General features: G+C 45.1%; 1 protein-coding gene, 1 long non-coding RNA gene and 1 pseudogene across 2 annotated transcripts; 2 read left to right on the top strand and 1 right to left on the bottom strand.

Annotated features, from left to right (window-relative positions):
- The first annotated feature begins 42328 nt into the window (after nt 1-42328).
- PPP1R14C (protein phosphatase 1 regulatory inhibitor subunit 14C) lies at nt 42329-113727 on the top strand. Its single transcript, XM_037156803.2, has 4 exons — nt 42329-42990; nt 94279-94362; nt 95621-95653; nt 113561-113727. Exons 1-4 carry the CDS (start codon nt 42682-42684, stop codon nt 113633-113635), a joined length of 501 nt encoding a protein of 166 aa, XP_037012698.1. The 5' UTR covers nt 42329-42681; the 3' UTR covers nt 113636-113727.
- Nucleotides 62745-68543, bottom strand: LOC128627963 (small nuclear ribonucleoprotein G-like; annotated as a pseudogene).
- Nucleotides 113728-124256: 10529 nt separating the features above from the next.
- On the top strand, nt 124257-142459 carry LOC128627972 (uncharacterized). The gene is made up of 6 exons (XR_008392276.1): nt 124257-124343; nt 126203-126380; nt 137755-137907; nt 138458-138625; nt 141263-141413; nt 141508-142459. It is a non-coding gene; the product is annotated as an uncharacterized LOC128627972 (long non-coding RNA).
- Nucleotides 142460-144179: the final 1720 nt, after the last annotated feature.

Here is a 144179-nt window from a genome sequence, read left to right as displayed (position 1 = left end):
CCCAAATAGTACCCTTCCAGAAGAATATAACCCCAAGTAGGGGGCGGAGATTTCCTACAGTTAAGCTTTGCCCAAGGAAAGCTCAGCATTTGAACTTGCAGAACACGCCAACACTCAAACCACAATAAGAGGAGTAAGCCAATCCAACACAGTAGGCTAGGCCCCAAAGAATGACAGCTATTAGAACTATCAATAGAACTATAAAATATGCATACTTAAATCATTGAAGGCAGGAAGGAATAAAAAAACATTGCAAATAAATAAAACATTGCATTATCAAAAAATTAGTTATATTTCAAATAGAACCAAACAGAGTTTCTAGCAATGGAAAATGTTTCCTTTTCTTAAAAAAAGAAATGCTTTTTAAAATCAGATATTCAACATACTGGCGAACCAGCATATTAGACATAGCAGGATAGAACAGCAGCGAACTGGATTAATCTGAAGAAACCCTTTAAAACTTGGTGGAGAGAATTTCATTCTAAAACTATGAGAGAGAAGTATAGAGATACGGACTGACAATGAGATGGTCCAGCCTGTATCTAACCAGACTTCCAAAAGCAGAGAAGAAAGAAAATGAAGGAGAGAAAATTGTTAAAGAGCTAATAGCTAAATATTTTCCAGATGACAAAAAGCATTAATCCTCAATTTATGAAAACACAATAAATCCCCAGTAAGAAATACAAAAATAAATCTGCTCCTGAGCATGAGGTAGTGCAATGGCAGAATACCTTTAAGATTTTCAAAGAGGAAAAACTGGACAGAGAAATTATTTCATTTTTAAAAATTAAAAAAAGATTTTATCTATTTTTTTTAGAGAGAAGGAAAGGGAAGGAGAAAGAGAGGAAGAGAAACATCAATGTGTGGTTGCCTCTCACATGGTCCCCTACTGGGGATCTGGCCCTCAACCCAGGCATGTGCCCTGACTGGGAATCAAACTGGTGAACCTTTGGTTCCCAGGCCACGCTCAATCCACTGAGCTACACCAGCCAGGGCCAGAGGAATTATTTTAAAGCAACAATTGGTAAGATACGTTCAATGGAAAGACAATCAATTGACAACACTTTGATCAGTTTGGAAGATTCTTGGCCATTATGTCTTCAAACACGACTTCCCTGTTTTTTTTGTCTCGTTGTTTTGGGTTCCGATTGAACATGGGGTAAAACATGTGTCTGTTATGTCTGTTACCCTGTTTTCTGTGTTTTTTCTTTCCTTTGGTCTTTCTATACCTCCATCCAAATCATTTCTCTTGCACCACCTTCCAGTTGACCAAGCCCCTCCTCAGGTAGCATAATCTGCTGTTAAAGATCTCTACTGAGTTTCCAATGTGGTTATTCAATTTCACAGTTAGAGATTATTCTGTTTTTCCAATATCTTGTATCATGTTTTACTTATTTATTTTATCCTTTCCAGTCCTATATTCAATTTTTTCTATCCTTTTTAGGTTCTTAAACATAGTAAGCATAATTATTTAAAATTTTCTTTCTGATAATTCTAGAATCGAAGGCTGTGGGATGTAAGACGTTAGTCACCAGTCACAGTTGGTTACTGAGCACTTCACCTACAGCTGTGCTCAATCAGACGTACTGTTGGTATGACATGCGCCCCAGATTTTGAAGATTTAGCATAAAATGTCAAATAGCTCATTAAATTTTTTATTGATTACATGTTGACATAATAATTTAGGTTAAATAAAAGTTTGAGTGAAAATATATTGAGTTAAATGGAAAGATTTTAAAACTTCCTTTTACTTGTTTCTCTTCACTTTTTCAATGTGCACACTCGAGAACTCAGAAATATGTCTGTGGCTCACATTGGGGCTTGTGTTCCATTACAGCACTGATTGGAGCCTCTGTTTCCTGTGTCTGTTGTATGTAGCTGCTGGTTCTCATTCTTGTCTCACCTCCTCAGGTGCTTGGTTATCTTTGTGTGCTGGCCATTGTATTTCTTAAGTTGCTGTTGAAAGAATTGGTCTAAGATGATGTTTTTATGACACCAGACACGGTGTTCGTTTGCTTGTACCAGGCACTTGGTAGCTGTAAATCCAGAATCCCTTTCATTACACTTCATGAGTGGAGCTACTGTTGGCTGTGAGGAAGCTCTGGAGCCGGACTGCCGTCAGTTCGAGGACTGGTTTACCTGTAGTTCACCTCTACCCCTGGGATCCACACCCTCTGCATCTTGACCCAAAGAGCAGGGAGTTTTTCAGGGTCCCTACCCTTGGCAGGCCCTGGACTTCAATACTTGTTAGCTCTGTCTGTGAAACTATCCAAAGCCTTCCTAAGCCACCCAAAGAGCTATGACTTCTATGAACAAAAACTTCTGATTTCATTGCCATCCCACAACCTGCAGTTAGGAGACCACCATATAGAGACAAAGCACTACTGTTTCCAGGAAGTTGCCGCAATCAGCAGCCACAGCTGCTGCTGCTGACCCCTGAACCAAACTGTGCCCATCATGATTGTGCCCATCATGATTGTGCCCATGGGTGCCTGGTGTGTGCGCCCTGCTCCCAAGACTTCAAAGCCATGGCCAGAGCCCAGGGTCTCTGCTTAGGCAGCTGCAGAAAAACCAAACGTCTCCACCACTGGGCTGGTCAGCAGGAGAACCAAAAGCCTGGCCTCTGCCCCAATTCCTGCCCCATTTGATTGGCAGAATCTAAATCTCATCCAGGACTCTGGTTGTCAAGGACTCTGGGAGATGTACTTTTTAGTTCCCATGTCTTCGTAGTGTGGAAAGGTGCGTAGAAAGAAGATGGAATGGATGTTAGGCACCCTTTTCTCCATCTACCCCAGGTACATACAATTAAGACGTTATTTATTATTTTGTGGTATTGCTTAATGAGTTTAATGAGTTGTTATAAGGCAAACACTCGTGTATCCACCATCCAGGTTAAGAAGCAGAATTCTGTGAGCCACTGCCTACCCCACCCCCCTTCACAAGCTTCACCAGCACCTCACCCCAATCTAACCTCCGTTCCCCCGAAGTAGTTACTTCCTTATGTTTGCACCCAAGTGCAAACGTTCTGAGACCCTAGAGTCATCTACTAAAAAACAAAGCTGTGTCTTCTAAATCCATTTAAAAACAAATAAGTAGATAAATCCATTTCAATCCACAGGTGCCTCCTTCAATGTTTTTCTGTTTTTTCCACTATAAAATCTAATGTTATTTATTTAAAGTTTTAAGATATGCAAAAATAGTACTACATCTTGCTTATTGATATATCATATACACGTACCTGCATATCCATACATCTGAATCACTGTATCCACATATCTACATCTATGTATACAATTCCTCTAAAGGCAGAAGAGCAGAACCGGTTTCAAGTGTGGGTTCCGGAATCAGACTGCCTGGCTCAAAACCTGTTATTTGTGTGACCCGGAGCACACAAGCTTCCTCCACTTCTCGCTCAAAGCTTATATTTCTGTCTATAACATAGGAATAGTGACAGTAGTGACTTTGAGACACTGCTGTGGGGCCCCAGTAAGGTAGTGAGCACAGTGAGCCCGGCGAGTGATGGGGCCAAGGGAATGTTAGCTCTTTTTATTCCACGGTGGCAGAAGTCGCTGATCATATCACCTGGGTGAGTCACTGAACGTCTCTGGGTCTTGATTTCTTTGCCCTTCAGACGAGGGCGTGGTCTTCCCTGCTCTGTAAGCTGTGTTCCTGAGCTAACAATCTTCAAGTCCTTTACTGGAGCATGTGAAACACTGGAAGAAGTTATTTACTTAGCATTTCACTAAGCGAGCAGGCTGCAGTCTGGCTGCAGAGTCTGGTTTCCAAGCATTCTCACTTTTCATTTAGTTACAAAGTCTTATCATTCTAATTTATCTCTAGGTGCTACTTAAGAGAAACAGATGATAAAACTACCACGTTGAAACACTGTGAAACAGGATGCAAAGGCCAATGACTTCGGTTGCTTAAACCAAGAAGAACACCACGGGGCTGTTCAGTTCAAGAGTTATTTAGGTTAAATAAAATTTTGCCTGAAAAAAATATATTGGTGGAAGAAAGTACAAATCGAATGCAGCCAGTCGTTTTAGATGGCGAGGAAAAAGTGTGAGCAGAGGCCTGGCCATGAAAGGAGTGGGACATGCGTCTTCCGTGAAAGCCAACTGAAACAATGTTTCAGAATTAACTTTGTCTTCAGCTCTGTGGGCGTGATGCCTCGGGCGGGTGGTTGAGTACGGCTTCGTTACGCTCATCTGGATTGTTGTTAGGAAGCTTAGAGGGTCCCATTAATGAAATGAGGACACATAACAAAAGCAAAACACTTGACCTTTTGCTGTGGACTCTTGTGCAGTGGGAAGGACTTCTAGGGCTCTAGTGTTTGGTGAATGAGAAAACGCTGCTGTTGACAGTGTCCGCCCACGCGTAGGTTTTCACGCTGCGTGAGGGAGAGGACCCCGGAGACCAGTTGAGCTCGTGGCAGTATGCACACAGTGACTTCAGTCCTCAGGGGAAATTTAGGTTCAAAAAATGCACATTAGAACTCCAATATGGATTGGAGATGGGAAAAAAAGGATGGGTTATAACTGAAATATAATTCATCAAAATGTTATCTAGTTGAACCACTTTTAACTTTCACAGCAATGACACATTTTAAAAGTAGGAAATACAAGCAATTCATAGAGACTCGGACCTCATGGACGTTAGATTCTACATAGTGCTCATACATCATCTCCCAGTGTCTGTCTGCGACAGACAGCCCTGTACTCTGTCCTGTACTCTTCTTTCCCCAGTTAATAAAATTTCCAGGGAACAAATAAAATCCTTTATGCAAACGACCTTTTGTAATACAACAAACCGCCCTACAGTTCAGAAATAATGAAAATACGAGCGAATAAAGCCTCTCCTGGATGAGCAAAGGTTTCCGTGAACTACCACCCTTCTTCTTAACCTCAGCCTTTTGTGTTCACAAAACCGGAAGTCAGGCCACTCTCCCGAGCTACAGCGGTGGGTGACAGAATCAGAGAGAGGAATGGACATCCAACCCCGACATATGAAAATTGCCAAAACCAAGCAGATATCTGTTCAGTGCATTAATGTCTCCCATAAAAGCAAGGGCTTAAATACCATTTAAAAACCCCTTTTGGTCACCGAGAGTTCTAAAGAAGCAGGGATGTTTCTCCTAAAACGTTGACAATAGACTTGCTTAGGGATTAGTAGAGGCTGGAGTGGAAGTTACATTTTAATCTCCTTTCTGGTTGCTGCACGTCAGGCTGAGGGTCTGTGGGGCATTCCCTTGTTCAGCAGAGAGTGGATGTTACCTTCAGGGAGACACCTCTGCCTGCAACCTGGTTGACCCCCTTGCAGGGGACATTTGGGTCCTGGCCAGGCTGCTGTGGGTGCAGGTGCAAGCTCTGCCCCATTTTGGAGCTCTTATACATGTCAAAAATCTTTATTTCGAATTTCCTGCTTCTCAGTAGTCATTATCAAACTTGAGGGCGACTTCACACCTTTTAATTGAAGCCCAGTTGTAGGCCTATAAGCTGGGGAGTGGAGGGAGGTTTAAGAAATTTAATATCTCACCCTGGGTTGTGTGCACCTGTTAGTACCCTGCTGAGTGACAGCGGGGACAAGAAATCACAGGACGAGTCCCTGCATTGATTGCCCCAGAGAATCCATCTTAGCCAAAAATGTGTACGGGATAAGTTCCTCATTTATGCCTGTATTGAAACCAATCCAAACCTATTATGAAGTAAAATGCAGAACTATACATAATTTATTTTCCCAGAGGAAAAAGAAGGGGCTTCAAAATATTTCTTCCTTGCAGAGGGCTGCTCTGGGCTGGGTTTCTTGGTCCTTAGGACAAACACTTGCTCAGGTTCTTCTGTAATAGTGTGTTACTTTAGGGGAAATGTTTGGAATTCTTGTTTAACAACCTCATTTGGCATACAAGGAAATAAAGCACAAAGAGAAAACTTCTAATTTATGAATGTGAGTTGGGCTCTGTATACTTTCCCTTTGACTTAAGTGGATGGATATTTCTTTCCACTGCCAGCCCCAGTCCTGGCCAACTAGGAAACTCTGAGAAAGCCTGATCTCACGGGAACGAAGAGCACAGGGAAGTCCATGGCTTTAGTCCCCGCTCTGCCGCCAACACTGGGTGGTCTGAACCAGAGATTTAAAGTCTCAGTCCCCCAGCAAGAAAGACCTGCATTGAGAACAAAGAGGTCAAATAAGCCTTCGTGTTGGCCAGAAAGATTGAGCCAGGTGGTGCCCGTGCAGTGAAATGTGAAGTTCTGCACAAGAGATGGAACCCACTGCTCAACAAAGGATGCCGGGAACCTGGGATCCACATGCAAACTATGAAGTTAGACCTTACCTAGCACCATATGCAAAAAGTTAACTCAAAGTGGGCCAAGGACCTAAATGTCAGACCTAAAATAAAAAAACTCTTGGAGGAAAACCCAGGACAAAATCTTCAAGACGTTGGGTTTGCAATAACTTTTTGGAAATGGCACCCATGGCACAGGTAGCCAAACACAGACAGATTGAATTCCGTGAAAATTAAAAACTCTGTGCATCGAAAGGCACTAACCCCAGAGTAAAAAGACAGCACACAGGATGGCAGAAAATACTCGTAAAGTATGTATCTGACATGAGATTAATGTCTAGAATATAAAGAGAACTAAAGACAACAAAAACACACACGATCCGATTCTAACATGGGCAAAAGACTTGAACAGACCTTTCTCCAAAGAACGTACACAAATGCCCAACATGTGCATGAAAAGATGTGCAACATCACTAACCGCTGAGGGAAATGCAAACCCAAACTGCAACGAGATGCCATCTCACACGCATTAGAATGGCTCCCATCAAAAAACAACACAGCACATGTCGGAGAGGAAGTGTAGAAAATGGAACACCTGGGCACTGTTGGGAGGAATGTGAACTGGTGCAGCTTCTGTGGAAAACAGTATGGTGTTTGTTTGTTTGTTTTTTAAGTTGACTTATCATATGATCTAGTAATCCCACTGCTGGCTGTATACCCAAAAGAACTTACAGCAGAGCCTCAAAGAGATTGGTATGTGCACCCCGTTTTGGCAGCGGCAGCATTATTCACAAGAGTTGAGAGGTGGAAGCAACCCAGATGTTCATGAACAGATGAATGGTTAAGCAAAATGTGGGATAGAAGTACCATCGAATATTTATTCAGTCCTCAAAAGGCTGGACATTCTGCAATATGCTCCGACATGGATGAACCTTGAGGGCATGATGCTAAGTGAAATAAGTCAGTCACAGAAAGAAAAAAACTGTATAATTCTGCTTCTATGAGCGACTTTTGAGTAGTCAAAATCTTAAAGACAGAAAGTATAATGGCGGTTTCTAGGAGCTGGGGGGAAGGGAGAATGGGAGCTCTGTTATTTAAAAGGTAGAGAGTTTCAGTTTTACAAGGTAATAAGAAGAGTTATGGGGATGGTGGTGATGGTTGCACAACAATGTGAATGTATTTAATAGCATTGCACTGTACACTTAAAATCATTAAGATGGTAAATTTTATGTAATGTGTATTTTATAGAGAGTGAGAGGAAGGAGAGAGAGATCAAGCACCCAGATTTAAAAACGGTGCTGAAGGCACTTTAATAAGGATGAAAGTGGATTTACCATGAACAATTCTAATTTTAAGCTCTAAGCCTGTGGTTGGTGATTCATTAATTGGCCTCTACTGCTAAGCTTGGCTTTGTTCCTTGGCTCTGGGCTTCTTCCTAATTCTAGGCCACAAATGCTGGAAGGGCACACCCAGGCCTCTACTGAGCCAGAAGGAGTCGCAGCAATCCACCCCCTGCCACTGGGGAAACTGGGACCCGCCAGCAGGTCGGCCCCTGGAGCATAAGGTGATCGTCAGGCACACGGCTGCCACGCTCTAAACCCCGCAGGACTCTGGCCTCCCTGAGTTTATAGATAAAGAAATCAAAGATGGCAGAGGGTAAGTGCTTCATCCACATCTCCTTCTATCTGCAGTGCCCACCCCAACTGCTGCCTGGGGACTCCTGCCCCTCGCTTACCACCCAGCTCCTTGTCACCTTCCTCGGGAACCCTCCCGTTTCGACTCTCCTCCTGGGCGCTCCTGTGAGGCGATTCGCAGGGTCTCCCCACTTTTCTCCCTAGAGGGACTGAGATTGCCTGGCGAGCAGGAGCTGTGCCTATGTGACTTTGTGTCCCTGTCACCTGGTGCAGCCTGGCTCAGGGAATGTTGGGAAGTCCATGGACCAATGACCGAATGGAGCACAAATGAATAAGTCAGCAATGTTTTAGATGGTAAGTCCCCAAATGAGAAATTCATCCTGGTTTATGATTCCTTAGAATTTTTAAGTATTTTCATATATTTTATTGATTTTGCTATTTCAGTTGTCCCAAGTTTCCCCCTTTGCACCCCCTCCACCCAGTACTCTCATTCCCTCCAGCAATCCCCACCCTGGTTCACGTCCATGGGTCGTGCATATAAGTTCTTTGGCTTCTCCATTTCCTATACTATTCTTAACATACCCCCTTCTATTTTGTGCCTACCAATTTGTACTTCTTAATCCCTGCAACTCTCCCCCCATTCTCCCCCTCCCTTCTCCCAGCTGATAACCCTCCAAATGAAACAGGAACAGAATCATAGATGTGAAGATAATTCCTTAGAATTTTTTATCAAGTCTGTCTCTTTACAGCTATTAACAGCCTTGGCCCCATTCCAGCTGGTAGGGGTTCAAATATCGCTGAGATAGTATTTAGAAATTTTGTGTAGATCCTGCTGGCTCCAGCCCAGTCAACCCTTTTGAGCCTCATGCCAGAAAGCTCTTCGATGCAGCAGCATCTTGTGAAGAAAACTCAGAATCTGGGTAGGACTACGCCAGCTTAAAGCAGCTCATCTGTTGGCAATTGTTTTTCAGCCCTTCCATAACTAATTTCATACTAATTACTTCTGTGTGTTTCTTTAGAAAGACAGCAAATGCTCTTCAGGTTGTGCCGGTTTCAGAGAAGATTTTGAGGGTCCCTAAGAGTTCTCTGCCTTTGGTTACTTTTTTTGTTTTACTGTCCTCTAAGTTCTATTTGGGGTAGATGTACTGGTGTTAGGGCATGCACCAGTGCTGGGCTAAATGAGGAATCTTTAATTCATGATTCGGGTCTTTTCAACAAATATTGAGCGAACACCCACGGCATTAAAGACACAGTGTGGGAGCCACTGCAGAAAGTACAACCTGGGTGAGCCATAGGCTCTGTGTTTAGGCAGCTGCCTGTTAGTAAGTAAATAACTCAAATAACATAAACAACTAGAATGCAACCAGAACATGGCACTTAGAGAACTCCCACCCGAGTGTGAGCAGTGCTGCACAGGGGGAGGGAGGCTCGAAGCGGGAATCGGAGGACAAGTAAGAAGGACAGGGCTGTGCTAGTGTGTTAGTCGAGCTACTTCAGGGACATTATGGATTTGACCCTTGGGAAGAACTAGGTGGGATTCCCATCCGTAGAATCGTTTCTGACAGAAAGCAAGTTCCATGTTCTAAAAATGATGTGCAAATGAACTTTCGAATGCTACCTGTTTGTACGTTGAGGTTTTCAGAATGACAATAATGGTTTTAGGTTCAAAGCAAATTCTAAAATATTGATTGTTGAAATACTTATCAGCACAAATTCTGGTTGGTGAGAAAGCTACTGATCGCACGGAGTTGAGAGAGGGGATAAATCCGTGCATTTTTCTTGTACCAGCGCAAACTAGACTAACACCTGCCTCCCCGCTGAAGTGACTCTCTTCCTGTCACATGTCTCTGACTCGTCTCCTTTCATAGGTCAGCTTTGTTTGTCCTGGCGTGACGCCTCTGATGTATTTTACCTTCTGTGTAGCCAGTTGGGTGGTAGTAAATTAATTCTTGCTGTTTACAGATGGAGCGGGGGAGGGCCCCAGCTACAGAAGAGGGGGGAGGGTGCCTTTTTTCCTTTGGTCGCTCTTGCCAGGGGAACTTGGATGTGTCACTTGACCTTGACGCGTCCAGTCTGGTCACCTGGATCTGAAATAAATGGTGGGAGAAGGCTTCATCCCACTCTGAAAGTCTCAGATCTTGTGTATGAAGTGAAGTTTTATAGTCGAGCTTCTCTGAAGATGATTTTTTAAATTATTGTTCAATGAGTGATTTTTCCCCATCGCTCACAGGTCATTATTTATCTTTAAAGTCTGGGTTTTGGAAAGATTCATATTGTTAAAAAAATTGTGTTTTCAAAAAAGCACTCGAGTGGCACTGGACATTCAGTAACAGTCGTGGATCCTTTGTTTTCTTTGCATTTTCTTTCTGATGCTCAGCTGGCCAGTTATTTGATTTCCAGTAGAAAATCCAGGAGAAAATGTGGGCATGGAATCCTAATCTTGGGATCAAGAATGTGGATGGGTATGTAAGGATTAATTTTCAAATGTAAAACTTAGGACTTCTTTGCAAAAGGTGACCTGAGGTATCCTAAGAGGGGCAGGAATAGTTTGCCCCATGGTATAGAATGCAGTGCGCATTCAGGAACCACTCAGCAGCTCCTCCATGTCCACTTTGAGCTGCCATTCATTTTTATCAAACTGCTTTCCAGCTTCAGAGTAAAACACACCTTGGTGCTGTGAGTTTTTTTAAAAAGTTAATTCCAGTGCTTTTTCTTCTGTAAACTCGGTTACTTTGTTCCAGGCTGCGGAGGACATAAGTTCACTGTTTTCATGAAGACGACCCCTCTGTTTCTGTGAGAATGGATAAGTGGTCATCTCGGATGAAGCTCAGTTTCTCTTGTAGTGTGTTAGCTACATTCACCATTCCACAGGAGATCCTGTTTGATACATCCAGAGCAAAAGGGAAAGAATGAAAAATGTAAAGCTTATCCACTGGAACACGTCTTTGAAAGCTAGCTGGAGAGAGAGAACGAAGTTTTAAGGGGACAGGATTCTTCTGCATGGGCACTGCTGGTTGTAGGGAGAGAGAGGCCTGTACACAGACCAGCTGGGGCGTGTGGCTGGGGAAACCTCCGTCAGACCTGCCTGTGGGCTGAGCAGAGGAGGGTCAGTGGGAGCTGCTGAGCCTTTCCCTTTCTGTCCGTCCCGTACACAACCACCTTGCTCGCTTCCAAAGCCAGTCTCCTGTTTGGGCAGATGCTTCCATGGTACCAGCTGGGCTTGCATTGCAGGTTGTTCAGGAAATATTATTTACTCTATTTCTTAGGCAAGGAAACAGATGTGAGAAGGTGAACCTGCCTGCCCAAGGACACCCTCAATAGCCAGGGTCATTGAGTTTGAACTCAAATAACTTGATACGAAATGGCATGCTTTCTCTGCATTTCTTGTTATTCTGAAAGGGATTCTCAGAATACTTACTGTACTGATTTCTTGCCTTTTCATTGTTAAATTTTAGCAGAGTTTTAGTAACATCCTTTGTAGTTTAGAACTTCTAGCTGCCACACTAGCAAAGAGGGGTCAAGTGTCAAGACCAGGTAGGTCTGTGTCAACTGGCTTGTGTGCTTCTCTGAGGCAGCCTGTGGCTGAGCTGTTGGCAGGAGTCTGTCTGGTAGTCTTAGCTTTGTTCTTTGGTGGTGGTCGGGAGGGGTGGTGGGAGGGATGGGGGAGAAGTGGGTTGATGTTTATGGGACACCTGCAACATTCCAGCTTGGCGCCCCCCCCCCCCCATGCTGCATCCTGGGAGGACCTAGGAGGGCAAATAGTCCCTCTTCCAGCTCCCGGCAGCCAGGCAGTGGGCTTGTGGCCTGAACACACTGGCCGGATGTCTCCGCCTGGGGTTCTAATGTGGTTGGAGTGTCTGTGGTGCAGAGTGAGTCAGGGGTGACTGCCCGCAGCAGCATGGAGTGAGTGTCTTCTAGGGTGAGTGTGGTGTCTTAAGCAGAATGTCCCTGTGGGTGACCCAGGCCAGGGGGGCTTGGCCTGCCCTGGTTCCTGTGGTTCACAAGCCCGGATCACAGCCCTCCCATGGATCCTCAGAGGCTCCCTTTCAATGGACTCTTTCTTTGAAAGATGGTTTCTGAAAATTCAACTATGCAGCCACTAGGAGGTAGATCAGGTTCAGACTGGGTTTCTCAGACACTGTAAACACAGTATTTATTCCTCTACATCCCCAAACTGATCAGAATCTCAGTGACTACCAAGTCCTGTCCACCTCAAGCCTTTATGGGAAATAAATGTACAGGTAGATCAGTGATTAAATAGAGGGATAGTGATCACATGCACTCATCTCATGCACACATATGTATATTTACACACATATGTTTACATTGATTGGCAACTTTTCATGAAAGAAATGAGTGAAGCTTTACACTGCCGACATTTCCAAAGGAGGAACGTGAATGTGACATTTTCTGGGTGGCTGTAAACGGCCCTGAGTAGGCCGTAGCAGTGATGTATTGGTTAAGTACAGATTGGGATGTCACACAGACTGATTTCAATTCTGTGCCTACTACTTAATATACCCTGTGATCTTGGACAAATTATTAATCTTCCTGGAGCCTCGGTTTCTTTATCTGTAGAAGGGGGTGATAATACCTGTTCCAAAGGGATTCAAAACAGCGCACAGTGCTTGGCACATAGGAAATGCTCAGTAAATGGGAGTTATTCTTTTCATTTAAATATATTGCCTGGTTCTCATAGCAATGCTGGTAGTGGACGTTTGTCCCTCACTGAGTACGTTTAGGAATCTTAACTTGTTGGCATATCCTATTACCTCCTTCTAGAAGCAGAATGTGGAAGTGGGTGGGGAGCAGGCCAGAAGAGGAAGAAACAAAACAACTGCATGTAAGTTCTGTTTGAGCCTCAAGTGTCATTTAGGTTGTTGTTTTCAGGTTCATTATTGAACTGTTAGTCAGTAATTAACTTCGCCTGTCCATTTTACTAGCTATAATACCCCAAGATAAATTTAGATTTGAAAGAGGCTGCTATAAACCAAGAGCCCTCAGAATTTTATAATTAACTGTGATACAGTCCCCCCGAATGGGGTTAGCCATGTTACTCTTTCCTCCTGACGGACAGGTGCTGATGCACCCAGACAAGGCCCACGGTTCTGAGCGTCCCTGCTGAGCTCCTCGTCCTGAGGTTTCTGCTCGTCCTGTGTCGCAGGAACCAAGGCAGATGCTGAGTGGCACCAGTCCCAAAGCAGCCTCCTGTACCCACGAAGTGGTAATGGCTTTGGAGAGAGCCTCCGAATTCGCTTAGAACATAAGTCAACCAACACATATTTATTAATGAATTCCTAGTAGACATCCACACGGTATTGTATTACACGAGGCAGCAAATAAAAACGGTCTTTGTCCGTATGCTGAGCAAGTAACAGGCACTAAGGGACTAAGTTCCTTCTCCCTTCCATATACAAAATCTTTCTGTGGCCTGTGAACATTTTCTTATGAATTAACATATAATTCACATAATGATTTTAAGAGATGTGTATGGTTTCAATCTCTGTTTTACGGAAGTGAAAATCTAGAATTTGGGAACAGCATTTTTATAGGATTGTGCTCTTGAAAATGGTGGCGCAGGGGTTCAACCCCAAATCTTTCACACCGATCCTGCATTCATTCACTGCATTCGTTCTCCAGTTGTGGGTCATCTGCCTTGTGCTGGGCGGGTCACTGAGGACCCAGGTCTTGGCTGTGACCCCTGCCTGAAAGGAACGCATGCTGGTTAGGAAGAGTCTTTCCTTTCTGCCATCCTGTCTGAGACAACACCATTTTTGTTCCTGGCCCTAATTAATGATCCATTCATATCCCAAGGCCAGTGGATGAATAGCTATATTCAGGCTTCCAATTTATGGTAATTTTTTGGAAACCAACCAGTTTTCACATCTCTATTTCTATGCCAATATGCCCACACAATTCATAGTTCAACTATCAAAAATGATGTGGAACATGGAAATAGTTTTTACAAGGCCCCAACCAGGGGCCTTGCAGGGGTTCATGACTCTCTTTAGTCTGGGAAAGAGTGAGGGAGCTGCCACAGAGTTAATGCACGCCCAATGGTTGTGTTTTTGTTTTTAGCTTTTTTTCTCTACAAGACACAGCTGGATTCATTGTTTACCCTGGTAAGGGAGACAGCTACTTCAACAGAGGCTTGCTAACACCTCAGAGGTGTGAGGGTAAAAGTTGGATCATTTACTGAGACTTTGAAGTCTACTTTAAGTCATGTCTTTCAATGTGGGGCTTGATTACAGCTGTTATTGTTTTAAAGCTTGAGAATTGGTACCTTGAGAGGAAAGGGCTTAAAAAACCCCTGTGAAGTTTGAGGCTGTTGTCCAAGTCTTCTTTTGGCCACATCATAATGTAATTAGCTCCAAGAAGCCCAGCTGTGGAATGTGTGGACCGAGACCCTGGTGACATGAGCACCGGGTGACCACTTTGACATTTCTTAGTTCACTACTACTTCCCGACTTAGTCCAAGGACAAATTCTCCTTTCCTCCCTACACCCCACAAAGTGGGACTTCCTGGGAGTACCATATACAGGACATATTAACAATCATAACAATACTCATAGCCAACATTGATTTGAACATCATATATATGACAAAGGAATAATCATTCCAATCACGGCAATACTAATGGCCAACATATACTCGTACTTACCCCACTTCATATAGAGAACTGGGCTAAACACTCTACAGGATTCCTTTTATTAAGCCACATAACAATGCTGTGAGGTGGGTACTGTTTTCTTCTTATTTGTAAATTGGAATAATGCCACTTACCAAGGTTAAATAACTGGGATGAGGTGTTAAATAGCTTTGGAGCCAGAATTCAAGCCAAGGTTACCTGAGCCCAAAGCCCACTTGCCCTTAGCTATTATGCTGTAGAAGTCCTCTCTCCTTTTAAAATTATGGTTTCCACAGCTAATTTTTCTAAAGCAATGTCCAAAAGTTTGCCCACAAGGGGGAAGACTGGCTCTCTCACTACTGAACTCCTCTACTCTTTCAACCCAGCAGGAAATTTGGCCTTTTGGCCACATGTCAGTGACTAGATTGATCCTCTCCAGGCAGACAGGGGTGGGGGGCTCAGGGAAGGTGAGACCCAGCTCAGTTGGGACAGGGCAGGAAAGTCTGTGGGGGGATGAAACCTGGAAATGATGGCTTGAGGAATAGCAGGTGGGGTTTGGTCACGTCGACCTGGTGGGAGGATGTCCTCAGTGGGGAGAACAGCAAGGACACAGGCAAAGAAGGAGGCAGTGCAGGGCTCAGTCAGTGGGGATAGCTGGGACTGATGGAGGCCTGGACAGGGGCTCTGGAAGGAGATCCAGAGCCAAGATGTGGAGGTTCTTGTATTCCTTCATCTGATGCTCAGTGGGGAGTCATTGGAAGCTCCTGGCTTGTCAACAGGTGGCTGGAAAGAGTAGCCACCTGTTGGGTAATACTCTGGTGCTATATTGACTTCGAAAGCCCATCTCCTCCTGTACACTGAAAATGATGAAGATCTGGGTCATCAGCAGTGAAACCAGAAACAAAGCCAATGGCCCGCTTCAGGCTACAAAGGCAGCTGCTGCTGAGATAAGAACTATGAGTAAGAAAGAGGTTATGAAAGTCAAGGACATTGCTAGGCAACTGACTAGTGGTAAATGATGACTTCTGACCCCATCAATGCCTCTCAGCTGTGATTTTCCCTGAATCCTGCTGGTCCCAGCTCACACTCCACTCTCTGATTATTTGGAAGCTGAGCAACCCCGTTTTCTGGAGAGTTTCACAAACATTAGGGGATTGCCTGGCAGTGCATATACTGTGAACACACACCTAGTCACCGTTCTTGGGATGGCAGCTCTGCGTCCCCAGTCACACTGCCCTTCCACTCTGTGGAAGTCTGAAGAGCTAAGTGAAGTTACAGTCAGCCAATTTGTGGAGAAATCCATGCCTAGACCATCATGACCAAACCATCTGTGTTCCTAAATGTCATTTTTCCTGTCAACCAGCCTGGGTCCCTGGTTGATGGCACCAGCTGAGCTCTCAGTTGGCAGCTAGCTCCAACTAGCCACGTGTGATTATCAGTGAAAGTTATGGCTTTAGAAAGTGTGGCCCATTCTTCACAGAAGTTCCCAGAAGTCTGGTGATATCTGGCCAGCACTGTACGTCAAAGGGAGATGATAATAGTTCATCTTCTTTTGATAACTCTTCAGCTATTTAGAATTGACCTTTCATGAGCCCACCCCATGCAAAGGAGGACCTCTCTGATTATTGCCTAATCTCATTCTCTTTTTATTCTTAGAAATGATCCTATTTTTATCTGTCTATCTATCTATCTATCTATCTATCTATCTATCTATCTATCTATCTTCTTGATTATTATCTCCCCTCATGATAATGTAATCCCCAGAGAGCAGGAACCTTGTCCATCTGTCTCAGTGCTGTGCTCATGTCTGGGACAGTGGGGAACATTCGTTTCCCTTCCTCCCATTGATTGGCTCAGGCAGCCTGTACGCCCTCCTCAGGATCTGACCTCCTGATGTGAACATTCTTCATGGGCTCTGTGGCTGTTCATCTCATGTTAAAGATGAATTAATGGAGAAGCTGGAAGTAGGGTTTGCTTACATAGGTGCTGGTTAAAATTTGTGGTCGTAGGTAAAGGCACTTGCCTTTTCACCAGCAATCTTTGACACTGGTTTATAATATAGTTACATAGAAGTCTAGATCTTTAAAGGAGGATTAACTAACTTATATTGAAATACGTTTCATCTTGTTTTCTAAGTGTATGATAGTTTCCAATGACATGGAATGGGAAGGCAGATAGTCGATGATGTTGCTTTTTAGCCACAGACCACTGGAAGCTCAGCTATAGCTACTCATTGCAGTGGGGAGGACACACAGCACAGAGAATCCTAAGGACATGTCATTAAGCAGGTGGGAGACAGGAAAGATGGCATTTGGGCTGTGTTCAGTGCTTTCGGGGTAGGGTTCGAGGAACGGTTGCTTTGATCTGCATTGTATACTATTAGGAAGTAGGGGAACCATTCCATGGTTCAGTGTCTTAATTTTTATCTAGAAGCAAAAAGAACAGAGCAGTCTATAGCTATGATTGGAAAAGAAGTAGCAGCCACTTCTACTTGCCAGGGCAGGGACATGTTGGTCATTTTTTTTAGTAATATTCGATCTTTCTCTGTGTTCAGAAGCATGATCTTTTTAAAAATATATTTTATTGGTTATGCTATTACAGTTTTCCTATTTCCCCTTTCATTCTCCTCTACCCTGTACACCCTCTCCCTCTTTAGCTTCTACATTTCCCATACTATTCTTGCCCTCCCCCTGTCTATTTTCTACCTACTTTCTATACTACTTATTCTCTGTACCCCCTCCCCCACTCCTCTGTTGCTAACCCTCCATGTGATCTCCATTTCTATGGTTCCGTTCCTGTTCTAGTTGTTTGCTTAGTTTGTTTTTGTTTTAGGTGTGGTTATTAATAACTGTGAGTTTGCTGTCCTTTCACTGTTCATCTTTTTTTTCTTAGATAAGTCCCTTTAACATTTTATAAAATAAGGGCTTGGTGATGATGAACTCCTTTAACTTGACCTTATCTGAGAAACACTTTATCTGCCCTTCCATTCTAAATGAAAGCTTTTCTGGATAGAGAAATCTTGGATGTAGGTCTCTGGATTTCATGACTCGGAATACTTCTTTCCAGCCCCTTCTTGCCTGTAAGGTCTCTTTTGAGAAATCAGCTGACAGTCTGATGGGAACTCCTTTGTAGGTGACTGTCTCCTTATCTCTTGCTGCTTCTAGGATTCTCTCCTTCATTTTAATCTTGGCTAATGTAATTATGATGTGCCTTGGTGTGTTCCTCCTTGGGTCCAACTTCTTTGGGACTCTCCGAGCTTCCTGGACTTCCTGGAAGTCTATTTCCTTTGCCAGATTGGGGAAGTTCTCCTTTATTATTTGTTCAAATAAGTTTTTCACTTGTTGCTCTTCCTCTTCTCCTTCTGGCACCCCTATAATTTGAATGTTGGAACGTTTAAAGATGTCCTGGAGGTTCCTAAGCCTCTCCTTATTTTTTTGAATTCCGGTTTCTTTATTCTTTTCTGTTTGGTTGTTTCTTTCTTCCTTCTAGTCCACTCCATTGATTTGAGCCCCAGTTTTCTTCCCATCCCTATTGGTTCCCTGTGCATTTTGTTTCATTTCACTTAGCATAGCCTTCATTTTTTTCATCTAATTTGTGACCAAATTCAACCAATTCTGTGAGCATCCTGATCACCAGTGCTTTGAACTGTGCATCTGGTAGGTTGGCTATCTCTTCATCGCTTAGTCTTATTTGCTGTGGAGCTTTGATCTGTTCTTTCATTTGGGCCATTTTTTTTGTCTTGTTGCACCTGTTACGTATGAAGGGCAGAGCCTTAGGTGTTCACCAGGGCAGGCCAACCCAGTTGCTGGGTTGTGACTCTGTATATGGGGCAGGGTCTGAGAGGGAACAATGGCCCTTGCTCAGCTCTCTGTCAGATCTCAGTCCCTTCCGACACTTCCCCCAAGCAAACTGGGCCCTTCTGGTGCTGGTTCCCGCGTGGGTGGGCTTGTGTATGTTCTTAGACCCTGTGGGTCTCCCCAACGAACTCTCCTTTGAGGCTGGGAGTCTCTCCTGGCACCTCAACCCTCAAAGGTGTTTCCAATCAGTGTTTTGAGGCTTTATTTCCCTATACTGGGACCCTGGTTTGCTCAGTCTGTCTTGCTTCCCAGTTTCGCCTGGTTTATCTGTGCGCGAATGTGGGACTGCTGGGTCTCCAACCACCTTGTGTGCAGTGCCTGGCTTCACAATCACTGCCTCACTGGGTCTGTCTGTTGCCACCTCACGCCCAGGGTCTGCCAGCCACCACCTGTGCACCTGGCATCTGCCCGCTGCCATCTTGTGCGTCCTGGATGCCTTGCACACCTGGTGCCACTGCTTTCTGTACCGTGACCCCTCTCTGCCCAGCTGCCTAACTCTGCTCCACCTACCAGTCTGGTTGAATGTGTCTATTTTATCTCCTCGGTTGTCTGACTTCCATACAGTTCAATTTTTCTGTCAGTTCTGGCTGTTGTTTGGTTTCTAAATTGTTGTTGTCCTTCTTTTGGTTGTGTGAGGAGGCACAATATGTCTACCTATGTCTCCATCTTGGCGGGAAGTTGGGATTGTCTTGTTTTTGTCTTGATTCACCCTGGTGACAGAATGGCTTTGTCTGGTGTTGATGTTCTGTGAATGTGTTCACCTTCAATAGAAAAACATCAGGGCCTCGCTGTGAGTGTCAGATCAGCTTCAGGGGTCAGGGGCTTGTCTCTGTCTCACCAGTACATCAAAGAGAGCTGTGGGAAGCCTCAGCCTTGACTTGGGTCAAGGAAGCTCCCAGGCCTAAATAGGTTCCATTCCTGACACACAAATGTTCTCTTATGAAGGTGAAATTTCTGTTCGGCATTTCAGTTTGTACTTCCTATTTGGGAACATGAAAAAAAATTCTCTGAGTTTGTTCAGACACTTCTAAGTTTATTCAGATGTTGACAAGAGCTCTGTCTTTCCAAGTTCTCTCTTCTTCCCAACCCTGACTGCATCTTCATAGTTCATTGTGAGGGATTTCTCTCCTCGGGATCCAAACACCACAGATATGCAGGGTGACCCTCATGTACACAAGCTGAGCAACACGCAAGTTTGAAATGGGATGTGGTTACATGCTTTTCAGGAAGAGTGCCTTCAGTTAAAACGTGCGACAGGATGTAGGGATGTCCTAACTGAGGCAGGAGGGTTAAGCGTACACCAGTAGATTCGAATTCAGGAGGACCGGTGTTTCAGTCATCCACACCTCCCATCTACCTGCTGCGTGACCTTGGCTCAGTTACTGAACCTCTGTTACTTCCCTTGTAAAGTGGGGATGGATATATCTACCGTAAGCTTGTGGAGAGGCTAAACCCACTGTGACAAAGGGAAATACATTGCTTGCATGTAACATGTATGCCATCCATGATAGGTTTTTTATAGTTACCAGATAATTGTCACCCACCAGTCATTCCTCTAAGCAAGGCAGGTTGAAGGGAAATGACAGTAAGGGTCTTCTGAGGGTCTTCCTCTTATCCTTGGGTGATGGGGAGATGGCTGAGTGTTGTGGAAGGATTATTTGATTTGGAGTCAGGTGATCAGAGTTTCAGCTCTGGCTTGGCCAGGAATCAGATGTACAGCTTTGAACAAAGTTCTTAATCTTTCGAACCTCAGTTTGTTTATTTATAAAATGAAGTACTAATGGCTGGTCTTTTGCACCATTCATGGTTATTGTGAGAATGAAATGGAAATCAGCAGCAATCAGTAAATACTTATGTGACAAGACCCCATGCAGAAGCACGTTACAAAGGCACACAGCCCTGTAAAGTGTAAGATGCTCATAAAGACACTTAGGAATTCATTAAATATTTGCTCTAGAAAGTGGTTGACTTTAAAGTGGATTTCTATAGAGTGTATTTTTTTTGGTTCACGATATAATTTTGACATGTTTACCTCCAGGTACTGCCACCCAGATTAAAGTCGCTGTTTCCAGAACTCTCCAGAAGGCTTCTTCATGTCCCTTCTAGCCAACACCCCTCCCCCTGGGGGCCACCACTTCTTCCACCATTGATTCATTCTTGCCTATATGTGAACTTCCCATAAATAGAATCATACAGTATGCTCTCACTTGTATCTGGCTTCTTTTGTTCTCATAGGAATTGTGGGAGTCATTCTGGGTGTTTGTAGCAGTAGTTTGCTCTTTCTGGAAGTGACGAGTAGTACTTTTTTACATGAGCGCACACAGTTCAGTTGTCTATACCAATCCTGCTACTGTTGATGGACATTTGGGCTGCTTCTGGTTTCTACCTGTTATAAGTGAAGCTGCTATAAACTTTCTTATCTTTTAATATTGACTTCTATTATAAAATTTCAGATGAGTACCAGTCAAGAATCTAGTGACCTTTACCCACACATTTGTTTTCTTTTAATAGTCAGTCTAACAGTAAACCATCTTCTTTTTCTATAAATTGCCCACCACAAATAGATTTTTGACTGCCTTACCAGAGGCCTTTGCAGCAAGATTGTAAATTTTACTTTGAAACGTGTTCATAAATTAGACTGAAGAAAAGTTTCTATAACATTATATAGAATGTATTTCTATTATAGTTTGTGGAACAGAGTATGTGGCCTTTTACAGTTTCCCAGGTTTAGACCCCAGGTCTCCGCAGTGGTCAGAAGTGGGGTTATAGGGGCTCTCTCCTCTCTAGAAGACACCTTCAAGAGAGGAAACCAGCTGAAGGGCTTGCCAAGGGCCCAGTGGCTGCACATGGACGAGGCCAGCAGGGTTCATGCCAGGCACTGCCTGTGGGCTAAGCCATGCCTCTGGGTGGGAGCACTAAGTGGCCTCAGACAGAGCTGGCTAGTGTGGCCAGCAGATGGAGGGTGGGGTCTGAGGGCAGAGAGTGAGAAGCTGGGGTCCGCAACAGCCATGGGGATAATCATCTTGATTCCCCATTGGTCTTGGTCTTGCATCTTCTTGGAGGTCGTGGCTGTGGCAAGCAGCACCTTGTGGTCTCACTAGGTGGCAAGATCCATGCAGGCAGGACATTGCCTGTCTTGCTCTGTGATACGTACCCTAGCACACAGTGGGCTGAATGAATGAATGTGCTCTTTCTGCCACAAGGGTCCTGGCGTGTGTGTCTCTTTTGCCCACTAGTCTTCTCTGTGGCCTTGACCAGGGCTGGGTGGCAATGAGTCTCCCTGGTTCCTGGTTTCTATACTACCTGCTGCTTTTCCAAAGGGCCAGGGGCTGGAGCCTAACAGGTGGGCTTTGACTGCGGCCCCTAGAATAGGTGGTTACCAGGGACTTAGTTGAAGGTGCTGGCTCTGAGTATGACCAGGCAGAGGAAGGAGAAAATTAACAGAGAAAGCAAAGCACAATTATAAACAGCATAGAAGATAAAGGAGAGTATATTTACTGTACTGATGAACAGTGAATAAAATATTAATGAGCAAAGTCCTGAAAATGACTCAAGATATCTTAAAATTCCATACAGGACAATATGCATTCAATTGATTACCTGAAATCCTACATTTTGAAATCACAGACTTTAGACTATAAAATCTAAAACCAACAGTGTTGCATATCTCTTCATTTGCTGACTCATCTAGAAGTCATTTGACTTGAGTTGTAAGGAGTGACTTTCAAAGAGAGCTAGTGCTGCCCAATCAAGAACACAGGCCGTCTTCTTTCCTCTCCCAACAGAGCTGTGCACTTAGAAGAAGGTCGATGGTTTTATTTCTTTATTTGCTCTTTCCGTTCTGCCTTAACCTGGGTTCCGCAGAAAGGAGAGGCTGAACAAAAGACTTACAGATGAGGATTTTACTGCGAAGTGTGATCCCAGGGAAAGAAGTCACTTGACTCTTAGCCTGGCCTTGATTTTCTGTCCCACTTGCTGGTTAAGGGGGAGAATGATTTTTGTCAAAGTCCCTGAGGAGAGGAGGGAAAATTTGAGTGACTGCTGGAAAGAATTGTTGAAATTAGTAGAATAGCTCTGTCCTTTTTAACAGGTGTTACAGAAATAAGGATTTCCCAAGGGCCGGCTGTGTTCAGCCTTGAGAGGCATTGGGAGAGACATAAAACACGTAAGATATGTTCCCCTCAAATGCAGGAGGGAACTTATACACACGCTTCATTGATATGAGGTCGGAGAACCGAGTCCTGGATTGCAGAGGGCAGAGCTGGAGGAGATTTGACAGTGTCCTAAAGAGCCCATTTGGGGAAAAACCCAAGGAGGAAACACTTCAGTCATATATGGTATTTCACAACTTAGTCGATGTTTCTGTCTGTCTGGTTTTCATAAAGTAGTGTGGCGAGGAAAGTGTTTCTTCAATTGGAGTTTCACTGCAAGTTCATAAGGCACCCTTTTCTGTAATCCGAGCTACAGGCCGTTTTTCTGTGATGCCAAAACATGTGAATGAAGAGGGAAAAACACAATCTTCTGTCTGTGTTTTGTTTAGTTTGCATGATTGAATTTTAAACTGTCCTTCCAAATGTTGGCAGTGTGTATGCAGAGACGTGACAAATGACAGAGACGCTGGTCATGGGTTAACGAGGCTGAAAGGAAATAATTATGGACATGGTGCCTTCTGTCGGTGTTTACTGTATAAGCCTGAGATTAATTTTATTTTAATTAGGATCATCACTGTGGCTTCAATTTCTTTAATAAATGCCAGGTCAAACACATTACTTATTTCACAGCTGTGAATGAGTTCCATTCTTTGTTCACATCTGCATATTCCAGAGGTTGGGTTTTTCTATTTTTATGTCAGAGAAATTTTTTTCTTGTGTTTCATGTTTAGGATATCTAAGTTGTTGGTTCTGTCAAAAACTGAACAGAAAAGACATTTATGATCACTGCCCCTCAGGTTGAATGGGCTCATTTGACTCAGAACTTGCCAGCATCTAACAAAAATGATTTATTCTTAAGACAAACCTTTGATGAGTCTTTCAGGTAGTTTAAACTCAACACGTCACTGAGGACTGACTTGTGTCTTCTCCACTCCCCTTTAATTCTTATGTTGACACCCTAATTCCCAGGACCTAAGAATATGACTATCTGGAGACAGGGCTTTCAAAGAGGTGATTCAGTTAAAATGAGGCTATTTGGGTGGGCCCTAATCTAATCTGACTGATGTCCTTGTAAGAAGAGGAACTTTGGACACACACAGAGACACCAGGGATGGGCACAAGATGGCCATCTTCAGACCAAGGAGAGGGGCTTCAGGAGAAACCAAACCTGCTGACACCTTGATCTTGGACTTCTAACCTCCATCATTGTGAGAAAATAAATATCTGTTGGTTAAACTATCCTATCTATGGTATTTTCTTATGGTATTCTTAGTAAATCAGTACATCTCTAACCAGACACAGTTCCCTATCTAAACACATTCATTCTGGGACAGAAGCATTTACTGTGCAGTGAATATTTATGTAATTTCCTTAGAAGCCCTGCCCACCTGCAGTTAGGGAGGGCCATGCACTAGTTGTGGTCTGGGGGCGACAACAATCTCATCCCCTGTTACAAGAAGAAACTACAGTCCCCGAGGAGTAGCTCCAGGGTGGTGGGGCTTCTATCAGGTGTCTGGGGGTCTGAGTGGAGCAAACCTAGGGTGTGTCTCCCAGGTGGGAAATCATTCGTTACCCTATTAAGCCTGAGATTTGGGGTTTCATGTGTTTCTTCAGCTTAACTTTGTTTATCCTGACCAGTGCGACTTCCATCCTCTTAGTTGTCCTGGTAGTGTAAACTTAGCCATGTTTTCCATGTAACTGGACTCCTCTCACTTATAACTGCACTTTGGACTGGTCCTTGGTCCTTTCCATTCCACCCTTGCAACATCCCACAGAGCTGCCCTTATTTTCCATCCACAGAGCTGCCATCGTTATCTCCCTGAACAAATGATGGCAGCAGTGAGGATGATGGGACACTCTCCCGGGCACTGTTCCTCCGCCTTGTAGAGTCACTTAATCCCCTGACCTATGAAGTAAGTACTATTATCATCTTCTTTTGCAGATAAAAGGTTGAAGTGCAGAGAGTTTAAGTAACCTGTTCAAGTTCACCTTTTCACTCTAGTTACAGTCTGGATGATATGTTTCTGTTCTCCAAACAAATCCCGCACTGGCCCACCTCTGTCCAGGCTTTTCTACCAGAATTGCTCTGCTTCCCATTCGCTCCCCCTTGGCCCTGTGAATTGACATCCTGTGCATCCTGCCACGCCCCACTCATTGGGCCCCTCTTCTGGGAAGCCCTGCTCGGGCCATCTTCATTCAGCACTCTCGGAATCCCTTGCCTGCATTTCCCTGGGGGCGGACATGGTTTCCTTACTGGGTGCGTGTCTCTCTTTCCCTAAAAGATGAGCTCCCTGAGCAATGGGCCCACGTTTTCATTGTTTTTAGATTTCCTCTATAACTAATGAACAGAGCGCATTGCACACAATCTTTTGGGTGATAAATGTTGATTGCAATTAATCGAAATCCTTGATGTTGAAGGCCTCGATATTTGACAGAAGATAATAATGTTATCTGATCTCACCTTGGCCACCATGGCTTAGAATTCCCAATCACACTGTGTGAAAGTGACTTTATTAACATCAGAACATTTTTTTCTTCATTCCTCTATCGGCTGTCATTTGTCTGAGTTTGATGCTATCACATCTCCTCTGTGTCAGGTTAGGAAATTGCTCCTTTGGTCTTTATATTAGAACTGAATTTTACTGGATTTCAGTGGTTTCTTAGCTTTGATTTACTGATTAAGAGCAGTCTTTTATCTTGGTGGTACTTTTCAAGCAAGTGGTAATACATGTTCCAGTGACTTGAAAAAAAGAGGACGGTGTTCCTGTCCCTCTTTTTCCCTGCAAGTCTCACCTTTGAGCGTTTTATGAAGCCTTAGCCCTTTTCTCTCAGGGGTAAGCCGAAAGATGAAAGGAACATGGACTCTGGTCACTTGCTACAAGTATTTCCAGTTCAAATGCAGGATGGCTTTGAAACTTAGACACAGTTGGATTTTCTGAGGATTTCGGTTGGTCATTCTCTCCGGGAATGTGTAGGTATTCAATGTGTTCTTACACACACAGCTCCATGGGATGGCGGCCACCCCCCAACTCGGCCTCCAGGGACCCTCACCTCCTGGTGCTCATGCTTTTGTGTTGTCCCTCCCACACGAAACAGGGTAGCAATTTTGTGTAAACAGTGGGACGTTGCAGAAATGATGGGGTGTGATTTCCAAGTGTGGACGATAAAGGACACTGTGGCTTCCACCTTGCTCTATGGGATCATTTGCTCTGGGGGAAGCCAGCCTCAGGCTGTGAGTCCCTGGAGCAATCCCAGGGAGACATCCACGTGACAAGGAATCGAGGCCTTCTGCCAACAGCCAGCACTGGCATGGCAACCCTGTGAGTGCACCGTCTTGGAAGCAGATCCTCCAGCCCCTGCCAAGCCCTCAGATGATTGTAGCCCCAACTGGAATTCATTAGGCACTGGACCTGGATCAGCCCACACTGCACCCCGAGACTTGACCTCTAGAATCTGTGTGAGATGATAAATGTTTATATTTGTTTTAAGATGATTTGCTTTGTAGCAATACCTAACTAGCATACATGGCACAGGAAGTTTGATTTTACTGGTTGGTACTCTATGAGTTTTTAGTTCTAACAATATTTGGGGAAGTATATGGAGCATGACTCTTTGTATGGTGGGAATGCCAGTCAATGTTATACAACCAAGAAGGGCAGATGCTCCGCATGGAGAGAGTACCTCCATTTCCTGCTTCGGTTGGGTCTGGATCCTTGCAACTGCTCCAAGACAGGCTCCCCTTACCTCCTCCATCCACCCCAAGACTCCCTTTGCTCCCTTCTCTCAGCCATGCTCACCCTTCTTGCAGCCGAACTATTTTTGCCATCAGGACTCAGAGGCACCCACAAACCCCCGGTCAGCCTGGACCTCCGTGCTTCTCACATCCACCATCGTGCCCAACTGCTCTAATGGTGGTACCACGGCTTTGAAGAACTTGGTGAAGTATTTTCTTCATCAATCCCAGAAGGAGAGACAACATGCAACTAAAAGAAAGAGCCAAAACCAGTGACGGGCATTTCACTGGGTGGGGAGAGAACAGGAGTCATTCATTGTTTCTATAGAACAGACCAGCTCCAGACATAGAGGATTCCATGGGAGAGAACTCTCTACCACCCAGTTCCTGAATGAGCACGTGAGCCACCAATAGGCACAAGACAGATGGGGCCTCAGATTCTGACGTGGCAGAGCGCCCCTGGAGGGAGTCACAACCAGTCAGGTCATGGGCTGCTTCCCGATGGCCTTGAAAAAGGTGGCCTCGCCCACTTCTCTCTGTTTCAGAGGTGCCATCTGGGGAAGCCTGCCACGTGTTTCCTCCCTCCTCCCCCCTCCCCATCCTCTCCCTCCTCCTCCTCTACACTCCTACACACTGGCACGGTTATAAAACCAGCCCTCACCATTCTAAATAGTACAGTTAAGGCACCTTGTTCATTAGTGGAAATTCTGCATTGCTTTTTAAGCAAAGAATTTAGAAAACATTGTGTAAAATTCCGTGAGGATTAATTTCATTACTTTAGAAAGACGAAAACTGAAACAAATATATTGTGTATACACGTTTTCTGTAAAATGTTTGATAACACGAGTCATTTCTAACTGAAATATTTGCTTTAAATCTGTACAATTTAGAAAGAAGTAAAAGTTAAAATCTGCATAGTTAATGTAGTCAGTGTTCAAAACCATCCTGGGTTTAAGCAAGAAAAAATGCTTTATCTACTTCAGTTGAATCTGCAAGATACTGTAGCTGCCAAATTCGCACTTGGCTCCATACTGCACAGATAGATTTGAAAGCTATTGTTGATAATTCCTGCCATCAGGGTACATTCAACCCCTGCCACTGCCCACCTCGGACCCCTTTGGGGTCTGATCTACTGACGCTCATGTTCTGCGGACAGGTCAGACTTGGCTAGTGTCCCCTGACAGTGGCCTTCAGTGGTCTGAAGCCACCCTGGTACTTTATCTGAGCTCTAGGGTCTAAGGGGCAACAGAAATTCTGGTCCTTTCAGGCCTCCTGGAAGGACCCTGTCTTCCCTGAGGATCACAGCCAAGTCCAGGCCTCCCTGTGGGGCAGTGAGCTGTTTTGCCTCTCAGCTCCTGCCCTGCCTTCCCTGGTCCCCCCAGGGGCTGGTCTGCATCAGCTGGCTCCAGGTAACAGCTCAGTTCTCTGTTGGTGTCAGACTGCCTTTTTCTACTCATGATGTCAGTCGGGCTTTACGAAGTTGTCCCTTGCCCTACCCCCACACCAACAAGAGCTATCGTGTTATTGAAACTGCTGTGGGCACTTCCTGGGAACGTGTACTTCATCAAACATAAACACACAATGAGAAGAATGAGCAAATTCTACAAGTGTTTGCTCCTCTTGGAGCTGCCAGGGGAGGAGAGTACTCCTCGCCCTTGGAGACACTGGACAGTGCCCAGCTAGCCAACTGTCAATCACAATCATGAGTGCTGTTCATGTGGTCCCGCAGGGAATGTCTGGAAGGGAGGAACCCTGTTCTCCAGGAGTGCACCCCATCGCCCAGGGCCCAAAGGCCATTTCTGTGATCAGTTCTCTGCTGGGGCCTGGGCTCCAAGGCACAGCCCTGGGCAAAACTCTGAAGTGGGCGGGCTTGTCTTATTGTTCTCTCTCCCCTGAGTCCTCTCTCCTCTGGCACATCCCTTCCAGGTTTTCTCTTTCTCTATTCTCATCACTCCTCCTTCATGGCCTTTTCCTTCTCTCCACTGGCCCCCAATTATCCAGGCCACTGTCTTAATCCAAGGCTGAATTTCCCTCCTTGTAGGACACCCCAGGCTTCACCTTCTCATCCTCTCCTCCTGGTTTGTAATCAGAGAAGGTCCTCACCACTCACAGGACAAGCAAAGAGACCCCAGCACCCCCACTGCTTTTGAGGGAGCGCAGGCACATCCCAAGATGCTCCGTATGCATGTGTAAAATCATACCTTTCCGTGACCCAGTCGTGCCTCTGGGGGGAGAAGGTGCAGCCTTGGGAGGGGACATCACTGTGGGCAGGCCGTGGGGACCCTCTCTAGGGGCAGTGTAGCACTTGCAGAGGTAACCTGCAGACCACACAAAGTTGGCCAACTAGAGCTCACAATGAAACAGCACTCACGGCATCTTTTGTTTTGCTTACACAGTGTTCTTAAATTCTTACTTAGTTAACGACATTTTAAAATGAGGAGATTTCACATTTAAAAATCAGCATTTCTGGATTCTCTTGAAAACCTGGAGACATGGCCCTTTGGGGACCGGGTGGATCTTGGTAGACAGGAAGCGGGGACCTGTGTTGTATGTAAATGGGCCGTTGTACTTCCTTCCTCCGGCCCTGGGGGCTGCGGGCTGGGGAAGGCCTTGCTGGTGGAGATGAGGTGCCACCAGGCCCCTGGGTAACTGGCACTGGAGCGATTTTGGAGAAAGTTCAAGTTGAGATTCATGGTGCCTAGCTAGAATCCAGAAAGAGTGACAAAAGTGGTAAACTTGCACCTGAATAAACTTGGTTGCACAATGAAGCTGATGTTGACACTTCTAAGTAGCTCCAGGCTGTGTGACTGCGGAAGTTCCTTGGAAGTCAAGGGGAATCAGTTTTGGGAGCTTTGGGTAGAGCCGGGTAGGCCTCAGGGGCCTGTGACCTGTACGGTCACATAGGGCCTATGCTCAGTTTGATGCTCTGCTGACGTGGTCCTGAAATTATTGATAATCTTTGGTCAAGGGCGCCACAGTCTCATTCCATGCAGTGCGCCCTCCCCCAGTTACATAGCCAGTCCTGGCAGAGCTTAACCGGAGCAGGACACCCACCTCCCCAAGAGGACCTTTGTGAGACTGGATGCTTAAAGAGACATAAAATGCTGATGGAGACCCTACAGCTCTGGGGTTCAGAGCAGAGAGTAATTTTGTGCGGTGCCGTGCTAATCGGTAAAATTAGGGAATCTGGTCAGTGAACAGTCACGTTCCTAGAAGAAAGTGGGAACAACTTAACATGTTGTTAAATGACCAGAACTCTATCGCTGCTGGCTCAAAGAGGGTGAAGTTAACATCTCTGCTTTAAGAAACTTAGCAGATGGTTGGATGGGCAGACCAGAGCCAGCTAGGACCACAGGCAGAGGAACTGGGGTCTAACGCTGAAACTCCTCACTGGCCTTCCTGCTTTGGATTCTTCTGGAGGGTGACCTACTCAACACTCAGGGTTGCTACTTTCCTTCCAAAGGACTATAGTATAAATATCAGGCACCACGGCATTAACTCAACCAAATCAGTTTGAGGGAGCTGGGGTGGAGCTTCAGGCCTGCCTCCGGGGGCATTTGGCCTGGGCAGTTACACAGGGCCCTTGCTTGGTTCCATGCAGCCACCTTTTCTTGCTCCGGTGGCCTGGCGGCCAGACCGCCAGGCTCAGTCAGGTTCCCCAGGCCTGAGTCAGGCACTGGCCCTCCATGTTCCCAAGCACCATTGCTGAAGTTCCAAAGTCAGGGGCTGAGCTCCTTCAACCTGTCCCCATGAGGGTGGCCGAGGGGGACTCTCGGCAGCAGCGCCCCCCCCCCAGCTCTTTCCTATGAATACCCTTCTTGTGAGAGAGGGCTGTGAGGGTTGCACGACCCCTCCCCCCACGCCTTGCCGTGGTCCTGCGTGGTGGTCTCACACCTTACTTTGGCAGGCGGTATTTGTAGTCATTCGGGGGAGTGTTGCCAGGCCCCGTGTTAATCACTCTGTAACACAGTCTAAGTGCATGATCTCATTTCACCCTCATAACTGGTCCGTGAGGTAGGTACTGTTCTTGTACCCATTTTACTGAGGCAGGAAAACTGACTATCTTGCCAAGATCGACCAGCTACTAAGTGACAGAGCCCAGATCCAAATCCAGGTCCATCCGACTCCAGGGCCTAATACGGAGTTTGTCAGTTTTTAGTTGTCTAGAAAAGCCCTAAGGACGGAACTTTAAAGTATGAACTAAAAGTCTCCCTACACCTTACGTTGTTCAGAACGGTACCTTTTTCCGAACAGAGGAAAGAAGGTTCAGGGTTTATCCACAATCCCACAACTCACTAGGTGGCGGAGGCTGCTATGGGCTGACCAAAACCTTGTCCTCTTTTCTCCCTGGGCAGACAGCTGACCTCTATTTCCCAGGTCCCTTGCAATTAGGAGTGTCCCTGTGACGTAGTCCTACCCAACAAGGCGTGGCGTGCACCGGTTCCCGGCCTGGATGGTGAAAACCGCGCTGTCTTCCACTTCCATGGCCCCATCCTGTCGCCAAGGACTGTCACGGGCTGGAGAGAGCCGAGGGTTCACGTGTCTGGGCGTCTTGGTGAGGGATCGCGTGGAGGAGGGCGGCTGCGTGGAGCACTGATCTTCCATCTAGAATCAGTGTGCATGTGGGCACGGAACAAACTTCGTAGTGGTGCAGCCACTCCGCATTTGGGTCTCTGCCACGGCAGTTAGCTATTCTAATGAACACTCGCTGTGCTCCCGACACATCGGCAGGTGCACGAGCAGAGCATGCAGCTCACAGGCCAGATGGAGACAAAAATCCACGCGTGGTATTGCCTCCCAGAGAAACAAATGTAAGCATTAAAGTTTTTCTGACTAGTTTTAAAAATATCATCTCGTGCCACTGAAGGGTTAGCTAACTAGCGACAGCCAGGGGAGGGCCCTGGGGGCAGTCTCAGGAGTTCGGAAATAAACACGAAAACACGACCCACGTGTTACCTTGGCCACATCAGGCAAATAATCCCTATTAGCAAAGCTCTCTCAGTCCCATTCCAATGTCTCACGTGCATTCAGAAAACCTTCTGGATTTTCCAGGAGGTTTGGCAGAAGGAAGTCATCAATCTTGATTCTGTGAATAGAATTATCACTGCCATCCTTTCATTTGTCTGTTTAAAAGATGTACTTTCAATTCTGGCCATTCTAACCATGTCCAGGGGACATGTGACATCTGGAAGACTGCTCTTTAAGTGATAAAACAGTTCAGCTTTTTAAATATAACTAACTTATCTGCAAACACTAGCTTTCCCCCTTAGGAAGATAAGCCACAACTCTAGGTGCTTCTAATTGCATTGTGATTTGCACCCTGTGTGTGGGGTGTCACGTTTGAAGGGATTGCTTGTACCTGCCAGGCTCGGGGGAGAGAGAATGGAATGAGAGCTTGCTGGGTATGAACGCCAGCTTTCTGAAGGGGGCTGTGGAGGGTCAGCATCTCAGGTTTGGAGGAATATGAGTCGGTTGTGCCCAGGATGAGCTTGCCCTGCAGAGACTCAGAGCGATGGCCAGACGTGTCGCTGGCAAGCAGTGGGCACTTCAGAAAGGTCTGAACAACTCCTGCATGGCGAAGGGGCTACAGCAGCTGGCTCTGCCCCTTCCCAGCTGTGTGGTTTGGGCGAGTTACTTAACCTCTCTGTGTTTCCATCACCTCACCTGTACCAGGATGAGTGAGGAGGAAACAATTAATAGATATAAAAGAAGCAATTATGATGGCAGCTGGCATTTAGTAGGGTGAAATAAGTATTGCTGTTGTTAGTATAGTAGTATCGTTAATATTCTCCTTGAATCTTGACTTTCAGGATGATTAAATAATTTTCAATGCTTCTTTCATAATAAATAAGCTGAGGAGAAGAGTACAGAAGAGTTACAGCATACCAACATAATACTTTTATGTCCAAATAGCATTTGGTATTTAAATGTCTCTATATTTAAAAAAATTAACATATTTAGTCATGTATTTATTCATTAAATCTACTGCTTGCCAAATACCATGCTAAGCATTAGGGATACCGAGGTAATACAGTAAGCCAAGTAATTTTTTTGTTTTTCTTCTGAGATTTCATATCTTGACCTTGTTGGTTAAAACTAATTTTTTCCAGCCTCACAAATTTTCTGAAACCACTTTGATTTTCTATCTTAAATATTTAAATTTTTAATAAACTGGTCCTTTCTCTCAGGATCCTTTCCTAACACTCTGTCCTACTAACTAGGTACTGGGTCCAGTTTCTATTAATTAAAAATAAAAATTGAATGACATTCAGGGCATTTGTATAAGAATTAATAATTCCACCTTTTAAAAAAGATTAGATCTCTTTGACAAAGGCATTTGTGAAAGATTACGTCTAAGTGTGTTATTTTGTATTCATTTCCCTTTTGCCCTATAAAGTGAGAGCAGGGGACACTTCAGCGAGGAAGGGCAGGGGGTGACAGCGGGTGCCACCGACTGGAGGGTGGGTGCAGGGGCTCTGAGCCTGGGAGGCGTCTCCAGTGGGGCTGGCAGTGGCTGGCCTGAGCTGTCACTCTTTCTTTTGGGTTCACGGCAGACAATACGAGTGCCCAGTGGCATTTTTCCTGGCGGAGCCTGGAGGCTGACTCCCAGCCCTCCTCCAGGCAGAGCTGGAAATGGCTCTTTTGAAGGAACATGAGCCACCATTTGAGATGAAATGTATTTTCCACCCCATGACTTCAGGAGACTGTATAGTTAGCAGCCAGGTGCACACTTACCTTTAAAGTTTGTGCATTCGTTCTTAGCGCCAGAGTAACACAGTGCTACAAACCAGGGGGCTTGGAGCAGCAGATATTTATTCCCTCTCAGTTCTGGAGATTTGAAGTCAAAAATCAAGGTGTTGGCAGGGCCACGATCTCTCTCTCTGAAGACTCTGGGAGAGGATGCTTCCTGCCTCTTCCAGCTTCTAGTGTTCCTGGCTCTGAGCTGCATTGCTTGGCTTGGTGTCCCTTGGCTTGTAGGCACATCACTCCAATCTCTGCCTCTGTGATTAAATGCTTTGTTTCTTCTCTGGTAAGGACACCAATCATTTGGATTAAAGGCTGACCTTACTTCAGTACGGCCTTATCCTAACTAATCCCATCTTCAGTCATTCTATTTCTTAATGAAGTCCCATTTTGAGATTCCAGGAAGGATGTGAAGTTTTTGGGGGTGGAGACATTGTTCGACTCAGTACAGGCCCAGGCCCTTTCCCACCTGTCATTATCTATCACCCAGCTGGTGTATCCCAGTGGAGTTACTTCCTTGGTATCAGAGGAAAAGAAAGGGGCTGGCGTGGAGAGAGATGAGTGGGAAACATGGGAGAGGGGAAAGGCTTTTGAGAAGGTCTGCCAGCAAAGGGTTGAGATGGAGGGACTGAGCATTTGGCACATGCTCCTCGGAGAAGGACAGGACCTGGAAAGTTGGAAGAGAGACACATGTTGCCCACCCACAGCCTGCCTCTAGCCTGGACCCAACCCAGAACTGCATTCCAGGATTAGCAACTGCAGATGGCCCAGCTCACCTCCCCGTGCCTGGCGTCTGGCTTGCTCCTTTTTCTGCCTGGCTGATTTTACAGGACAAAAGAGGGGAGACAGCACAATAGGGAAATTAGATTCCTACTCCGTTTCCCAGGAAGACTCTGCATTGCCCGGTTTCCTGGAAGCATTCACTAGCGTTCTCGTCTTCTGAAATGATGGCTGCATGACAATGGCAGTTCTGCGTGTATGCAGTGACACTTTCGGAAGTACCTTGCGGCTTATCTTCATTCATTATGCTCTACCGCATTTCTGGGCTTTTCTGTATCGAACCTCTTTCTAAGGGGTCAGACAGCCTGTGGGCATCTGTGGCATTTTTAATAATTTCTTCTCTCTGTGGGTTGGGCAGCTGGGGCAGAGGAGGTTAATGTCATTTATTGCTTATTCTACAGCTCACTGCTTGGCTGTCCACACGGAGGACATTATGTACACCTACCGCTTGGTTCCTTTTCTGGGAGGCAGCATTATCGCTGTGCCGTAACATTATGTATGCAACGTGGTGCCGCAGCGCTTTCTGTCATCTCCCACAGGGAAGCTGGAGAGAATGCCATTCTCTGCTTTTTCAGCACATTAGGATTCGAGCATCAACATAATTCTCTACTCAAGGTTTTGACGGACCGTGCTCTCAGGGTTTTCTTTTCCAGTTAGGTCAACAGACTTCTTGTGGTATGATAGATTCACTGATTCATACAATTATATCATTATATCTGGTGTCTATATTGTTCTATAAATGAGGTATTTTTGGCAGTTCATAAAAATACATTCTTTTTATATTTCGAAACAGTTGCCAAATCGTCTCACCAGTTTCAAATTGTACGATGAACTTAACACTGTGGCTGAATCGTGCATTCCTATAGAAATCGACGTATTTGATCAAGCGCTTACGGAAGGGTTCATGATGATGATTCTGTGGTATTTGTGGAGCAAAGGGCCACAGCGGAGAGAGTAGGTATGAGTGGGAAAGAGAGGAAGATGCCAAGGAGAGAGATGGGTTTTGGGGATCCAGTTATGATTCCTAAGGCTGTGACCCTGAGGGGCGGTGGTCCTCAACCCTGGTGGCACAGTGGAATCACCCAGGCTTCTTATTTTACTAAAAAAAAATTAAAAATATGTTTCCTGATTTTAGAGGGAGAGGAATGGAGGGATAGAGAGAGAGAGAGAAACATCAATGTGAGAGAGGAATGATAGGTTGCTTCTCATATATGTCCCATCTGGGGACCCAACCTTCATCCTATGGATGTGCCCCGACTGGGAATTAAACCCCAACTTTTTGGTATACAATGCTCCAGTCAACCAAGCCACACCAGCCAGGGCCAGCCAGGCATTTAAACAGCACCAGTGCCCAGGCCTGGCCTCAGCAGACTTTGACTAGGTTGGCATGGGGTGGGCCCAGCATGGAACTGGCATCCCTTTTATAATCGACTACCGAGTTTGGAGACTCTCAGTTCTCAAAGCAGAACAAGGGAAAGGAAAGACCGTCTTTATCAATGCAATGAGATTTGAACACTCCCGATTTGGAACTAGACTGGTCACCCTTGTGAGAGGACTGGCAGTCCTCTGAGGCCACCTGTCCCTGGGCTCTCTCACAGTGACCCCAGACTCCGCCAAGCTGGGACAGACAGAAGGAAAGGGGGTGCCTGATGTCCGTAACCCTGTGGCCTGCCCTAAACACACAGCCCTGCCCGAAGAACCCTGCGCAGAGCTGAGAGAGGGCTGGGACAGCCGGCTGAGATTTCACTAGGGAGCAGGCCAGCGGATATGATATAAGAACCCAGCTCCACTACCCTTTACACCTCAGCGTGGAGGTGGGGGTCCCTTAGCTTCTCAGAGCTTGGTTCCCTCCTCTTTCAAACATAGTCACCAACTTTGCATGTTGATATCATGCAGGGTCGTGGGCAAATTTAATGAGGTAATAGTTATGCTAAAGTGTCCAGCACATAGCAACTGCCAGTGATGCGTAGTTTCCGGTATTATTAGGCCCAAACTATTATAAACCTGCGTCATCTGCCCCAGACAAGACTAGTTCAGGACTCGCCAACTGTGGTTGAGGGTCCACTCCCCCAGGTGCAGAACACCTACAGCCCAGCTGCTCGGAGTCTCGTCATGAGGCTGAAGAAAAACTGCGTCTTTTACCTTCCGCAGCAGTGCCTAAAGAATCTGGCTTCTAGAAAGACCTTGTAACTCTGCAGGTAATTGACACTGGACCGTCAGCCCTTCTCTGATGTGCAGCCCCCTGTCCACTGGGATGGAGCCCACTGGAACACAGTGCAACACGCAGGGCACCAGTCGTGAGGGGCGCGTACAGAACCGGGCCTGCGGGTTTCCCAAGATTCTCACGCCGCCCTCCACAGCACGTGGTATGCAAACAATGCAGGGGCCGCATCGGAAGGTGACAGTCTTTCCGCGTCACTGGAATCCGCTCTATTTTTATCAAAGATTTCCGGAGGAGGAAATTAAAACCAGAGTCTCATTTTCTCAAGCTCTGGTTGTAGCTATTAAAGTTTATAAGCCATTCGTAATTACAAAACGGGGCCTCTAGCACAGTTTTTCCGCCTGTGGCTCCAGACCTGGTGCCAGTTGGTGAACAGCTTGTTTCGGCCCCTGGGGACATAAGTACAGAACTTGAGAGTAGGCGTTTAGAAAGTTTTAGACACTAAGTGTTTTTATTGCAGATGACATACAATATTATATTAGTTCCAGGTGTGCAGCATAATGATTAGACACTTGATCTCATTAGGGTGATCACTCTGTAAATTATACAACACCCACCTGACACCAGACACAGTTATTACAGTGTTATTGACTATATTCTGTAGGCTGTACTTTACAGCCCGGTGACTATTTTATCACTGCCAATTTGTACTTCTAAATCCCTGCACCTTGTGCCAGATGGGAGGGCCTTGGGAGGGTCTAGGCTAATCAAGCTGTAGACATTTGACATTGTCATGGGACCAGTGGTAGGGACTGGTGTGAGAGGACAGGCTTTAGACGAGCCCGAGTCTAACACAGGCTGCAGATGAATTGTGCCCTGTAGGACCACATGCTGGTCCGGCCACCTGGGGAAAAACAAAATCGGTCCCTCTCCACAGGTGGCCTTGGGTGGTAGTCTGCAGGGTCATTACCACTTTCCCAGATGCAAAGCCACCCCTGGGCGATGGCAGAGTTGGGGGGGGAGGGGTGGAATCGCAATCTGATTTTACACCTGATTCCTCAGCCACCATCTCAAGCCTTAAACCAGGCAGGTGCTGAAAAGCTGAAACTGAACACTGGAGGAAAAGGTGACCGTGTCACACCTCGGGAGAGCTGGTGATAGTTGTTCCCTTTGTTTACTGTGGAAACATGTAAAAACCCAGGGATCCGAAGAGGGGAGAGTTGCAACTTCCTGTGATTCAAAGGGGCAGCCACTGCCATACTGGGCATTAGTGAGGTGGGGGGCAGGGTGGTGGGAGAGGCCAGCATTTTGGTATATCAGCATTGGAGAAAAAAAATGTGTACAGCTAGAAATGGAGATGGTTTCTCTTGTGCACTGTTTGGGTCACCTGCCATGTGGCTGTACACACATACATTTGTCCTTAACCTGGATGCTCCCTAACAGCTTTCTGATCGTTATCCTCCAGGTCCTGACCGTTTCCTGGGGAGCGTGGAAGTCCAGCACAGGGACATCTTAACGTCCGCTATTCTTCTTCTTGAGTTCTCTGGTGGCACCTCCAGGGGGATCACCTCCATGCGAGCCTTATACCAGCCATTTTGGGCCAACGTTGTTTACAGGAACACTTAGTAATGACGGAGGGTGCCAGGGAAATAAATAGCCGGCCTGGGGTGTGCCGTTAAGACTAAGGAGAGCCAGGACTGGCACCTGTGGGCGCTGTTCTGGCAGCAGCACTTTCCAGATTCCGGGTCACAACCCTTTAGTGGTTGGGAAGTCAGTTTAGCAGACTGGGAGCAGCGTTCCTTAAAAATAATGAAACATGACAGAATAGAATAGGATATGTCAGGGTGTGTCACATGTAATATGAGTAAATTATGAGTGTGCATATATATTTGGGTCATGCATAAGGTGTATTTCTTCTTGTGGCTTGTGGTAAAAAAAACTTAAAAGATACTAAGTTAGAGCATCCTTTATGCGCTGACCATCATGGCCAAAAATATATTTGCTCTACTATTCTGCTCTCTAATGAACTGATAAAACTGTGTGTGTATTTGTGTACTTCAACCACAAACATATTCGTGTAGTGCATGGGCTCTGAAGGCAGTCTACCTGTGGACTGGAAGCTCAGACCAGAAGTCCACTGTGATCTGGGGGGTCTGTGCAAAGTGGAGGCTTCAGCAGGAGACGAAATCACCTGGGGAGCCTGTGACAGAGCCAAGAATGAAAACTGGGGCAGCCACCTACCTTTAAGGCAGGGATATGGGGAAGGAGCTCACACAACCTGCTGCAGTGGAAGGAAGAGAGAGCTGAGAGGCAAACCAGGAGGGTGTCAGCATGGGAGCCAAGAGAGGAGAGTGTCTAAAGAGCAGGGAGGGGTTCATGATGGTCAAAGGTGGCAGGAGGTCAAGTTAGATAAGAGCTGAAAAGTGCACATTGAATTGAGCAACATGGAGTTTGATGGTGACCTTGGGTGGTGCCTTCAGTCCAGTGAGGGTAGGTGGATGCAGAAGGCTGAGCTGGTAGAAGGGAAAGGCAGAGACATGGGGGTGATGGACAACTCCTCCAAAACCTTTGGCAGTGAAGGAGGAGGGCAAGAGGCTACTGGTTTGATGGGGATAACTCTCCTCCAGAAACAGATCTGACCCTAGTTTACAGAAAAAGACGATATTCCACAGGCTCGCTTTCCATGAAGGCCCAGGAATACTCAGTTTTTGTTAGAGGGAATGAGATGAAGTTGTGTTTCTCCCCACTTCCTTTTCATTAGTTCCAAACAGCCAGGGGAAAAATTCTGTTAATTACTGAGACAAAATTTTACAACTGTGACGATGATGGCTATTGCTTCGGTTATTTATACAAGTAATGGCTAAATTGATTTTGGAAGTCTGATTTCAGATTGTACGGCACAGTACGAACAAAGGTTCAGAATTAGGAGGAGGAAGAGAAAAAGAGGTGAAACAGCAGCTAAAAGGAAAACGACATGGAGGTACCATTCACAGCATTGCTGCTGCGGCTCCATAGAGAATATTGAAGTAATGGCCTGTGTTCTGAAAATTGAAAGTGTTCTGGGTTACTGAGATAGCCCCAAAGAACAGATTGGGATTCCTCCCTACTTTTAGGAGGAAAACCAGATTTAAAATTACCTTTGATTTGTCCTTTTGCCTTATTGACTCTTTGAGGGAATTTGGATGTAGGCACCTTATCACCTACACTGTTACTCAAGATAAGAATTCCACGTTGAGGTTTGTGGGGCTTGGGACCATAATTACCACAGTCTCCAGATAGATTACCAGGTGTTGCCTAGTTATTGCAACACCTAGTGTTGAAGGAGTCAGGAAATTTGTATCTGAGTATAAACAGTTGTAGTTAATCCTTGTTTCTCTGGGAAGTGGAGAAAGCCCTAAGGCCCCTGGTTAAGTCGTCTTGTCTAACAAATTTTGGGCATAAAGATAATTTTCAGAGGTGAGGGACCTATATAATTTCTAAAATAAACTTTCTCCAAAGAGAGAGCAAGTTAACGTGTTCAGTTAAGAAACACAAAGCTACACAGACAAGATGCAGGCAAATGCAGCTTCCTGAGGCTGTGTCCGCATGGGGCAGGGGTGTAATCGCCTTGAGGTAAGAGCTCGTCCCTTGTGTTCTAGAATATTTTCAGACCACTCAATTTGCTAAAATGATTCACTATTTTTGATGAAACAGCATTATAATAATCCTGCCTCTATGGGTTAGAAATAAAAATATTTGCCTCGAACAATTATCTGTATATCTACATCTGTCTCATAGAGGAGAAAGATTGGGGGTTTTCCTGCACTTAAACAGTCATCTGTGGGGTCTCTAACCTGAGAATAATGCCCTATTCCCAAATATTTTGAAACGTGGGGTTAAGTGCGTGTGTTTGTGTGTGGACTATAGAGTTTACTGCCAATGTGAGTTGTGTACAGGACGGAGCAAGCAGACTCACAGAAAGAGCAATTCCCATATGAGTTCAACTCCTGGTTGCATGTCAAGGGGGTTGGTTTGTGCCTTTGAAGATCAAGGTATCTGAGGAGAGACTGAACCTTCACTGGGCTACTTTTCTTTAGGTTAATCTGCCTAAAACCCCAAATTTCGCCTTAATGTCTCTTAGTCCCCGTCATTTTTGAAGTCATAAGTGAAAGCTGAGTTATAAGCATGAAGGAAAAACTATGCTCTACGGTGTGAAAAAATTAACACAAGAATTTCTCAGAGAGAACTCAGTGAATTTTTAAAAGAAGTTTAATTCTGTTTTCCTCTTTTATTAATCGTATCTATTTGTACCTAAAGAGAGGGGAGGGAGAGGGAGAGAAACATCGATTGGTTGCATCTTGTATGTGCCCCCACCAGAGACAGAATCCATGACTCGGGCGTGTGTCCTGACTGGGAATTGAACCAGTGACCTTTCACTTTGCAGAACAATGTCCAACCAACTGGGCCACACTGGTCAGGGTGAACTTAATGAATTTTTATAACTTCTTTGGAGTTTCTCTTGAATGACTGAATTCATTGCCCCAAGACTCAGAGGAGGAGGAATTCCCCGCTCTTTACCCTACTCCTGGATCGCAGGCACGGTTTTCAAAGTACTTGGTAAAGCCAGGTCCCAGAGCCAGAATGAGGCAGAGATTTTAGACAGTTTTTGTTACTAAAATTTCAGCTGTTTTTGTGTTAATTGGCATTCTCCTGCGCAGCTGGTTGAAGCTGGCTCTGGCTAACTTGGATACGTGCCAGATGCCTGGGGAGAGTCAAGCTTATTCGTGTGGGGAGACCATTCATCTCTGCATCCTCCCGTCTTTCTCCCCCTGGCCCACAGAGTCCCATTGCGGGTGAGAGGTGCTCACCCGCTTGGTTGTGTGTTCCAGGTTTGAAATGATCTCGATGCCCCCAGACATCTAGATCATTTGGGGCGCAGAGGTGCCAGGATTGTCATCCCTCTTTAGGGCCCAGTCACAGAATTTCCATCTCCCTTGTCCCAGTAAGGTTGTGAGGGAAAGCCACCTGCGGATGGACAGCTGGCCTCTTCCACGGAGCAGCGGCCCTTTAGCCTTGACCCCCTTTATTTATGATGGAGGTCCGAGACCCACAGCAGCCACCCTATTCCACACAATTCTCACTAGCTCCCTCCCTTTCACTATTCAAGGCCTCTCCTGTTTTGATGATGAGCCTCGGGCATGGATACTCTGGGAAAATCCCTACTCAAGCTGTTGCTGGGAAATGCCAACAGGAAGGAACAGCTGATCACAGACCTGGGAAGAGCAGACCGGGGCACCACTGGCTGGAGAGCCAGAGGAGCCGGGACAGAGTTGCTGGTTACGTCTTTTGTTTCTCGGGCCTTTGTGGCTGTTGGTCTAGATTCTCACACAGAATCCTCACTGCAGGAAGTGTTCAAGAAGAAAGTGATTCAATTATCTATCTTGTGTCTGAGGAACTTCTTTGGTACCTGCCAGGAGCCTTTACCAGCTTAAAAAATATTCATAAAAGCTCTTTACTGTGTATGAGTATCTTTATGGTTTCTTTCAGTTGCCTAAACTGAAATGTAATGTTATGTACAACAGAAATGTATCAGTGTCTCCCTATAATTTTATATGCGCACACACACGTGGCTTTCTGTTTATAATTCCCCTCCCCATCTCTTTGCCCTCCACTGTATAATAAGCTCATTCATTCCTAACTCCACCAGGCTGCAGGCTGCTTTCAAAGTAGTCAGTGGTGCAGTGCTTTCCCAGGTAAACAGAGGTTGTTTGGAAATGGTGTTTAGAGAGACAAGCTGGCTATGCAGTACCAGTAAGACATGTAAGATCAGTAAACTGGCCCTGACTCTTAGATAAATGTTTGCTGGCCGGATGTCCCCAGCCCCTTATCCCAAGGCACAATCAGGTGCTCCGCTCTTTAGATATAGAGATATCCTGATGCTCTGGCTGTGAATAAACAGTTTGTAAGGAGCGAAAAATTGGTCTGGAGTGAGGTTCTCAGGTGCAGCAATTACCCGATTGCACAAACATAGCCTTTCAATTTTTTTTCACAGAGACAGGAAGAGGCATGAATAGGAACCCCTGTGTTTGGAGCAGCGAGGTGGGGCCATGGGCAGAGGAGACACTTCCCCGCACTTGGAAGAGATGGGAAGAAGAAGAAAACCCTAGAGAAGAACCTGCGGCGCGGTTCCTTTCCTTGTCAGCTTTTCTGCGTCCTGCGCCCAGGGCAGAGCCTGGCCAAGGCCACTGGAGGCGGTGGGTTCTGTGCGCTCTGGGACTGCGGACGGAATAGCAATTCCCGGTCCCTGGGAGAAGAGGCCACCCGCATAGAGGATCATCCCTGGCACCAGACTCGCGACGGTCCTCTCCGGTGTCTCTCTCCACAACCGCGAAGGCGCCTGTCAAAGCGCACACATTCTGCCTCGGCGCTCAACTCCCACGCCCCGGCCCCCTGCCTGGCCAGGCGCCAGATCCGCCTCCCGGACTGGATCCAGAGGGTCCTCCGTGGCGTCTTTAAGGCTGCGGTCCCCGCCTCTCACTCCTCCCCGCCCTCCTCGTGTCACGGCGGCTCCTTCGACCTCCCAAGAACCCAGCGGCAGGGCGTGCGTGGCGCGCGGAGCAGGTGCCGGCGAGCCCCTCGCATGCCGTTGCCCGGCCCGGGGTGGTAGCGGCGCCAGGCGCGCTCCGCCTGCCCCTCCTCCCGGCCGCACTCAGGCTCCTGTGCACGGGGACATGTCGGTGGCAACGGGCAGCAGCGAGGCCGCTGGTGGGGCTGGCAGCGGCGGCGGTGCCGGTGCGCGGGTGTTCTTCCACAGTCCCCGGGGCGGCGCCGGCGGTAGCCCGGGCTCCAACAGCGGATCGGGCTCCTCTCGGGAGGACTCGAAGTCCCTGGCCACCGCGGCCACGGCCGGGCAGGTTCAGCAGCAGCGTCGCCACCAGCAGGGAAAAGTGACAGTGAAATACGATCGCAAGGAGCTTCGGAAGCGGCTGGTGCTGGAGGAGTGGATCGTGGAGCAGCTGGGACAGCTGTACGGCTGCGAGGTACCTGGGCGTGGGGCCTAGAGGGTTGGGGGGCCTCGCTCAGCCCATGTGCTCACACAGGAATTCTCCAGGGCTCCAGCTCCCGGCGCACACCGTCCTGACTCCCGGGTTCCCAGTTTGGGAGCCAGTCGCACTGCTTCTTTCCGGGGTGTCTTCTGGCCCCGAGGCGCAGCACTTGGAACTCCTCAGTTTGGGTTCCACTGCCGGCTGCCCGAAGAGCTGCAGGCCCCCTTCATGGCTATGGGTGACAGTGATGGGTTAGGTAATGCTATGCGCATAGGCTTTCTGGATTCCCCGGGGCTTCAAGCCCCCAGCTGCTGCTAAAAGAAGCGGGGCTTGGATGGACTCACCCCAGCTGCGCCTAACCCCACGGCTTTGCAGGGAATGCAGTCCCAGTACTGGCTCCTGGGATCCTGGTAGCCCCGATTTCGAAGGACAAGGGAACAGGGAAGGGACCTGAACGCTGCTTAACAGAAAGGAGAGGTTCTGGGGATCTCAGAGGCCCCTTCTGTTCCTGAAATTCTGTATCAGAATGTTTTCCCTTTTCCAGCCAGCCCCAACGGGTGTCCCTATAATTTGTCCTTTCATTTACCAAAGCTGCACACATTGGTTACTCCTGTTGATAGGTGCAGAATGAAAGCCTTGGGCAGCCTTGAAGAGTGTCTCAGTGGGTGGTCAGGCCCCTGTGACCTCCCACAGTCCAGGGGCTCAGGTTATATACACCACTCTGACTGACAGGAACAATATTTAGAATAAGCCGTAACAAAGGTAGGCTAGAAAAAAATGACCAAAGCCAACATGATCTCTCACTCCCATCTTTAATAACAGTAATTTTAAATGAAACATTCGACTTCTCTTAAAGGAGTGGAGTTTGGAAAGGGTGGAAGAATGAAGAGGATTAATAATTTAGGAGAGGCTTCTAAGTTAAAGCCAGGCTGTGTCCATAACTGTTAATGCTCTTCAGAGCAAATGAAAGCCCGATGCACTCACTGGCTTTTCTACTGAGTTGGGGTATTCTGTTTTTCACACATTTTATGGCCTATTGTGAGTACATACCTTCCTTAACATTCTCATCACACAAGGAAATAGGATTCTCATTATGGTCTACTGATGAATGGTTATGATATAATGAAGCTTGACTATATGACTAATGGGCTTTTAAAAATATATTGTTTCTCTAACCCAGCTCTTATAAAGGGCCATTTTAATTGCATGAATAAAAATTGGCCAACATGGGAAGTGTTCATGGTTTTTTTTTAAATAGGAAGTTGGCAGAACTCTCCAAAGAAACAGTAGGTGTGATTTCGATGGGATTACTTCTGGGCAGGGATATGCTCTGTCTTGTCTCTGTAGAATCCAATTAATTTTCATTTCATACCGGGCTTTATACTCCATTTTGAATTTGGAGAAGGCTCGAGTTAATAGGAACACCGTTGTTGAAACTGACAACGCTTTAGCAATACCTCTTCCAGGGGAGACCAATTAGAAGGAGCTTGGGAGGCTACAAAGGGTTCCAGCCTCTCAGTAGGTTGGCAATTCATATATTTTAAAAACTCTTCAGAATAATTAGGAAAAAGTGGTGGATTGTGTGTTTACTATACTGAACATGTAGGTATGTTTTTAAAAGGGTGAATATGACCTTGGATGTTTTCTCTGTGCTCTTCTTGTCCCACTGTAGACCTCCAACGTGTGGCAAACAGCTTTGATTCGAAAGATAGGTTTTGTGGTGAAATGCTACAAGGTGCCACAGTATATGCCTGCCTGTCATTCCAACGTGGCAAGGATCTCTTTTCTAGTTGTTTGTTCTGTCATTTGAGACGGAAGGAATAGGAATCATTGAAAAGGTTGTTGCTGATTTGTAATTACTATGCCGATGGCACAGTTTAATAATTGAAAGCATGTGGACTAATAAGTAGCCATATAAAGGATTGTCTTCTTCCACCTACTTCCCCACTGTCAGGGCCTATTTTCAGCTTAGCTTCTCTGGCCTGGTGGCCTTTCCTTGCTGATGGCACCAAGCAATCCAGCCTGTGTTCTGTGAATCGAGAAGAACCTACCCCTGCTTATGGCTGTGAATCTCATGGATATGAAGATTAAGAAATGCCCCCCTTTTTAACACTTCAAACTGGTAATTTTTAAAAAACGTTTAATCCCATGAAATTGACACTGAAAGCCAAATTGCCAGGCTTCAAATTGGTCAGAGGCCTGAGCTAACCACCAACTTGGGAGAACAAGGAGGGTATGAGTGCATGTTTAATCTCAGAACTTTTATCAGGCAGGTCAGCAGTTAGAGGACTTGTCCTTTAGAGAGTAGAAAATAAGGATCTTTTGGAGTGGCACAAAGCATGCTATTTTAAATTAGAAAGGAGTGAGGGAGAAGATCTACACTGCCCGGCTGTGGTCTTATCTAGAAGTTTGCACTTGCCAATCAGTTTTGTTTGGAGAACAATATAAAGAGAGCATTTGAGGCGAGTTTATTAGGTACCAGGTGCTGTTCTAGGGACTTTGTATGCCCTCATTCATTGAGTCTTTACAACAGCCCTATGAGAAGGGTGCCATTAGTGTCTGTGTTTACAGATGAGGAAACCGAGATACAGGGAGATTAGAGGCTTTCCCAGCTCAGGTAGCTGGGGGAGTGACGGAGTGGGTGGGGGTTGGAGCCCAGGCCTGCCTGTAGCTTTGCAGGGTCCCATGCAAGAGAACAGATGGAGGCCCTGGTAGCAGAGGTCTCAATATTTAAAAGTTACGAATTAAGCCAACAAACCATCTTTTGTCTACCTACCTTGACAACAATGTTTTTAGAATTGGCCTGGAAGGTGAGGCTTGGATTTAGGATTCTCAGACTTCCCAGAGCGCAGAGCTGGCCTGCGGCTGGGAGAATATGCCCTGCGTCTGCTTCCAGTTGCTTCCTGCCCCTCGTGCAGTCCCACCTGGTAAAGGGTATAGTGTCCATGTGCATGGACAGTCTTTGTCCACACCCTCTGCCACCCCTTAACCATGCCTCAGACTAGAGGCCAAGTCCCCCACTGGGAAATCCAGGAGGAGCCAGTTCATGCCCTGGAAGTGGCTGTGTATTTAATTAGGCAGTTCTGGGCACCTGGAAAATAGCCTAAAACAAGATGGAAGAACAGGAGTTTTGGCTGGGTAGGTTCACTTGGTTGCAGAAGAATGGGCGTGGTGCAGAATGTGGGCCCCTCACCCAGTCGAAGGTGTGTGATTTTGTTACAGAGCAGGGCGGGGGGGGGGTTACGATATACTATTACTATTACTGAAAGGACCCCCCCACTAGGTTCGTTATGCCCGCTGCCAGAGGAAAGACATCTCAATGCCAGAGATTTGTGAAAAGGAAAGGAAATGTTTATTTAAAGCTATACAGACTTAAAGTAGCAATCCAATGTCTTCATTAAAATATTAAAGTCTTTCAGGATACCCACAGAGGCACACAGTCCTTCCTTTTCCCTCTGCCCTAATCTGGGTACTGTTTCTCAGGAAAAGAAGCAGAAGTTCGTGATTCAGGCTCCCGGCACCATGAGCTCTGTTGCTGTCAGGATCTCCAGTTAATCCAAAGCCACGTGGCACCTTCTCATGGCCCACCAGCAAGAGTCCTTTCACCCCTTTTCTTCCAGGCAAAGCCTCTCCTGCTTTCTGAGCCATGTGACAAAAGGGAGCACCCCAAAGCCATGTGGTCTTCACTCTTGCCAAAGCCAAGGGGGTCCCCACCCTGGCCATAGCCACATGGTTCTCTCTTCAATGGCCGCTGCATCTGGGTTTAAATCCCCGAGCCAGTCTTCCTCTGCAACCCCATTTCCAAATCCTCCTACAATTGGTTACACACACATGCTAGCATTCCTGTATCCTTCCAGCTTTACTGGGCTGCCATAGTAAGTCCAGGTAGGTGTGGCTCCATGGCATGGAGCCAATCATCTCCAAGCTGTCACGCAGGCACTGTAACCAGGGGGAGTTTCTTCCCAGTTACATCTTGGGTGGAAGTCACTTCCATCCCCCTGGCTCAAAGCATGGCCACAGCTATGTAACATATCTGTGAAACCAGTTAAAGGTTATAGATATGTTAAATGGCCATGCCAGAGGTTAGCTGCAAAGCTGTTGCTATGCAAAACAGCTCCATGTGTCCCTTACCCCACCTCACATCTGAGGTGGGGTGGGCAGTGAGGACATCCTACATATCTTTCTAATATTTCCTGAATACCTTGAGTCCTGGACCCCATTCCAAATCTCTATGTGGGGGCCCCCCTCTTGGCTGCACCCTGTTACAGTTTCACCCACATCTTACAACCTTTTGGTTACATCGATAAATGCTTTTATAGTTTCTAAAACACTTTGTTATGTGTTTATAGTTCCTTTCCATTTCACCTTCTTCTACAGGTTGTTAAGTTTTCACCTAGGAACTTGGTCGTAATGGAACTGTTCGGTTAAATCTATATCCACATTTAAGGCTTTCCGTTTTAAGACATTCTCCTATCTCTTCCAAACCCTGACAGGTTTTCAAGAGCATTTGAAATCTGGCACAGCGCCTATGTGGACAAATATTGCAAGATGACTTACTGGATAAGTCCTGTCAGTTTTGTCCCCATCTCAGGATCAAGATGAAATCTCTACTTTCAGTTGTGCAATTCCACTTGCTTCGGGGGGAAAGAAAGCCTGTCGTTAACCTCAGAATATGGCAGTGCCCTGGGCAGCCTGACCACACACAGACTTGTGCACTGAAGGGTGTTTCCTGAGTCACTGCCCTGACTGCCATTCAGGAGGGCTTTCCCTCTGCTGCAGTGGTCAACGTTTTAGAGCGGTTCCTGGTATCATTACGCCTTTTCATCTCCCCTGACTGCCTGCCATTTTCAGGCTGTAAACCAGTGTTTTTCAGTTTCTTTGATGGTGACTTACAGGAAGAAGCACCTTCACTTTTGTTTGCTGTCTGATACTCACACAGACGTATGAGAGCAGACCTGCAAAGCACTGCCTAATACTACTATATGTGCTAAGGAAAAAATTACAAAAGAAACACAAAGTGTGACTTTCGTAATGTTTACTTTGAATTTTTTTAATATATTGTATTGATTATGCTGTTACAAGTGTCCCATTCCTTCCCCCTTTATTATCCTCCGCCCTGCACACCCGCTCCCACCCACATTCCTCCTCTCCTTAGTTCATGTCCATGGGTCCTACATATAAGTTCTTTGGCTCCTACATTTTCTGTACTATTCTTAACCTCCCCATCTGTTTTCTACCTACCATTTATGCTACTTATTCCCTGTACCTTTTCCTCCACCTCTCTCTTCCACCTCCTCACTGATAACCCTGCACGTGATCTCCATTTCTGTGACTCTGTTCCTGTTCTGGCTTAGTTTTTGTGGTTTTTTTTAACGTTCTGTTGTTGATAGTTGTGAGTTTGTTGTTGTTTTACTGTTTGTATTTTTGTTCTTCTTTTTCTTAGAAAAGTCCCTTTAACATTTCATATCATAAGGACTTGGTGACGATGAACCCTTTTAACTTGACCTTCTCTGGGAAGGTCTGACACCCAGTCAGACACCCAGTGCCCCTTGCATGCCTGGCTGCACCCAGGTGCACTGTTAAGTGAGGGCCACTCAAAGGCAGTCGGCACATTTCGTGGTACTTTTCAGAGATACCGTAAATTAACTGCATTCTTGTAATTTGGCTCTGACTGTATTAAAAATACTTTCTGCTCTTTCACTGTTAACTGGAAGTTTTGGCTCTTTTTCATGGTTATGAATTACCATATTTTCGGACCATAAGACACACCTAGGTTTTAGAGCAGAAAAATAGGAAAGAAAATTTTGAAGCAAAAATGTGGTAAAATACTTAATAATACAAATAACATAATATTTCACCAATGTAATTATAAAGCTACATAAAATGCACCCCCACTCTCCTCCCAAATTTAGGGGGAAAGTGTGTCATATAGTCTGAAAAATACGGTATGTCTCTGCAGTCCTTTGAACCTGTGGACCAAGAGGAAGTTGTTATGGAATATAGTGCAGATGCATGGGTGATAAAAATCCACTAAGGAAGTGATCACAGGGTACTGCCTTCCCTTTCTGCAATTTTATTTTTTCAGGATGTACACAGATACTATTTTATTTGCCCAGTGAAATGATTCATTGCCTTGGGAGTGGCAATACTCACTGTGCTAGGAAGTGGTGAGTGTTCCCCATTGGCAGAGGAGATGGGGAGTGACAGGTTCACACAAGTCTGGTTAGAACAGGAGCCAGAGCCAGGATTTTCTGCTCCTGCTCAAAAGTGTGGGCCGGCCCATTCTCACCAGGTGTCTGTCAGCACTGGCAGTTTGGAAGTCTCTGCCACCGCGTGAAAGCTCAGAAAACAGAGAAGACCAGAATGTGGATTTAGGCTGTAAAGAATCACTTTATTGATTCTTTAAAAGGGCTTTTTTTCCTCTTTGGAAAGAATACTTAGGGCAAGCTGTGGAAGGAACTTTGGCAGGTAGGGACATTCATTCATTCATTCAGCAGATATTTACATAGATGATAGTTAACAAAGGATGAAGTCTTCTTGTTCCCCTTTTCACTAAAGGGGAACTTAAAAGACTCATCCTTTAAATCTGTGTAAGAGAAGAAGTGGAGAAAGTAAAAGAACACTTTCCAGAGCAGGAGAAGAAGGTAGGCCCTCACATGAGCGCAAGTCCTTTCAGGGCAGAGCCTACCCGCTGCTCAGTACGTCCATTAAATTATTCACTGCATAGTGGGGGTGCATTCCTCTACTCACAGCCTGTGTTCTCCAAGGGGTATGATAGATTCATTGACATTATAATATCAACAACTAAAAACACTATCTTTCATTTTAATGAAAAGCGAGGACTAAGTAAGAGAAAGTCATCTCTTAACAGCTCAACTTTGGGAATGAATAAACCTGGGCAAGTTTATAACTAACTTATTTGTGGGTGGTGGGATCTTGTTGGAATCTATGAAGCCGAAACATGCCTACTGTTCTCAGTATGATGTTGCAGGAAGGGCCCTGGTCTGCGGCCTCTGTTCTAGCTCAATGACCTTGGCCAGTAATGCTCCCAATAGACTTTTGTTTCTCAATTTTCTTTCCTCAGCTGAAAAAAAATGAGCGTGGTCTCAGGCTTTCAAGCCCTAGGCTTTAGAGATTCTATAATAAAGCTGGCCCTGCATGAGATTGAGAATGAGATTTATTACAGAGAGGATGATATTTGAAGCAGCAGTAGAAAGGCCTTTCTCTCTCTAGGCAAACATGAGACAAGAGTGAGGCAAGTTCACTAAAGCATCATCTGATTTCCGTAGTTAATTTTAGCAGCTAAAGTGAGCATGTAGCTATCCCTCCTTTTGTTGGCATGATCTCTGGTGTGATGAGACTTACATAGGAAATATCAGATCGAGAAGCCTTTAAAAAACAATCCTTCTAACCCTCTCTAGCACTTCTTCACTACTCTTGACTTCCAACTTAGATTTGAAATGTGACAAGTAGGTACTCAGAGCCACCCTATATGCTGCTTTGCTTGCTTTCTTTTTCTTTGCTCTAATTGGGTTAACCTTTAAGAAGAGCTGGCATATTTGCCTTAAACACTTTCCGCATATAATTTATAATATTGGCCGTCGGGGGCCTTTTCCATTCTTATTATTTGTTCCTGAGCTTGACAGCTCATAATTAACTAATGGTGGTATTTATTTTAACTTGAGAAACATTTGTGTCGAAATATAAAATGAGCATCTGAGAAGTAAAATCACAGTAGCTTTAGGAAATAAAATTTTTTAAAAACTGTGAAGGGTACAACTTAGCCTAAATAAGAAGCTGAATAAATCTGCCTAAACAAATTAATTTTCACTGGGGAATTTATTCCTACAATGTCCCTTTATAGCTATAGAACTAACATGACAGAACAGAAAAAAGAAATGAAGATTTCTCATGGGCACTTTTGGTAGGAAGTGAAAAGCAGAATTTATTCCTCTTTATAGTGTTTGTTTATTTTGTGTGATGCTAGAATTCATAAAGCAGCATCAGATAATCCCATTCAATCCACGCACAAGTTCTTTAATGCAAGTAGTTGTCCCATTTTTTAACTGAGAACCCTGAGGCTCAGAGGGACTTAGTACCAAGCCCAAGTTTAAATTGCCAGGAAGAAGAGAGAGAAGACTCAGAGTGAGGACGGTGACCCTCAGTTTCACCTTCCCTGCCTGACCATTGCCATGAATTTTAGTACGCTTGATTGGGCAAGGCTTTTTTTTGCTTAATTTACTATATTTTCAAATAGGCTTCATCTTTAATAATTTAAAGAATCCTTTTATTTCTTAGAGAAGCCATTTATGGGATTCGGTTACTTCTTTAGAAAAATTCAAACCCATTATTTCTCAGGTATCTATCCCTGTGAGCATGTTATTTCATTGATTGCCAGGTTTGCACGAGTGCTTAGTATTAGGGCCCTTAGGCCAGGGGTGTCAAACTCACTTTCACCGGGGGCCACATCAGCTTCAAGGTTGCCTTCAAAGGGCCGAATGTAGTTTTAGGACTGTATACATGTAACCACTCCTTAACAGTTAAGTGAGAGCTCAGTGCTGCTGCCAGGTAGGAACAAGGTGGAGGGCCAGATTTGGCCCGCGGGCCTTGTGTTTGACACCTTTGCCTTCGGCTGTCTGTCTATTCACTTAGCTAGAATTTTGAGGTTAAAAGTTAGAAACTCACTTGAAATAAGCCAGAGGATGCAGACTGGGCTTTTTATTCTATGTGTCTGAAAGTACTAGAAGTAAAAAAATAACACTTCTTCTAAACAAAATGAGAAAACCCCTTAACCACTTGTTTTGCAACTGTAAAAGGATGTGTTTGTGCTTCACACTGTGGTCAGTCATCTGTTAATATATTTGTTCTTATATTTTATTTGTCAGTAGTGCAGCTGACCTAGCTGCTTCATTCATTTTTGCAAATATTAGATCAAATCTGTTTCAAGCCACCTTGGTAAGGTGTTGAGTTTTAGGATTGGCCAAAATGGCTTTTCTGCTTAGTTCTTGTGAGCTAATTTGCTACTTGACAATTCTAATTAGTCACTGGTTTTTCTTCTGTTCGTCCTGGGGTGTGGAGGCTCTTTGACAAGTTGCAAGAAAGTGAGTGGTGCATTTGGCACTAAAACATGATTATGCTTGCTGTAATGAAAACACCTCACAAATATTACAACTAAACAAATAATAACGTGTACTCTCTCTGGTAGACAACTGCCTTTTGTACAGCTACAATACTCCATTTCTTCACCAAATCCCAGAAGGTTCAGTATTTAATAATACTGAGCAGTTTTTATGGGGAGATGTTTAGGTAACGAAAACGTTTGTGTACCTGGGTAAACAAAGTACCACCTGAACTAGCCCGAGACTCTGAAAGCATTTAGTGGCCAGCTGCCTCAGACCTCTGGGATATTCCCATGTCACACTTCTGAGGCCGGTAGTGGGCTGTGTTTAATAAGTGGAGATCTCAAGCTTAAGTTAACTTACTACTCCAAAGAAGGAGAAGATGAGGAACTCATTTATCAATCATTGACACCTTCCGTAAATTGCCTCGCTTTAAAGCAATTTAAAACAGTGGAAGGAGGCCAAAGAATGAGATACAGAGACCACATAAAACATTGAGTAAAGTGAAATTCACATTCTGCAGCGAGACTTGGTGACTAGTAGGACCTTGACCCACCCACCTCCTCCCGACAAGGCTTTGAGCAGGCGGGGTGGGCGGGGCTTCAGACCAGCTTTGCTCTCCTCTCTCTCAGCACTTGACAAAATCTAAATAAACTGAAAAGTTCCTAGATATGGCTCTTTCCTGGTTGTAGGAAATAGTTTGTCCCATTTCAGAGATCCCTATTGGTTGGGATCAGGGGTTCTTGTTACGTCCTCTTGTCCGGGTGAAGGGAATCACATTATGCTCCCTCCCTGCCCCTGGAGCAGGTGTGGTCTTGGTCTACCCGTGAGGGTGAGGCAGGCTCTCCTCTCTGAGCAGTCATGAGTCACCCTCCTCGGCTTTCTTTAATTCCCCTTTGAAATGATACAGCCCTTCTGGGCATGTTTTGAGCATTAATAATGTTAAGAATCATCCTAAGAAAAGCCCAGGATATTTATGAAAGCACTATTAGCAACATCTGTGATCTTTTTGCCACAGTTAATTCTGCCTAATTAACACCCGTATTTTTCGGACTATAAGACGCACCCCCCCCCCAATCCCAGGGAGGGAGGGGGTGTGTCTTATAGTCTGAATGTATAGTCTGAATGGCTCACTGTGTGTGTGTGTGGGGGGGTCGTGATAAAGCGGGGTCCCAAGTTATTAAATACTTTACCACATTTTTTGCTTCTAAAACCTGGGCGCATCTTATAGTCCTAAAAATATGGTGCCCTGACTGGGAATTGAACCAGTGACCTTTTGGTTCACAGGCTGGTACCCAACCCACCAAGCCACACCAGCCAGGGCAAGAAGATTCTTTATTGTCCCACCAGGATATCCAGTTGACCCAGCCTCATTCGTGGAAAAGATCATACTCCCTACACTGCACCGTAGTCGCAAACAAGGGGACCTTATGGGTCTAGTGCAGCTTCTGATAAGTGTGTTTTAGTGTCGGGTGAGGCCTTCCTGTCTTGCTCACTGTGCTCCACCTCCGTTTCCTGGCACAGTAGCTCATGGGCTGCTTCATGTGGTGAGTAAATAGTAGGTAACTGATGGACTGGTCTGAACTTGCCTTTAGGCCTGAGTGTTTAAAATTCCTAGGCTCAGGCTCAAAGTAAAGACACTCAGGTTCCACTTCAGAGAAGACTCGACTGGTTATATTTTTTCAACAGGCCCAGCTATGGTTTCGGATGAGCTCTGCTGGCTGAATGCCTAAGGAAGGCCGGTCAGCTTCAGAGTAGCCGTCACTAGCAGTGCGTCTATTTAGCCATCCAAGCCCGTACATATTTGCTATGGGCCTACTATGTGCCAGGCATAAAATACGGCTATGAAATAATGGGATTCTTTTCCTAGTTTCTATTTTTAATATTAGAACATTTGTGTTTCTTTCTTTACAAGTTAAACAGTGCAGTAGGGCGATTTTTAGAATTTTCTTCTACTACTGGTAGAGCTTTGTTGCTCTAGTGTAGTTATTTTAAAAACTTTTTTTACGTGACAGTCTGGGTAAACAGGCAGCAAGCCCAAGAATGAGAGCTTCTATGTTGTTATCAGAACATTTCAAAACAACACCCTGCAAGAGAAAGGAGATTTTTATTTTTGCACCTCATTTTATCTGGTGAATTCAATGATCTGTTGAGTCCTTTTCTTGTTTTCAGAACTTAGGGCCAGCCCAAAGACCACGTTCAGAGAAAGGAACGTGTATTTTCCAGAGGCTGGTGGTGTGCTCAGGAGGGGCTCTTGTCCTGTCAGGGGTGGTGCAACTGGGCCGGGTGCTGGGCGCTGCGCTCGGTCCTGGCACCTGTCAGGACACCTGTCCACGGATGACTGCTCCCTGGCTGTCATCTTGCCCACTTTCACCAGGGCCCTGGTTCATGTGCCTGGACCTCTCTCAGGGACGTGGAGGAAGAGTGACAGTGAGGGTAGACACCCCAAGCTGGGGCCAGCCCCCAGCATTCGCCGCTAGAATGTGGGGCTGCCTCTGTCAGCTTCCTTGTCCCTGCTACCTGTCTCTGGTGGTCACCAGGCCCAGCTGCTGGGAGCGCTGTGTGGACTCTGGGAGAGGCAGCCGTGGTGCTGGCCAGGGAGCACGGCCCCTGCCTCAGGACAAGGAAGGAGCCTGGCAACAGGACAGGGCGTCTGTGCGGTTGACTCTCAGGTACACAACAGGACTTTCTTGTTACTTAACACTGGCTCTGTTTGCTTTATTTGTTAGTTTGCCTCCATGGAATGTTTTTGTATTGAGTGAAACCTCATCTATCCGAGGTCACCAACCTCCACCATTTGGAGCACAGTGAAGAACCTAAAAGAAAGTGGGTGGGTGCCTTTGAGAACCTAAAGACCCATCCTGGAGTTTTCGTTCTTTATTACAGAGAGCCATAGGCTTTTTTTTTTTTTTTGGGTCTTTGTACTCCACATGTAAATTAAAAAAATTTTTTTCAATTACAGTCGACATTCAATATTAGTTTCAGGTGTACAACATACTGTGTTGACTCTACTTTCGCGACAATTCTCACGAGCTTGGTTTTCTCACTTCTTAGTTCACACCGATTTAGTAGCAACAAATTAGGTGGCTAGATATGAGCCGTAGGAGAACCTCTAGAGGTGACAGCTGACAGCCTGACGGTAAGGGGCTGACAGAGGATCTATAAAAAGCTCAGGAGGCCGGAGCCATTTTATACAGGGCAGAAAGCGCTCTGGGCGTGTCATCGGCCTGGAGGGCGGCGCAGAGAACCAGGACGTCTACTCACCAGGTTGACCTGAGTCATCGACAGGATATTGAATTGTATCGAGAGCCTCTGCCACAGAAGGCAGGCACTTGAGCAATACATTTAAGATTTTCAGAAAAAGAATTGAAATGTTGGTTATCTGAAATAATTTCTTATATAGAGCCATTGTTTTCCTCAGGATACTAAAGATAGGAAATAACCCTCCCTGTCTCCCTGGCTTTCCTTCTCTCTTCCTCCCCCTCCCTTCTTACTCTGTGCCCCCTTGATTTCTTCTGTTTCTCTATCCCCTTCCCCTCCCCACTCCTTTACCCCCACTTCCTCCCCGCAGCTTGCTACCCCCCAACTGCCTTCTCTTCCCCCTTTCACTTTCTCTTCTACCTCTTCTCCTCCCGAACACGACACCGTTCTCCACTGTTCTTCATCTGTGAAGGACAGGAATGTCCAGTGGGTTGCTGGTAAGTGTTTAACAACTGGCTCTCAGGGGAAAAAAACCCTGTTCATAGCATTTGCCCATTTCCTTGGTGTAAATACTCCCACTGTGGTCGATCTGGGGCTGCCATTGTGACGCCACCCACAATGGAGCAGTAACACTGTTTCCTCCCTGCGGACACGATGGACCTAAGTAACCTCAAGAACATAAATAAGAGGGAAATGTAGTAAAATTGGTAGAAAATAATATTTTGAGTACTTATTAACTTTGTTTTAATTATAATTAATTTACTTATACGTTTATATCATTTAATTTTTAATAATGTCTGGGTCGAGCTGCTGGTGTGTAAAACTCCTGCAAATGTCAGCCATCTCACTGGTGAGCTGCTACAAGCCAGCCCCCAGCACGGCCCTGCACAACACCTCACAGCTAAGAGATGCCTCGCCATCTTATTTGAGCACGACAGCCTCAGTTCTATTGAAGAGTCTCAGGAGCTCACAGCTAGAAAGAGACGATCTATTCTGACTTCTCCACCTGACACATTAAGTCCGTCTACAGTCTGGTGGAAGGACAGCCCAGGGCTTCTGCCACTCAGAGTTCACATGTCCCAACACAGAATCAAGGACTGATGCAAACATTTCAGAGTTAAGGGGAGTTCTTCAGGCTCCAGACCATGCCTAGAATTTAATCTCTTTCTCCCATTGCTCTCTAATTTCATTTTCATGAAAATTACCCAATTCCTAATTTCATAATTTAGCACAGACGTTTTATTTGTAGGGACTGATGTAAGGACCACCAAGTCATGTCATTCAGTAAAATCAACAAATGTTTGTTACCAGTTACTATGTGGTCAGTGTTCAGAGTCTACCCTATTTCTTGCCAAAGGATTTATTTTACTGATTCATCATCCATATATAAAAGACATTCATTATATAGGTTTTATATCATTTTATTACATTTCTCTCTAATCTATGCTCTTGAGGTTATTAAATTTATTAGCTGGTATATTCGTTCACAGGTATATATATATATATAAAGCATATACAGTTTGGGGCAAAAGTAGGTTTAGCAGTTGTATGTGAAACTGAGTTTATTCTTATATTATTATTATTTATTAATTATTATATTATTTTCTATGTGAACCACTATAAACCCACTTTTTGCCCCACCCTGTATATGTATATATATTCTTTGTATGACACTTTTGACACTTAGAACTAATGGTTCAGGTTACTGTAGGTTGGAAATAGTTGATTCCCTCAGGCCAGTGAAACTAGATAGCTTTCTAAAAGATCTCTCTAGCTCTGCGCAATGGTGCTTTTCTGACAAGGTGAAGCTCTTTGGGAAAGCTGCAGTTTGTGTGTGTTTGCTAAGGCAGCAGACCACACCCGGCCTGGTGTACAAGGCCCGTCGTATGGTGGGAGGAGCACGGCCTGCAGAGCAAGGCAGCCCTCGGTCTAGACCCCGCTCTGTCTGCTCACTAGTTGGTGATCGTTTTTCATTTGGACTATTGAGAGCTCATGTTATGGATATTTCTTTGTTCCTCAAGAAACCTTAGTTTATAATGGGCCTCAAACTAGAAGATGAAGTTCTTTGGAAATGCTGTCTCACTCCTCTCCTTGTGGGCAAAATTGCTGTAACAGGGAGCGGTGGGTGTGTGGGGTGCTATGTGACTGGGGCGGGCAGGTGGCTTGTGACAAGGAATGTGAGCATGGTAACTTGAGAGGACAGGTCTGGCCACTTCACATCCCTAATAGGCCAGATTTGTCACGTGTCTGGATGTGGGCACAGGTCATGCTCCCACATGTCAGGCTTGGGTGTCTCCTTGGTCTGCCATCAGCCATATTCTGGTCTAAGGGGCTTAATCAACTCACCACCTTAGTGCACACCAGTACTCGCCCCAGCCTCCCTCTCTTTATTGATGATGTGGTGAATCGCCTCCAAAGACCTGGAGTGATTTTTCACTCTGAAGTAGTTTCGGATTTGCCGGAGAGTTGCAGACACAGCACCACACCTCTCCGTATCCCCTTCACCCAGCTTTCCCTAATGTCACATCAACACGGGCACAATCCTATTAGCTAAACTACGGTCTTTATTAGATTTCCCTGGTTTTCCTGCAAATGCCCTTTTTTCTGACCCAGGAAACCACACTGCAACTTGTAGAGCCTGTTTCCCCACCTACTCTTCGAGCCTCCTAACCCAGTCCCTCACGCCAGCCCTTCTCTTCCATTTCTGTGACAGGTGCCACAGCCCCACCCGGCCCCACCCTGCCCCTACCACTCACGCGTGGACCCTGGCACATTATTATTGCACACCTGTCTCCATATTCTCGCACCTTCCTTGGAGCTGCCACAGCTGCCAGATGAAGCATTGGAGAAGGGATTCTTCTCACGTGACTCTAATCTCTTCCTGAGTGAGAGCTGAGCCCCCCCCCCCAACTCCTTTCTTACCTTCCAACATGCGTTCACCTCAGTTCCTTCCACAGACAGATGGATCTCTTGGCTGCATCCCTAACACAGTTGGTCACCTCGAGTCCTATTGTGTGTCAGGGACTATGTTACTCTCCTACGTGCTTCATCTTATTCAGTCTCCAGGGGAGTACCTATGAGGGGGGCCGGTTAGGAAATTGAGGCACAGAGAAAGATAAATACCTGGCCATGGATGGTTGAAGAAGGGTTTGGGCAGAGGCCATCGGACTGTAGACTGTAGGTTCTTAGGCACCCCAGTCTCTCATCTCGAGTTCAAGATGGCCCTGTGAGCTCTGCCCATCCCATTCCCAGGTGCTCCCCAAACCCTCCTCTCAGTGAGGATCCTCTCCAGTCTCTGAATCCAAACTTGGATCCCATCTCCACGATGGTTGTCATTTTAGGCTGAAGTCAACCTGCTTACCCAGCACATCTTATTATGTAGAAATCAGTTAAAGATAAATGCCACGGCATCGCTCGGCTGGCACTTGTGTGCCACATGAGGTTTCTTATGTGTGTGCCTCTTCCAAATGCAACTGGAAGCTCCTAGAGGGTAGGGACTTCAGTTCATAATATACTGTGTCATTCAAAAAGTCCAGTAGATAGTCTCTGTTGAACCAATATGTTTTAAATAAGTGTGATTTCTTGGAATATAATTTGATATATACTGAAGAGAGCATTTTCTTTTGGTCTCATTCTATCTGAAATAGTACCAGTGGCCTGACTGTGGCTTATGGTGCTGCTCTGGCCTTTAATCCCTGTTGACTATAATAAGACCATAACCAAACAAGAATAGTAACTCACACAGTGCTTACTGTGTACGGGGCTCTATTCTAAGGTTTTCCCACATTAACTCTTGATCCTCTTAACACACCTACGAGATAGCTGCTATCATCGAGTCCCATTAAAAGAGTGTGACTCAGGCACAGACAGGTTCAGTCACTCACTGAGAGCCAGAGAGGAGCTGAGGGAACAGGAAGGAGTGTCCCCATGGGCCAGGTCTCTTGGATCTGCTCCTGTGGGGACTTTGCCAGCAGAGGTCACAGATGGTCACAGACCTCACCACCTCTTCTTGTGAAATCAGAGTGGTCATGTACTTAGGATACAGAATATCCTGTGATATGATGAGTGTATTTTAGGAAAAGTGAGTTTGTTAATCTTGTGAGCCTTTATAGATATTTAACTCCTTGTTCTTCGGGATGCTTAGTGACGTCCTTCGTAGGGTATGACTTCAACAGCAAACAGCACAGGTTAAGGCAGCTCCAGAGCACGGCGCTTGTGAGGGTGACTTTGTCAGGTCACGGCTCTGATATGTCCTGGATGCCCCAGGATGGAGAAGACGCCCAGAACTCTCTCTTTATGTGTTTCCCCTCTTTTCAGTGTTTAACCATGTTGTACCATCCAACCTACCACAGACTGGTCAGGCGACCGCAGCACCTGGCGTTGGACTCTGCTGCAGTGAATACTCTTCTGCTCTTCTCGGCACAGTTAAAAGAAAACCTGATGCCATGCCCCTGGTCTGTCTGGGAAATGCCCTCTGAATCACAAATGCAACATACCTATGGGGTTTTTAACTGCTACTTGGTTTGCTGGTCTTAATCGCAACACTGGGTCCTGGAATTTCTGAAGGTCTCTTTCTGGTGACAAGATCTCTCCGCCTGCACAGTGAAGTCACAAGTCGCTCTACTAAAGAATTCAAAACTCTGGACTTCCGCCAAGATGGAGACGTAGGTGGAGGAACCACCTCGCCTCTGTGCACAACCGAATCTAAGAACAACTATTTTTAACAGCAGTCACAACCAAGCCACATGGAAAATCGACAATACGGAGTCCAAAGGACAACTAGATACTCAGCTGGAGCGCGCGAACAGCCGAAAGCACTGATCCAGAGCGAGCTGGCTATGGGAGCGCACAGGGAAGAGGCGCGGCAGGCTGTCTGCGGTCAGTCGCGCACCTGCGTGCGGAGAAACCAGTGAGAAGGGAAGCCGGCTCAGGGCAGCAGGCTCGCACAATTCTGATCGGATAAACAAGCCTGAGGCGTGTGATGTGACTGGATGCGCTGGGCTAGCGGAGAGGACTGCCATGGCTCCCTCTCTGACCACGCCCCCACACACAGCGTCACAAACCAGCGACCTGGGTCTCCCCGTCCTGGTAAACAACTAAGGCTTCGCTCCTCTTACTTAACAGCACGAATAGACCAAAAATGGCTCTAGGACAACTCAGAGCCCCAGAACCGATAGATCTAAGCGATGAAGAAATAGCCAGTCTTTCAGATGCACAGTTCAAAACACTGGTTATCAGGATCCTTACAGAACTGGTTGATTTTAGTCACAAATTAGATAAACATATGGAAGCTAAACTAATTGAAATGAAGGGAAATACACAGGAAACCAATAGTAATGGAAAGAAAATTGGGACTCAAACCAAGGGAGTGGACCAGAAGGAAGCAAATAATGGCCAAACAGAAAAGAGTGAAGAAGCAAGAATTCAAAAAAATGAAGAGAAGCTTAGGAACCTCCAGGACATCTTTAAACGTTCCAACATCCGAATTATAGGGGTACCAGAAAGGGGAAAGGCACAGCCACCAGTGGAAAACTTATTTGAACAAATAATAAAGGAGAATTTCCCCAAGCTGGCAAAGAAAATAGACTTCCAAGAAATCCAGGAAGCTCAGAGAGTCCCAAAAAAGTTGGACCCAAGAAGGGACACACCAAGGCACATCATCATTACATTAGCCAAGATTAAAATGAAGGAGAGAATCCTAGAAGCAGCAAGAGCTAAGGGGACAGTCACCTACCAAGGAGTTCCCATCAGACTGTCAGCGGATTTCTCAAAAGAGACCTTACAGGCAAGAAGGGGCTGGAAAGAGGTATTCCAAGTCATGAAAACCAAAGATCTACAACCAAGATTGCTCTACCCAGCAAAGTTTTCATTTAGAATGGAAGGACAGATAAAGTGCTTCTCAGATAAGACCAAATTCAAGGAGTTCATCATCACCAAGCCCTTATTATATGAAATGTTAAAGGGACTTACCTAAGAAAAAGAAGATAAAAAAGATGAACAGTGAAAGGACAGCAATCTCACAGTTATTAAGAACCACACCTAAAACAAAAGCAAACTAAGAGGACAGCTAGATCAGGAGCAGAACCATAGAAATGAAGATCTCATGGAGGGTTAGCAACAGGGGAGTGGGAGGAGGGGAAGGGGGGAGAAGGTACAGAAAATAAGTAGCATAGACAGTAGATAGAAAATAGATAGGGGGGAGGGTAAGAATAGCAGGGGGAAATACAGAATCTAAAGAAGTTGAGACACGTGTTCATGAACTAAAGGGGGAAATGGTGGGGGAGGGGTATGCAGGGTGGAGGGGAATGGAGGGGGGGAATAGAGCAAATGTAATGGCATAATCAATAAAAAAAGTTAAAAAAAAAAGAATTCAAAACTCTAGTGGGACATTTCCAACACTGGCCTTTCACTTTCTTTTTGCGTTCTTATGAGTTCATCCTTTGATTGATTACCTGTTTTGGGGGGTGGAGGGGTTCTCATGATTGGAGTGCACAGGGGAAGCCTGTGGACACTATCAGGTGATGGCGTGTGGGGCAGAGGGCTCACAGCCTGCCCTGCCAACTGGGCTGGATCTGCGGGCCCAGAGGCCATCCCCTTGCTCCAGGGGCACCATGGCCTCCTCGGGTTATGGAGGCAGCAATTGCTCCTGAAAATCAAGCTCGCCCATGGTACAGTTTGTGTCTGGCTCTTTTGGCGAGTGCCTCTCGTCTCGTTTCCTGCTTCAAGGCAGCATCTTCCTGTTTGAACTGACCTTCCCCCATCTGCGTGTCTTAGTGCCAAAGGGACCACAGAAAAGCAACGTTCTGTTTCCATCTCTGCTACTTATTTAACATTCCAAATACAGTCAGGCTCAATACATGTGAGAACTTCTTAGTTCATTGGAAGGAATTGTTCTTCGTCCAATTTACATCTGCTTCTTTCTCCTGATGTTCTCACGGATTAGATCGGTGTGTCGGGGCCAGACTTGTTATGACTATCTTCCACTCGTTCACACTCTAACACCTCTTTCGGGCCTCAGAGGCGAGGTTTCTCTTTTACTCTGTTATTGGGAGTGAGGCCCATGTAAGGACGGTGCCTGCCATTGCTACAGGGGTCTGGGTTTGGCAGAGGACTTGAAGGAGTGGCTGAGTGATGAGGCCACTCAGGGAAGCAGGAAGTGACACTGCTAGGGACAGCCAATTTTTTAAAGCAGGTCGCACTGGGCAAGTGATGTGGCCTTACCCTGTGTATTGGCTTCCTGTGTCCCTGTCTCTATGTCCTATGTGCTGCCTTCTCTTGACCAGAAATTTTAATATCCATGTTTCCCAGCTTGCAGGTCTGGCCCTGGTTCCCAAGAGATGTTCTGCTGGGTGGTTTTAAAAGTTGCATTGCCCTCTGAATAGGATTAAGCTAATCTTAACACCCAGCACAAAGGGTGCAGGCATTTGCCTACCCTGTGTGGGTCAGAAAGGGCAGGGCACGCATGAGCACTAAGAGGGACTGCTTCTCTTCCTGTTGTCGTTTCTGAAAAGGGATCTGCAGAGAAGAGAGAAAATAAAGTCATAGTTTGAGCCCATGTATGGCTCCCACTTAATGGTGCTTTCAGGCCAGACTTATATTGGGAATGGAATATTCTTGGTAGATAAGAAGTGAAACTTCTCATGCCTGTGCCTGAGGACTGGACCCTGTCTGTTGACAGCAAACAGCGTCAACCAGGGTTGAGTGTGGGGTGCTCAAGGGTCCATGAAGCTAGCTTTTGTGAAGATTCAGTGGTCTCACAGGTAGCCATGACTTCCCTTCTTCTTTCTAGACTGCTTGGTAGTCTTTTTTCTCCCAGTACAGGGAGGCAGAGGGCGGGTTGGGGAGAGCTAGTATAACTGGGCCAATGGGACTTGTGTCAGAACCCCAGGGGCCAGTTCTGCCCAGTGACTCTCCCATCGAGTAGCTGGGGGCAGACTTTATCCCCAGCAAGGAGGATGGGTTTCCCTTTGCTGTCTGTGGCTCTCCTCTTTGTTGTACTGTTCGCCTGGGCTGTGGAATAAATATTGTCTTGTTACTCATCAGTGTGATGTTTTATCTCACTCGTGAGTGGGCCGTGTGCTGTGACCATGACTTCTTAGCAGGCTTTGTTTGGGTGCCTCCTGGCTTCTGGGGTGGCCCCCAACCCCACCTGCACATACCACGGTGCTTTTGTGCCCTCCCAGTCCACCTGTATCCTGGGATCAGGGGCTGGTACCACACTGGACAGGTTCATAGTGACCTGTCTCTGGCCTACCTGGGACCTGTGGTGGGAGGTCTGGACCATTGATCCAGCTGGTTTGTCTAATAATCCATGTGGGAGGCTGGAAGAAACACAAAAGTGTGGGCAGAGGAGCATGTTGGAGGGCCCCAGGAATGATGGAAGCCCTATGTAGCTTGACAGAGGGGGCAAGACCAGCTTGAGAATCTCAGGAGACTCCGGGCTACAATTGGAGGGGGAAGAGGTTATAGAATAATATTTGTCATTCTGCTGATATACACAACCAGCCCTTGAAGTTGAGTTCTTTAATTTAAGTGAACCCAACACAATGAATTTATAGGCCTTATCGGAAGTATCTCAACCAGAGAGATGACTGTGTCTAACTTACACCTAGTAACAGATACATTATCTTGACTCCTGCTTCCTCTTTTTTTAATTATTAAAGATAAATTACCACCTGGCTTTCAAAATTATCATGCTGATACAAAACACTGTATCAGAAATACTAAAGAGGGCCTTTTTGCTATCGGCGATCATGTTACTATGAGTGGAAGTGATAATAATCTAAGATGAAGAGATAGCTACAGAACTTCGGTTTGTCTCATATCTCCTGACCCAGCTTAAGGAGATCTGGAGGCAGCTAGGTGTGTTCTCTGATAGGCAGATTTTCAATCTCATGGGTGACTGATTTCTTCATTCACAAAGAAGCAGAGAAAGTGAGATCCATAGCTCTGGTGCGACTGACTCAAACTGGGCCTGCTGCAGGCAAAGCCGGCTCTCCAGGGAGAGCCGGCCAGCTAGACTTCTCAGCCTTCTTGATACGATCTGTTACTATGAGCGCTGAAGCTATTCCAAGCCCTATTTAACTTCCTGAAATGCCCTCCAAATCACTTTTTCCTGGGTAGAAGGGAGGCCTGTGGTGTCCGCCTGTCCTGAGACCAGAGCCAGGATGGGGAGGTGTGCCAGGGGACCCAGTGAGGGACGAGTGAGGGGAATGGACTTCCCGGTGGGGAGAGTCTCAGTAAGTGTCTAGACTTGGGCACCTGGACACACAGGCCTGTCATTTACATGGAAACTAATTCTGCTGATTTGCCCTTTTATTAGACTCTGAATCCCCAAATACACATCTCATGTTAAACCTTTCACATTGGTTCAGACTATTAAAGATAATTGATAACCTTCATGATGAGGCTTTTATAGATGTGAGAAGAAACAACCTTATTATTTTTTTTAGTATGATTGTGATGTAAGAACAACATTCATTCATAGAACGAGCGAGAAAGACCAGAGTTTGAGTTCCAACTCTGTTACGTGCTAACTGGGTGACCCTGGGGAAATCACACAGCCTTTCCGTGCTTCGGTACCATACAACTGGGGTTAACAAAAGGGATGCGAGAACTAACTGAGGTGATCCATGTAATAGTGTAGCAAAGAGTGTGGCAGAATATAAATGGTAAATTCTAGCTTACACTGTTTGAAACAGAATGGTAGAGGCTGATACTAACCTTGGCTTCTCCTCCGTGACAAATAACGGAAACCCCTCTCTGAGGCTCAGCTTCTTCATCTGTAAAACGGGGATATTTGTTCCACCGACATGAAAGCGTTGTCATGACAGTTATACATGGTGGGATTTGGGGGAAATGCTTTGATGAAACATGAGCACTTTGGAGTTTCAGGTTTCACCCAGTGTCGTGTGAGGGCCGCTGTGCATGGAGTAGAGCTCTTGAGCTCCTTGGTGTGTCTGTGGGTGTTCTACCTGATATAAATGGGGTTGGAGGCACCACGCTTTTCAGAAGAGCTGTTTTAAGCACGTGTCTTGAATACCTCCCTGTAGTGACTCGGGGAAGCATTCTGCATCGGTAGCTCCAGAACTTGTAATACGGAGACAAGAGTAACGTCAGAATGACTGTGGAGATGGGATTGTTGCCAAACCGGGCGGCCTGGGGTAGGAGTGAGGGAGAAGTGGAAACTGCAGGTTGGATTTAGGGAGTATGCAGGTGTCATGGTTTCCTGCTGGGTGGTGACTCAGTGGGAATGTGCCTGGTCACTAGAAAAGCCCAGACCGACTCTGGTCTTCACTCAGAGTGCGTCTGGAGGAGTGATGGTCACTGTTCACTGTATTTTGTCGTGTGTCATGCAACCCACGTTTTGGGCACAAACTTTCAGGAAAAAAAATTTCACCTTAATTTTTTAATTCAATTTTTTATTTATTTCTATTTAGAAACAAAATGGATTATCATATTCCAGGGTATGGTTTTGCATACGAATATTGTTATTGCTTTCTAGAGCTACACTTTTAACACATAAATAAAAGAATGAAAAACATTTATATAGATTCAGCTTAGTACTACCTATGTATAATGCATATCCATATTTTTCCCTCAAAAATTTGGGCAAAAATCTGTACATTAAACACGGCAAAATACAGGTGGGTTGAGTTGGGTGAGAGGAACTCTAGTTTCTCTTTTAGGAACTAAGGGCTGGATTTAAATTTAGCAGTAAGTGGTATCTGCTTTTAAAAAGTGAACTAGAGTAGACCTGTCTCCAGAAGTACCGTTTTTATCCCCTTCACTTTTGTTGACTTATCAGTAAGTGGCTGGCTGCTATCCAGGAGGCTGACACTTGGGGAGAGATTCTTGAAAGGATGGCCCAGCCTGGCCTGGCAACAGGCTCCGCTGTGGAAGGGAGAGATTGAGGGTTACCTTCTGGGAGGGGGCGCTACACCTTTCTCTGCCTTTCTGCTGTAGGATTCAGGGTGTCCCGAGAGGGGACATTTTAACAGTAAGGTGGACCATTTAAAAAATCTCGCCTTGAATATTTAACTATTAACTAGCTTTGTTCTTGTCTGTTATTCCAGCTTTTTTTCTATTATGCTATTTCCTATTTTTCCAGGTATCTCACTTCTCAGATTAAGAAAATGGTCTCTTGTGTATCTCTCTATATAGCTTATATTTTAACCAGAAAAACTGTCTCATATGTGTCTGGCATTCTGTTTTCTAAGTCTAATGAGATGCTTTGTCTTTCTGCCTAATTGCAGCACGTGGGAGAGCTCAGCCATCGTGGTTTGGGCAGTGTCTGTGAGCACCTTCCGGGCAAAAACCACACTTGTGTGTGTCTTTGTTAAGATCTTTCAGTGATGAGACTTGATGCATTTTTGATTTGGGGCTACGACAGGTTTTCTTTTCCACTGCTTCTCTAATTTGAGACTTGACCTAAAATTCCTTTGTGCAGTAAATGGTTTGCTGTATGTTTATCCTCTTTGTTTCCTTCTGTAGCAACTGCCAGATAATGTGGAAAATTCTATTCGGGGCTAGAATAAGCATTCCTATATTTGGAAATGCTGAGTTTGACATGGGCTATATAGCTAACTAGCTTGGATGTAAACAATATTTAAGAAAAGCAAAACTTAATCTTGTCATTTGACTAAATTCAGCCTCCTTGTACGTCATAGGAATCTAATGATCATTTACAATTCCAATAGTCAGTGACAATAATCAGCTCAGTGTATCAATCAAGATAGGCCAGGTTATGCTACAGTCAAGAGTGACCCAAAATTTCAGTAGTTTATAACAACAAAATTGTATTTCTCACTCATGCTATGTATCCAGAGTTGGCTGACATGGGTGTTCCTCTCCTTATAGTCACCCGGGGACCTAGGCCAATGAAGCTTCATCCAGATACTCTTCCATGATTACCAAAGCAGCTCATGGCTCTTAAGGCTTCCAGCAGGAAGGGCATACATCACTTCTACCTCCCAGTTTTTTGCCCAAAGCAAGTCACATGCCCGTGTTTATCTTCAGAGGGAGCTCAGACCTACCCATGTGCCAGGAAGGAGCCACCAGAATATTGTGCCTGGTTGTTACCATCGCTCCTCAAAAGGATCGTTCCTTACCACCTCTCTACCTTCATTTGAAATAATTGTTTCATTTTGTCAGGAAGAAAGAACCTTAATTCCTGGAAGTTTGACAAATGTGGTTATTTCCTTTGTGATGGTCTTTCGAAGCCCACAGGAACGATTTCCCCAACCACTTTGAAGGAAATAACTCTGCCATCCGTCTAAAGGGCAAATGGCCCATGTAATCTAGAGCCAACACTCGAAGGCGAGTGTTGACACAGAAGGCCCTTCAGTTGGCTCATTCATTTTACCGCACCTTTGCTGAGCCTCTTCAACGTGTTCAGGGTTTATTTACATGGCTTCGTCCTGACCTAATATGTGGCTTGCCGTTGTATGAATAGCTCCATGTGCAGTGAAGCACTTTTGGTATCTGCGTAGGAGGCTAAGCCAGCCCTGGGAGAGTAACCCCTCTGGGCTCAGCACGGAGCTAGGAGTTGGAGCCTCACGATGATGTGCTTAAGTGGTTAATAAACAGAATGATGTCAGCTTGAGAGATGAGGGAGGAAGGGGAAGTGTTGTGCTAGAAAACACAGGGAGGGTTAGGCCACTTGAGAGCAGGCTGCGGAGGGCCTCTCTCTGGTGAGGTCGGAAGGCTGAGAAGTCTGCTAGCCGTGGGGGGAAAAGGAGAGGCACAGTCAGACCATGAGGACGCTGTGGGCCAAGTCCGGGAGTCAGCCTTGTAAGTTTACTTAGAAGTCGCTGAAGTAGGGGAGTGAGGTGGTCAGAAATGAATTATTTTTGTGACTATTACAAAAGTTGATGTAACAAAAGTTCACTGTGAAAATGTGCACAACCTGATTTTTATATCGTAGTCAACAGGTGCTGAGGAGAGGGGACATGTGGAAGCAATTATTACTCTGGCAAACAGAACAATTGTTTGTGCTGGATCTAAGGCTTCGAACATGATGATGCCGCTTCCTCGTATTCCCACCGTCCAACATTGTTCTATTACCCACTGTGGAGAGTTACCCTCTCCACACGCTCATCTATGACAGGACTCGTAAAGGGATCAGATCCCCGCGATAGTCCTCGGACATGTCTGCCACCATTTAATTTCAGTGGTAACTTCCGGTCCACAATTTTTTGTCAGCTCAGGAGGGTGAGCCTTGTTCATGGGGTTTCCTTGGTGAGATCAAAGATGCCACACTCAAAATGAAATTCCTTAATTTTTTTTGTTTATTTGTTACACTTGACTTATTATTTTCTTTATACTTCCCTTCTTGGTCTGATTTATATTTCCACAATTAGTTTCTATGCACTGTATTTCTATTTTATTTTATTTTATTTTATTTTATTTTATTTTATTTTATTTTATTTTATTTTATTTTATTTTATTTTATTTTATTTTATTTTTATTGATTATGCCATTACAGTTGTTCTATTCCCCCCTTCATTCCCCTCCACCCCTACCCCCTGTCCCCACCATTACCCCCCCTTTAGTTTATGACCATGTGTCTCAAGTTCTTTAGATTCTATGTTTCTCATACTATTTTTGCCCCCCCCATCTATTTTCTATCTACCATCTATGCCACTTATTTTCTGTACCTTCTCCCCCCTTCTCCTCCTCCCACTCCCCTGTTGCTAACCCTCCTTGAGATCTTCATTTCTATGGTTCCATTCCTGATCTAGCTGTCCTTTTAGTTTGCTTTCGTTTTAGGTGTGGTTGTTAATAACTGTGAGTTTGCTGTCCTTTCACTGTTCATGTTTCTTTAACTTCTTTTTCTTAGGTAAGTCCCTTTAACGTTTCATATAATAAGGGCTTGGTGATGATGAACTCCTTGAATTTGATCTTATCTGAGAAGCACTTTATCTGTCCTTCCATTCTAAAATGAAAGCTTTGCTGGATAGAGCAATCTTGGTTGTAGGTCTTTGGATTTCATGACTTGGAATACCTCTTTCCAGCCCCTTCTTGCCTGTAAGGTCTCTTTTGAGAAATCTGCTGACAGTCTGATGGGAACTCCTTTGTAGGTAACTGTCCCCTTATCTCTTGCTGCTTCTAGGATTCTCTCCTTCATTTTAATCTTGGCTAATGTAATTATGATGTGCCTTGGTGTGTTCCTTCTTGGGTCCAACTTCTTTGGGACTCTCTGAGCTTCCTGGATTTCCTGGAAGTCTATTTCCTTTGTCAGATTGGGGAAATTTTCCTTTATTATTTGTTCAAATAAGTTTTCCACTGGTGGCTGTGCCTTTCCCCCTTCTGGTACCCCTATAATTCAGATGTTGGAGTGTTTAAAGATGTCCTGGAGGTTCCTAAGACTCTCCTCATTTTTTTGAATTCTTGCTTCTTCACTCTTTTCTGTTTGGCCATTATTTGCTTTCTTCTGGTCCACTCCCTTGATTTGAGTCCCAGTTTCCTTTTCATCGCTGTTGGTTTCCTGTGCAATTCCATACATTTCAATTAGTTTAGCCTTCATATGTTCCTCTAATTTGTGGCTATAATCAACCAGATCTGTGAGCATCCTGATGACCAGTGTTTTAAACTGTGCGTCTGAGAGTTTTGCTATTTCTTCATCGCTTAGATTTATAGGCCCTGGGGCTTTGAGATCTTCTTGAGCCATTTTTGGTCTGTTCGCGCCCTTTAAGTATGAGGAGCGGAGCCTTGGACTCCCAGGTCACTGGGTTGTGACGCTGTATGTGGGGGTGTGGTCAGAGTGGGGAAATGGTGGCCCCCTCTGCCGTTTTGCGCCGCTGAGTGAGGAGCAGAGTCTTAGGTGGTTCACCTGGGCCAGGCCACTCAGGTCGCCGGGTTATGACGCTGTATGTGGAGGCGGGGTCAGAGCAGGGAAATGGTGGTGCCCTCTGCTGCTGCTCGCCACTGGGGCCTGCTGGGTCCTGTCTAACCGCCCACTCCCTTGCTGGTCTATCTGCGCATGAATGCGCGACCACAGTCAAATCTTGGCCCTGCTCCCTTGCTGGTTCCCCACGGTCGCTCGCTGGGTCGCTCACTAGGTCCACCCGTTGCAACCCTGTGCCTGGGTTCCATGTGCCTGAGTCCGTTTGACCGAGTTTTCCTGTGCAACCCTGCTCTGCTAGCTGCTGGTTTCGCCCCTCTTACCGGTCAGGCAGAAGAATTTGTTGTTATCAGACTTCCGAAAAGTTCAATTTTCTGTGTTCTGGCTGTGTTTTCTGTTGCTAATATTTAGTTGACTCTAAACTTGGTTGTGTAAAAAAGCAAGGCATCTCCACCTATGCCTCCATCTTGGCGGAAGTCCAAGAATATAGATTTCTTAATGTTGAACCACCCTTGCATTTCCATTCCTAGTTGAATCTGACTTGTTCATGATGAATATATATTTTTTAAGATTTTATTTATTCATCTGCTCCGCTTCTGGCCTCGCTCCTCGTACCGGTCCAGCCGAGTATCTAGTTGTCCTTTGGACTCCGTATTGTCGATTTTCCGTGTGGCTTGGTTGTGACTGCTGTTAAAAATAGTTGTTCTTAGATTTGGTTGTGCACAGAGGCGAGGTGGACCCTCCACCTACTTCTCCATCTTGGCGGAAGTCCTGTATTTCTATTTTAAATCAAAAGTTATATTGTACACGGAACGACCACATTTAAATCTGACCCTTTCCAATATTTCTCATTTGTACAGAATATTCAACAATGTGAGAAAACCAAAGTAGAACATTATACTCTAACATAAATTCAGTCACTGTGGAGAGAGATATATTTATCATCAGGGTTTATTTATTTCATTAGGTTTATGTACTTCAAACTACAATTTGTTGTCATGTCAAAATTTGACTTTGTACATATGTCCTTAAAGCACCAAAGGGTCTGTAATTTAGAACGGATTCATCTATTTCTGGTTTAATGGTGAGATAACCTAGTGACCTGAACCTTTCTTCTGGTAATAGCTGAATCGGATGGTCAGACAAAGCTTCACACAACACATTCTACAACTCCAACCGGAAGGGGCAGTGTGGCCCAACCCAGGGTGTTGGCAGTGGGGATGGGTCAGGGTGGGCAGTGCAGCTGCTATTTTTGGAGGTAGAATTAACAGAACTTGCAGATGGATGGGCGTGACAGTCATTTGCTCAGGGCACACCCAAATAAGTGCCCCTGGGAAGGGAAGAAGAAACTCAGAAGCTTGACTGGAAAATAGAACAAAAAGTGTCACCTTCTGACAAACTATTTTATTACCCTTTGTTCACTCACCAAATTCCTCCTCCTTGGAATTATTTTTTGGGGTATAACTAAAATGAATGCTCCAGCGTTTTTGTGGCCCTTTTCCTCCAAAGTGCCAGGTGAAGACCGATGTCTTTCAGATGTTTGAGTCGACTCCCCATCTCCCATGCCACCCACTTCTGAATATATTTCTTCAACACAGCAGATTGCAGTGGTCTTTGATGGCTTAACTGACATCATCACCCCATTTTTCATGGTCACAGTTATTGGATTTGAGGAAGGCACTGGTCTCTTGATTGGATAAGGAAGACACCTGGGTGCCCCAGATTGAATTCAGCCAACGTTCTGGTCTTCTTGTGGAGGACTGCAGAAACAATGGCGGTCATAGCACCAGCTACTAGGGTTGAGAAGAGAAGTACTTAAAGTCTTGATTGTAAAACTTATTGGCACAGTGCTTGGTTCAATGATCCTGATAAATATTAGCTGTTATTGTTTTAATAAAAGAGGGTTGTGTTATTCAAATTTTCACTTCCTGACTAGGCCTAGGACTGTACTTTGTGGTAGTACAGGCTTTACACAGGCTTTTTAAAAGAAAACAAACACATTGGCTGTAAGTCAGTGATTCAAAGCTGATTTCTGGTTCAGGAACTTTGCCTCTTTACATTGATCAATGGACTAAACAATCCCGGCTCTGGGACTGATATACTGATTCCTAGAGGGTGTAGACCAGGTGGGTTGCTCAGCAGTCTTCTGGACAGAGGCCAGTAATTCTTCCAAACTGCATAATGCAATCTATGTTTTGAGCTTCCTAAGCAAAGGCATCGCCCAGATCTCATAAAGAATTTGAATAAAGACTAATCTTTTTCTGGCCCCAGTGCACTTGTTTATTTCCTCAGACTTACAGTAGGTCTCATTGGTGAAGTGCTTATTGTAAGGTGGGCGCTGTGTTAGGCAAAGGACATAAGTTTAAGGTTTAAGGGGGAAATGGATAAAGAGGTGAGGGGATTAAGAAGTACAAATAGGTTGTTATAGACTAGCCATGGGGATGCAAAGTACAGTATAGGAAATGGAGTAGGCAAAGAACTTACACACATGACCCATGAACCTGAACAATGGTGTGGAAATTGCCTGAGGGAGTCGGGGGTGCTGGGTGGAGGGGAGCCAAGGGGGTAAAATCAGGACAACCGTAGTAGCATAATCAATAAAATATAATTAAAAGTAAACTTTTTTCTCACTTTCTTCCTCCTCCTCTAACTAGTACCCCCCTTTTCCAAAATGAAGCTCCTTGACAAACTCCCTAATTCTTGAACATCATACCCAGTCCCAACTGCCCGTTTTCCTGTGCAGTGGCCCTGGGTTCCCATCAACAATGCACCAACGCCGTCGTGTTCAGTTACTGTGACTTTCGTGTTGCTTTATTCCATGCCCATTCTCAGTCCTTATCTCACTTGTGGGTTTGACAGATTGGTCAGCCCCTCCTCCCTTAAGACATGTTTTTCTTTATCTGGCTCCCCAGGCCCCAGACTCTTCCCATTCCCTTTGCTGGTTCTCTCTCATTTTTCTAATGTCTACACATTGGTGACCTTAGGGATTAGCCCTTCAGACCTCTTCTCTGATCCTCCTACTTTCCACCTCTTGGGGTTCTGTCTTTAGTCTTATGGTTTAAGTTGCTATCTGTACACTGATGAACCCCAAATTTATATTTCTAGTGTGTACCATTCCACCAGACTTATTTCCTATATATTCACCTGTCTCCTCAACATCTCTACTCGGATGCCTCGCAGGCAGCTCAGTCTTAACATGTCCAAAACCAAGGCCTCATCTGCAGCCCTGCCCTTCTTCCACCTGCCCTTTCAGTCTGCCCAGCTCATCCCAGTCATGGCAACCTCATCCTAACAGTTACTCAAGTCTGAAACCAGGGAATCATCCTCTCCTTGTACCCAGTATTTACCTGGTCAGCAAATCTCATTGACTTGACTTTCAGAATATACCCAGAGTCTGACTGCCTCTTCCTTGGTCCCTAACACCGACTTCTCTTGCCTGCATTACTTCAGTAGCTTCCACCTGCTCTCCCTTCTTCATCCCTGACCTCTTTGTTCTCAACACAGAAGTCAGAGCGATACTAATGACAGAAATCAAATTATACAGCATGTGTCTTTACACTGATCTACATGATCTGCATGATCTGACCCTCCACCGCCTCCTCATTACTTCTCAGTCTTCCCTTCCTTTCCCTTTGCTCGCGCATGTGGGCCTCCTCATTCCTTAAACATGCCACGAGCATTTCCTCCTCAGGCCTTTACAGCTTGCTGTTCTCTCTGCCTGGAACATTCTTCCCCGAGATATCTGCATGGCTTACTCCCTCGCTTCCTTCACAGCTTTACTCAAAATGAGCCTTCCGTTGACCAACTTTTTTTGGAATTGCAACACCCTCAACACATCCAGTTTCCCCTTTCTCCTTTAATCTTAGAGCACTCGTCTCATCTAACAGTATTTTTGCATTTAAAAGTTCCAAAAGGACAAGGGTTTTGTCTGTTTCATTTATAACTGTATCCCCAGTCCCTAGAACAATGTCTAACATATAGTAGGCATTCAGTAAAATAAATATGGATTGAATGAATATATCCACCCAATGTTTATTTATGGTAACGATGTACAAAGGGGAGTGCTTAGAGTTGGGAGGGACACAAAAATAGATCAGACATAGATAATGCTTTTGGAGTATCCTCCATGGCATGACAAAAGACGTGCACACGATGCCTACTTTTTACTCTCATTAAGTGCCATGGCAATATGAGGCTTTAGAAGAGGGAGAGCTGACACCGCCAGCTATTTAGAAGGAGCTGTTTCAGGCATCAGAGTGATCTTGAGCTGGAATGCGAGGTGTAGATGGGGACAGAAGAGGAAGAACTAGTGTGGAGAGCAAGCCACTTGGTTTTAAAATGTCATTCAAGCCCTCAGACTCAGTGTGGGAGACGAGTCATTTGGTTTTGCAGTCCCCCTTGTTTTGAAGCACAGTGTCTCCCTGGTGGGTGCTGAATGCCCTACCTAGGGTCCTCACAGAGTGTAGAAATTTAGTGCTGGAGACTTGATTGGCTGCAGGATTAAGCTGACCCATTTTAATTTTGCTCACCCATTTTGTGGAGTTGGTTTGGATATAGTTGTTTAATTGTCTCTAAGACCTGGCCCAGCTCACTCATAATGTACTCAAGTGTGCTACTGGATGACATGCCCTTGGCTGGCCTTTTAGTGGGAAGGAGATAGACCTTATAATATTCTGAGGCCTCATTTCTCTTTTTCTGCAAGTTTCTGTTCCTAATCTCTTGTCTAACTACAAAGTAAAAATCATTTCTATAGGCTACCACCAGCAGAATGGGTCATGCTTTGATTCATATGGAGAGAAGGAAGCTTCAAGGGTACCAGGTTGTGTGGTTTTGCAAACTCTTTGCTTATCTGAGTCACCTGGGAGCTTTTAAATGCCACTCCAGGCCTCCTTAGTCAACATTTCCAGAGAATAGGCCCAGTGATACATCCTTTATATACATAAAGAAACTGACTGTGATTCAGGGGAGGGAGGGAACTCCCCACCAACCCCTCTGGGTCAGTTGCATCTGGAATTGTCTTTCCAAGGCAGCTCATTCGGACTTTGAACAGATGTTCAAAGATGTCTGTTCTTTGAACATCATGATAAGAGCTCAGTCCCCATTTCCTTCAACTGCCATCCTGTGATGTGACTCCTGACCTACTATCCCCAGCCTCTTTACCTTGGCTTTCCTCCAATTCTTCAGCAGGCGTTTATTGAATACCTGGTTTGCTTATCTCCTTTTTTTCTCCAAATCCCTCTTATATTTTGATTGCCTTTCCCTTATTCCCCCACTTCCCCCCAAATGGTGACTCAAGCAATTCATAACCCTTTTGAGGATTTGGACAAAACTTGAGCCAAGATTTATCTTTGTATTGCCTATTCCTGTTTGCTTTCTGCTTAAGGAATATGTGCAAAATGATACAGGATTTTTAAGTGGTGTGTGTAACTTAGTGAAGAGAATCAAATAATATTCCACCACCATTTGTATGTCAAGTACGAATTGCTTTTTTTTCCACTAAAGAATTATCCAATTGTCTACCAAGCCAACAGTTTATTTATCCCAGGATGGCTTTTGGAATGTTATTTTTAAATAATGAAATAACTTCCCATTTAAGATATTTTATGTTTTATTGACTTGCATTGACCTCCCCTCACTCTGAAATTACTGATCTTTCTATGCAGAAAGAGTCTGGCCATTCTTGTTCCATCTCACCATTAGCACAAACAGTTCTGTCACTCGTTAATCTGATAAAATGCCTGACTTGGGTGGCTGGAAAGTGTAAAAGTTGCTCTTACAATTTGTTTCATAACTTAAGACCCTGTTTGTTTATTTAAATTGCTTGGTGGCAGGTGTTTGCTATTCTTTATTCTTTAGCCGCTCAATGAATAAAGGAGGAATCCACTCAAGTACTTACGCATGCTGAATACAATCATTGACATGGAATTCAAAGGTGAGATTGAGCCAGTTCATAAATATAACAATTGATTCAAGAGCCTCTCTGTCTGGGATGAATAGATCAATAAAGACGAGAGTTATAAAAAGAATTTATCTCCACTTTCCCTTTGGACTTCCTTTACATACATACCTAAAGCAGTCGCTATTTACAGCCTTCCTTAAATAACCTGCGGAGCCATCCCTTCTCCAGTTCTTGGTCAATTTCAAGAGGAAATTAAGTACCCATGCAACTGTGTGAGTTCCTCTTATTGTTAACTTGAATATTCTAGGGAATGTGTTACTGGTAGTTTTAGGGTTAACATTGTGCCTGGGAGAGGGCTTCCATTTATTCACTCAATAAAAAATTCACTGTGTAAATGTGAGGGCTAGGTACCACGCTATGTCTGGGGGGTGCAAAAATAAATGAAACACAATCTTTGTCCTCAAGGAGCTGTTAGTGTGCCTGGGGTGCCTCAGGGGAGAGGTGCACAGATACACACCATGAGAAGGGTTTTGATATGCTAGTGACTGTGATGAGATTTAATGTGCTGATGACCACAGAGCTGTGGGAGACTCGAGGACAGGAACTCCAGGTGCCAATGCAGTGTCATGTCATGGACAGTGGTCAGCCTCAATGGCTTTTATCCCATCTCCTGATGTACTCTGGGTATTGAGGGTAGAAGGCCTGGGATGCTTCAGCCTGGTCATCATCTGGGCTGAAGAACCTGCCTCTGTGAGTGGGGAAATGGCATTCTCCTGTCCTGCGTCGCAGAGACTGAGAACTGTGGTCCCGCGAGACTCTCTCGCCGGCCCTTCCGAAAGGAGTCAGCACAACACACTGCTGTTATGCCTGCTGCACTCGCAGCTGGGCCGCATGGGGCGGCTGAAGGCCGGCAGTGATGTTCGGTCACCGGGGCAATGGGCAGTCATGAATCTTCAACCCTGTCTGCCTTTCTCACAGCCCAGTGAGCTTGCCAGTGCAGAGAGCCACGGGGATTTAAAATGAGTCATTCAGTCTGCCACTCGGCAGATGATTATGGAGCGCCCACTGGGTGGGAGGCACTGTTTCCTTCCGTCTTCGTCAGTATTTAGCAAAGTAGGAGGAGCAAGTCATCAGATTCTTGAATCTAATTTCTGTTCCAACACTCCCCCCATCCCTGTGCTTTTTTATAAATTTGCAAGTTTGTTTTGAGTACGTCATTTCCAATCCAAATTGTTTCCTGTCCAGGAGAAAAACCAATAAAGTTTGGGGGAAGATTTGACCATTCAGCACCCATTTCTGAGAATAAAAATGTAGATTAGTATAAGGCAGCGATTTTCAACTGGTGTTGAGAAATTTTAAAATGCCTTGAGAAATTTTAAAACATTCAAACCTGACTGTTTAGTCAAGGGCACCGAATTCTTAGTTTTTCAGCTAAAAAAAATGACAACAGCCAATACAACAATAAGCATCCGGTGTGAATGAATCAAAATTATACCTATATATTTTTTTATCAGATCAGCAAAAACTACACATTTTTGTTGTGCCACAGAATTGTGGTAATTAGTTTACATGTGTCCCGAGATGCAAAAAGTTTGAAAAGTTGCTGGTGTAAGAAATTTGCCCTCTTGTTATTGGCCACCAATTATTTTTTCCTTTGAAAAATGAATCTGTTCAATCACTCTACTTGTTGAAATTAAAGATAAGGCTGGCTTCCCCTTTTCCCTTCCATCTGTCATTACTCGTTATCTAAAATGATGAGAAGTCCGTTCTGAGAACAAAAGCCACAGACGTAGATGAGAAACCAATGTGCTGCTTTCTCCCTGAAGCTGACGTTTTGATGGATTCAGAGCCACGCAATTGGAGCTTTGGGAATTTCAGGAGTTCGATTTTATGCTGCTTGCTGGGAGCCCAAGCTGCAAAGGTGAAACCGCCATCATTGGACTGGCAGCATTTGCTGAAGACCCGTGAAAATTTCTAGGGCTGAGTAAGGTTTGGGTGCTCAGTCTACAAAGATCCATTTTTCACTCACTGATGACTAAGACTTGAACTTCTGCTACTGGCTTCACCTCATGGACAGATAACCTTTGGAAATGACTCATATCTCAATCCTCGAAGGCCTGCAGAAGGGTTACAGGCATTATCAGGCATACTTGCCTTCCTTAGGCCTCGGGGAAGTACAAAATGGGGAACCTGTGGGTGGGAGAGGAGGGGAGACCAGGGGAAGTGGCTGAGCTCTGCCCTGATGAATCTCAGCTGGGCCTGCTGTGGAGGGTCCCTTCCCTGTGAGTGCGGACAGTCTAGTTCCTGGCATTTGTTGAGGAAGGTGCGTGGCGGGCCTCTAACCACCAGCAGCCACTCCCAGAAGACTCCCCCTGGACCCCTGGCACCAGAGAGCACTTGGAGTGCGTGTGGGGGCTCAGAGTTTGCATCGGACCTGACATTCATTGCTTGCCTGGCATCCATGAGATTAGTGAGAAGGGGTCAGCTGGCCCCCAAGTTAAAGCGTCGCTTTATAGGTTGGCGAACTGCTGACTTCAGACTGTTGTGGGATGTCTGGTGGTGAGTGTCTGGGTGGTGGAAGCATTGCTTTGGCACATGGTGATGCAAGCTGGTGATGACAGCTGTCCCCGATTGCCGTGGCTGATGAGGAGGTATGCTGTGTGCCCTGCCCTGGCTGTACCCCATGGAGAGGGGTCTTGGTGGGAAGTGCGTGAATGCCTCAGTTTCCCTGCCAGAACTTCCTTTATCCTTGGCATTGTCACTGATCTCGCCTCACCTGTGTGTAAGACCCTGTACAATCACAACAGCTGAGGATGATGGGTGTTTTTATTCATTTTCAAAGTGGAGGCTCCTGCAGGCACTAGGAAGGACTCAGGTGACTTCTGCATGTGTTGGCAGAGGGTCTCTGGAGAAGCAACAATGATCAGCAGTGGCCGTGGGCAGGGAGCGACCCTCCTGTGGCCCCCGATTGAGTCAGGACACCACGGCCAGCTCTCACTCGAGCAGCTGAGCTCTGCGTCCACAGCCAGAGAGCAGCATCCTTGGGTCACCCCCATGTGCCTGTGTCATCGCTGTCTCTGTGCACTTTTGTCTTATCCCCGACCTGCCGCTGTGGGTCTTATGTCTTGCTAATGGTTGGATCCTCAGCTCCCAGCACAGTGCCCAGCCCTCGGCAGGCAGCCGGTAAACACAGGATGGCGGTCCTAAAGGGCTGTGGCAGCCAGTGACCACACCGAGGAGCGGCTTCTTTTTTGTTGTCACTGTCCATAATGCAATGGCTTCCTTTACACTTGAAACCCTCTGAAGCTGGGGTTTGCCAACTTTCACTGGCTCCTGAGTGCCCTGTGCAGACTCATGAGCTCCTCCTTGCCTGTTAGGGCCCAGTGGCTCTGGGGGGCACCCAGGAGTCTGTGTCTTCACGGGGCCTGCCGGGGGCAGCAGGTGCTCTGGGAGTCAGGGCAGGGAAGGAGCCTTTAGGCTGCTGGCGGAGAAGTGCTCTGGAGGGAGGCCCTCCACATGCGGACGGGGACTCTGGCTCACGGCCACCGCTTTTCTCAACCCCTGGCATTTCCCTCCCCTTTGGTTTCCTTTGTACCACCCTACTGAGTCCTCTAGGCGCACTCCAAAACTCTCTTCAAGTGCATTTTACGTTTTCAGCGGTAGGATTGAAACCAGTTGACATTTTAAAAACTGAGTGTTTTTATAGGACAGCAGCAGCAACACAATAAATTACTGAATGTGCCTTTAAAAACCAGTTAACTGTCTGAATATCAGGAAAACTCTACTTGAGCCCCAGGAGACTGTGACACATCACAGCCACACCCCCATGGTGCCAGGGTCCTAACCACTTGCTCCTTGGACACAGTTGTCTTTGTTTCTCACCTCTGTAACCTCGGAGCCTTCTCTACCCGAGGGCGCAGGCTCAGCTGTACCTTTTGCATTCTAAGGTAAACCCATCCAGTTTCCATTTCCATATGGGGAGCACCCCTTCTCCAATGAGCAGAGGGGAGTAGGGACTGGCCCAGCTGCTGGCTCCCCACCTCTTTGGACGGTCCTTTCAGGCGCAGATGTGGCCTTCTTCCCTCTGACAGGTCCAGATAATGGCAATGTATAAATCAATCATCTCTACCCTTTCTGTAACAGGTGAGGCCCAGGGTCCCAGCCAGGTGTTTAATTAACGTGCTCCCTGGAAATGGTTGATCATTCCAAGACTGGCCCTAAAACCCTGAGTGCGTGCAAGCACAGCTCACCAAGGGTGAGGTCCGTGGAGCCGCTTCCCAGGCTCCAGTTGCTGTGGGTGCGTTGGCTGCATTTGATGTGCCTGGTGCCTGGAGCCACAGCAGGGCCAGGATGGGTCCCTGGCAGCATTCACTACTCAAAGGGCTCTGCCATGCACCCTGACTGTCCCAGCAGCTCCTGAAACCAGGGGGACAGGTGTCCCCAGCAGTGCTGCATCCCACGAGGCACAGGGCACACGTCAGCATGCACTGTGCCTGCTGAGGTCAGATGGTCTGGGCCTCAAACCAAACTAAGTTGCACTCGACACTCCATCTGTAGAATAGAGATGATAACAGTATCATCCCCACCCCGGGAATTGTTTCTCCTTTAGCTCAAGAAATGATTATCAAGGGCCCACTATGTGCCAGGTACTTACTGTTTGAAGTCCTGCGCAGACACTGCCCTAGAATTTAGGGAGGGGGACTCACAAGTGGAAACCATTATCTGTGTGGTAAACGCAACACAGCAGAAGTGCGTGGTGTCGGGAACGTGGTTTCTGGGTGAGGAGGTTGGTCTCATCACCACGGAGACCAAGGAAATCTTGGTAGGTGGGCTTCTTTCATGTAGCAATATGTGTGTACGTTTTCTGCATTTTTTGCATGGCTTGATAGTTCATTTTAACAACAGATTTTCAAATTCCAACCACACCGGGCCTGCTGGTCTGCAGCGGGAAGTCTGGACACAGGAATCACCATTTCTCCTCAGTGCCTGGCTCCTCCTCCGAGAGGCATTGCCACACTGTCTGCTCAGTCTTACTCTCCCGTGAACCCGCCGGTCCTCAGTCAGGAGCCCTCCCCACACAGGTGGACGACCTCTGAATGCGGCGCTCAGTGTTCGGGATGCAGCCGACTCGGGAGCCTCTGCACCATAGGAAGTAGACAACGTCCGGATTTGCTGTCCCGTGTTCAGGAAATCCACCACCATGGTGAATCCATGTTCTCATCCCAGTGAGCGATGTGCTAAACATTTCAGTATTGTGGGGGAATAATTATCTTCTCTCTAAGACGTGGGCTGTAATATGCTTTGAGTTACTGTTACTCCTGGCCCCCTGGGAGTAAGTTGGGGGTTTTCATCCTAAAGAGTTCTGCTTGGCCTCTAAGCAGTTTTGCTAAAAAGGTTGGTGTCTACCTTCTCCTACCAGAGGACAGCTTGGCCAGCTCACTAAATAAATGGGAAGCAGCACAGCCACGTGTGACTCCTCAGAGAGGCTGGGTGGCCATTGCCTCCTGCTTCCCTTGGTGGCACCAGCCCTTTCCTCTGGAACACTCCTTCTTCTTGGCCAGTGGCCTTAGCCACTGCCTGCAGCCCCGCACCATCTCCAGCTCCCTGCTGAGTTGCCTCGTCCATAGTTTTGAGCTGCCCGCTCCTTCCTGTCTTTTTATGATGTACATCGAGGAGGGGTGAGGGCCCGAGGGGAGGCACTGCTGTGCATCAGCGCAGGGGCCTGAGGGTGGTGGCCGTCCGTCTGCCGCAGCCGAGCCTTTGGGCTGTCCTCGCTGTCATCGGTTGTGCCGTGGCTACGAAGGTTGTCCTTGCTCTCTTCATAAACTGCCTCGGCTATCGCTTATTTTCAAATAGCTTATTAGGAACAACCTCCTGATTTCCTCATCAGTTTGGTGTTCACCTGTGGCTGTGCATTTGAACAGCCGCAGGCGAGCCAGATTTAGTGCCTGTAGTGCCTGCAGGCAGAGAGGCGGGGCACACTGTTACTGTTTGCAGAAAGCCCTGCACCTGGGGGCTTCTGCTTACGTTTTTGTTTCACCCTTGTGATTTTGAACCAGTTGGTGATGTGGTAAATTGACATTTTCAGGTGAGAGGAGTGAAAGTTTTCTTGGAAGAGATATTTGCATTGAACTTTTTTTTTTTAAAGAGGAATCGACTCATCAGCAGTGCCCAGAGTACCTGGCATCCTCTGAGGGGTGGTACCATTTGCTGGGTGCGTACCTTGTGCCAGCTTCTTATCTAGCCCCAAGAGAAGATAGTTGCCCCGTGTTACCGGCATGGGGGTAGGGGATCGGGACGGTGAGTTGTCTTGCCTCTGCTCACACAGGTTGAGCAGCAGAGACGGAATGTAAACGTGGGCCTGTCTCTCTCTAAACACTGTGCCCTTGGCCACTACCTGGCCCCTGCCCAAGGGGTCTCACTGTGCTGAGAAGCGGGTGGGCGGGGCCTGTGTGGGAAGATGGAGGATCTGATCACTGGGTTCCTCTAGTCTGAACCCTGTTGGCCCCGATCCAGGGCCCCTTTATCACGGAAGGAAGTGGCCAATGAGCCACTGATACTGAAGGTGGGATATCTAACACCATTTCTGCCCCGACTCTGAGTTTTTTCAAAAATTGTGTCTGCAGTGCTACAGTTATCTTTCCAGAGATACTCATTCGTTAAAATGAATTGCTAAATGTTGAGTTTTAAGAAGGGCAGAGATTTGGGGTGGAGATGCCTGGTGCTCCCTGGAGAAGAGGAGCACCCGACATGGAGGGGAAACGGGGTTCAGACTTGGGAAAGCACCTCCTGAGCTGGACTCCCTGCGGCCCTGCCGCTTTCTCACGCAGCTTCCTGTGAGCCCCGAGGTGCTTCCCTGACTTCTTGTCCGGGGCACCGTCTCGCCAAGTGCCTTCGCCACGGAGTCCACATCACCGGCGGCTCACACTCACTACCATGTGCCCCTGCTCAGTAGATGTGCACTTGATGTACATGCCACCTGTAACATGCTCTAGCTCAGCCGACCTCCGCAGCTGGTGCAGCTGCAGACACACCCCTGTGCTCTTTGAGGCCGGATTAGTGGTGACCGAAATAAGAATGGGAGATGTACATCTGTGCCACTGCCCTAGCCTAAACCAGTGTTGTCTCTCACCTGTTTTTTTTTTCCTGTGGCCTCCTAAGGGGTTTTGCTTGTGTACTCAGCCCCTGCCCCAGCCCAGTCTTCACAAAGCAGACAGGATGATCCTTTCCAAAAAATAAATCAGATCACGCCACCCCTCTGCTCAAACCCCCGCTGGCTCTTTGTCACTCGGATCCACGTCAGAGTCTGTACAGGGGCCCCGGCCCCGAGTCCACTCTGGCGGCCCTGGCTCCTTGCAGCTCTCGCGCACACCTGGGCTCTTGCTGCTCTGCACGGCCCCCACCCGCGTCTGTACGGCTTCCGCCCTCACCCTCTTCAAGCCTTTCATTCGGCTGTTTCTCTCACTACTCTGGATGCCCCGTTTCAAGTCCCAGCCAGCCTGTGAGTCCTTGCCTTTGCCTATTTTTTTCCTCCAAAATATTTATCGCCATTTGCTGTACAGTGCATCATGCCAGTGTGTTTATTGTCTGTCTTCTCTATTGGGGTTTAATCTGCATAAATGCAAGTATTTTTGCCAGTTGTTTGTTCCTTCTTTACCCCTGGCATCTAGAAAGTGCCCGGAAGACACGGATGTTGCGTGAACTTCCCAGTGCTCTCACGGCCCAATGGAGAGGGGCCTAGTTCTGGAACACGCCCACAGGCCGGGGACGGGGATCTCCCTGCCCGCGAGTTTGCACTTGTTTCAGATCCCTGACTGCTAGGGCGGCAGTTCCCTACGGGCCGCTGTGACACAGGGTGTATCACCAGTGACTCGTTCAGTGGTGGCAATGAAAGCACTACATAGAGCCAGTGGACTATCCACCACGAGTCCACGGTCCAGAGTTTTCGTACAATAATGTCCATCTTGATCGCCGATACCAGTGTGTTTTCTTGAGCAGTGGGAAATGGGCGGCATTCTGTGTGGGTGCTGGGCACAGCTCAGTCCTGTGGCTCTTCTCCTCTGTGCTGCGGCTGCCCTTCGTGAACGCTCCGAGTGTTCCAGAAACAAACTTTCACAGCGGGGTGTGCGGATAAAGGGAGATCTGGGCCCGCTCCTGGGTGCAAGAACAGCAGCCTCTGTGGATAGTATTTAAAACATCCCTTCACTAGAGGATCAAGTTCAGTGAGAAGATTTTGCTTTTTTTTTTTTAATTTTGATCTTTGGGAGGATTTTGCTGTTTGGCTTTGAGCAAACATCAGACGTTTGAAGGTATTTAACCTTTAAAACAAATGTGTACTGGGGACAAACTAGTAACATGGGGACACACCACTTGCCAAGGATGTCGAAACCGGAGTGACCTACACTTATTTACTCCATTTAAGTTCCACCGAATGCCTAAGGTGTGGCCATCCTACCCCAGTGCCTCCGAATGGCTCGGCTGTCCATGCAGACATATGCCCATCGGGAGCTGGACCCAGCAGCCCTAATAAAAATGGGCTCATCTCCACCCCTTGTGCTCAGTGTCCCGGCTCTTAGCGCCTCCACTTGCTTTGCCCTTCACTGCCCGGCCTTGCAGGTGCCTCCTCAGCCCTGACTTCAGTGCACACCTTCTGGGTTCAGGACCCACAGCCACAGTGGCTCTCCTAGCTCATGTCTTTGTTTTGCTGGAACACTTCTTCCCAAAATGGAAAGTAAGTGCAGGGCGGGGCAAAGGTAGATTTACAGTTGTGCATATGGAAAATAACAAAATAATTAATAATAAGGATGCAAGAATAAACTGCTTTGTATACCCACAACTGTAAACCTACTTTTGCACACCCTGTATATTATTAAGACAAGCTGTTGTGATGTGAAATGTCCGTGGCTGTTCTCTAACTCTTGGTCGGCAGCTGGGGGAATGTGGGCATCTGGGTCGAAAATTGTGTCCCTGCAGGATTTTGGAATCGCTGCTTCCTTGGCTTCCAGTGGGCAACACTGCGGCTGGGGGCCCGATGACACTGACTCTCTGTCCTTCTGTGTGGCCTGCTCCCTTCTGACCTGCCCCCTGCTGTCCCCTTCATCGCGGTGTTCTGATATCCCACAGTGCTGTGCTGCAGGAGAAGCCGGGCTCCTTTCTGAGTGGAAAAAACGTCTTGCAGATTCCAGGACTATATATGAAATGTTATAACATTTAAATATGTTCCACTTAAAACCAAGTATAAACTCCTTCTGCTTATTGTTCTTCCAGTGATAAAATCACATCAGAATTGCAAATAAGACATAAACCCCCAGCCAGTGGAACCCAACCGTACAAAATGAATTCACCAGGATGGCTGATGTCCTTCTTTCCGTGTTAGGATTTAGGGACGGAATTAGGGATGGATTGCTGCAGCTCAGTGTCCTTTGAGCAATGTCTTCTGGTTTCGCTTGGGTGTAAATCAGAGACTGATATGTTAAATCTACCCTTTGTGCCTTTTCTCATTAGCCTGTGACAATGTAATTCTGCTTGATGCCACTGTGTAAACACAGAGCCAGCTTGGCTAGAGGATGGTCACCCAGACAATTTTTAGAATAAATAGACTTATTTACAGAACATTTTTGGATTGTCATGAAAACGAAAACATAAAATGTAAATATTTTTACAGAGCACTCACAGAATCGCCAAGATTCTGTTTGCCTTTGCTCTTCTTAGCGTCTTCCCACACTAGTTTCTGGCTCTCTCGGAAGCGTTGGCTGTTGCAACAGGTCACTCCCCACCCGCGGTCTCTGCTGCCCGTGTGTCTCCCTCAGCCACCACGACCCGTGTGTGTTCACAGAGCTCTGACACCAGGGTATCTCAGACCCTGATTTTGAGATGGACTGCGCCATGGCCCACTGTCACTTTCAGTGGGCTGTTAGGCTGGGTGTCATAGAGCTTGAAAACCACAATCCATTTCAAGCTGCTTTAGCTTGAGCATTCCTGCCCCCCTCACTGTTGTGGAGAGAGGTGAGCATGTGTATTGTTTAAAGGTCGACACCATACTTGATAGGCTCCATGGTGTAAAGTGTCTGTCTAGTTAGAAGTGTATGTGCATGTGGTGTGTGTGTGAGTGCGTGTGTGTGAGTGTGTGCATACACATGTGTACGTATGTGAGTTCATGTAAGTGTGTGTTGACACCCCAGGCTGCCTGTGTTTCGGGAACGTGCCTCAGTTGTCACTGTAGCCTGGTGCCTGAGCCTGTGGGCCACTCCTGGCTCTTGCAGACCTGGTCACAGGCTGCCACTTCTGTCTGCCAGGGCTGTGTCTCTGTCACTCAGTGCGTCCCTTGGAGGTGCCAGCATGGGATCCTGCCTCTACTCACAAATTTGGGGGTGGGGTGCTGGAGATGGCTTTACTCTGAACTGCTCGTTGGGTTGTGAAATGTCTGCGAGGTCTCAGGTGTGCTCCTATTACGGCATCTTTCTTTAAAACCTCTGATCCCAAACCCTGCATCTTCTCTACTTTTTCCTTCCCCCTCATTCAGTATCCAGGTCATTTCCAAATTCCGTGTGGTTCGCCCTCCCTGTTTACCACTGATTAAATTCTCCGTTCTTTTTTTTTTTTAAATTTTTTTATTGATTATGCTGTTACAGTTGTTCTATTCCCCCTTTCATTCCCCTCCACCCTACCCCCCATCCCCACCATTACCCCCCCTTTAGTTTATGACCATGTGTCTCAAGTCCTTTAGATTCTATATTTCCCATGCTATTCTTGCCCCCCTTCTATTTTCTATCTACTGTCTATGCTACTTATTTTCTGTACCTTCTCCCCCCTTCTCCTCCTCCCACTCCCCTGTTGCTAACCCTCCTTGAAATCTTCACTTCTATGTTTCCACTCCTGATCTAGCTGCCCTTTTAGTTTGCTTTCGTTTTAGATTCTCCATTCTTGCTACAACTCACATTCCAGCCCTGTCATCTCTCACCTCTCACCTTTCACCTCTCACCAGGATGAGCCAGCGCCTCTGGGCAGTACTCCTCCCCTCCTCCCTTTGCCTGGCCCTGCAGTCAGACCGGCTGCCCCCTGGCATTTCCCACCCTTGCTCCAGACCCTCAGTGGCTACCACCTTACACGATGAGGGGAAACTGGCAGGCCACAGGCTGATGGATTTTGTTTGTCTTTTGTAATATTTTAAGGAATCGTTAACCAACTTTTTTTTTAAACCGAGATATTTTTACACTAATGATCTGTGTTTTCAACTCTTGCTGAAAACATGTAAAATCTTCCAGCACTGAGCACATTTCAAAAAGGTTACAATAGGTAGGAAGGGAGTGTTCTTTGCTGCCTTTCCTTCAAGCTTGTTTTCATCGGTTTGCCACACTCCCTGCCATTCCTTATAGAGCCCCATCTGCCTCAGCTCTCATTTCTGTTTTCTGTGTAGCTCCTGCTAATATTTGCAGTGCAGAACTGTCTGACTCGACTCCAACAACTTTTCTACACCACTTATTTAGAATACAACTTGTATTCTTGCCTCCTGTGTACCATTTGCTCCGCTTCTAAATCTCCAAACTCTGCCAGTTCCCCAAGGCCAGCTGGCATACACTCTCCTCTGTGAAACTTCCCAGCCAGGCCCAGGTGGGAGTTTTCTGCTCCTTAATTGCCAAGGCATTTGTACTGGTCTCACTTTGGGTGCCATTGTGTGTTGTTTTGTTCCAAGCTTAGACTGACCATCCGTCCAGCGCAGAGCCTCACATGTAGTGGATTTGCAGCAGATGAACAACCGGAAGGATGCATAAAATGATCAGGTGCCTTGTTCTGGGGGTCCCAGTGGAAGCCATGGTGTTAGCTGGTGACTCATCACAATGACTCTGAAGAGATTGTTTTACTTCTTGTCCCTGGAGCCACTGTCTGGGGATCTGTTTTTAACGTAGAGAAATCCCCAAATAAAACTGAACTCTGGTACACCGGACTGGGCTGTGGGTATAGTCACTCACTTATAAGTGATTTGATTTGTCACTAAGGTTATATTCAGAGATACTGCTTTCTGAAGAAGGTAGAGAACTTTAGTCCAGTCTAGACTAGTTCCATACTCCTGCTTGGAAATATTAAATGCCAAATATACACGATACTGCACTTGATCCTAGATCAGCCTTTGCTTCCCGGGCCTCTCCCACAGGTACCTCCATGGCTCATGTCTCTGTGTCCTTCTCATCTGGCCTCGGTTTTGGCACATGGACCATCAGAACCCACCTCGCTCCACACTCAGTGTGCACCCTGGGCTCAGACTCATGCCCTCTGATAGATGAGGGTGGACATGATGAGAAGCAGCCTAGGTTGGTAGAAAGTGCTGATGCTCAATGATAATTGTAAGCAGTCAGGGAAGAATTGCATCAGCTTCCCCACTGGGATTGCCAAGCCTGGGTTTCCCAGCCACGTGCCTTTGGTGATGGTATTGACCTTGCACTGTATTTTCTATATGTCTGTCAAGCCCCTCTGAGAGGGGAGGGAGCCATGCTTCCCAACTCAGAGTCTCACGTGTGAGTGGACTCTAGGAAGGTCTTGACCAAAGGAAGAAAAGGTTCTATGTCGGACAGCCCAGGGCAGTAGCCACTCACCACGTGTTGTAACGAAGCACTAAAATGTGGCTAATGTGACAGAGGAACTAAATTCTCAGCTATAATTTGTGTCACTGAATTTAAATGTAAATTAGTCTAAGAACACATATGAAGGGCCCATGGACTTGAACAATGGTCTGGGGAATGACTATGGGAGTAAGAGGCTGGCTGGGTGGAGGAGGGCAAAGGGGGAAAAATTGGGACAACTGTAATAGCATAAACAATAAAGTATTTTTTAAAAGAATTAAAATGTGAGTACCACATGTGGCTGCTGTGGGGGGCAGCCCAGATCTTGAGGACTGGGGAAGATGAGCTACGGCAGGGCCTGAGGGAGAGCCGGGCATTGCCAGTGAGAGCACCCCTGACTGCTGGGCCTGCTCCTTCTCGCATGTGCGTGGGACTTGATGTAGCTACACAAGTGAAAGCCCCTTTGATCAAATTTGGTAGGATACCAACACTGAGTAATGTCTGCAGGAAACCTGTGTCTGAGCTGTTTTGAGAAAGGCATTATTTCCATACTCTTTTACTTCCTTTACAAAGAGCAGACATGGAGCTTTCCTTACCTGTGATTCCCTGAGAAAACTTCTATATTCATCTTCCTCTGCTCAATGTCATTAAACGAGTGATTGGGAGAAGAGTAGGGAAATAACCATTACTAATATCTAAACTAGTCTTCTTTAGCCAGGCTCTTTGTGAAGTGAGTCAGTGGAAACCAGTTACACGGGTATTGTGGCCTCATGCAGAGGTGATTTAATCTGGAGCTGTGTTTTCTAGAATGCACACACAATGTCTGAGGCTCCCCTCCAGGGGCCTGATGACCATGGCTTCAGCTTTGTGGCTGGGAAGGGTCACAACTGATTTCTCTGCACTGGGGCTTCCCAGCTGCCCTCCATGCTTACGGGCTGCCAGGGGTCTTGCAAGCTAGTGAGTGTCTTGAATGGTCTTTCAGTCCCCATGAACCCTCCACTGTGAGAAATTGAACGCCCCTGTGTCATGAGTGTATGTTCATGATACAGTTTTTCCTTTAAGTCAGCCGGGCAACTGCTCACCTAGCTGCCGGCTGAGCAGTCTGGCACCAAGCAATAGACAAGAGTCACACACGGTAATTCTGCTATTCACTCGGCTTTTATTGAATGCAGGTTCACTCAAAATAGACCATCGACATACATTAGTATCCTACTCACACTCTAATAGTCTAAGAAAAACATAACACACACATAGCAATCATTGGGGGATAATGAGCCCGAGTCCCAGACTCTCATTCTGTAGGTCTGGGAGACAGCATGGTGGGCAAGGGAGTTGCCAGCGTCTTGCAAGGGAGGGTCTCCAGAGCCAGTCCTCAGTCCAGCAGGGCAGGGCCTCAGTGGCTGATGCCAAGGGAGATCAGCGTGGTGTGGAGCAGCACTCTGGGGTGTGGAGCTCGGCTGTCTCAGCAGTGGTCAGGAGCCTGCCTCAGTTTTACCTTGAAAGTGGTGCACTTCACCCTTCTGAGTCTTTTTGATAAATGTCTTAGCAGCCCTGATGCCAAGTGTAGAATTTCCTCAGAAGCCTCTGGGTGGTACATGGCTGTTCTGCTCAGTACCCCTGTTGGCAAGTGAGGAATTTCCCCAGGAGCCTATCTGTGGGTGGTCCCAATATGCAGGCAAGGCTGTTCTAATTACATGGGCAGATATCTTAAGTGTGTCTCCTTGCCAGATGTGCCTGATCTGACTTGGGAAATTTCCCTCCTGAACCAAAGGGTCATGGCTGACCAGCAGCCATTTGGGTTCACACAAGCGACTCCATTTTGTTTTATATACTTTATGCTTTTTTTTTTTTTTTTTTTTACTTTATGCTATCTTGACCAGGGCAATGCCATTTTATTGGTCCTGTCTCTACACCTTGATAGCTGTGACCACTGTGTTTTTTAATTCTCTCTAAATGAGTCTTCCTCTCTGCAGTGGTTTCACATAAACACAGAAGGAGAAAGTCAGTCGAACAGGTATAGGGGATGGTGGTGGGGAAGCCGGGAGGGGCAGAGGCACGCGGGTACCCCTGGAGGGTGGGAAGCAGCACTGACACTCACTGTGGCCTTTCACGGTGTCCTGGTGATGGCGTGGAGCGTTGGGATCCTCCCAGCCTCCTTCACCATCCTCTGCCCCTAAGGAAGCCGCATCTGTACCCACCTCCCTGCTCTTCCCCTAGCAGGGCTTCAAAATGTCATCTCACATAAAACAGCAGCTCTCTGCCACCAGCGTGAGGGACGGACTGACTGGACCGGCCTGGCACGTACCATGGAGTATTCTCGTAGCCAGTTGCGTGCTCACACCTGCACGGCCCCTCTGATGTCCTGGGCAGTCAGGTGGTCATGTTTTAATTTCACTCCTATCATGGTTCTTCAGCAAGAAGTGTCATCTCTTTCTTATTCTTATTAATTTCTTAAAAAGAGATTTTAGCCTTAATAAGACTATGGATTTTAGAGCTACCCCTCTACTCTATGCCCAACTTCTGTTTTATCTGAGCTTTTTAATAGGGATTACATATGTCCCAATAGTAAAGAAACAATAATCAGTAATCAAGAAGTCTTAGTGGTGTGCCAGGTACTATTTTAAGAATTCGATATCAATTAGCTAATTTAATGTAAACATCAATGTGTTGAGGTAGTTGTTACCATTTTTATAGGTGGGGAAACTGAGGCCAGAAAGGTTAAGGCACTTGACCAGAGTCACCCCGAGAGTTAGTGGCAGAGCTGGCCTTTGGCTTGGGCTGTCCAACACTGGAACCCTGAGCAGTGGCCACCCTTTAGCCTTGTTCTCATCAAATATTTAAATTTCCTATTTTTGTCCTGGCTGTTGTGGCTCAGTGGGTTGAGCATTGGCCTGTGAACCATAAGGTCGCGGTTCAATTCCCAGCCAGGGCATATCCCAGGCCAGGTCCCTGGCCGGGGCAGTACGACACACAACTACCAATGGATGTTTGCTTGTGCACGTGGATGTTTCTCTCTTTTTCTTTCTCTTCTCTTCCCTCTCTCTAAAAGTAAATAGATAAAATCTTTAAAAAAATAAGCTTCCTATTTCTATACCATTGGCTTTTGTTAATAAGTAATGATAATTATAAATACAAAAATTATGTTGATGGATACGAAACCTCTCTTCTATTAGGTAGAACTTTGCAGATGAGACCAAAGACACATTGATAAATACTGGTTTTGAAGTGGATTATCCCACTGAATACCTAATCAAATGATCTAAACAGAAATCCTCAATATACATGGGAATGAGTCACTTGAGGTTTTCAAGAGGATGCTTTTCCTAGAACCCTTTATGCCTCCTGAGGACCTGCCCTCAGGAGTAAGTATTACTGAGGGTAGTTAGGTAGGAAAACACGCTCCTCCTACATTTCTCCTTTACTCTCACACTATTACTGCACTGGCCACACTTCTGACACCAAATGTGTGGGTCTTTCTCATAGCAACTCAATCCAATCCGATCCAATCCAATCCAATTCTACCTGGAAACAGTGTCAGATCCCACAAGTTAAGTGCTCATTCCCACAAGGTGCTTCCACTTCAGATGCCAATCTCAAGTCTCAAGTGGTCTACTGTACTTCTGACCCACAAGCTATAAATTGGGACTCTTAATGACCCCCTCCATGGGTTCAGTAATGTGCTAGAATGACTCACTGAACTAAAAGAAATACTTAATTTTTATTGGTTTGTTACAGAGGACACAATAAAGATGAATAGCCAGATGAAGAGGGACACAGGGTGAGGTTTCGAAGGGTCCCCAGCGCAGGAGCTTCTGTCCCTGTGGAGCTGAGTGTGCCCCCTCCCAGCACGTAGATGTGTTCACCAACCTAGAAGGTCCTCAAACCTCATTCTGTCATGATTTTTACGGAGGCCTCATCACATCAGCCTGATTGATTAGTAAAACCCCATTTTCAGCCCCTCTTCCCTTCCAGGAGGATGGAGGGTGGAGTGGAAAGTTCCAGCCTTCTAATTATGGCTTGGTCTTTCCTATGACCGGCCCCTGCCCAGGAGCTGCCAAGAGTCTCCTTATTAGAACCAAAGAGGCTGCCATCACCCAGGAAATTACAAGGGGGTTAGGAGTTCTGTGTCAGGAACTGAGGTCAAGAAGTAAATGTTACAAGAGAAAATTCTCCCAGCACTCTTATTCATAGGAGAACCAGAGGCAGATTATATATATGTATATATACATTTACATATATTTATATTTATAATAATCTCTATTAGTAATATATAATTATTATTATTTTATAACAGTGTGTCATATTCTTCAGTTTCCTTAAAATGCTTGGGTCCTCTCTTTTGCATTGGAACACGAGGAAAAATGGTTGAGCACTATTACGTAGTGAATGTACTAGAAAGAAAAGACTCAGAAAGTCAGCCTTGGCCCTGAAGACCAGACAATGCAGCTAACACAGAATGGCTAGGCCAGGCGCATGCACAAGTGTTCCCACACAGGTTTCTCTGTCACTTCCGTGGATGCTTCTCACCCATCCCTGTGCCTGGAGGGGTTGGAATGCAAGTGACTGACACCTAATGGGGAGATGAAATGGAAAATTACAGCCTTTCTTAAATGTGGTTTGACTTTGACATTCTCAGAGCTATGGGGAAGATCAGGTAAAAGGAAACGAGAAGCAGCCAACATGTACTTTGGAGTGAAGTACAGAGTCCAGTTAGTGAGGTCTTTCACCACATTCCACCTGGGCTTCCTTGCCCTCTTTTCTGGATTGGAGAATATTAAACCCCAGTCATTCTGGCTGAAATAACAACAAGGATTTACTTGTGAATATCCCAGTTTTAGGGGAGGTTTGACTTGGTGCCTCAGTGGTGTGATCCAGAACCTTCCTTTCTCATTTCTCCTACTCTCCTCCTTGTGGAGTCAGAATCACTCCTCTATGGTCATCATGATGACTGCTAACAATTTCCAGGCTAACTGGGAGCTTCCTTGGCCCACTCTCAGATCAGAGGAGGGACGCTTCTGTCCGAAGAGCTTCTACTGCTAGAGCCCCTCACTGATTTCATTTGAGTCAGGAGTTCTCTCCTGAGTCAGTAACTGGGGTTGGGCTCAGGTGAGGTTCACCCAAGCGCTCAGCCTCAGAAACCTGTGGCAGAGTCAAGTTTTTGCCAGACCCAGAACCAAAAAGGAGTTATTTAATCCCTGGGAAAGATCAAAGATCGGTACAGACACCAAGTGAAAGGTGACCATTGGGCAGGAAACCATGCCTCTCACAGCCTTTTCTGTGATTTGAAGATCAGTCCCTGTTGGGTACTCAGAATTGCAGGTTTCTGCCATAGCAGAAATTTTATTTTTTACTGCTTTGTAGCTCTTAAACCTCCTTTGTTTCCCTCTTCCCTCTACCTGCTCATTCTCTTTTCTCTCTCTCTTCTTCCCCTTCTCCCTCCTTCTCCCTCCTTTTTCTTATTTTCCCTCTCCCCCTCTTTCCTCTCTTTCTCCCATTTCCCCTTCCTTCTCCTCCTTTCCCTCCCCTTTCTCTTAGTCTCTCCTTCTGCCCGTATTATCAACCCCCTTACATTCATGATCTGGTCATTTATTTCACTCAGCTAAGTTGGTTCAGTACAATGTAGTTTCCCACTAAACAGAATGCCTTCCATTTGTCCTCCAGGAAGAAGAAATGCCAGATGTGGAAATTGACATTGATGATCTTCTCGATGCAGACAGTGAAGAGGAGAGAGCTTTAAAGTTACGGGTAAGCAGCTTTCAAAATCTGGAACCTTCCGGTTATAGATAGGGAATCCACCTGGGTCTCCAGAGCTTGGCCTGCGTAGACTTTGCCTGCGGAGGTGTCGGCACCAGCTCTCAGGCAATGATAATTGCCCTCTGATGATAAAGCAGTTCTTGATGACAGTCAGTTCCCGAAGCACCTTATAGCTATGAATTTGTCCAGCCTCATCTTCTTGAGAGGGCGAGCTGGTTCTGCCTCCACAGACCCTCTTGCTGGAGAAAGAAGTGATGCCCCACAGTTGTATGCAAAGAAGGGCTAAGCTAGAATGGGAGTGTCCAAACCCAGGACTCTGGTCTTGCAGTTGTGGATTATATCATTCATGACATTCCTTTCTACGAAAGATTGTTTACAACGTAATTCTGTTTAATAAAATACCTTTTGTCAGAGTATGCTTACCTGGTAGCATCCTGGGACAACTATGCATGTTGAGATGTTTCATGGTTCCTTAGTCCAGAGTAAGGCAATGTTTATTTTCCTTTCCAGAGGTGATCAAATCTGTCATTTTAAAATCTGTATTTGGGAGTTTCTAAAACCCATAAACCTCTGGACCTGCCAAGGTTTCTAATGTTCACTGATAATTATCGTTAATAGCTGTTGGCTGTGGCCAGTGGCAAATGATCGCTGAAGGCAATCAAAGGGCACATTTCGGTATATTAATGTGTTTAATGTGTTAACAATTACTAATGTCCCTTGAGTGGTGAATAGTTTCAGTGTAATGATTATTTTCTTGTGAGTAAATTTAATTGGGAGATGAAAGTCAAAAAATTAAAGCAGGTATCCGTTCAATGCAGAATGTAATGACATAAAGTTTTCCTAAAATTGAGAACTTGAAAGGGGCTTTAGCTACTGTCAGGTCATCCCCTTTGGTTTTCAGCTAGGCCCCTCCTTGTCCAGTGTGACTGTCACCATCTTTCACAGGTTGTCTCAGTTCAAGTCTATCCAGTTTGTTAGTAACCAAGCTGGCAGCCCAAAGGAAAGTGTGTGTGCATGTGTGTGTGTGATCTGGAGAGGGTAAGGCATTTGTGCATAGAAAGGACATAACTCTTATTTCAGCACCCATTAGCCATCTAAAGATATAAAGTGTGATTCTAGAGTTGATAGGAAATGCTGATTTACCATGTTTAGAGTAGTATGCTACAGATGAAATAGTTTTTAATTTCATTTTTAAAATGCAGTTGAATTTTAAAATAATAAAACTTGCCTTCTGTGTACTTCATTCTAGGAAGCTCTCGTAGACTGCTACAAACCAACAGAGGTAAAGAAATCATGTTTCCTAAATGTCATGTTTGAACTGTTCTTTATTAAATCAACTTGTCTATTTTTAAAGCTAAACCACAATAAATGGGTTTGATTAAGTCCCTACTGAGTAGCAATTATTATCCTAAGGGAAGTGCATCTGTGTGAATAGTACTACCTTCCTTATCTGTAAGCCTACACATGTCTGGTTTAGCAAGACTTAGAGCCGATGGAATCTCATGCTTGCTTTTATGTAAAAGGTAAACTTCAATTGTGAGAGGGTTTGGAATCATTTTAGTGAAAGTCTAAGGTTTGTAACTGGAGAATACATTCTAATAGTGTACTGGTATGTATTTTTAAAAAACTTAAAGCCAATTCTATTATTCAGAATTGAACAGTTGGTTTTCTTGGAAGAATACATTTATGCTTTGTTTGGATATTTACTAAGTGTGTAAATACTAATGTGAAAAACAAAGTATATTAATTTGATTAGACCAAAGCATTTAATGTATACTCTAATGCCTGAAAGAATCGTGTGGGAATTAAGGGTTTGATCAGTTATGAAAATATGGGTAAAAAAGAAATTGGAAGATTCATCAGAGTCCATTTAGTGGTAGGACTTCCGGTTTTTTAAGTGGTTTTATTAAAAGTGGAGGGAAAGCATGCTTTTAGAAGAGTGTTTAAGATTTAAATGACTGGGTGTTTTATGATCACTTGGTTTGCAATCAGTTTTATACTAGCTCCAGTTTACATTTATATGATTATATCTTGCAGTTATAAAGTTTTTAATTTTAATGTTAGTTATGAAAATATATTTTAATCAATGTCATACATAATCCTCATTTTGAAAGTCAAACATAACATTAGCTTATAACAAAAAAATAGCAGTGTCTCTCCCACCCATCAATATCCCTCCCTAAAGGTATGTGCTTTATATTCATATATTATATTTATATGTTTTTATTCAAGCACACAGCCACTTTCGGCTGTTTTCCTGCTATTTACTCTTATATTTCTAACTATGCCTTTACAGCTTTTTTTTTCATTTATGACTTAAGGGGCAATGTGGCAGCCCTCTCACTCACCACACAATGTATTTCCCTTCACCCCCTTTATAAAGTTATTTAATGGTCTCTGTTAATAGTCAAGTATAATCATATTATGATTTAAACAAATGTTATTCACTGCTAAACCAAAGAGTAAGATATGACCGTGGCCCCTTTCTTATATAGCCCTTTGTTTTTCTTGGAGTTGACAGTTACCTTGTCTTTATTTTGTCTTTGTGCTATCTATTGCTATTTTTTGTTGAACTCTCCAGTATCTTTGTTGAATACGCAATAATGTTTTTTACATATGCTCAAACACATCATTACCTTCCCCCCACTTCAGACTTTCCTTCTGGAGCCCCTGCACAACATTCTGGAGAAATTATTCTCTAGCTTTACTGAGTAGCTACTGTGCTGAGATTTCTGTTTACTGCTATTCTATATTAGATGCTTTATTTCTTAAATCCCAGAATTCCTCAATTAGAGTGCATCACCCAGTAGCTTTTTGGGAAACAATGCACAGAAAGTAATTTTTTTGAACCCTTTCGTATATGAAAATAAATCTTGATCAGTATAGTTGGGACAATATAGAATTCCAGAATAATAAAAATTCATTATTAAAACTCGCTTTTAAAGGCATTAGTCTATTGTTGTATTACTTCTGTTGTTAAGAAGTTCAATGCTATTTCTATTCTCAGACATTTATTTGTATGTGACCTGTGTTTCCCCCTTCAGTGAACTTTTAGGATTTTTTCCACATTTTGAATTTTATAATATGCGCTAATGTGGGTCTTTTTCTACTCAAATCCTGGGCATTTTGCAAGCTGTTTTAGTCTGAAGATTCATATCTTTCAGTTCTTCAAAAATTATATTTTATTATTTTTTTCCTCAGAAGTCTGTATGGTTCACTCTCTTATTATTTAGATGGTATATCTTCTGGATGGGGTGTCTAATTTCTTAACTTTTCTATTTTGTTTTATATCCTCTTGATCTTTTTTTGTTCTCCCTGCTGAAATATTTCCTCGACTTTATCTTCTGGCCTTTTTCCTGATATTTTAAAATTTCAGCTATTTTATTTTTATATCAAAGAGCTCTTTCTTGGTCTCTGGTCATTATTTTGGTTTAGTATTTCTTCTTGTTTTCTTGATGTGGTCTATTCTTTTTCTCTTTTAGGATATTAATCAGATGTTTTCTTTTTTGTAGTTGTTGTTTTGGCATTTTAAGAATACTGTGCTCTCTATTTGAATATTCCCTCTGTTTTCTCTGCATCCATCTTTTTTTTTTTTTGTCTATTTTCATCTGTCTTTGCTGGGTTTTAGGAGTGGACTCATGTTTGAGCATTAGGCAGCCAGTAAGCTGATTAAAATCTGCACGTGTGAGCACAGCCTGTCAATTGGTGGGTCTCCCCATGGAATCACTAGGTTACAAACAAGATTTTTTTTATGGCATGTGAGTATGGAGCAGGGGGACCACTCCAACGTTGCTGTTTGGACCTTTTTTCCCCACCCACTGGACCAAGAATGGGAAGGAGGCAACAGATCTTGCCATTTAGTTTCTTTGGAAACAGAACTTCTTTACTTACAGTTGGGGGGTTAATGTAAGAGTTGAAATAATTATTTATTTGGAGAGTCATATTGAATGATTGTGAAGGATTAGACAGAGAATAATGAAATACTGTTGATGACTTAGCGTGTGATGTGGAATGGGAGGTTGTGGCTGAGAGTGAGTCTGAGCTGCTGGGTGTAGACCTGCCATTTATTTACTTTGTATTTCCCTTTTCTTCAGTTTTTCTAGATGGAGAAGTTCAGGTTTGGGTTTTTAGGTGGGAAGGGTTGGACTTGCTGCTTTCTCTTCTGATTGGCTCTGCAGTCAGGCAGCAGTAAGATGTCATTTTCAAGTTCTCACCTAAATGAGCCCTGTTCTCCCAAGTTTTTCATCCAAATTTATCTGTCTATTAAAGGATCATTTCAGAAAAGGTTGGATAATTTTTCCTTTGAGAAAAATTATCAAAGAAATCAATTTTCCTGGCACCTGGATTGTGATGATTTTTAAAAATAGCTTGTATTTTCCCAGGGCTCTGTAGTTCACGTTGTGATATTGAGCATTCTCTTACTCTATCTTCACAATCATCACTTGAAGAGTGTGGGTAACTTATCTAAGACCTCACAGGAGTGGGCAAAGAGGCCAGGACTTAACTCCAAGGTCCTGACTGCTGATCTTGTACCCTTTCTTTCCATCCTGCTGATTTTCCAAAGCTACTTAACTCAGTAATACTTTCAGGGCATTAAAGGGTTTTGTCTTAACTCAACTAAATGCCTAATAATGAGTGATGCTCTTTTTCAAATAGCTTTCTCTGGGAGTGCTATTTTTTTTTTAATCAAATGGATTTTACATACAATTATGCTGCTTTGAAGTTAGAAGCATAAGGAAGAGATCACTGCTGATTCAGATACATTTTTATAGTCTTATTGCAGAGGCACAGCGGGAGGTAAAAAGACTAGACTTCAAATCAAGGGTCTTATGCCAGCACCAGTAGTCAATGTGTGTGACTTTAAGCACTTTTTCCAATTTCCCCAAGCCTTGAATGTGGAACTAATAATGACCTCCTTGGATTTTAGTGATAGTAACAACGACAATAAAATTGCTAAACCATTACTAAGCACATGTTAGGCACCAATCTAATCATATCATGTGTATTAACTCATTTTGTCTTCACAACAAAGCTATGAGGTTGACACTATTGTTGTCAGGGAATTTGAAACATAGGAAAGCTCTGTAATTCATCTAAGTGACATAATTAATGGAGAAGTCAAGGTACGAAATAAAACACATACCGTATTTTTTGGACTATAAGATGCTCTTTTTCCCCAAAATTTGAGAGAAAAAGGTGGTGCATCTTATAATCTGAATGTTGGGGGGCCAGCACTGTAGTGGGGCCATAGGTTATTAAATACCTTACATATTTTTTTGCTTCAAAAATTTTTCCTATTTTTCTCCTCTAAAACCTAGGTGTGTCTTATGGTTCGGTGCATCTTATAATCCTAAAAATACAGTAACATGAAGTTTGGCACATGCTAGTTAATCTGGTTCTATATAACGTAATGCTTCTCCATTATGTAGTAAATATGCAAAATACCAAAATTCACAAACAATGATGTTCTTGAATTATTCGAATAGTTCAAGACTTTGAAAAATCTACCAGTTTCACCAATATGTCTCCTAAAGCAAGGGATATAAAGAATAAACAAATGAGACTACATCTAATTAAAAAGCTTTTGTGCAGCTAAAGTAAACATCAGCAAAATAAAAAGGGAACCAACCATATGGAAAATATATTTGCCAATGACACCTTGGACAAAGGTTTGATCTCCAAAATATATAAAGAACTCACAGAACTGCACACCAGCAAATAAACAATCCAATTAAAAAATGTCTGAACAGACACTTCTCCAAGGAGGACACACAGAGGGCCCAGAGACATATGAGACGATGCTCAGCATCACTAGATATCAGAGAGATGCAGATTAAAACCACAATGAGATACCATTTCAAACCGGGCAGAATGGCCATCATAACCAAATCAGCAAACAAGTGTGGGTGAGGTTGTGGAGAAAAGAGGACCCTAGTGCACTGTTGTTGAGAATGCAGACCAGTGCAACCACTGTGGAAAACAGTATGGAATTTCCTCAGAAAACTAAAAATGAATCTGACTTTTGACCCTCTGTCAGATACAGAAGTCCTGGACTAATAAAAAAAGTACTTGTGATTTCCCACTTTCCAAACTGTCAGTTTGTGACCTGTAAATTTTTTCAGACTTGGACTTTTTTGAAACAGGCAGTATAATTGAGTGAATGCCATTTCTGATGTAGTTGGTATTAAAATAGGGCTGATTTAAAGGTAGAAAAAGGGTATTTTTTATGTAATGCAAGAAGAAAAGGAGTATTTTTGTTTGGGTTATTACTTGAATTTGGAACATCAGCAGCAGCAGCCTAGTGGACATTGTAACAATTGGGGACGGGAGGATGGGGAGGAGCTTCTTTTATTTCTCACTTTAACTTTGCATGGTTTTCAAATCTCTGGATCACATAAGGTCACGTCCATTGTATTGGTATGGTGGACAGAAAATTCATTGAATATTGAGGGCATCTGTTAAGGGAGTTACCAGTGTAATCAAAGGATTTTTAGAAACTCCTTTTTACATTGGGAGGTGGCTATGCCGTTGTTCTCCGATAAATACAAGATTTTTCTTTCTGTGCATTTATCTCATTTCTGTGAAACAGAAGTTGGGGTATTTCCTATCCCTCTAGCAATCAAAGTGTGTAATTTGACATACCGTATTTTCCCATGTATAATGCACACCCATGTTTTTTAGCTCATTATACATGGGATTATTATACCCATGGTATATAATCATGTGTAATGTACACTGGTATGTGACCCAGGTATAATGCACAGCCTTATTTTTCCCTCCAAAATTTGGGCAAAAAAAGTATGCATTATACCCGGTAAAATATGGTACATCAGAGGTTCATGTAGGTGATTAAATCTAGGAAGAAGTGGTAGGAAGTGGGTGTCTGTAATCTGCCCGGTCACAGAAATGTCACGGCCACATCAAGTACAGGAAAGCGATAACTGAAGCTCTCAGTGGTTCTGATGGTACCGACTGCGATTTCTAAAAAGAATTATGCAGGCAGGCCTGCTTTGCTCTTCTGTGCTGGCAGTCGGCAGACTTCCCATTTTTTGCCTTGGTGTCATGGTGACTATATCTCACTTCTCTGACATGCTTTGGTGGTGACTGTTATAAACGCTTCCCGATCACAAAAGTTCTTCATCCATTTAGCATTTTAATCCCTGTAAAATATTCTTCAGCTTATATGTATGTGGAAGTGCTCACAGTCCCTGTTCACTGGGTCAGTTGCGGTGGAGAGAAAAAATAAACTGGGTATTTACAACACAGAGAGGCTGTGTGGGTGGTTGGAGAGACAAGGTTTGGCATTTTGCTGTGTTCTTTTTACTCATTTGCTCAACAAATGGTTATTGAACATCTTATATACCTGTGACTAATGTAGGGACTTACATAAAGCAGTGAATCTGTATGTCCATTTTAGTTAATTTTTTTTACCCTCACCCAAGGACATTGTTTTTTTTTTTTTATTTGTTCTAGAGGGAGAGGAGGGGGGACAGAAAGGGAGAGAGAGAAATATTGATGTGAGAGCAAAGCATTGATTGGTTGCCTCCTGTACATGCCCAGACACGAGATTGGTGCCCCAATAGGGGAATCATACACATCTGGACTTGGGGATCACATGTACCCATGCCTGGCCCAGGATTTGAACCCACAACCTGGGTATGGGTGCCCTGACTAGGAATCAAACCCGCAACCATTTGGCTACAGGGCAACACTCCAACCAGCTGAGCCATACTGGCCAGGGCTGTATGTTCATTTAGAAAACAATCTCTTACAAGGCCACAGTTAACTATGGTCATAATTGAATGCTCAAAGAACATGAAAATGAAAGGATATAAAAGGACAGCAATGTCAGCTTGTCCCGTGGTTTTCTAAGTTAGGAACCAAATTGTTTAACAGAATGTGATTTTAGGGCATTTGTACTTGCTGGGAAAAGCCCGGTGGCAGCCACTTAACTCCAGTTTAATGGGTCTGAGAGTCTGCACACAGTGGAGCCCCCCCATCTGTCTCTTCATGGGGTTTCCTCCAAAGAGACAGTAATTTTGGGTTGGGGTGAGGAATAGAGCTTGAACGCTAGATTGGTGACTTGGAATACAACCTTCAGAACAATATTTCTGAATGGTGAGGAAATTGGGAGCTTTCAGAGAAAGACTGCAATCGGATGAAAATGACATTTGTGTGGTTGTAGCCACTGGCCACGAGACCCTTATTATGTTTTGTGTGATTAGGCAGGTGGGACTCACTGACCAGAAACATGAGTAAATTTATCTAGTAGCCAAAAAGATGTGGGTCCCAGTCTGCCAACTGCTCATGCATTTAGATTACGGCTCTTTGCGTGCCAGCCTCCTTGGCACAGGAAAAAGAGCCAGGATGTGCTGGAACTGGCAGTTGGACCCGCAAGCGGGTTGACATCCTGTGCTCTGCCTGCTTCTCACTGCCTCTCTCTGAATTCTTACTAGGTGAGCACAGGCTCCACTTTGAAATATTTATAAACCCCATTAAGATTGTCTTCATTGCTCTGACCAGTGTGACTCAGTTGTTTGGGCATCGTCCCACAAAGCAAAGGGTCAGTGGTTTGATTTCTGATCAGGGCGCATGCCTGGGTTACGGGTTCGTCTTTCTGGTTGGGTAACATAGGAGGGATGACTGATCCTTGTTTCTCTTCCTCTCTTTCTCCCTCCTTTCCCCTGTCTCTAAACATAAATAAATAAAGCCTAAAAAAAATAAGATTGTCTTCACTGTGGAAAATCAACCAAGAGATATTAGCTAAGGTTGCTAAAGGCATGTAGTTATGGAACAAAACTGCATTTATTTCCTGGTCTTTATTCAGCATTCTTGCAGAGGTAGGAAACCATCCACAAGACAATCTTCACTTTTGACACCAACTGCAGGTCCACGGGTCTCTACGACCATACTTGTATTTCATATTTGGCTAGAGGGACCCACAGAATTCAATGAAAGTTGTCATATTCACAGTTACAGTTTGTTACAGACAAAGGCTACATACAAATTAAAATCAGCAGAGGGAAGAGCTTCATGGGACAGTGTCCAGGAAAGTTCCAAATGCAGAGCCTCCCGGGGCCCTTTCCAAGTGGGGTCATGGACAGTGTTGACTCTCAGATATGATGTATGGCAGTGTGTAGAGAACATTGCCAACCAGAGAAGCTCATCTGAGCCTGGAGGTTTATGCTTTTCATTGGGACTTGGTCTCATGGTCATAGTTGACTGTCCACTGTAACCTCAAGTCTGCAGCCCCTCTGGGTATTGAGCTAGTACCATTCATTGGACTCAAAGCCCCCATCCTGAATTGCATTGTGAGACTGCCTTGCATGCCCCAAGACCCTAGGTAAACAAAGACACTTTCATTAGGCAGGACATTCCAAGGGCTTAGAGCTTGCCTCCTAGGAGCTGAGGGCAAAGACCAGATGTCTTTTTGGGCAAGGTTAAATTCCTTACTACAGAGTCTTAGAGGCAGGAGGACCATGAGAATAGTGGTGATGTTGAGAACAGGAATTGTCACGTAACATAAGAAAAAGGAGATGCCATCGTAGGAAGAGCCACATGCATCTAGTCTTTGGAATGCTTTTCTCCAGTAATTAGTGATTTTTGTTTTTTTAAGGAAGAGATGGAGGAGGATGCAGGCCTTAAAGGGCAGTGGACCTTTAAAAGGTTGGCATTTCTAAATGATTCTGATTTTCTTTTTGGCCTTTTTTCCTCTGTTAAATTCAAAAGGAATGATCATGTTTTAAAAGCTCCACATTCTTTTCTTGTGTTTAGGCTTATTTAGACAGAAGAAACAATATGAGTTAAGGTCAATCCCAGAAATGACTTGGATTTCTACATTTTTTGGCAAATGGAGTCACAAAACCAAATTTCAAACAGTTTGCAAATGGGTTTCTTTCATTTAGGTAAGACTGAAGTATTTGTAGCAAATGCTATTGTCCATGATTGATAATGAGATACTTGATGTGGAAGATTGTAATTTTTCTGAATTAACTCCACTTGATTATTTGCATTGGTTGGATTACTTAATGTGGACTTTATTTTATATTGTCTGAATTGCAAGTGTATGGATTTTGAGAAACCTATTAGTAAGTGAAGAATTAAACCCTAGTAAGGTTGAATATGGTGAGGGCAAAGGATCTGTTGTTCTGCATACAAATGAAGGCTAGAATTTGGGTACAAAATAAATTAGCCCAAGAGCAGTGGTACAAATCTCTAAAATAGATTATGGGGACTGCTCTCAGCAGCAGAACAAATTAATCTTCGAAGGCAGATAGTCAAGAAAATAAATGGACAAAATAGTGTCAGTGGTTTTAAGTTAAAGGAAATGGGGGGCAGGGGTGTGGATCATCCAGGATACAGTTAAGACCTGCAGGAATTTCTGTTGGCAGAAGTGATTATACCAACAGCTGGCACAAACCCCAACCCAGAACAGATTCATAAGCCTCTTTGCAGATCATGAGAAATAGGATCAGATCTGGTGTGCCCTGTCAGCCAATGAACCTCTCCCATGGTAAACAACACTATCCGCCCCCTCCCCTAACAGGGGAGGAATGAAATGTCTCAGTGGGGAGTGATGATGCTGCTTATGGTGCTGAATGCCTGTGACTGCAGGGAGCAATCCCAGCCTCAGGTTGGGCTGGGGACCGCCTGAGCTGTGCTTATCAGTGCTGATTCACTGCCTACCCCTTTGGCCTCCTGTGTGTACGGAATGTTCAGGCTGATGAAAGTTTACAGTGTGGTTTTAAATGCTTAGCATGTTCTTCAGTGAGGACATTTTGCCATTTGGAACTGCTTTCGGGGTTGCTATCTTGTTTTTAGAGATACCTACAATCCTTCCATTGTCCCCACTTATCTAAACTTTCTTGGATGTAGAAATTCTTCTTGCAGAGCATACTAACTATAGTTAATATTGTATATGTGAAAGTCACTAGGAGAGGAGATCTGAAAAGTTCTCACCACAGAAAAAATATTGTAGCTATGTGATGATGAATGTTAACTAGAATTTCTGTAGTGATTATGTCAATATATACTTGTATCAAATCATGTTGTATGCATGAACCTGAAAGCAATGTAATGTTACATGTCAATTATGTCTCAAATTTAAAAAAATTATTTTCTTCTTCTACCCGATCACAACTTGCCTCATTTTCTATTCACCTGCTCAATGTCAGGCTTTTTGGAAGAAGTGTCCAGTAGCTACATAAAATGTGTGAGCTGGGGGCTGGGTGGAAAAGGTGAAGGGACTGAGAAGTGCAAATATTATTGACTGGGTTTCCTGTGCTGTTACTTCATATCTCCCTGACTCTTCTGTAAAGGCCCATTTGTACTTCTCCTACTACCATATTTTTCAGACCATAAGATACATCTAGGTTTTAGAGGAGGAAAATAGGAAAAAAAAAATTGAAGCAAAAAAGTGGTAAAATATTTAATAACATAAATAACATAATATTTCACCAATGTGAATGTAAGCAGAACTCAACAGCAGTATTAACAACCATTATTCCTCCCAAATTTAAAAGGGAAAAGTGCTTCTTATATTATGAAAAATATGGTATTTTATTTTTTGAGATGCAGACTTGAAAATACTGGTAATCAGGATGCTCACAGAAATAATTGAGTATGGTTGGAACATGGAGGAAAAAAATGAAGGCTACGAAAAGTGAGATAAAGGAAAATGCACAGGGGACCATCAGTGAAGGGAAAAAAACCAGGACTTAAAACATGGTTTGGAGCAGAAGGAAGAAATAAACATTTAACCAGAACAGAATGAACAAACAAGAATTCAGAAACACAAGGAGAGGCTTAGGAACTCCTGCGAAAACTTTAAACATTCCAACATCTGAATCATAGGGGTGCCAGAAGGAGAAAAGGAAGAGCAAGAAATTGAACACTTATTTGAAAAAATAATGAAGGGAAACTTCCCTAATCTGGCTAAGGAAATAGACTTTCAGGAAGTCCAGGAAGCTCAGAGAGTCCCAAAGAAGTTGGACCCAAGGAAGCACACACCAAAGTCCATCATCATTACATTATTCAAGATTCAAGACAAGGAGAGAATCTTAAAAGCAGCAAGAGAAAGGAGACAGTCACCTATGAAGGAGTTCCCATAAGATTGTCAGCTGGTTTCTCAAAAGAAACCTTGCAGGCAAGAAGGGGCTGGAAAGAAGAATCTGAAGTCAAGAAAGGCAAGGACCTACATCTAAGATTACTCTATCCATCAAAGCTATCATTTAGAATGGAAGGGCAGATAAAGTGCTTTGTCATCACCAAGCCTCTATTATATGAAATGTTCAAGGGACTTATCTAAGAAAAAGAAGATAAAAAATATGAACAGTAAAATGACAACAAACTCACAACTATCAACAACCAGACCTAAAAGAAACAAAAACAAAAACAAACTAAGCAAACATCTAGAACAGGAACAGATTCATAGAAATAGAGATCACATGGAGGGTTATTAGCAGGGAGGCGGAGGGAGAAAATGGGGAAAAGAAGCGTAAATGGCAGGTACAAAATAGACAGGAGGAGGTTAAGAATAGTATGGGAAATGGAGAAGCCAAAGAACTTATATGTATGACACATGGACGTGAACTGAAAGGGGGAATGCTGGCAGGAGGGGGGTGCAGGACAGAGGGAAATGAAGGGGATAAAAAATGGGCAACTATAATAGAATAATCAATAAAATATATTTGAAAAAGAAGTACAAATGGTCAGTTACCGAAGAGTCAGGGGGATGTAAAGTAACAGCACAGGAAACCTAGTCAACAGCATGTGTAGCCCCTGGTGGGCACTGGAAACATCATGGGGACCACTCGTAAAGTATATGATTTTCTAACCACTATGCTGTACACCTGAAAGTAATACAAAATGAAATTGTGGTGGGAGGACTGCAAGCTTACTTGGTTTGCTGTCATCCAGCAAGGAGACTCAGACCAGGAGCAGATGGTTCCTGGGAATATGTATTTCTAAGGAAATGGCCAGTGTGTTTGGGGTGACCAAGAGGAGACAGGACACAGAGAAGTACGGACCCACGTAAATCTCAGCCCGCAGGATCCTCACCTGCTCCTTCTCTTCGCCCTATATTCTGTGGAAGGAGTGGATAAGTTTTTTGTGTTTTTTTTTTTTTTTGAAAAGCAGCTTGAGCATCTGTTGGGCAGCCAGAGAGCTGTTGGGCACACTTTATGGGAGCCCGTGTGACCTTATGGTTACTTTTGTTGGTGACACTGGTCACTGAGCAGCAGTTTCCACATTCCTTTCAAAAGTTCTTCTGTCAGAAAATATTTCTAATGAAAGGGTTACTACATCATGTCCATTTATCTTTTTGTGTGATTTGAAGTGCTGAAAGAACGGTGTAAGTGCAGTTTATGACAAAGCAGTGATTCGCAATGATGCCGCGTTTTCTGCTTTTCCCACGTTCTGAAGGGGCCAGCTTCATTTGAGCATTGCAGTAGCCTTGATGAGGGTAACAGCCAAATCCCTCGGAGTGACTAGGGAAGGTTCCCAGACACCTGGCTCTGGAGATAATTACAAAATGCATGTCCATCTGCTGCTCTGGCACAGACATGGTGGCCGGGAGGGGGTGGAAGCTGAAAGCCACAGGGCCCAGGAGGGATGGAGGGCTGAGAGCTCAGGGCAGAGCATGGCCTCTGCCGTGTGTGCTGTGCCCCCTGACAGTGCCACATGGCTGAGACTGCAGAGCAGGGAAGGACCTTCTGTTTCCACGGCGGCTGCCAGGTCCCCTCAGAGACCGGCTTTGGCTTCTTTCTTTCTTAGAAGTCTCTCGGAAGTCAGGCGGCTGCGTGTTATATAAAGTCGGGTTTCCAAGGTCACTGGAAATGTGTGTTCCCTTTGATCTCACACACACACACACACACACACACACACACACACACACGTCCACAAGCATCCTGGACTCTGCTCTTCCCCAAATGCTCCTCCTCTTCTCCACCTTCCCCAGGTCAGCTGGTGTTTGGGGGCTGAAAGAAAACCTCCCCAACCTGCCTCCATAGTAGCTGGGGCCAGTTGGTCCTTGGTATGATTCTACCCCCCACCGCACTCTACACAGAACGGCTCCTTTGTTGCCAATTGAATAGCTTTGTCTGTCTTCGACTTACTCAACCCTCATCAGCTCTTGACTTCATTGGCCACCTCTTTCTTCCTGAAACAATAGAAGACCTTCTAGCCAACACTTCCTTTGGCTTCTTAATAGCATACTCTCTTGGATTTTTCCCCATCTCTCTCTCTCCTTTTTCCCCCCAGCCTTTGCTGGCTCAAACTCCTCTATGAGATCTCACTCGTTAGAGGGCCTCTGGCCTTGGTCTTCAGCCTTCCTTTCCTCTCTGTGCTTTCCTCCATCATTTTGCCTCTAGTCCTGTGATTGTGGTCTGCTCTATCCAATAGAATTTTCTGAGACAATTCAATGTTCTATTGTTGCAGAGTCCATTATGGTAGCCAGTAGGCATATGTGGCTATTGAATACTTGAAATGTGACTAGTATGACTAAGAAACCAAATTTTACATTTTATTTATTTATTTATATTTATTTATTTATTTTTAGAGAGAGGAGAAGGGAAGGGGAAAGAGAGGGAGAAAAACATCAATGTGTGGTTGCACTCCATTCTGGGGACCTGGCCTACAACCCAGGCATGTGCCCTGACTGGGAATCGAACTGGCAATGCCTTGGTTGGCAGGCCCATGCTCAATCCACTGAGCCACACCATCCAGGGCAATATTTATTTTAATTAATCTAAATTTAAATAGACACCTGTGGTTAAGGCCTACTGTTTGAATACGGATGATGAGCCATTAGCTGGTTATGGCCTGTGGGGTTTTTTCTCCCCCAAAATAAAGTAGACTGGAAAATACCAAGAGGTATTACATATAGTAAGAGTTGTCTTTTTTCCACAAAACTTCTGGTTTTGTCTTATATCTCTGTCTTCTAGGTTGCTATAACTATGTGTGGGTCACATGTAATATTTTAGATGTGTTTGTTTGCTTTTAGCTGAAAGCCTCTGGTCTAGGTGCTGGTGGGGCCCAGACGAGTGCATTCAGCCATGAGCCGAAGCCCAAAGTCATGTTTATCTGTCCCATGATATCTCCCCTTGGACGTCTCACAGGCATCTCACATCTGCAGACCTTTTCTCCTGAAGTTATCCCCAGTCTCACCAAGTGCTACCACCTTTCTCCTAATGTCCCTCTGATGAAAGTCCTCAATTCCTTTCTTTCCTGTCCCCAACTTCCACAGCACCTACCCCCACACTCAGTCCACCAGCAAGGTCTACTGGCTCTGCCTCAGGAATGGACCCCAAATCCACCTCCTGATTTCCACCTCGGTTTCCACCCACTGCACGCCAAGCCACTGGCATCCCTGGCCGGGACCACTGCAACAGTCCAGCCTGCCCTTTCTTTCCCTCTTGTCTCCACAAAACCCATTCTTCACACAGCAGCCAAAGGGATCTTTGAAAACCTAAGCCAGATGGTATTCTTCTCCTTGAAAGCCACCAGTGGCTTTCCATTGCACCAGGAATGACCTCTCAGCATCTGTGTCCACTAAGGCCCTGGCAGTCTGGCCCCAGCATCTCCACTAAGGCTCCCCCCATGCTCACCTTGGCTTTTCTTTGCCAGGAATGCCCAGTTTCTCATGCATGTCTCTGCAAGGCCTCTGCACATGCACCATGACCTGGGCCCCCAGATCTTCTCCTAACTGGCTTCATTTTATCAATTCAGGTGGTAACTCAAGTGTCATTTCTTTGAAGGGGCAGCCCTTCTCTGACCAAATGAGGGTTCCCAACCCAAGTGTGAGTGATCTGTTTTGGAAGTAAATCAGACATGTTGCTGTTACATATGTAGAGTGTTTTTGAGTAATAGGAACCAAGAGCCACCAACCAGTATTTTTTGTTAGAGATCCTTGAATTTTCTTTGTGAATTATCTGCAATCAACACAGTCTTTCTGTTGCAAGTGGTGTTGTCAAGCTTCTGTCTAGAGAGTAAACATTGATCTTTCTGATTTTTAACTTAGCTGAGCACTCGTTATGCAAATTTAATGAACAATTTAAAATATGCACAATAGACTATATTAATAGACATAAATTATGTTAATATAAATTTTTAAATGAGACTCATTAATGCTAACATACAATAGTATAAGGTGAACTACTTTAACTTTTTAATCACTGAGATTTATATACATATCATAATAAACATTTTGAGGGAATTTGATTTAAATTACCAAATTGCTCTTGCCTTGAAGAAGAAACTTCTGTAGTTTAGGTTATATTATTCTTTAAATGATTTTAGTCTTTATTTTCATAATGATCTTTATGAAAAATGTTATTAAAATAGTGAAGAAAAAATTACCAGTCTTATTACCAAGATAAATGATAAGAGTTTGTAATTTTGCCTTTTGCTTTAAAAAAAAAAAAGAGAAAGGAAATCTCTGCTCAGATACAGGAACTTCTCACAGCAGTCAGCTGAGTAACAGATTCTAAAAGCCACAGAACTGAAATTGTATGTGCAGCACAGAACATGTTGTCTACATCACATAGTAAAAGGGGCGATAGGAAATGCACTTAACTCTTCAAAATGGAAACTGGCTGTCAGGGGGAATATTTGGCATTTTTTTATCCTAGAAAATTCTTTAAGTTAGATAAAATAATGTTCAGAGATGTAAAATAGGGTCTCCTTTTTCTCATGCAGATTTCATTCTGTCCAACTTAAAAAAATGGTAGTGATTTGCCCTGGCTGGTGTAGCTCAATGGATTGAGTGCCGGACTGTGAACCAAAAGGTCACCAGTTTGATTCCCAGTCAGGGCACGTGCCTGGGTTGCAGGCCAGGTCCCCAGTATAGGGCACGTGAGACGTGACTGGTTGATGTATCTCTCACACATTGATGTTTCTCTCCCTCTTTCTTCCTCCCACTCCTCTCTCTAAAAGTAAATAAATAAATCTTTATTAAAAAAACAAAAATGGTGGTGATTAAAATGTTGTTGTCCTTTGACCCACTTCTGGATTGCTCCCCAAAGGGAATAATCCAAACCAAAGGCAAAGACTGATGCACAGAGATACAAACTGTGGCGTTGTTTATAATTTTGAAAAGCCAGGAACCAATCAAATATCTATTGATATTTGGGGGAATTAAGCAGATTGTAGAAATCTATACAATAAAGGATTGTATTACCATTAAAATTAATTTTTAGAAAGTCAATTTAATGTTGTTGGGGAAAGCTTTGACATGATGCTAAGTGGGAAGAAAGGATGGTATAATCTTAATTAGGTAAAAAAAAATGTTCCATAGAAGAAAATATGTTAATAGTGCTTGATTCTGAGGAATAATTGTTGCTAGCTTGTATTGTCCAAGTTTCCTAGGAAAAGCTCATATTACTTTTATAATAGAAAAAAGATGATTAGAAAAGAAAATAGAGGTGTCTAATGAAATATGAAATATCTGAGCTCTTTGTGTTTGGACCAGAGAGTAGGTGCAGGCATCACCGGGTGGGGGGAGCCTGTGGCCAGGGCTGCGACTGGTCCAGGAGGTCATCTGAGGGCTGTGTTATTACAGGGGCCATTGTGATGGGGAGGAGGGTCCCTGAGTACTTTTGCTCATTTCTGCCACTCACCAGCTGTCACTCGCCCATCAGAAAGTCTGATTGGCTGTCAGCTTCATCTTCAACAAACACTAAATAGGAAGACAAAGTAATTCTTGTCTAAGAAATGTGACTTATTTTAGCAGCCAAATATTTGTGTGTATGTGAGCTCCAACTATAGGTTTTATTTCATTGCAAGTAATGCAACCTATGGGCGCATTTTTTTCTCTTCCACGTTCTTCACCTGCTGAAATTGCCCTTAAAGAGACCACAGGCATTGTAAAATGTGTTTCATTGCTAATTTATTAAATTTTTCTGTCAGCTGATACCAAATATTGTAAAATGTGATGATGGTATGAACCAAACACCTTTCTAGCTTGTCCTTCAGTCCTTCAGTCTTTGGGTTCTCATCCATGCATCAGAGAATCGTTTTAGCAGGTTTGCCCCAAGCATTAATTACCTGGTCAGTGAAACTAGAATATATAGAAAATATGGAGTGCATTGTGTATAGTGTTTGTTCCTAAAAGTTTTATTTCCGGTGTGTGTTTAATATACCAGACTGTAAATGTTAAACGTATGTATTTTTTAAAACTATGATTTGCAGTAAAAATAAAATCAGACTCTTGCGATGGTCTAGACCAGTGGTTCTCAGTAAGATCCCAGGACCAACAACACAGGCATAGCCCGGGAGCTTCTGAGATTTGCCAGTTCTCAGGCCCCCCACCAGCGACCTACTGAATCGGACACTGCAGGGGTGGCCTCGCCTTCTGTGCTCTCATAAGGCCCCCTGGTGATTCTGGTGCACACTCCAGTTCAGGAACCACTGGTCTAGCCTTGCTTTCCAGGTGTGGTGTGGAGACTAACACTGCATCACCTGGCAGCTGGCTGGAAAAGCAGAATTGCAGGCCCCAGCTGAGACCTACTAAATCAGAGCTGACATGTTTCCTGGGTGATTTGTATGCTCGGATTAAAGGTGTATTAAAGGATTGGAAGCATTGATCTAAACCACATGTGCCTGCCTGCAGGGGCCAAGTAGACAATGTCAGTGAATGAAGGCAGCCTGCTTTTCTCTCTAAAGAGTACATACCACCCCTGACTCATGAAAGTCCGACTTAACGATTTTTTACTTTACGATGGTGCGAAAGTGATATTTACTTAGTAGAAACCCTACTTCGAATTTTGATATTCTCCTGACTAGCGACATGCTGTACTATACTCTCTCATGGTGCTGGGCAAGCGGCAGGAAGACAGCTTTGTCCAGCTGTAGCCAATGTCAGTGTTCTGAGCACGTGTAAGGTAGGCCAGGCCAAGCTACGATCTTCTGTAGGTTAGGTGTATTCGGTGCACTTTTGACTTACAGGATTTTCCACATAAACCCATCAAACATCCAGCAGCATTTGTATAGCAGTTAGAAGGCGCTGTGGTATGAAATTTAGGCACTCTTCTTTGTCTAAAAATTTCCCATATTGTACCAGTTGGGGTTAATACATCCTTACAAACTCATCAACTGAGGTTACTTCACTTGGCATCAGTTACTTCAAGCATATTTGAACCCCAGATCGTGATGGAGGGACCCCCTCATATTCATTTCTTCTGGTCTCTTTTAGGAATTTATCAAGGAGCTGCTGTCTCGGATCAGAGGCATGAGGAAACTGAGTCCCCCACAGAAGAAGTCTGTGTGATTCTGGCACAGGGCACAACTTGCCTGGAGACCAAGACCAGGTCCTGGACTTTGGACTTCACGAGGACTTATATTAAAGAATAGTCGTCCTTACGAGGAACTTTTTTTGTGTGTGTGTGGGGGGGATGCATATCTATTAGACACTTATTCAAGAGCGTTTTTGTTTTTAAAGGTTTTATTAGTGTACTATTTTAATAGCAAAGATATCACGACTCTGGTTTCAGCCCAATGAGCGGTTATCAAACCACACAGACATCCAAGGACGGACTGGGCCAGGCAGTATTTTCTTCAAGAAGTCCGATGTTTAGGACCTAACTATACAGGGTTGATGGTTTTTTTACAACTAGTTTCCTAATCCTTTTATCTTCAGTTGTTCATTTGACTCAGCTGTTGAATTTCTCATACTTGTATATACGTTAATATATATCCACACACAACAGATGTGAGTTTTCCAATGTAGATGTGAGTTTTATTTCACACTGATAAAATGAACTTGTGGTTGTCCTTGAGCGGGACGTCACAGCACACATATTGTGAAGAGGCGACTAGGTAGTCTTCATGCGAGTGTTGTTGACCTCCGACTTCCACTTTATGCACCAAAGTGAGAGAATTCAGTGTATCCGTTATTTGAGTGAGCTGCACTACAGAAATGTTCAGTTGGTCAAGGGCTTCATTTATGGACTTTATATTATTGCATTAATTGGGATGCTTTGCCAGGTGATGTACTTATTGCCTCGTTTGTGGTGTTTTTCAAGTTTTAGGAACCCTTCATTTGAAGAACGACTGGGATTTCTAGAGAAGGGCCCACACTATCTGAGCAGTGTTTCGCAATGGAAAATGGAAGCACTGTGTAGCAATTAATTCTCTGCTTTCCACCAAGTACTGTGCATTGTCCTCTGTCCATGAAAGCAGGTCCTAAGGGAGTCAGCAGATTATGCATCTTCCTTCTTAGAAGTAGGTTCTGGTCACTTCTGTGCCTGGGCAGCACCTGACCCAAGGGGGCGAATGGAGCGGTGAGCCGGTGCAAAGGTGGGAAAGCTTCATCTCTCAGGAGAGCTGGTAGAGGAGCATGTGCCGGCTGGGAAGCGTGGTGGAGACTGCATTTCCAGCAGCATATGGTAAGGACACTGGCTCGTGGCCCTAATTTTGCACCTCGGTCTCCTTGCTTGGAGCTAAGCCTGGGGTGCCTGCCCTGCCCCTCTCAGTGACACACTAGCTCCTTGGGGGAGGCTCAACCTTCAGCTGGACGTGGGTGGGGTCAAAGGTCAGATTAGAAGCTCTCCTTCCCCTGCAGGAGGCCCTGCTGCCTCCCCACAGAAGCCCCACCTGCGATGAGCTGTCTCTATGGGGCCCTGTCCAAGCACAGGGGTCAGGTGTTGTCTATCAAAGGGTGCTCCGAACATATTTTATTTTTTAAAAGAACTATGTTTGTGAATTTTATGTATACTGGCAAGCTTTGGAAAATGTATTTAATTTTGTAATGTTTACCAATGATTTCTTGACAAGCTATTTACTCAAATAAATGGAGCTGCTTACAACGCTGCTTACCTGTCCACCTCAAACAAAACACGTTCACCTGCTGCTATTACTTGATCAGGTGCTCTGCAGAGGAGGGCCCCAAGCCACTCTGTGTTGCCTTTTCAGGCATTTGATCCTAGCTGTCCCCTGATAAAAGCAAAGGAGCTGGAACACACGCCAGGGTTGAGAAGGGAACAAAAGACGAGCTCTGTGCGCCTGGCCCTGCCCACCTCCTATTCCAACCCCAGGCCGTGCCCCTTTCCTTTAGTTAAAATGACCCTTTACCCATCTGGTACGAGTCCTTGAGATTTCAAATTAATCAGGTATTTCAATGAGTGCTAGTGCCGTGCACCCTGTAAGTATAGAAAAACTAAGGATTTGCAGGATTTTCCTTAGGTTTGTCCAAGTTGTGGTCCTCAGATGAAGCCTGAGCAAGCTTGTCCCCAAAGGCCTCTGATTCTACCACATAACACACTCCCCATCTTCCCCATTTCCTTTGCTCAGGGCCTGGCATTACCCCATTTCCTCTGAGCCCTCAAGCCGCAGGCTTGGACTTCCTCTCTGACCTCCCATCTCGGCCCCCCACACACCCTCAGTTACCACACTCTTCTTCCGCTAATACCTCTCGGGTCTGCCCCTTGTTAAATCTTGCCTCGGTTGCGGTAACCATCATGGAACCGGTTTCTGTGTGTCCAGTCTTGCTTCTCTCTAATCTAATCTGAACACAGTAGCCAAAATAATCTTTCTGAAAGACCGCTCTGATCATTCCACCTCCCCACAAAAAACCCAAATATCTCTACATTTCTTATGAGGAATTGATCTCTGCATCTCCAGCCTCACCTTTTGGCCTGGCACTAACAGCCAGAATTCTTTGGGGTGTCTGGAACGCTCTATGTATTTTCTCCACTGGGGCTTTGCAGAAGCTATTGCCTTGGTCCGGAGCACCCTCTTCACTGATAGGCTCTACCTGAAGACCTTCCAGTGGTATTAATACTGTCCTTTCCCCTGTAGTCTCCTCTGTTAAACTCTTGTGCTTGGCTCATCAAAGGGATCAGTATGTGTTTGCCAGTTGAATAAATGAAAGATTCTTCAGGAAAACTCAGCTGTGTCCTTCCCAGCTGGGGTAGTGGTTCTTAGAATGGACATTTGTTTCACATGGAAAGCTTTAAAAACAACTAAAGCCTAGACCTTCATCCTGACCAGTTTTTTTAGTAATTATTTTTTAAATATATTTTATTGATTATGCTAGTACAGTTGTCCCATTTTTTTCTACCTTTTATTCCCCTCTGCCCTCTACCCGCGCCCCCACCATCATTCCCCTACCTTAGCTTATGTCCATAGGTCATACATATAACTTCTTTGGCTTCTCCATTACCCATACTACTCTTAACCTCTTCCTGTCTATTTTGTACTTACCATTTATGCTTCTTATTCCCTGTACCTTTCCTCCTATTCTCCCCCCTCCTGCTCCCCACTGTTAACTCTTCATGTGATCTTTATTTCTGTGAATCTGTTCCTGTTCTAGATATTTGCTTTTGTTTTTGTTTTTTGTTTTAGGTTGGGTTGTTGACAGTTGTGATTTTGTTATCATTTTATTGTTTGTATTTTTTATCTTCTTTTTCTTAGATAAGTCCCTTTAACGTTTCATATAAGAGCTTGGTGATGATGAACTCCTTTCAGTTGACCCTTTTCTGGGAAGCACTTTATCTACCCTTCCATTCTAAATGATAGCTTTGCTGAATGGAGTAATCTTTTTTTTTTTTTGAGACTTTATTTATTTATCTTTAGAGGGGATGGGAAGGAGAGAGGGAGACAAATATCAGTGTCACATCAGTGTCACATATCAGTGTATGGTTGCCTCTCATGTGTCCCCTGCTGGGAACTGGCCTGCAACCCAGGCATGTGCCCTAACTGGGAACCGAACCGCAATCCTTTGGTTCTCAGCCCCGCGCTCAATCCACTGAGCTACACCAGCCAGGCTGGATAGAGTAATCTTGGATGTAGGTCCTTGCCTTTCTTGACTTCAAATACTTCTTTCCAGCCCCTTCTTGCCTGCAAGGTTTCTTTTGAGAAATCAGTTAATAGTCCTATGGGAATTCCTTTGTAGGTAACTGTCTCCTTTTCTCTAGCTGCTTTTAAGGTTCTCTCCTTGTCTTGAATCTTGGATAATGTAATGATGATGGACTTTGGTGTGTGCTTCCTTGGGTCCAACTTCTTTGGGACTCTCTGAGCTTCCTGGACTTCCTAGAAATCTATTTCCTTGGCCAGATTAGGGAAGTTTCCCTTCATTATTTTTTCAAATAAGTTTTCCATTTCTTGCTCTTCATATTCTTCTTCTGGCACCCCTATGATTGGGATGTTGGAATGTTTAAAGTTTTCCCAGGAGTTCCTAAGCCTCTCCTTGTGTTTTTGAATTCTTGTTTGTTCATTCTGTTCTGGTTAAATGTTTATTTCTTCATTCTGCTTCAAACCATGTTTTAAGTCCTGGTTTCCTTCCCTTCACTGCTGGTCCTGTGCATTTTTCTTTATCTCGCTTTTCATAGCCTTCATTTTTTTTCCTCTACATTGCAACCATACTCAACTATTTCTGTGAGCATCCTGATTACCAGTATTTTGAACTCTGCATCTGTTAGTTGGCTATCTCTTTGTCACTTAGTTGTATTTTTTCTGAAGCTTTGATCTGTTCTTTCATTTGGGCCATATTTTTTTGTCTCAGGGTGCCTGTTACATAGTAAGGGGTGGAGCCTTAGATATTCATTGTGGCATTGAATGTGGGGGAGGGGTCCAAGAGGGAACAATGCTGCTTGCTCAGCTCTCTGCTGGCTTTCAGTCACTTCTCCCACTACCCACAAGCAAATTAGGCCCTTCTGGTGCTAATTTCCAGGTGAGCAGTTTGGTGTACATTCTAGGACCCTGTGAGTGTCTACAATGAACTCTCCTGTGATGCTGGGAGTTTCTCCTACCAGCTCAACCCCCACTGTTTTTTTCAGTCAGAAGGTTTGAGGCTTTATTTCCCTGCTCTGGAACTGTGGGTTGAGTGGGCTGTCTTGCTCCCCAGTTGTTCCTCCCAGTTTATCTGCGCACAAATGTGGGACCACCAGCTCCACCAGCCTCTGCCTCACAGGGTCCTCCAGCTGCTGCGTTGCCCTGAGTCCTCTCTGCCCTGGCTGCCTGTCTCTGCCCCTCCTACTGGTCTGGATGAATATTTCTTCTTTAACTTCCTAGTTGTCCGACTTTCATGCAGTTCAATTTTCTGGCATTTCCGGTTATTTTTATTTTTAAATTTATTGTTGTCCTTATTTTGGTTGTACAAGGAGCCAAAGTGTATCTACCTATGCCTCCATCTTGGCCGGAAGTTCATCAAACTGACCAATTTCATCAGAAGCTGTAGGAGCAGATTTTAGGCATACATCTTTACAAGCTCGCAGATTGAGCACCACTGGGTTGCTGGGTCCTCCTTGTGTCACCGGATGCACGAGTTTGACCTCAGCTCACCATGTTGATGCTGTTAGAGTGGGTGGCAGCTTTGACATCAGCTCGTTAACTGTCTCTCCTCTTATTTTCTACTGGAGAGGAGTGAAAGCGCTGCCCTAGGGGGTGACCCCCACATCTCCAGCTTCTAGTCCAGTGTTCCCTTGAACGCGGAGTGATCTATATTTAAACTTTACAGACAGGTGTCCATTTACAACAATCGTAATGATTCCCATTTATTATCACTGTGCTGAGGGCTTACCTGCATTGTCTCACTTAATCTTGACATTAATATTACCAAGTAAATTGCATGATCCTCATTTTAGAGACGAAGAAATGAACTCAGAAAGGTTGAGCAGCTTACCTGAGGTCATATGGTTACAGAGTTGAGGTTCAAACCCAGTCTTGTTGGCCTCCACACCCCTTGACCACTAGGCTTTCCTGCCTCTTATGGGGGTTACTTTCATCCCCACCCACACACAAGTGAAAGCCAGGAGCTGCGTCTGATGGGATCTGGCCCCCAAGCCTATGGGTGGGGAATCGGCGTGTTCTGTGATTGGAGAAGGTCCTTGGCCACCTGCCACTTCTCCCGCACCCCTGAGACCTGAGGAGCTCCCTGCTTCGGAGCCGTTGAGCGGCCGGCTGTGTGAGGCTGCCACTCTGTTTCCATGCTCTTGCCCTCTCCCCTAATAAAAAGCTCCTGGACGTGGCCTTGGCTGCTGGGCATGGAGTATCCTTTCATCAGTTACCTGAGGAGGCAAACTTGGAAGAAAAAGCGGCTCAGGGCAAGCTGGTTAGCAATTCCTGTAACACACCAGGCATCTAATTTTCATTTACCACCTGGAGTGCCTGTTAAAGATCATGCAGAACCAGCTTCTCAGCAATAAGAGTGTGTGATTATATGTAGCTCTTTCCAAGAAGACGCGGTGGTTGGGGACATGAGGTCTTTCTGAGTCATGATCACCACTTCCCCGAGGGACACTGACTGAAGGAGCCACAGCAAAGCCAGAGCCAGAGCCAGACTGGCCCAGGCACCAAGCCCACCACCCGGAGAAGCAGGTGGGCGAGAGCAGGTGGGGGCTGAATGACCCTTCTTCATTTCACGGTGCAGGAGAGGCTGCTGGGAGCCCGACACTTGCCTGCAGCCCCACCCCATAGTGGGCATGGCTCCACCCCAGTCCCGCCCCACAGTGGGCATTGCTCCACCCCCAGCCAGCCAGCACTGAGTGTATCGTTATTCACGCATCTTAGTTTTCGACAAACAAAGCTTTAGAAGTGAAAAAAAATTAAAAAATTTTAAAATAGAAAAAAGCTTATAGGATAAGGAAAGAAAGAAAGGAAGGAAGGAAGGAAGGAAGGAAGGAAGGAAGGAAGAAAGAAAGAAAGAAAGAAAGAAAGAAAGAAAGAAAGAAAGAAAGAAAGAAAAGAAAATATGTTTGGACAACTGTACCTTGTATATGTGTTTTAAGCTAAGTGTTATTACAAAAGAATGAAAAAGTTAAAAAAAATAGTTTACAAAGTAATAATGTCAGAGTGAGCTAAGTTTAATTTATTACTGAGGACATACAAAACATATATAACTTGAGTGTAGCCTAAGCGTACAGTGTTTATAAAGTCTCCAGTGGTGTTCGGTCATGTCCCGGCCTTTTGCACATGCTCAGCACTCACTCACCGACTTGCCCAGAGCCCTTCCAGTCCTGCAGCCTCCATGCATGGTAAGCGCTCTGTACAGGTGTACCATTCTTATCTGTGTACCATAGTTTTACAGTACCTTGTCCATGTTTAGATACATGAATATTTGCCACTGTGTTCCAGTTGACTGCAGCATTCAGTACAGTAACATGCTGTACAAGCTTGTAGCCTAGGAGCAATAGGCTCTACCATACAGCCTAAGTGTGTCCTGGCTGCACCACCTAGCTTTGTGGAATGATGTTCACATAATGACATAATCACCTAATGATACATATCGATACATTTGTTAGAACATATCCCCATCTTGGTCACTTTCAGTGTGACCTGTATCATTCTCATAGCTAGAAGGTAGTTCTTTTATTTAGATCCTAATCTGACTGATCATTTTCAACCATATAGGGTCAGCAGTTTCCTTTAAAATAATTCATGTCTGGAAATGATTGTTCCGTGGGCTGAAATTACTTCGACAAAAGCCACTCTCTCTCTTCCTCCATGTCAGGAACAAAGACTCACCCACCATGTGTTGGACCAGGCGAAGCCACGTTTTTAAGGCACTTCAGAGCCCAAAGGCAAAAACCCTTTACAAATTAAAATTCCCATTTTGTTGCCAACGACAAATGATCATCAGACTTAATGTTTGCTCAGTGATGATTGTCCAGGAAGAAACAAGCAGATTTGAAGGGGTTTAAAAATCATAACTAACCATTAACCCAATCACCTCCCTTAGATACTGACTTCATTACTAAGGGGGTCAGAGTTTTCGGGGAAGTCCTTGGGAGTTAGTCACAGGTAGTTATTGGGGAAGTTAATATAGAGGCTTATCTTGGATTATGAAAGTGTTTCATGACTAAGCATTCACATGCTTACACGGAACTGGACTTTTGGGGACGTTTCATTGATTTTTATGAAGTTTTGAGGCTTCCGAAAAAGTTTTGAAATCATCTGTCGCTGTCGGAGGAACTCAGCTGCTCACCATGGTTGGTGGATGCAGCTCGCGCTATGCGAGTTCTAGGTTCACAAAATGCTGCTGCCTGTGGCCTCTCTTCCCCCATTTTAAATTGTGGCCCTGAGGCCAAGCTACAGTGCCACTGATTTGAAAAGAAAGAATCCCAGAGGGAAAAGCTTGGGCTATTAGGAGCGGTGGGATTTGCAGGTACCTATTAGAGTGAGCTTTCAGCAGCCACAAGGTTAAGATTGCGCCCTCCCCTCCTTCCCCTACCAAGTCACAGCCCCTTCCCACAGGAGCGTGAGGCCCCCTCCACTATCAGTCATTCGTCCTCCTTCAGTTTAACCAGCTCATACTCCTGGTTGGCATCTTCAGCTTTAATCATCTTTGCTTTGGTCAAATTCCCCATTAAGGAGGAGGGTTGGGGTGTATGAGGGCTGGATGGACATAGTTACACTTAGTGGAAGAAAAACCATAACAAAGGTCATTGGAATGTCGTAAGGCTATTTGCAGATTAAGTTAACTCTGAGAGGTTACCCCAGATGTGAGCAGCAGGATGTCCACATTTGTGATTAGGAGCCAGGCTGAAAAAGGGTCACCTCTGCCCAGTGACAGCACAGAGTAGGTGTACCAGCGGGGACCGTATATTTGGAGGGCAACTTAGAATTCTTTATTAAACTATAACATGCTAAGACCCTTTGTTTCAGCAGCGACCCTCTTTAAAATGTACTTAATATCTGCACAAATATATAAAAGTAAATAATCTTGATTATGGTATTGGTTATAACAGAGAAAAATGGAAACTACCTCATGCCTATCAGTAAATATGTAATTTTTAAAGGAATGAGATACCAACATGGTGTTGGTTATGCAGAAGGGAAAGGAAATCCAAGGAGAGTATGTCACGTAATTCCACTTTTAAAAATGGAATTCCACTTTTAAAACAGTATGTATGTATGATTTGATACATTTTTTAAAAAGTGGAAGAATATTCTATTGTCAGCAGTTTTCTTGGGTTGGAACTATGGGGTTAGGAGTTGGAAGACCACGTATCTATTACATTTCTGGAATATTTTAGGGTTTTTTTTTTCATTGTAAGAATTAGATTTACTTTTTGTGCCAGGAAACAAAGTTTGGGGAGGAAAGTACATTTTGGGGAGGTGTCCTTGCCCAGCACCTCTGTGAACTTCCTGCTCATGTCCGGTGCCAGCCGAGGGTGATCAGCATGGGCTGACCTGTGTGCTGGGGCCCACACGGTCACACAGAGTGTCTGGAAGTTTCTGAAAGGCCCTGGCAGAGAAGGTTTAGCCAGAAGCCTTATTCCTCTTGGGGAACAGGCTTACGGTCCATTGGAACCCAGTCTCCCCATCCACAAAAGAGGCCTGTGGGGAATGTGGAAAAAGGACAAAATAGAGTCAAACTCCAGCAGGAAGAACTAAGTGGACTATGCAAGTGCGGAAATATATATAAAAATATATCCTTAAAGATATGCTGAAGCATTGGGGGAGTGGGGATTGCTTTCTTCCAGTAACATTTTTAAGAAAGAGGAAAATATTTTCTCTCCAGAATGGTCCAAAGCAGCAGTAGCCAGAATAGGCCCAGGAAGGGCTTCTCATTGCACTGTGAATCATGGGTGTCTGTCTAGCCTCTGCTCTGTCTGTCTGTCCAGCTCACATGACTACGAACAGTAGGAGCCCAGAAACCCTTTTCAAGTCCAAGTGCTTTTACTTAGGGATGCTGTCATGATCCCCAACACCCCACCGAGCAAGGGACAGTGACACCAGCCACCTGTCCCTGAGTGCTCACTGTGCTGGTACTATGTGCTGGGAAGCATTTTCTGGGGAATTCTCATAGCTGTGCCTGCTGGGAGGCTGTTGTTTTACCCAGCCTATAGGTGAGCAGCCGAGGCTTGGGGAGGTTGAGTGGGCTGAGGTCAGCCAACCCAGTAGATGACAAAGTTTTGATTTCAGAGCAGGCAATCTGATGACAAGGGCAACTCTGCTAACCTGTGGGAAGCTGGTGGCTGCAGGTCGACCAGCTTTCCAGTGAGACGGTGATCTAGGCTGGGGAAGTGTGGACAGTCACAACTGTGGCTCCCATTTTTCGACATAAGCATCTCTCAGTATTTAAAATAAAAAATAGCAAAACTTCATATGCATTGAGGCAGGCCCTCGGCACCATATTAAGTGGTCTGTGATTCCCTGATCCAAGTCATTCCTCCACACAATGCAAATATTTCTAAGAAAGGTCTAGCTTGGAACAGCCCCCAAGGGACTGTGAGACTGAAGCTTGCAAGGGCGTGGGTGGGGACAAGTATGACCTTCTTTTTGATAAAGCCACTGTGGGCTTCGGGTGGACTCCAAGATGTTAACAGACTGACAATGACACTGGGAACTGTCATAACGCAGCCTGGTATCCTTGGGCAAGAGGTTCCCTCTGGGCTTTAATCTGCTCCTCTGTAAAATTGACAGCATCGGCCTGGATGCCCTCACGGGGCAGAGAGAAGCAAATGAGCAATTAATGTGGAAGGTCTGGCCCAGTATCAGCATCTACAGAACCGATGAAGTATCTTCATTAGGTCGGAAGCTTGAGTAGCTGCAAAGATATGGTGCCAACCAATCTATCGGTCAGTCAGTCAATAGCACAGGGCTTGGAATCGGTCCTGCACACTCGCCCTGCTTTGCTGCTTCTTACGGGTGTGCTTTCCAGTGCTGTTGTAAGTGTCTGTCCCTGCTGTCTCTGCCTGCAAAGTGATAAAGTAACAGGATGAGACTTTGTCTGTGTAGGTATGCACACGCACTACAGCACTGTGTTCTTTCCAGAGGCAGATACTGCATGTGGTTACTTGGAATGCTTTTCTTCCTCATTCTAAGCTTCAGAAATGACGATCACTGCTCTTCAGGCAGGCCTTCCCCTTACGCACTTCTTGACCTTTTCCCATCATTCATCTGATGCCGCTCAACCTAAGGAGAGAAGCCAGGAAGTCCGGGGGAGCTGACGGTGCTCCCCAAGCCTATGGGGCCAGAATTAGGCAGCATCTCTAGAAGCAAGCCTGGAGCACCACCGGCCTCTGGCGGGACAGGTGTGTACATCCGGGATCCCTCAGCTCTCGGGTTCCCTAGTTAGACATGTAGGAACCTGAGAAACTTTTGTTTCAGCCTTTGTTGTTTGTGTACAACACTTTCTACTTATTAGTTTTCCAAATGTGTTTGTATCATTTCTCTCTCCTTGGGTCATATTTGGGATGCAGGTGGCAGTTGAGGAAAAATCCCAAGTCCAATAGCCATCCCAGAGGGCCAAATTCTAGGTGGGAAAACAGTCCTTCCTGGCTAAGTTCTAAAGAAGGAGAAGCCCATCTCACAAGGCACATGCGGTTTTCCAGTGCGTCTCAGAGCCGATGATTTTTAAAGCAGGAACAAGGTTAGGGAAGATCATCTTTAATTAAATCTGCAGTCAGTCCCTCTAGGGCTTTGTGCTGTGTTCACCTCCTAAATTATACACTCCAATTAGCAGAGCCCTTTCTCCTGGCCTCCAGGTTTTTTTGTAGGTCTCACCATCCTCCAGCAGCTCCAATCTGTTTCTCTCTGGAAGCTTCATCCACAGGATTTCTTTGTACGGCTGCCTCAGGCTGCCCTGCTCCCCCCCACACACACACACACTCCTTGTGGTGTGTCTTTGCTGCGAGCCCGGCCAAGGCCCCAGCCTGCTCTATCCTCAGACCACACCACAGCCCATCCGCAACTGCCTATAGCTGCCCCACAGTCATTACTCCTGGCTCCTGTTCCAGATCTGTTGACCAGCATTTCCCCCTGCTTACAGAAGCGAAGCTTCCTCCTTCAGAGAGGAAAATCCAAGTATAAAAACACTTCCAGAAGAGGGGGAAGAGTCTGCTTAATGAAGCACAGGCTTGCTGACCCTTCTCCCCTTGAAATGATTAGAAAAAGTCAGTTGGTTTTTTAAGTCTTCATCACTTGATAAATGAACCATTTAAAAGGACCAGAAAGTGTAGAGTTTCTTTTACGTGATCCATATATTAATCCTAAAAGACTTCGGCTTCCTGGAATATCTATTTAGAGCTGTAGATTACTTAGCAGTCATGTTTAAAAATCATAACAATTAAGTGTTTCTGGTATACAAAAAACCTAAGGGGTAATATTGAAATATCTATATTTCTCTTTATTGGTTTATTTTTCTGACTTTTTATTTTATTACAGTTGTCCCAATTTCCCCCGTTGCTCTCCCTGGCCCCTCCCAACCCCCTCCCCCTGCTCTCACAATCAGTCCCCACCCTGTTGTCCGCGTCCATGGGTCATTCATACTTGTTCTGTAACTGAACCTTTCCCTTCTTCCTCCCCTTTGACCCCTCCCCTTTGACCCCTGTCACTCTGTTCCTCGTTTCCATGCCTCTGGTTCTGTTTTGTTCGTTTGTTCATTTTATTCATTAGGGTTCACTTATAGGTAAGATTATATGTCTCTATATCTATATCTACCTCTCATCTATTTATCTACTTGCCAGGAAGCATAAGAAGTAAAACATGCCCTCGTTGGTGTAGCTCAGTGGATTGAGCACAGGCCTGTGAACCAGAGGGTCGAAGTTTGATTCCCAGTCAGGGCACATGCTTGGGTTTTGGGCCAGTTCCCAGCCGGGGACACATGAAAGGCAACCATACATTGATATTCTTTCCCTCTCTCCTTCCCTTCTAAAGATAAATAAATTAATTATTTTAAAAAAAGAAGTAAGACATTATGTAACATTGACATCCTCTTTGTGCTCTCGCTGACCCTTCTCTCTCTTTTTGTAGAGGTAACTATGAACTTGAATTTGATATTTACCATTCCCATGAATACCTGGATACTTTTAGTACTTAGGCAGGATCTGTGAACAATGCTACATTAACAACTTTGTATAAAGGGTATCATACTCTGTGTATCTCTCTGCAGTGCAGTTTTTACATGTGAGTGTTTCCTGGGTTAATAACTGCGGCCACTGCATTTATTCTCCCGTGGATGGACATTCAGGCCAGCCCTGACCTTTAGTGATTCCGACAATGCTGCAGTAGACTGGCAGTGGGGATCTGCGTGTGTGACAGTCTCCACAAGTGAGTCCTAAGACGATCAGGTAAGTTTAGAAAACTCCAGAGCCAGCTTTTTCTGTAGAGGGCCAGGTCATAAATACTTTAAACTTTAACAGGGTCTGTTAACACCTCCCGCCCTCCCCTTACCACACCAGCTTCTTCATAACCCCCATAAAAATGTAAAAACCATTTTTAACCTAAGGACCGTTCACCATGCTGGCCGGTCTGGCCCACCAGCACAGGACGCCGGCTTTGCTTTGAGTACAGCTGGGGAAACGAAGTTATCTGTGTCTCTGAACCTACTAGATGTTGTCAAACGATCTCAGGTGACTCTGGGGAGCTGGAAAGTGTCACGTCCCTCTTCTCCCTGAAAGTTCCCCCCTCCCGCTCTCCCTCCTTCCTTGCTTTAAAAAAATTTTAAATTACTTATTTATGTGCATGTAAGTATAGTTATATAATATGCTATTGGCTATATTAGTTTCAGATGTACAACAGGGTGGCTCCTTCCTTGCTTTTGAGATGCTGCTCACCCAAAGGTTTTATCATTTTTTTATGGGACTTTCTGCTTAAACTCAGGTGTGCGTGGAGCACGCTCGAGGAAGGGCGCCACAGTCTCCCTTCCTCTCTAAAATTCCTGCGGAATAAGGCTCCTCCCACTCCAGAGGCCTGGGTGTGGCCCCGGGCAGGCGCCAGCGTGCGGACTCTTCCTTGCCTCTGGGGACCAGAGCTCCAGGACAGACACACACACAGGGGATGAGTGGAGCGGGCAGTGCTCACGCACACGTGGCCATAAACATGCTGGAATTACGTGGCCCACTTAATGACACCTGGTGATCCAGGCTTTGGATTTTTATGATTATCTAGGGAGGAAACAAATGGGAAATAAAAGGAATCCTGGAAGACAAAGAAAATACTCATGCAGAACAGTCTTGGAAATACGAAAGTAGGACAAATCTTGAAGGAGGGGTGAGGGTGAAGCCAGTATGTGTAAGGAAAAATGTGTCACAAGGAGCGCTGAGAAATAGGGAAATCCCAGACTATGGGCAGTGAGACTGGGAACAAGCTCACGCCAGGCACGCTGGATGCTTTTTAAATTAGAATTATACTATTAGAGGAACGGGCTGTCTGTCGGACTTGAGAAGAAAGCATTTTGTTCTCTGAACTGATTTGTTGGTCTGGATAACACTTGGTAGACCAGGGAAATACAAAAGCACCCTGTGGCCTAACAGGCATGGCGTCATTTAACCATTAAAGACGGTGAATGAGAACTGGGGGGGCGGAGGCTGCAGGAACAGCTGTGATGACTGCTGAGCCCTTGGCAATGCACCGGTGAGGAGCAAACTCAGCAAAAGCAGCCGTTTGGCTTTGTGTTGTATGAACAGGGAGGAGGCTGCAGCGAGTCCCGGACCCGGACACAGAGAGGAGGGATGCTGTTGGACAGTTTAGCAGCACCTTGTGCACAGCTCTCCATCCTGCAGTACCGAATACGCGCACAGGTTGCCATGCTCGCACTCTGGTTCTGCCAGCGTTCTGCACTCCAAGTTTTCCACGTCTGCTGACCTACAAGGAGCCACCAGCAGCAGGGTGGCACTCCTGGCAGGTGACACCCCCCTCACACAGAAAATAGCAGGCACATCTCCGAAATCTGTCTCTGCTCTGTGGTGGCTCCCTCCTGTCTCTCCTATCACACGGTGGCCTGCTCGGCCATGCTTAGAGACACCCCAACACAAGCCTTGGGAGAGTAATTTCACCCACTACAGGGCTGAGAAGCAGTCACCTATTTGTTCCTTGTCCCGGTTATGCGTCTCCTAAGGAGATTGTAGGACGGGTAGAAATACCTCCTTTCCTTCTGTCTCCATGCCAACAGTGAGCGTACACGTCCTGTCTGTCTTTCTCTGTCCTCCCTGAGCCCTGCAAGGACACATCCTGGCGGCAGAGTATTGATTACCTCCTTGAATTCACTCACGTGACCTCAAGTACTTTGTCTTTATGCCTTCCGTCCGAAGCCAAGCGCGCTCTTTTTATTGTCCAATGTAGAGGCCAATTTTGCAAAGTCTGAAAGAAAAAGAGATAGTTGCCTATCATTTGTAGAAAATACACCCTTTGAATTTAATGGCTGATATTAGTGACATTTTATTAAGTGTTTTCATCTATTTCATTTGATACTCAAAGCAACTCTATGAAGTAGGTGAGGCAAGTATTATTATTCAGCGTTTTTTTTTAATTTTCACATTATTGATGAGATATTTAAAGTAAGAAGAGAATTTTAGGCCTTCCAGGAATTTCAAAAGTTCCCAGAGCTGGTAGCATGATGCGTCTGGGACTCAGCCCCAAATCTCAATTCTGGGAAAATTCTGCTATTTCTAACTATACTGTCGCTTAGATCAGGGTTCTCCAGAAAAACAGAATCCACAGGACACACACATACGCACACATATGCATATACCCATACAAGTGAATATGTGTGTACACATACATAGATACATACATGTGTGTGACTACATATGAAATTTGTTACTTAAAGGATTGCAGAATTTGTATGTACCTATAGATGTTTGTATATTATATGTTATATTTACATAACATATATAAATAGGGAATTACTATTATCTTATGGAACTGGCTATGTGATTGGAAGGGTTGGCAAGTTCAAAGTCAGTTAGGCAGACCAGCAGGCTGGGCACTTAGGTAAGAGTTAATGCTGCAGCTTTGAGGAAGACTTTCTCTCCTCTTCAGGTCTCAAACTGATTAAACGAGGCTTACCCACATTACCAAGGTTCATCGTTGTTTACTGTCAACTGGTTGTAGAAGTTGTCCACGTCTACAAAATACCTTCTCAGCAACACCTGGATTACTGTTTGACTAGGTAGCTGGGCAGTGAAGCCTAGCCATATCGGCACATAAAATGAACCATCACAACTATATTATAGCAATCCTCCTAGGAATGTGATTATTACCAAGTAAGGTCATGTGTGCAGGTACTGGGGGTTAGGATTTCAAAATCTTCTGGTGAGGGACACAATTAAACCCCTGACACTGGCTTTCATACTGAACCCAGTGAATTGTAAACTGTGCTTCTGCTCTGGCCCTGAGGCCGGTGCGAACATGACTGAGGACCGAATGCCCAGTTCCTACCTGCACTGTGGCGTGTGCAGAGGAGTCCCCACCAGAGTGACGTTGGGGTCATTGCACTGTTATTTTAATGTTTGCTCTTGTTATATTTTAATGTGCACTGTTGTTATACTGTATATCTTGCAGTACACTCAGTCATTTGGTGGTGCTGGTGCAGAAAGATGGGTTGGAATGAAAACTATCAATAGCAATAAAAAGTATCAGGAAGGCCAAACACCGTGCAGCCCCATGCTGTTAACTTCCGAAGAGAGAGAGCTTGCTGAACTATCAAAGATGATGCTAGATAATTTTCAAAAACCATGGCTACATGGTTGTTGGTTTACAGGCTGTGGGAAGTTATTCCCCCCACTTTGCATGTATTTCCGTATAAACATTAGTTTGGGTTACATAAGGCCCTCACGCCAAATCTTTTCTGCTGCTCCCCCATAGGTGTGTAACACTGTGCTCTCTTCCAAGTGTTTTTGCAAATATCACCTCATTGATCTAGGTGTCATATCACACACTGTCACCCTGAAGTATACAGGGAGGGTGATGGTTCCTACTCCCAGGCACAGAAACTGAGCTGCTGAGGTAGGGAAGGCCTGAATGGAGACCCCATGACAGGGCTTGCCTCCCCGGGCAACAGGTGGATGACCTTGTCAGGAGAACAGTAAAACCCTGTCATGTCTGGCACTGCTGAGTCAGCCAGTCTAAGGCACTGGTTCCAAAGCTCCCGGCAAAGCAGGAAAATCCTTAATGACAGCAAAAGATGCAACTGCCCAATGTCAGTTCATCCCACTGGGCACACAATTATTGTTGAAGTGGAAATCAAATGCTTGATCATGAGTTGTCCTGAGGTGTCCTCCTTTGGAAAGCAATTGGCCAAAAATTAATTGCCTGATTAAAGTCAGTTTTGCAATTAACTGAAAATCAAGCTGGGAGGTGCTGGTCACTAAAGAAAGGATGTTGCCTTTCAGAATAGTTCTCGGTTTTCTGCTCCAGGCACTCCACAGCCTTCTACCACTATCTATCTTGTCATCACTCTCCTTCAGACAAGATCAGACACCCTCCCTTCCCACAGCACCTGTCTGGGAGGAACTGAGCCATACTGGCTGGGTTCTGGAAGAATGAGTCCCTGAGATGCCCTTGGACACAGACAGTCATTGGCAGGAAATGAATCCGAGTGGTGCTATCCAAGTCAGATCAAAAGCCTGTCACTTGCTGGAAAGTGTGCTGGGTGCTCAAGTTCAATGGTGAGTGAGAGTAATAGTTTCTATTTTCTAAGGCTCCACCATGTGCCAATACAGCTCTAAATACTTCCCATGTATAATATTCCTTCATTTAATCCTTACAACATTCTTATGAGACTGGTAGGTGCTAAATCTATCCTTTTTTACAGATAAGGGAACTGAAGCTTGGGATTGGTAAGAAACGTGTCCAGGTATACAGTTAAGAGGAGAGCCAGAAAATGAAATCTAGTTGGTCTGACTTCAAAGCAAGGTCTTAACGTACCATATAAACATCAAGGCACTTATGGTCCATCAGGAGAGAGGCCATGCCAATAGGAATTATGACACAAGGACTGTGATGAAGGCTATGAGAGCAGAGAAAAAGGACACTGCATGGAGTCCTGGGGTGGGGGGAATTATGGGAGTACTTCCGGAGTGGGGGTCCTAGCTGCATGTCCCCATGGCACTCTGTGATGGTCAACTTCATGTCAACCTGACTATCCCATGGGTGCCTAGATATGAGGTCAAACATTACTCTGGGTGTTTCTGTGAATGTGTTTTAGATCAGGTTAATATTTCAACTGGTAGACTAAGTAAAGCAGATTGATCTCCCTAGTGTGGGTCAACTTCATCCAATAAGTTGAAGGTATGAGTAGAACAAAAAGCTGATGTTTCTCTGAGTAAGGGAGAATTCTTCCTGTCTGACTGCCTTTGACTGGGGCCATCAGATCATTTTCTGCCTTTGGACTGGCTGAACTTGGGCTCTTCCTGGACCTTTGGCCTGTTGGCTGGCTCACACGGGTCTCCGGCTTGTCCACTCACTCTGCACATCTTGAGACTGCCCCACCACCATGATCCTGTGAGCCAACTACTTATAATAAACTTTAAAAAAATCTTTTTCTCTCTCTCTCTCTCTACACACACACACACACACACACACACACACACACACACACACACACACTCTCACACTTTCTATCGCGTATTTGGCTGTTTCTCAGAGAATACTTAATACACACACCCTGCTCTCATTCTGTATCATACCACCTAGTGAAGCATCTTATATATATAAACTGCCTTTTTAATTGTGTCCCTTCACTGGGTTGCAAGCTCAGTGGGGCATAAGAGACCAGTTCTGCTTGTTTGTGGCAATATCCTTGGTGCCTGGTGCACCTTGGGTGAGTACTAGCAGAATGCCGGCTGACTGGTTGACTAGCAGAATGAATGAGGTGCTGGGACCCCAAGGACAAATGGGGAAAAGCTAGGAGGAGGCCTAGGAGGCAGTTGGGTTGGAAGGTGGAGAAGGAGGTTGCAGCAGGGGTAACGGCAAACTCAGGGGTCTAGTCAAGCAAGGGCTGGGGGTGGGGTGAGTCTCAGTCATCATAATCCAGCAGGATTGGAGGCTGGGGGTGGGGAGAGAAGTTGCTCACAAAGAGCTTCACATACGTGTTAAGTTTGGACTTGACCCAAATTTGAAGCCATTGATGAGGTTTTGGAATCTATCTTGCAAGATTACCTTGGGCAGGGTATTTGGGCATGGGTTTTGTTGTTGTTTGTTTTTTGTTTGTTTTCTGTCATTAGACAAATGTGGGAAGTATCTCTCCAAGGTTGCTGTGAGAATCCCATGGAAAGTGCCATTGCTGTGCAAGGTGACGCAGGCTAGGGGTGTGACGGGAGCTGGAGTAGGGCCAGTGGGGGGGGGGTCACCTCACCCTTGGACATGGATTAGACATGCCCAGATGTGAAAATCAGCAGCATGTGGTGACCAGTCTCCAGTGGCACCATGTCATCCAGTGACAACGCCTTCCCCGAGTGCCCAACACCGAGGCGGAATTTCTATCTTGGTAGCAGCTAGATGAGTAAGTGGTGTCTAGGGACATTCCCTGGGGAAGAATGCCAGCAGCAGGAGTCAAAGTCTCTGTGTTGAAAGCAAGGACCACTGAGAGGACTTCCAGCCAAGATGGAAATGTAGGTAGACACACTGTGCCTCCTCGCACAACCAAAAGAAGGACAACAACAATCTAAAAACAAACAGAAAAGCCAAGCAGAACACACAGAAAACTGAACTGTATGGAAGTCCAACAACCAAGGAGTTAAAGAGGAAACACTCATCCAGACAGGCAGGAGGGGTGGAGATGGGCAGCCAGGGTGAAGGGGGCTGGTGGCAAGGCAGCGGCTGGCTGACCCAGTGAGGCAGTGGATTATGGAACAGGGCTCAGGGCAGGGGCTCAGTGCACAAGGTGACTGGCTGACTGAGCAGTCCCATATTCGTATGCATATAAACCAGGCAAAACTGGGGAATGAGACAGACTGTGCAACCCAGGGGCCCAGCTCAAAGAAATAAAGCCTCAAAACACTGATTGAAAACACCTGTGGGGGTTGAGATGCCAGGAGAAACTCTCAGCCTCATAGGAGAGTTTGTTGGAGAGACCCGCAGGGTCCTAGAACATACGCAAACCCACCCACCTGGGAATCAGCACCAGAAGGGCCCAATTTGCTTATGAGAAGTGGGGGAAGTAACTGAAATCTGGCAGAGAGTGGAGCAAGCACCACTGTTCCCTCTTGGACGCCTACCCTACATACAGCATCACAACACAGCAACCTGGGTTACTCCATTCTGGTGAATACCTAAGGCTCCACCCCTTACTACGTAACTGGCCATCAAGACAAAAAGAAAATGGCCCAAATGAAAGAACAGATCAGAGCTCCATAAAAAATACAACTAAGCGATGAGGAGATAGCCAACCTATAAGATGCACAGTTTAAAACACTGGTAATCAGGATGCTCACAGGATTGGTTGAATTTGATCACAAATTAGATGAGAAAATGAAGGCTACACTAAGTGAAATAAAGGAAAATGTATAGGGAATCAATAGTGACAGGAAGGAAACTGGGACTCAAGTCAATGGTTTGGCACAGAAGAAAGACAGAAATCTCCAATCAGAAAAGAATGAAGAAACAAGAATTCAAAAACCTGAGGAGAGGCTTAGGGACCTCTGGGACAACTTTAAACATTCCAACATCTGAATCATAGGGGTGCCAGAAGGAGAAGAGGAAGAGCAAGAAACTGAAAATTTATCTGAAAAAATAATGAAGGAGAACTTCTCCAATCTGGCAAAGGAAATAGACCTTCCAGGAAATCCAGGAAGCCCAGAGAGTCCCAAAGAAGTTGGACACAAGGAGGAACACACCAAGGCACATCATCATTATGTTACCCAAGATTAAAGATAAAGAAAGAATCTTAAAAGCAGCAAGAGAAAAAGAGACAGTTACCTACAAAGGAGTTCCCATAAGACCATCAGCCGATTTCTCAAAAGAAACCTTACAGGTAAGAAGGGGCTGGAAAAAAGTATTCCAAGCCATGAAAGGCAAGGACCTATGTCCAAGATTACTCTATCCAGCAAAGCTTTCATTTAGAATGGAAGGACAGATAAAGTGCTTCTCAGATAAGGTCAAGTTAAAGGAGTTTATCATAACCCAGCCCTTATTATATGAAATGTTAAAGGGACTTATCTAAGAAAAAGAAGATAAAAATATGAACAGTAAAATGACAGCAAACTCACGATTATTAACAACCACACTTAAAACAAAAACAAAAACAAACTAAGCAAACAACTAAAACAGGAAAAGAAACACAGAAATAGAGATCACATGGAGGGTTATCGACAGGGGCGTGAGAGGGGAAGAGAAGGGGAAAAGGTACAAAGAATAAGTAGCATAGAGAATAGGTATAAAATAGAAAGGGGGAGGGTAAGAATAGTATAGGAAATGTAGAAGCCAAAGAATTTATATGTATGACTCATGGACATGAACTAAAGGCAGGGAATGTGGGTGGGAGGGGGTGTGCAGGGCAAAGGGGAGTGAAGGGGGGAAAATGGGACAACTGTAATAGCACAATCAATAAAATAAATTTTTAGAAAAAGCAAGGACCATTGAGTTCTGAGCTAAAAAATTTTGGATTCATTTAAGGGCCATCTCTCTCCACACACTATTGGTGGTTATTCTTACTCACCATATAGCCAGGTCAGCTGCTGACAAGACCTTTTCATCAGTCAAATGTACTATAGTGAGTCCTCACTTAACATCATCAATAGGTTCTGTGACTTTAAGCAAAATGATGTCTACCAACACCAATTTTACCATAGGCTAATTGTTATAAACAGGAGTAAGTTCCTGCAGCATCCCATCAACATTACCGTCAAGCGATGCTCTTGGACGACTTGCCGCACTCCATATGGAAAAATGTGGACAGCGAATAGATTAAATAAACATTATAGTGTTCCAAACCTCAGTTTGCTCCCAGGTAAACTCTTACAGCACTCACTGATTGTAATTATTTTTGTGCTTACCCAAACGTGATTTTTCATCAACATTATCTCAAAAGGAAAGGTTATCAGAGTGATCTGTGGCACACAGAGGTGTTCAGTACAAATGAATTAATAACTACACTCTCCTTTGGAGGGTGAGTAGGTTAAATAAATATTCTAAAGCCTTCCAAATTCCAGTTTGCTCCTAGGAGGATAGTCTTTTCCTGAGCTCACTGGAGCACAGGTGCCAAACATAAGGCCCGCGGGCCAAATCCGTCCCTCCACCTTGTTTTGCTCAGCCCTGCACCTTATTTCTACCTGGCAGCAGTGGCAAGCTCTCGATTAACTATTAAGGAGTAGTTGCATTTATACAGTCCTAAAATTACATTCAGCCCTTTGAAGACAACCTTGAGGCTGATGTGGCCCCCGGTGAAAATGAGTTTGGCACTCCTGCCCTAGAGGAAGAGAGGCAGTCTGGTTTTTCCAGCAGTATGGCACCAGGCACAGGACGGGTAGGATTTTGTTTTGGGTACTAGGACAATGGAAATGCAGCAAATGCTTACAAAATGTCAGCGATTTGCACAACCCAGCTTATGAGGATGGCAGATGCTAGATAGGTTTTTAAGATTTGGGGGCATTACTGGGAACTTGGACTCTGTTGTCAGACTTATGTGAGCATCAAAAATCCAACATGACTCCTATAGTCTGAACAGGCACTTACGAAGTCAAACTGGTACCTTCTAGGGTAGAAGTGCCACCAGATGGAGAGCAAAATGTAATGACTAGCCTGAGGGCTAGTTATTATTTCTTTTTTCTTCTTCATTTAATTTCTTGTGCTTTATCCTCCCTTTTTCCTGCCTTTTCTTGTCCTCTCTTCACTCTTGAACTGATCTCCCCTCTTCCTTGAACTCCCATTTCAAGGGGTGAGAGCCACGTGGATAAGCAGGTGCGTAGTGCAGCAAATCGGATGTCCAGTGAGTTACCTAGAGACAGTCACATGCTTACTGCACAGCCCTTGTTTCCCAGGGCCAGTGAAGTGGGATGAACAGAAGGGTGACAATGACACAGCATACGGGCCCCACGTGGGGAAGACTGAGCAGGAAATTGCATGTGGCCCTAAGGGCTGTAGGAATTCAGAGAAAGTGGAAAGGAAGGAGGAGTCAGATTCTGATGGGAGAAGATGAACCTGCCAGGTATGAGGATTAGTCTGAGCACAGACAGGTAAGACATCATGAGAAGACCAACCTGGCTGGTGTGAAAGGCCCACAACCTTTTTAAGATCACAAAGAAGTGGTAGACTCACCAAGGGCCTGGCAGTGTCTAGGGGGTATGAGGGAGCACACTGAATAAGGGTTTTTGTTTAAAAAAAAAAAGGTGAGTGGAAAAGGCTGGGTTAAACAGGCGGCATCTCCATACTGTAGGAGGGTGCAGCCAGGGGGCCCCCAAAAGAAAAATTTGCAGTGGGGTCCAGAACTCAGGGTGTCCAGGAAATATTAAAAATATGGGCTCTTCTCACCCCCACAAGTCTGAGCTGGGGGGATGGAATACATGAAGCAGGGCCATTGAGTTGTTTTGCAGAGCAATAGTTTAGCAGATAACCTCTAGAATGGTCATTTAACATATCTGTAACTTTTAACTGGTTTCATAGATATGTTAAATAGCTGTGGCCATACTTTGAGCCAGGGAGAAGGGAGTGACTTCCATCCAGGATGTAATCGGGAGGTAACACCCCCTGGTTACAGCACCTGCGTGAGAACTTGGAGTTGCATGTCTCCATGCCATGGGGCCATACCTGCCCAGACTCACTATGGCAGCCCAGTAAAGCTGGGAGGATATGGGAGTGCTGGCAAGTGTAGCCAATTGTGGGAGGATTTGGAAATGGGGCTGCAGAGGAAGATTGGTGTGGGGATTTAATCGGTGGCAGCCACTGGAGGGAGAACTACACGTTTTTGGCCAGAATGGGGACTCCTGCAGCCTTGTGAGAGAGAATCACCATGTAGCTTTAGCAGAGAGAACCACATGGCTTTGGCCAGAGTAGGGGGGACCCCCCCCCATTGCCCGCAGCCATGAGAAGAATCACCATGCAGCTTTAGCAGAGAACCACCATGCGGCTTTGGCAGACAATCATCACGTGGCTTTTTATTTCTTTTCCTGAGATATGGTACCTTGGACTAGGTAAGGGTGGAAAGAAGGACTGTGTGTGTTTGTGGGTGTTTTAAGGGACTTTGGGATTTTGATGAAGACATTAAGTCATTACTCTTGAGTCTGTATAACTTGAATAAATAGTTCCTTTCCTTTTCACCAATCTCTAACGTGGAGAGCTGTAATTCTCTGGTGAAGGGAAAGGCGAACCTAGTACAGGGGACCCCAGAGAAGGGGGGTCAACCAGGTAACATTGTGGGACCCCCTCCCCTGGCAGCCAATCCGGGAAAACATGGGAGACCACACGTGCAGTAGCTTTAAAGTAATACAACTACTTGTACGTGCTCACTAAAAGCCTGCCAAACCTAGCCAGGAAGGATCCGCCCTATAAAGATAGAATTCCTTCAGCCCATGAGGTCAATCTCTGCTTGGAGTTGGCCTGCTCCCATGTTCTCTGCTATAAACTCTGGGTGTTCGGTCAAATCTTTGTCCCGATCACCAAGAACCTGGTTACCTGTGCCCGCCTGTGGCAGTATGACTCCCTTGACGTACGTTCTGACTCTGCTACTTACACCCACAGAAAGTTAGCATATGGCTTTTCCTTCTCTGTCCCTGTGGAAAATGGCAGGTCACCTGCATGTCTGTCCAGCCTGCTGTAGCTCTCACTCTCGAGGAAGGAGCGTTGGGGGCATCGCTGCTCCGGAATGTTCTTAGGGCTTCCTGAAGGCCCACCAGGGACCGTGTGGAGACGGGCAGAGGGCCAATCTGTCCAATTCCTGGGGTGAGTAATGAACAGCGCAGCAGCTAAAGTTGCTGTTTCCATTTGAGGTGAAATTAAAGCTTAAAACGTCACTTTAAAAATATATTTCAAAAATATTTCATTTATTTATTTTTAGACAGAGGGGAGGGGAGGGAGAAAGAGAGAGAGAGAAAGATCAATGTGTCATCGCCTCTCATGCACCCCTTACTGGGGGCTTGGCCTGCAACCCAGGCTGGTGTAGCTCAGTGGACTGAGTGCTGGCCTGTGAACCTAAGGGTCACAGGTTCAATTCCCAGTCAGGCACTTGCCCAGGCTGCAGGTCAAATGTCTTTTCAAGCCATGCTGGGATAGATTAAAAGGGCAAATTGGTCATCAAATAATACCGTCGGGGAACCACAACACGTCCATTCTTGGCCTTGACGTAAGAAATCCTAAATGAATCACTTTATGGGTCTTTCCAGGAGAGAGACCTGAGGTGAAACGTGTGTCCTCCATTCTCTTTCTCTCTACTCTCTTCCTCCACCACACTTCCCTTTTATTTATTTATCCCTTCTTTCGTTCATCCATTCAGGAGGCGTGGCCAGGGCCCCGGGAAGGGAAAAACAGGAGATGAGGGGAGGAGCCGAGATGGTGGTTTTCAGCTCAGCTAAGCTCTGTGAGCTTTGGGGTCTCGGAAGCGAACCTAGAGAGCAGCACGACCTTGCCTTTGTTCTGGGCGGTGAACCAGTCCGTACTGATGGTAAGATTTGGACAAAAGACACATGGACACGCTTCCTCATCCTGCTCCATAGCAAACAAACATAAAGCACTTTTCCCTCAAACCAACCAGTGAACAGAAGGTGCGATATTGTGATTTCTTATGTACATTTGGTCTTAGTCCCAAGGTCTGGAACAGAGCTCCTGAAAGCCTTGGAATTTCCAAAGTGATGAGAGCAATGAAAGCTGTCTTTTGTTATGTTAATGAGATGGCTTTTGGAAAGCCCCTAGGTCACTTGCAGAGGGGGACTGGTTGCCAGGGGAAACCACCCTGTAGTGAGATGGTTGGAATTCCAGGACTACCCCCTGATTTTTAGGGAGGAGAGTGGGGGTGGAGGCTGAATTGATCTTCAATGACCATGATTACAAGTATGTAATGAAGCCCCCAGAAAACTCCAGGAGGTTCCGGGAGAATGGGACACCCAGAGAGAGCATGGGAACCAGCTCGGTGCCCCTTGCCATGTACCTTGCCCTGTGCATCTTTTCCATGGGCTGTTCCTGAATTATATCCTTTTATAATAAGCAAGTGATGTAGTAAGTAAAATGTTTCTCTGAGTTCTGTGAGCTGCTTTAACAAATGAATCACACCCAGGGAGGGGTCATTGGCACCTCTGATTTATAGCGTGTTGGTCAGAAGCACAAGTGACAGTGTGGCCTTGTGATTGTTAACAGAAGTGGTGGGGTCAGTGGTAGGGCTGAGCCCTCAACCTGTGCAGTCGGCTGCTATCTGGGGCAGACAGCGTCAGAACTGAGTTGAATTGTGTAAACCCAGTTGGTATTGGAGAACTGCTTTTGGTGGTGGGCACCCCCTGCTGCGCGCACATACACGTGTTAGAATTGGGTATAGCATCATTAGAAGGTTGACAAATGTTTGTAGTGAACTAATTTTAGTACAAACTTCTCAACTCTCTCACATCGCGGCATGCACAGAAAAAGGTATTAGATAGCACATTGGTGCAAATGGACGAGCTGAAGGTGAGGCCTCTGAGAACAGACCTGTAACCCTCCAGGACAGCACAGGAGAACATTCTGAATTTCAGGAGCCCAGTCAGCTGTGCTACCTGAGGAGGGGAGGGGACAGGGTATTCACTATAGAGCAGCGGGCAATTCTCCCAGAGACCGACTTTCCTGCCATTGATTCCTCCTGTAACAGAGTGAAGTGCTGCCTCTCTCTGAGTCTTCATTCTAGCCTGCGTCTTCCCTCTGGCCTTCAGACTAACAGTTCCTGCTATAGATATGCTAATTATTAGAGGAATTGGAGTTTGACACATAGGGGAAGCCTCAAGACTGGATTTAGAGCAGCCTGGGTCAAGGGAACCACGCGCTTTAGAGATTTCTTTCACTTCCTTAAATCCCTGTTGGCACCCAGATGTCTGGTGGGTGGGCACACACTTCTTACCCTGCCTGTTCTCCCTTCCGCTGACGTAAAAGAAGCCTGAATACTGGACTCTCTTAAGATGGATTTGGGGAAGCCCTCCAGGCCCCGTGTTCTCAAACTGGCACCTTCTAGATCACAAAAACTTTCTTTACTACAAACTATATACGACATTTTGAATACTGGCCTTTGAAGTGCTGAGCACACAGACCTTGAACTTGTAACACCCCCACCCTTCCTGGCTTGCTTTGCCCCTCTGTGATTCTTTCTGACAGTAATCAAAAGCTCTCTTCAGGGATCTTGCCTTTACTTCTCCGGAAAAGATTGCTTACGCTCCACAGGGCAGTGTGAAAGGTAAGAGGATAGAACTGTCAGAGGGTATTTGTCGAACCACATCTCTGAGTCAGCTTCTCCCAGCAGCTTTCTTCCGGTCTTATTCAGAGATGCAGCCCCTGACTTCAGACCTCAGAAATCAGCACTTTAAGGGGCACGCCCCCCAAGGGTTCCTCAGGTCACACTTTGGGAACCTTGCCACAAGCAGCAAGGGTCCTTTCCTCTCTTTACTTCTTTTATTAACTGCATGTCTACATGCTGAGAGTCACAGAGCACTTACATTTAAAGAGAATCTGAGAAGACGGTACAGAAAGGTCCATATATACCACACCATTTTCCCCTATTATTAACATTTACCTTAGTATGATACATTTGTTAAAATCAATGAACCAAATTGGTGTGTTTTGGTTAACTACAGCCCATAGTTTATTTAGATTTCCTCAGCTTTTACCTAACGTCCTTTTTCTGTTCCAGAATCCTCTCCAAGGTGCCGTATTGCATTTTTTCCATCATCTCCTTAGGCTTTTCTTCACTGTGGCAGTTTCACAGATTTTCCTTCTTTCGATGATCTTGACAATTTTGAGAAGTACTGCTCAGGTGTTTCAGAAAGTTCATGGACCAGAATTAGGCTGAGGTTTTCCTCAGGATTAGACTGGGACTATGGGTTTTGTGGACTAAGCCCGCAGAGGTGCAGTGTATTCCCATCATACCGAGGTGTGCCTTGCTGTCAACATGGTTTACGACGGTTGATGTTGACCTTGATCACCTGCCTGAGGAAGTGTCTGTCAGTTTTCTCCACTGTAAAATTACTTTTTTGGCATGCTCTTTTAACCATAAAAGAGCCGTGTTCTCCAATTGGATTTCTCAGCAAGAAAGCTGGCATTTTGTCTATCCCCGTGTCTTACTTTTCAGTTGATTCCACACTTGAGAAAGGAAGAAATAAATGGATGTCATCTATCAGATCCCTAATGACTCAATACTATCCATCTGGCAAAATACTGCTCAGCCTTTAAGGCTCACCCAAGCATTGCCTCCTCCTCGAAGCCTTCCTTGATCTCCCCAGGTGAAGTCAATGTGTCCTTTTAGGTGCTCCCACAATCTCCACACATCTTGTGGGACCCTTCACTTGATCATTCTCTTTGCTCTTTCCTCCACAGGACCATCAACCCCTCAAGGGCACTGGCCATTGGTTTCTATTGGTTTCCATGTCCCTGCAACCTGGCTCAGAGTCTGGAATTTAGAAGCTGCTTAGTAAATGTTTGCAGAATGAAGAACCATTCACTCCAAATTCCCTACCAGTGAGGGTTGCCAGACTCCTCCAGGATGGAGACTTAGTGTGACCCTTCTTGGGGATGGTTTGAGGAAGGCATCCATTCTCTACAGCTCCTTGGGAAGGAGAGAGGGCTGCCTCACTGGTGCAGCTGTAGTACTACTCTATTCAGGACCGTGTTCCATTAAGACTCAGGACTCCATTAATGTTTATGGTTATTACTGAATGAGCGGCAGAAGGAAGGTCATCTTCTCTGGGTATTAGTCTTCCTGTTGGTTGAGCCTTTTCAAAAAAAAAATCTCAAAAAAAGGAGTATAGTCTTAGAAATGAAAAATAGGGATCACCATAATAGCTATCACTGATAAACACCATACTAGAGGTTTTATTCATGTGATATTCAATTCTTCCAACCGGGCAAGGTAGATTATTGCCTGGGCCTTACCTGAAGGTCATATAATTAGAGACCAAGAGAGGTAAAGCAACTTGCTCAAGATCACACAGCTATAAAGACCTGGACCTAAGTGGGTCTAATTCAACGTTCATTTTATTTCTACTGATTCTACACTGATTCCCTTTCTGCTTTTCTTCATTTTCTGATTCTGGAGTTAGCTGAGTTTAAGAGATAAGAGAAAGCACACAGTATTGGCCAACAATTCATAGCAGATGGACTCAGTTTCTGTTCTTTTTTTTCCTCAAATAAGACTCCATTTTTGTAATCTCCCAAAAGAACACTAACTATGAACTGTTTCTGTACATTTTACACAAATCTTCACTGCTATGACTGTATTTTCTTGACTTTAAGATGCACACTTGCCTACATTAACATCCCCTAAAATTTAAATGACTCTTTGGTTGCATTTGACCTAGATTGAAATCAACTTTCTTATGAGGGGCTCTTAAGCTCTATTGCAAGTTGTCTCTGAGGGTCCTACCTGCTTGGGTTCATATTCTCCAGGGAATAATTTTTTCAATCAGTACAGGTTGAGATAGGCATTGCTTTCACTTTTTGTGGAGTGGAGTTACTCTTATTTGGCCCTATACCAAAGTCATAGCCTTTTGTGAACCAGCTTTGTTTGAAGAGTCTCCCAATATTGGACAGATTTTTCTTTCTGATTGTCACATAAAATGAAGATGTGTCTTTCTGTCAATGATATTTCAGATCCAATGAAATGCAGTGTTTGAGGGCTGATGTTCATTTCAATCAGTGTGGTAGCCAGTGTCTGTAACGCCTCCTAATTTCCATGATTCTTGCCTCATGATATTTACACTGGGAGTCCCCTCTTACTGAATAAGGCTTATCTATGCAACCAATTGGACATTATGGAAATGACACGGTGTGACTTCCAGTGATGGGTGGTAAAAGGCCTTACTGATTCCATTGTGTTCTCTTTTGGATCACTCATTTTGGAAGAAGCCAGCTACCATGTTGTGAGGACACTCAGTCCCACAGAGAGATCCATGCAGAGGACGAGGAGCTTCTGCCTGCAGTCAGCAGTAACTTGTCAGGCATGTGAGGGCGCCAACTCAAAGGCAGATCCTTCTGCCCCAGTCAGGCCTTCATGTGACCACATCCCTGGCCGACATCTTGACTGCAGCCTTACGAGAGACCCCGAGCCAGAACCACCCAGCTAGGCCACTCCCAGACCGGTAACTGACAGACACTGTGAGACTGCAAATATGCGTTGTCTCAGATTTTGGTGTAATTTACTATCTAGCAGGAACATCTAATACAAACACTAGAAAAACATTTTGAGATAAAAAATTGACTTGCCTTTTCAAAAGCATTTTTCAGTTTTTATTTTCTAATGAGCCCTTTTCTACATTAATGAGAACATTTCTATTATTTTTAGGATAACAGATCTAAAGAAATGATGAGTATTTGCTATGTTTAATGTAACAAAAGATTTGCAAGTGACATCATGCTTCATACTTTGTGTTTTATGCTTCAAACACCATGCATTCATTGAGTAGGTTTTTCTGATAATGATATAAGTAGGAATAAAATATGTATTGCTTAGTAAAGCAACCAGTGTTTTTCTACACTGCAAGTAGCAGGATTTCTGGATTAGGGCCTCATAACCCGAGGGAGAAGATGTGACTGGTAGGACCTTGAAGACAAGTGACATCCACAAGATCCTAGTCAGTGTCAGCAGACAGGAGCCCTGAAAGGAAGTGAGAAGGTCTCTGTGGTGGCTGTGGCTGGGGAAATGAAGGACCACGGTGACTATGCCCAGTTTGACATTGTCTGCACTGTGCTGTAACTCTCCTTCCTTATCCTCCCCTTCACTAAACTATCTTCTATACACACTAATCCTGTATTGCTGGTGCTTTGGTGAATGAAGGGAGAGGGACAGCATGGGGTGACGTGATGTCACATGAGGGTGGAGAATTCAGTGGAAAAGGAGGATGAGAGAGAGAGAGAAAAAGAGGGGAAATCCAAGAGGAATGAATCCTTCCAAGATGCCCCAGACACACAGGTCCTGGGCACATAAAGAATGTGGGTGGGCTCAAGCTGTTTTTCCTGGATGTTAGAGGAAAGAGTGACGTGCCCAGGAGAAA

Source organism: Artibeus jamaicensis, unplaced genomic scaffold, assembly GCF_021234435.1.
Source record: "Artibeus jamaicensis isolate MK-2021 breed Jamaican fruit bat unplaced genomic scaffold, CSHL_Jam_final contig_497, whole genome shotgun sequence".
Classification (NCBI taxonomy): Eukaryota; Metazoa; Chordata; class Mammalia; order Chiroptera; family Phyllostomidae; genus Artibeus; species Artibeus jamaicensis.
The sequence above is the reverse complement of the archived record's forward strand: the minus strand, read 5'-3'. Positions and strand labels throughout refer to the sequence as shown.

What these genes read in the sequence shown, in the direction of transcription:
- PPP1R14C (XM_037156803.2), top strand. Translation starts at nt 42,682, where the DNA reads ATGTCGGTGGCAACGGGCAGCAGCGAGGCCGCTGGTGGGGCTGGCAGC. An exon ending in GACAGCTGTACGGCTGCGAG is followed by an intron (nt 42,991 to 94,278) that starts GTACCTGGGCGT and finishes TTTGTCCTCCAG; the next exon opens with GAAGAAGAAATGCCAGATGT. An exon ending in AGAGAGCTTTAAAGTTACGG is followed by an intron (nt 94,363 to 95,620) that starts GTAAGCAGCTTT and finishes ACTTCATTCTAG; the next exon opens with GAAGCTCTCGTAGACTGCTA.